The sequence below is a fragment of the Aethalodelphis obliquidens genome, unplaced genomic scaffold, assembly GCF_003676395.1.
Source record: "Aethalodelphis obliquidens isolate GAN/ISIS:26980383/991018 unplaced genomic scaffold, ASM367639v1 scaffold18, whole genome shotgun sequence".
Taxonomy (NCBI): domain Eukaryota; kingdom Metazoa; phylum Chordata; class Mammalia; order Artiodactyla; family Delphinidae; genus Aethalodelphis; species Aethalodelphis obliquidens.
In genome coordinates, this window is record NW_020837962.1 from 19,046,673 (window position 1) to 19,187,680 (window position 141,008).

Genomic DNA, 141,008 nt, shown 5'->3' on the forward strand with positions numbered 1-141,008 from the left:
TAAGTGTGTCCGTTTGGGGTGCTTTGCAGGGGAACGAAGTACCCCTGCTCTTTATTGCTATTATTAAGACATCATCCGCCTGAATCTTCGTACCTGCTATTGGTTTATCTTCCCCAAGGATCAAGTATGAGCATCAATCACCTCCGCCTTGGGGATCATCCTCACAGTTTTCCACTAGCCTGTGTCACTGTGGCAGGGGAGGTGGATGGGCAACAATTAGATAAGAGATGACCAGCGTCTCCCTAGAGAAGACCAGGGTCCCCTCTTTACTGTGCTCCCATGGCCAAAGACAGGTGGAACCCAGGCAAGACAGAGATCTCCCCGTGGGGTCAGCCCACATTGGCAGCCTCTCCCCTCCCACCCGCCTCCCCCACTCCCTGCCAGCTTCACCTGGGAGCACTTCCTTAGAAATCACCTGCCCATGAACCATCTTAGGGTCTGGTTCCGGGGCCTCCTCTCTCCTCAGCCACTGGGGGTCAGCCTGGGCTGACGAAGCTTATGGAGACTTCCAGAAACTGTATCTGCGTTAGGGGCGTTGCACCCATGGACAGACACAGATCTAAATCCTCTCTCTTAGTCTGGCCCTGCTGGTTATGGGGACAAGCTTTTCTGTCCAAAGAGTAGCGGCAGCTGTCTTGTCATCTTTATCAGCCCCTGGAAATTCCAGTGCATTCCCTCCAGCGAGGGTGACATGGCAGACACAGGACAGAGGCAGAGAGTGGAGAGAGTATCCAGGTCAGCCTGAGAGATGTGACTAGTCAATGGCCATCCCAAGAGTAAGGGTGGAAATCAGGATGGGCGCAGGGCAGGAACACTTGGTTTACTGGGGAAGTAAGCCTCGTCTTATTTGGGTCCTTAGGGCAGGATGCTGCATTGTCCTGCCCCCCAGGGGTTTTCTAGGTCACCAGAACACCCAGAGGGCGGGTTAAAACACAGATTGGGAGACCTCAGCCCAGAGCCTCTGATCTAGCAAGTCTGGGACGGGCTCCAAGAATCTGCATTTCTAACAAATATCCAGGTGGTGCTGAAGCTGTTCTGGGGACGCTACTTTGAGAACCTCTGGGCTGCACCAGACACTCTTGTAGACCCCACTTGGAGTACCGTTCATCGCAGCACATGACTCATTATCTGCTCAATCCTCAGGCTTCCTGAGCAGAGCAGTAATTCCTGGGTGTTTAACACAGGTCTCCATCCTTAGGAGGACATACTCTACTGAGTGAGCGAATGGCCTCAACACTCAGGCCCTGGGGGGACCCACTCAGAAAACACACTTAGCACATACAAAGAGCACTGACTGACCAGTCACCAAGTGCCAGGCAGCGTACACCAGCCACCCCTTAAACCCCATAGCAATCCTACACTGTAGATGTGGGCGACAACCTGTTTTCACAGATGAAGGAACTGTGTCTCAGAGAGGTAAGTAATTTGACACAGCTAGGAGGGGGGCAGAATTGGAGCTGAAATCAACAGTCTGACTTCCAAGCTTGTACTCATAACCCCTATACACTAACCATTATACTCTGACTCCTACTCAATGACCTCTAGACCCTACCCCTCTACATGGCCTCTACACCTTAACCCACTACACCATGACCTCTACACCATGACCACTACACTCTGGCCCCTACACCGTGACCCCTACACTATGACCTCTACACTATAACCCCTACACTCTGACCCCTATACCGTGACCCCCTACACTGTGACCTCTACACTATAACCCCTACACCTTAACCCCTAAAACATGACCCCTACACCCTAACCACTACACTATGACCCCTATAACATGACCTCTACACTATGACCCCTACAACCCTCAGACACAATTCAAGAGGCTGCTCAAGCATCCTTCTCCCGGGAAGACTTCCCTGAGCTCCCTGCCACCCGCAGCCCAAGCGGAATTCACTGTGCATCCCTTTTGAGGGGAGTTTGGGTTCTGTTAGAGAAGTAGGGGTGGTGGAGGGAGGCAGGGGCTGGCCCCAGGGGAGCCCCGCAGCCACACTGTAACAGGGCATCTTGTTCTAAAGGTCAACCACTGCGGGGCTTTCCACATGGAAGCAGGATCAGGCGCCACATTCTGGACTCCCTCAGCCTGCAGCCTCCAAAAGCAGAGTCTGAGTCAAGGGCATGTGGGGCTGTGATCCCAGGAGCAGGGGTGAGGGGCGGGGGTGAGAGAGGGAAGGGAACGTCCACCTTGCTGCCTGGCCGCAGCTCAGGCCCCCAGACACTCAATCGGGGGGTCACTGGGTGAGAAGCCTCACGACCCCCCTCGTCTACCCCTCGGCTCCCTGGAAGGCTGTCCTGCCCCAGATGTCCAGGTGGGATGTGTGGGGGCCACATGGGTCCAGGATGTCCCTCACTGAGGTATCAGAGAAGGACCGAGCAGGACAGCGGTCCCCAACCTTTTTGGCACCAGGGACCGGTTTCGTGGAAGATAATTTTTCCATGGACAGGGTGTGGGCATGGTTCAGGCGGTAATGTGAGCGATGGGGAGCAATGGGGGGCGGCAGATGAAGTTTCACTCACTCACCCACCACTCACCTCTTTCTGTGCAGCCCGGTTCCTAACGGGCCGTGGACCGGTACCCATCCACGGCCCGGGGGTTGGGGACCACTGGAGCGAGAGGACAGAGCCAGGCCGCGCCAGGCTGTATGAGGCTGGTCACAGCCTGCAGTAGGACAGGGGCCGGGAGGACCAAAGGGGTGCCCAGGAGGGTCCCATCCCAAGACCAGCAGGGACAGGGAGAGAGCCCAGGCACTGCCTCTCCCCGAGCAGGCCACCAAGTGGACAGATGTGTGGTTGGACAGACAGAGGTCCCACAGGTGTATTGTAGAAGCATGAAGAGGACAGAATAACTCCCGACTGAGAGAGGCCTCGAAAAACCAGAAACGACCAAAGAGAAGGTCAAGACAGCATTGGACTAGAACTTCCCCAGCTTCTGGAATTAACATATTTCTCCAAATTTTTCTTGCCGTCAGTACCAATTCACCAGTGATTTCTGCGTCCACCTACCTCATCCAGTGAAGAACAGGACGAGGGGTTGAACGGGGACGTTAAGGAAGAGAGAGCAAAGGACTGGAGCAGAGAGTTGACAGGAGATCATGTGGAAAATGGCAGCAGCACAGTAGAGAAGCCAGGCGCCATCAGGACCAGGAAGCGCAAGTTAACCACAGCAAGGGGCTCCCCTGGTGGCGCAGTGGTCGAGAGTCTGCCTGCCGACGCAGGGGACACGGGTTCGTGCCCCGGTCCGGGAAGATCCCACATGCCGCGGAGAGCCTACGCATCCGGAGCCTGTGCTCCGCAACGGGAGAGGCCACAACGGTGAGAGGCCCGCGTACCACACACACACACACACACAAAATGCACTTTATCTTTACAATACAGTTATTTTCAATGATAAGCATTACTGTAGAGCTACAGAAATAAAGACAGTGTGGACTGGCGTGGGACCTCGCCCAGCACCCCTCCAGCGCCGAAACCCAGACGGCTTCCTGTTCCCAGGGAAAGCCTGAACTGTGGAAGAGCCAAGGCCGTCTTTCTGTCTCACAAAGCTGGAGACCAAGAAAGGTGAAAATGCCCCAAGCACATTGACTCAGCGTTTATTGTTTTGAGCCGACCCCTCAGGAAGGACCTGCACCGAGTGATGGGGTGGAGGCCCCACAGAACCAACCCGGCTGGCACGACGGAGGAGACGCTGGTCCATCGGGGCCCACGCCGCATGCCTCCCCTCTGACCACAGGAGCACCTCCTGGAACCTTCCCCACCCACCCACCCCGCTCCCAGGCAGCACCTCTCTCCAAGGCCCTCCCGAAGCCCCTCCCTGCCTGCACTGGGCCGGAGTGTCCATCGGGAGCTCAGGTCCCTTCAAAAAGGCAGCCCGAGGCTGAGTGGCCCTCTGACCACAGGGGACCACAGCTCGGCGGGGGGCATCGACAGCTTTGTTGGGGGAGGGGGCCATCATGACCACCCTCACCTGCAGGAGGGGGAGGAGGGGTGTGCGCCCCCGCCCCCCCAGGGCCAGGGCACTGACGCTGCACTGCTGCCCGGATCCCGGTGGACAGAGCAAGACAAGGTGAGTGGACCAGCAGCCAGAGGCGATGATATGGGATGGGGTGGGGGTGGGGGGATAGGGCCGGGGGGAGGGGGTGTAAGTCCCGGGAAGGACACGCTGAGGATCCACACAGGGGCAGCTGCTCCTCACTTCTAATCGATTTTGGCCTCGTCTGCCCATCTCATGGTCTGCATGACACGCAAACTGAAGGAGAAATTGTTTATGCCTGACTCACAACTTTTTAACCTGCTAACCAACCACAGGAGATATTCCTTGTCGACAAAACGTTTCCTTGTTGGGTCATTTGTAGAGACATGTATGGACCTAGAGACTGTCATACAGAGTGAAGTAAGTCAGAAAGAGAAAAACAAATACCGTATGCTAACGCATATATGTGGAATCTAGAAAAATGGTACAGATGAACTGGTTTGCAAGGCAGAAATAGAGACACAGATGTAGAGAACAAACATATGGACACCAAGGGGGAAAAGCGGGGAAGCGGGGAGGGAGGTGGGATGAATTGGGAGATTGAGATTGACATGTGTACACTAACAGGTATAAAATGGATAAGTAATAAGAACCTGCTGTACAGCACGGGGAACTCCACTTCGCTGTACAGTAGAAACGAACGCAACATTGTAAAACAACTCTACCCCAATTTAAAAAAAAACAAACTTTTCCTTGCCCCTGGCTAATGTAAAAGAAGTTAGCTGCTAAGTGCAGAGGTGGTTGGATTTCCATGGCCTTCTTGGTTCCGGGCCATCCTGGCCGCACACCCTGCCCCCAACAACTAGGCCAGGACTGGCGAGGTCGAACGCCCCAAACTGGGGCGAATCTTGGGGAGCATCTAAACCTGGAACCCATGTGCTGCTGGGGAACAGACATCACAGCTTCAAACTGGGCTCCCACACGCCACCCACACGCCTGCTCTTCCCTTCTAATTTGCCTGCCAATCTCTGAAAATGTGATGTTTAAGAAAGACGAAGTAAAAGATTTTAACCACTTATACCATTCCTCACCATCTTTCCACAAATAACAAAGAAATTGTCTTGTGATTTGGGTTGGGACAGTCCCTGGCAGAGAGTGGGGCTTTTTCTGACTCCCGTTTTCCCTTCAACACAGCGGGCCGTCTAAGCATCCTTCCAGTTTAAAACTCTTCCAGGGACAGGAAAGGGGGCCCGAAACCACAGTCAGGTGGGTACGTCCAGGACGGCCAAGGCACATGACCTGTGACCTCTGCCCACACACTCATTCAGGGACCTCATGACAACGACCACTGCCCCTCGAGCAGGTGGCGTCTTTGTGCCCCACGCACAGAACTGGGGGGCGCTGAGCTGCAGGCAGGAGCTCCCAGGGTCAGGGCCACACCCGGAGGAGCCGCAGGGACCTGCTTGGTCAACAGCCCCGCCAGTGGGACCGCACCATGGCGGCAGGGGCCACAGGACTCAGAGAGCCGGACATCAGCCGGGCCCCGTAGGCCAGAGTCAGACTAGAAATAACCAGACGTGAGGTCGTGCATTTGAACTCAAAGGATCAGTCGTCCAGGAATGCGATGGCAGAGACTTGAACTGTCGGCAGTTCTGATGGAAAAGTCCTACATTTTGAGCTCATCACAAGCTTAATATGAACCAACACTGTGATGTGCTGTAGAGATGCTAATTAATAAGCTAGGACCTCGTCAGAGGGCTTCCAGAGAATTTCTATGGCTACTGCCCATCACCCCCATGTCTGTGCTGCCCATCACCCCCGTGTCTCTCCCTCCTCCCTCCTGAGCTCAGACGTGTTTACAACTGTCTGTGAGACCTCCCCACCTGAATGTGCACAGACCCCTAAACCTGAACAATACTCACCAACATCCATTACCCACCCAGCACACCTGTCACACCTGCGGCCTGTTTTCCGGATCTCCTGGTGGTCCCGGCATCAGCCCCTGAGCCTTGTCTCACCTCCGTCCATGTCTCTCCCTCACCTCCTGCCAGAGCCTCTTCCCGGGGAGCAGCTGCCACTGACCTCCACACTGCTGCCCTCAGCTCAGCATTGGCACCTCCTGCCTGGACACTTGCTTCCCATCTGGCCTCTTTTCCTCGTCCACCAAAGAGCCCTGCAGAACGATTTTACAAAATGCACTTCTGACTGTTATCACATCCCTTCGTAAGGCCCCAGCTCCTGTAGAATAAAGTGAAAATCCCGTAGCCAGGTCCCCGGGGCCCCGGGTGATTAGCACCTGCACCTGTCATCTCGTCCACCTGGAGGACGTCCTGCCACGGGCCACACTTTCGTCCATGCCGGACTCTCATGCGGACAGTAACTCAGCCCTTTCAGCCCCCCTAGTTCAAGAGCTGGCCTGAAGGTGAACTCTGGAGCGTCCCCTGGTCACCCAGCCCTGCTCCCAAATCTCTGCCCTCCTCTCTACCCACATGCACTTCACCTTGGTGATTTTCACACTGTGGAATGAATCTCTGTTTACATGTCACTCTTGGCCATGAGAGAGCAGGACACGAGAGTGTCCTGTGTTTGTAACTCCAGCACCAGGCTTAGAGCCTTCAAATGCCTGCTGAAAAAAAGAAAAGAAATTAATAAATCCATACCTAAGTGCATGGATGGATGGACGGATGGATAGATGGGTCCCACCCCGCTCCATCCCTTTGCATATTGCATCTCCCCCTCCTGCCTACACCAGCGAAATCTTCCCCAGGCGTCTTCTCGGGTGCCATTTACAGCAGCAGGACTGTCCTTCCAAGGCCAGCCCACGGCCCCCCAATGTGCCTTGGGGAGGGTTTCCAATAAGACTCGTGAAGCACAGAAGCCTCTGGGCACAGCAACACAGCCTCCGGAGGGGCTGCTTCTGGAGCTGAGGCACCACCTGCCAGAGGAGAAGGGGGCCTTTCCGGACAGGCAAGTGAACCCAGGACCAGAGAGGAGTCGTCATGTGTGTCATCTCTTATAGGAACACAAGGCCTTGATGGAAAAGGGAGCAAGGGGTCTGCCACCCAGAAGAGGTGACAAACAAACCTCCTGAACCCTTCACAGCTGTGACTGCCACGCAGCCCCGACAGTTCAGCTGGGCGGGATCCCAGATCCTTCACAGTGAAAGTAGGAGGGAACTTTACTGACTGTGAATTAACATCTTACCCCCTTTCAGAGCATCTGGCACTGGAAGCAAAGGTTCTCATTACATGCACGAGACTTGAAATACACGGGCAGTCAGAGTATTTTATCTTTCGAGAAATATTCAAAGGACATAACACCCCAGTCTTGGGAGCTCCAGTTACCTGAAGACACCCCAGCAGACCTTAAACGCCATGTCTGAGAACGCCTTCCAAGGGGGGCAGCCGCGTGGGATGTCCCTCTGCCCAGCTCTTCCCCTCTTCCTCATCGTGGCTCAAAGGTGAGAGTTACCTGAATTCTGGTTGAAGATTTATTATACCAGCTACCAAGAGACTTTTTATGTCGAAGCTTTTTGGGGGGTTTTCTGCCCTCCTGGCAAATCAGAGAGGCAAGAAGACGCCAGCGGAACAGATTAAGAGGTGAAATACTTTCAAAGAACCGCTATTATATTGCAAGGAGAGCTTCAATCTAATTTAATACACAGTTCAGGTTTTCTGGTGGTCTGGGCTTAATAGTTACTCTAAGTGAGGGAAAATGGGTATAAAAGAAGAAAGAAAGGGAAGGAAAGAAATAATTTAACTGCCATTAGAGTACTGCTATGTGGCCACGTTACAGATGAGGAAACTGAGGTTCAGAGACGTTTTTTAAAAACTAACCCAAGGTCACAGAGCTGCTGAGCTTTGATGCCAGGATGCAAGCCTGTGCATCGGCAGAGGGGGGGAAGCGGACTGGACCCCGGGTCTGCTGAGGTGGAGGGTCACCCACAGGCACCCGGCAGGCAGAGGAGTTGGCCTGTCCAATGCAGAACCTGCCAGAGAACAAGGCTGGAGGTCTGCCTTCCCACAAGGGGTCACCGAGCATCCCTGACGCTGGACAGAGACTTGGGAGCTTTGAAAAGGGAAGGAATCTCCCCCAAGAAGACAACACGCCCAGGGCTTTGGGGATGGGAGTCACACTGCCTCTGTGTGCAAAATAAAAGCTGAAAATCCAGGTTACAACAGACCTAGATTCACAATCTCCAGGCTCCTGACAGAAGCAAACGTATATCCTTTCTGGAGGTATTTTAAATTCAGGCCACAAAGAATCCCCACAGATAAACTTGAATTTTTTTAATCATGATATGTATGAGGAAACAAACCATTTCAATCTAGAATCAACGACAACAACAAAAAGTGAGGAGAGAGGATTCACTGAGAAAATGAAAGGGAATTATCAAATTCAAAAATATAAAGATGCTTAATATGCTGAAATGGATAAAAACCAAAGGAACAAGAGACTCTCAAAATTGACCATATAGTTTTAATAAAGTACAAAGTGGAATTTCTGAAAATGAAAAATATAATAATTGAAATTGAAAACTCCATGGGTTGAAGAGCAGAATAGATTTAGCTGGAGAGAGAAATAGTCCATTGCAGAGCAGAGCTGACAAAATTACACGAAGTCTCACCTGAGAGAAAAGAAATGCAAAAGAAAGAAAAGCACTAATAGTGGAAATCCTACCAACAAAGATAACGAAACAGTCCACGTTCTGCAGTGAGACAGCCACAACTGGTGAAAAGTATTTTTAAATAATCATAACCGTTTTGAAGTCTCTGGAAACCGCCCTAAGGGCATAGAGCAACGGAAAAGATATTTGTGCAAGAAAACCTGCTAAATCTCAGTGAAAATTACCAGAATCTGTAGCTCTTGAGCCACCACCAACTCCCTCCCCTCCCCACCAGCTGCCTTCCAGAGGGCTAAACCTTCTACCTTCTGTCTGACAAAATTGGTTTTGCATCAAAGGGAGATTTTGAGAACGGAAAATTAGAGGTCAATCTTTTTCATAAGCATAGACACAAATATCTTAAAGAAAACATTAGCAAATCCAATCCAGCAATATATGCAAATGGTAATAGCATGTCCAAGTTGGGTTTATTCCAGAAATGCAAGGTTGACCTGTCATTGAAAATCACTTACTGTGTTTCACCACATTAAAAGAATAAAGGGAAAGTACAAGGCCACATCAGTAGGTGCAGATAAGTATTTGGTCAAACAGCCACACACAGGTGGGGACACAAGGGACCATAGTGGGGCTGACCTGGGTGATGGTGACATGGAAGACCCATCAAGTTGTAACACAAACTGGGCACGTTTCCAAATGTAAGTTACACTCAATTTGAAAACCTTTCTAAGAATGATGGCCCAAATTTTCTCATAACAATTAAAGAAATTAAATAAGAAGTTAAAATCTTCTCACATACGAAGCATGATAGCCATTCTGACAGGTGTGAAGTGATACCTCATTGTGGTTTTGACTTGCATTGTTCTAATAATTAGCAATGATGAGCATTTTTTCTTGTGCCTGCTGGCCATCTCTATGTCTTCTTTGGGAAAAAAAATTTCTATTCAGGTTTTCTGCCCATATTTGATTGGGTTGTTTGTTTTTTTTTTTTTTGAGGTCGAGTTATATGAGCTGTTTATGTATTTTGAATATTAATCCCTTGTTGATCATCATTTGTAAATATATTCTCCTATTCCATAGGTTTCCTTTTGTTTTGTTGATGGTTTCCTCTGCTGTGTAAAAGCTTTTAAATTTAATGAGGTCCCATTTGTTTATTTTTGCTTTTATTTCTTTTGCCTTCAGAGACAGATCCAAAAAATATTGCTATGATTTATGTCAAAGAGTGTTCTGCCTATGTTTTCTTCTAGGAGTTTTATGGTTTCAGGTCTTACATTTAGGTCTTTAATCCATTGTAAGTTTATTTTTGTACACGGTGTTAGAGAATGTTCTAATTTCGTTGTTTTACATGCGGCTGTCCAGCTTTCCCAGCACCACTTGCTAAAGAAACTGTCTTCTCTCCATTGTATATTCTTGCCTCCTGTGTCGTAGATTAATTGACCATACATGTGTGAGTTTATTTCTGGGCTCGCTATTCTGTTTCATTGATCCATGTATCTGTTTTTGTGCCAGGACCATGTGGTTTTGATGACTGTAGCTGAGTAGCATAGTCTGAAGTCTGGGAGGGTGATTCCTACAATCATGTATGTTTAATGAAAAATCAGTCACTCAGGATGCACCCACAGATTTGTGCACAAGGAGGTCTGTTACAGAGTTATTTACCATCATGCAAAATTACAAACAACAGGCTGCTCGGAAAAGTTACATGCAACAGATTACTTAGTGTAAAAATCACATTTTCATGTGAAAAATCAGTTGAGCTACACATTTATGGTGCGTGTACTCTTTTGTGTATATTATACTTCAATAAAAAGTTTATCCAAAAATTACACTTTTAAAGAATACTTGGGCTTCCCTGGTGGCGCAGTGGTAGGGAGTCCGCCTGCCGATGCAGGGGACGCGGGTTCATGCCCCGGTCCGGGAGGATCCCACATGCCGCGGAGCAGCTGGGCCCGTGAACCATGGCCGCTGAGCCTGCGTGTCTGGAGCCCGTGCTCCGCAACGGGAGAGGCCACAACAGTGAGAGGCCCACGCACCGCCCAAAAAAAAAAAAAAAAAAGAATACTTAATGACATCGTTACATGCAGATAATATAATGTTAAGTAAGAGAGAATTGCATACCTAATAGGAGTCAAATTTTAAATACACACAACATTTAATATATATATTATATGTGTATAAATGTATGTGTATCACTGAAAGAAATCCACAAAGCTAGTGTGGGAGATTATCTGAGGATAGTGAGATTATGTGCAAGTTTGCAAACTTTTTTTCTTTTTCTTTTTTTATTCCTTTGGCCGCACCACGTGACATGCAGGATCTTAGTTCCCCGACCAGGGATCAAACTTGTGCCCCCTGCAGTGGAAGCACAGAGTCTTAACCACTGGACCACCAGGGAAGTCTGCAAGCTTTCTTTTATTCATTATACTCTGTGGTATAATCATTCAAATGTTCTAAATAGAGCATTATTAGATGGAGAGAGGGAGGGAGGGAGGGAAGGAGAAGGAAAAGAAAGAAGAGAGAGAGGAAGGAAGGAAGGAAGGAAGGAAGGAAGGAAGGAGGAGGGAGGGAGAGAGAAAGAAAGAAGAAAGAGGGATTTCCTTGGTGGTCCACTGGGTAAGACTCTGAGCTCCCAATGCAGGGGGCCCGGGTTCCATCCCTGGTCGGGGAACTAGATCCCACATGCTGCAACTAAAGATCCTGTGTGCCACAACTAAGACCCGGCGCAGCCAAAATAAATAAATAAATATTTTTAAAAATAATAAAGTGCTGTACTTGTGCAGGCCCTGTACTCTAGGTAATATTTAAAAGAAAAAAGAGAGAGAGAGAAAGAATTTCATGGAGGCCCCTTCACTTGACATGTCACTTGACACGTGGACACGTATGGACAGTTGAAATGCTGAAAGGCTCAACCTCTAGTCAAATAGGTTTTGACGCTTTGAAAAGCATTTCCGTGCTTTGGTTGCCTGGCCCCAGTCCCCACAAAGCGCCCCAGAGTGGAGGAGGAGAGAGCGGCTGGGCGTGTTCCTCATGCTCTGGACAAGGCTGTGGCCCTGCATGCACACCGCTTCCTGGGCTCTAAGGGCACCCTCCTTCCCGGGGTGCAGACGCCCTGCTGGTGGTTGGGATGGAACCACGCCACACCGAGGCCGGCGGTGCCAGTTCCACAGCGGCCAGGAGCTGGTTCTCCAGCCACAAAACCCACTCTCGGGAAGAAAGGCTCATAAACAAGCTCAGTCACCATGGAGGGAGGTTCAGATTCAGTCACGATGAATCTGATCCCGGCGCGGGTAGGATCAGTCCTCTAAAAAGAAACCACGTCCAGGACACTAGGGCGCAATTACAAAACTGAGACGGTCCCTATAAAGCCAGCCGTAATCAAAGTCTTACCCAGAAGCTGCGCACTGGATTCCCAGGGAGCTCAAGCGGCCACAAGGCCTGTCGGCAGGGCCTGAGGCTGGAGGAAAACACGTGGGGAGAGTCACATCCATTTCAAATGATGGGAAATCACTGAATGAGAACCAAAGATCTCCTAAGAATTGGTTTGAAACACGTCATTTGAGAAGGACAAGGTGAAGAGCAAGGGAGAGTGTTGAAGACAAAATGGGGAGAAAGAGAGAAAAAGAACATTTCTGAACAGCAAAGAAATCTGTAGATAATCTGTGCAAGTCAGTTTTTAAGATGAGTTCATAGAAAAGCACAACTGGGCTGCAGGGGGATGAGTACGAGTGTCATCGCCCATCAGACTGACGTACACGTTAAGTGACAACAGCCAGTGCTTGTGAACGGGACACAGAACCTCACCCACTGCTGTGAATTCCCACAGTCTTTGGGGGAAGAATCTGCCAGACCTGTCAAGTCTCAAAACCACACACTCAATGACCCAACGGTCTCGCACTGGGAATTTATCCCACAGGAAAAAGGCAGCAGCGTCCAAGGCCTGTGACATGGTGAGGTGGTGTAAGAGCTGTGTGCTCAGATCCCAGCATTGTTTGAGGCAGCAAGAAACTGGAAACAACCTGAATTCCCAGCAAAATAAAACGATAAAATTCTTTAAAAAGAGGAGTTAAATAAACCATGGCACAGCCATTCTCTGGAATATTAAGCAGCAACAAAAAAGAAGGTGTCAGATCTCCATCTGTGTTGCCTCCGTGGATGAAGCACTGTGCTGTGACGTGAGAAGGCCAGTCCCTGAGTGTGGAGTCCAGGCCCATCTAAGTGGGAAAAAAAAAGGGCAATCTCACGTGGGTGTGTTTGCAGCGTGAAGAAAGGTGAAGGAGGATACAGGTGAGGCTGCCAACGCCAGTTACCTTGGGGTGAGCAGGGGATGTATCATGGGAATAATGAAATTTTTTACTTTTTTTTTAATTGAAGTATAGTTGATTTACAATGTTGTGTTAATCACTGCTGTACAGCAAAGTAATTCAGTTATGCATATATATACATTATTTTTTATATTCTTTTCCATTATGGTTTATCACAGGATATTGAATATAGTTCCCTGTGCTATACAGTAGGACCTTGTTTATTCATTCTATATATAAAAGCTTACATCTGCTGACCCCAACATCCCACTCCACCCCTCCCCCAACCCCCTCTCCCTTGGCAACCACCAGTCTGTTCTCTATGTCCATGATTCTGTTTCTGTTTCATAGACAGATTCATTTGTGTCATATTTCAGGGAATAATGAAATTTTCTAATTAAAAAAACTAAACTTACAATCCCAGCTCAGAGAGTCTATGTACATCTCAATTACAAAAGTAGAAAGCACTCATCAAGATGAAAAACTTCTGCTTATGAAGACAAGCCCCAGACGAGGAGAAACTTGTGTAATGTGTATATCTGACTGTTGATTTCTACCCAGAAGATATAAAGAAATACAAATCAATCAGAAGACACGCCAATTTAAAAATGAGCAAAAAACATGAACAAATACTTCACAAAGTGAAATACACAGTTGTCCAATAAGTAGATGAGAAGAAGCCCAACACCATCAGTTTTCAGGAAAATGCAAATGAGAATCTCAAGGAGATACTGTTGTGCACCCACCATGATGGCTAAAGTTCAGGGTTGACAGTATCAAGTGCTGACAGCACTGCTGCTGGGGGTGAAGAATGGTCCGGCCAGAAAACAGCCTGGAAGTTTCTCATGAAATTGAACACACACTACCCAACGACTCAACAATACCCTCCAAGAGAAACAAAAACAACAACCACACAAGGGCATTATGCAAGAACGTTTATAGCAGCATTTTTCATGGTGGCCAAAACCTGGACAAAATGTAACACACGTCAACAAGTAATGGACAAACAGATGGGAACCCTACTCCTCAGTAAAAGGAAAGGAGACGCTGACACACAAACCACAGGGCTCAACCCCAGGGACGTCACCTGACACAAAAGAAGGGGGATGGAAAAGTCCCTCGTGCAGAGCTCAAGGTGGCCAGTCTCTAGGGGCCAAATCAGAACACGGTGCCTGGGGAGCCAGCAGACTGGTGCCAGGGCTCGAGGGAACCCAGGGCTCCGTACCCGCTTGTGTGTATCTGCGGAAGCTCATGGAATCATCCGCTTACAATCTTACATTCACTGCATGTAAATATTATCTTAATCAAATCAAAGTAGCAAGCCTCAAAGATCAATGTTTGGATAAATTTGGATTTGGAGCCAAGGGGAAGCCAGTGGCACAGGGATGCAGGCCTGGCAGGCTGCGGTACCCGCATCGTGCAGACCTCCACCCCCTCTACCCCCAGGAGTCATGGTGAGCTTGGGCTTGTCATCCCCCCAAGCCCTTCTGGTCCTGTGGGCAGAGAGGCAGGGACTGCGGGCGTGGGTAGAACGTGGCAGGTGGCTGCTGCAGGGGCCACAGGCTGACAATGTCTGTCCCCTGGCTCCCACCCTGAGAGGCCAGGCAGCCATGGACCCCAGACCACAATCCAGTGGAAGTCAGCATCTCTGCATACACCTATGGCCGTGAAGATGCCCCCGCACCTGGCCGTCTAGGGGCAATATTCCTGCCCTCACCTTCAAATGGAGGGAAAGGGAGCCAGAGGTGGGCGTGACTCATCCTCCACCCCACAGCTTCCAAGCTTAGATCAAGGCCCAAACTTGAGTCCCAGACTCCACTTAGCCTTCAAGGGCATGGCCAAGGTTGGATCTCCAAGCTCAGCACCTTGGCTTCTTTTTTTAAATTAATTTTTATTGGAGTATAGTTGATTTACAATGTTGTATTAGTTTCTGCTGCACAGTAAAGTGAATCAGTTATACATATACATATGTCCACTCTTTTTTAGAGTCTTTTCCCATATAGGTCATTACAGAGTATTGAGTAGAGTTCCCTGTGCTATACAGTAGGTCCTTATTAGTTACCTATTCTATATATAGTAGTGTGTATATGTCGGTCTAAGCTCAGCCCTTCGGTTTCTGATGCAACAAGTTCTGACTCCCCAGAACAGAAGACACCGCCCACTCGCCCCCGCCATCATCTCTGACGGAGGAACTGCCCTTGAGCTGAAGCCCATAAAGCAACTCAATCCACTCCCGTCCGCCCAGTGGCCTCTGTGGCTTCATGACGGTGGCTGGGAACATCCGTGTAAATTAGTCTCGGGGGGAGCCTGTCGGCTACAGAAGGTAATAAAACATTGACACTGGCAAGAGTTAATTAAAGCTTTTACAAGAGTTTGCTCATGGAGGGCCTTTGAGTTCAAGCCAAACCCCAAAAGCCTGGAGAAATTAATGACATTCACACACATCCCCAGCCTGGCCGTCCTCCTAGGTAGTAATAAGCCATCGACAATTAACACAAGTTTACTCTTTGTTTAATGACTTAACTTGCAACAGCAGAGTGTGAAAGACGGCATTGCAGTCCACAGAAGGCGGCAAAGGGGTTCTCAGAGATAACACTTGCCTGCTTACAGAACATTTTACTTTGGGTGGTGAGGAAATAAATTAAGCAAAGAAAGGTTATTGGTGCCACGGCCCATCCAGCTGTAATGATGATGCCTCTCTGTGGGGACTCAGCCAGGACCCCATCTCCTGTCGGTCGGTAGAGCCATGGACACCAAGGCATTGAGGAGAGCCACAGAGGCCACTGGGGCGGCCGGCGGCAGACCTGCAGAGACGTGCAGCCTGAAACACACCCAGACAGTAGTAAGTCGCCGCCCTGAAGGTGCCCGCCCCACGACCAGCAGCCTGGCGTGTCCGTGGGCCCAGGAGAGGGGCTGGCCTGGCCTCCCTCGGGGGTCAAACAGTGGTACCCTCGGGCCAGAAGCATGTTTCCATACCTATTCCAAAAGGACACCCAAGACTCTAAGCAGTTATTTTAGGGATAACTGGACTTCCACTGAGCCGTGCAAGCTTAAGTCAGTAGTTCTCAAAGTGGAGCCTGGAGGAGCTGCATCAGCCTCGCCTACAGGCTTGTTAGACCCACACATTCCGGGCCTGCCAGAGGCCCTGGGCCAGAGGCTTGGAAGGGCCCAGCCCAGGGCTCTAACATCCCCATGGGTTCCACCTCTTGCTTCCGTTCAATGCCTTCTTTTGAAGAGTCACACCTGGGAGAAAGGGAGCCTGTCACTGGGCCCCTGGCACAGAAGGGAACCTGGTTCACCTGGAGCAGTGGAACTGGGCTGCAGCAGGCAGCAGGTTTCCTGTTTCCAGGGGAATTTAAACTGAGGCCACGTGGTCACTGGGCAGCATGGGGTCCCCAGGATTCAACATCAACTGAAGTGCAGCTACTTTGTAATTAATGTGCAAAAACAGCAAGAGGAACTGAGGGATGATGGGTGGATGAATGGATGGATGACGGATGATAGATGATGGATGGATGGATGGATGGATGGATGAAGGATGATGGAGGGACGGATGATGGATGGATGATGGATGGATGGATAGATGGATGGTGGATGGATGGATCATGGATGGATGGATGGATAGATGGATGGACAATGGATGGTGGATGGATGGATCATGGATGGACGGATGGATAGATGGATAGATGATGGATGGATGGATGGATGATGGATGGATGGAGCAATGTAGAAAAAGTTAACTGTGGCATCTAGGGGGTGGCTTGTGAATGTCCACAGAACAATTCATTCAACTTTTCTGAAAAAGCTTGAAAATTTTTCTACTAAAATGTTGTGGAAGAATCAAGTGAGAACCGACTTTCATGACTGTCCCTTTGACCCTGGATTCGTGGTTCTGTGACACCTGCACCCACCACACACACAACATGTAAGTCCAGCCATCCCTGGTTCGGGCTGGTCCCAGGGGTTTCAGGAGGGTAAACACCTCAGCAGATTCACCTGCACAATTAAAAATTCACCAAGGATGGGACAAAGGCAAGGGAGGCGGTGAAACCAACCCTAGCTCACCACACAACTTGGAGTCGGGAAATTACAATCTGGAAATTTTACACGAGGGCTACGGAAACTAATGGCAGAAGGAAAGCCAGTGAAATGGGTTATCCACATCAGCGTGGAGCCAAACGAACGAGGCTCAAGAGTTACAGACGCCCGAGGGAAGGTTCGCCCAGGTACCTAATTAACAGCAATAAATGGGACGTCAGATGCCAAGGGGGACCGAGGCAGAGAAGCCACTGTCGACTTAAAAAAAAATGCACAATGTGAGAGTTGTGAGCTAAGTTTTATTTGGGGCAAAATGAGGACTGCAGCCCGGGAGACAGCATTTCAGATAGCTCTGAGAAACTGCTCCAAAGAGGTGGAGGGAAGGTCCGTATATGTGTGATTTTCATTCAAGGGGAGTACATGCAATCAAACACGTATTTTTTTACAGAAGGTTTCTGCTAGTCACGAGCAGCAGTCATCACCATGAAGGATTTCAGTGCTTATCTAGATAGGAGGAGATACAAGAATTGGGCTCATAAAATCTGCTCCTGAAAATATGTATCTGCAGACCTGTTCTGCCAGTTTTTCCCAGAGCAGAGTGCCTCATTTCTGCTCTCCACCCGAGCTCCTTTCAGGGGGGTGTTGAAAGTCAGCAGCTGCAGCAGCACCTGATTTAATCCTTGTAGAAGTAGGTGGCAGGTGCCAACGACAAGTGCCAATTTGTAGTTGATACCATCTTTGTGCATTTAAATCCGCAATCATTCTGTGAAACGAGGAGGGACGCAGGGAGGAAGACAAACCTGGGCCGTGGGGCGGGCGGTGTGTCTGCCTGAGCTCTTGCGGAGACCCAGCTGCGCTCCAAGGTCTAGCTGGGCCCCCAGGAGCTTTGAAGATGCTCATTCCCAGCCCCACACCCAGATCCACAGAGTGAGTGTTCACTCAGGAACAAACAGTCTGCATTTTTGCCAAGTTTGTGGGGCTATTCTAATGAGAGGCCTCCGTAGGAACCAGGACCCCACCTGGAAGCTGCCGGAGGCCGGAGGCAGGTGCTCTCAGTGCCCTGCCCACATCGCAGTGCCTGGTGGGATGGCCATGCTACTGGGGGGACACTGTGAGTGCCACCTCTGCCTGAGGGTTCTCTCCAGACGCCCTGAGGGCTGCTCTCAGCCCACCACCCAGCACCTCCCCAACCTCCAGGGGCCTGGCTCTGAGATCCCCAGCCGCCCAGCAAGAACCTGTGCGTTAACCCACCTGTACAGGCTGTGTCCCCATCCCACTGCCCACCCACGTCTCCCAGCGTGGAAATAAACAAGCACCACCCATAGGAGAACAAGCAAAAGCTATCTCCCCTATTCAGAGCGTGAGACAGCAAGGGAACTCAGCCACTGGCGCGTGGCAGAGACGGGCGTGCAGGCCAGGGAGGGGGACGGGGGAGGCTGGAAGCAGGCAACTAGAAGCGGGGCATCCCGCGGGCCTGGCAGGGGGTACATTCGGCTTTCTTCTCTTGTTGATGCTAAGTTGAACACGCGGACAAAAATTAGGGAAGCTGGCAGTTCCTGACCAAGCCTGACCGTTGGGATGATTGCAGCAGAGGCTGTGGTCTGGCTTCCTGGGCAGGTGCAGCAGGGAGTGGGCAGGGTGCCATGGTCACGTGTGGTCTGGCTGTTGCCCACGAGTGCACGTGTCTCACTGGGACCCCCCCCGCCCCGTATGCCAAGTGCTCCAGCCACTGTCTCAGGTCTGCTGGAGGGGCGGTACTCAGCGTGAGACCTTCCTGAGGAGGAAGATGAGGTAGGCGGTCTGTGAGACAGCTGAGCCGAGGCCCCCAGAGGCCTCAGCAGCTCCTGGCCCACCACCTTGCAGGGCCCTCCTCTTCCTGACACCCCCTGGAGCAGACGCAACAATGGCCCCAGAGATGCCCACATCCTAAGCCTGAAACCTGTGACTATGGTACTCTTCAGGGAAAAGGGCCGCTGCAGACGTGAGGAAGGACCTCGAGGTGGGGTGATTACCCAGAATACAGGGGTATGGCAGAGGGCTAAATGTAATCACGTGAAGCCTTAAGAGCAGAAAACGCAGCTTTAGTCAGAAAGAAAGATGTGAAGGGGGAAAACAGGTCAGAGAGCTGCCTCGCCTCGGCGGTCAGCAGCCCGTGTCCCTGTGCTGGGGTCACAGCAGGTTCCAGCACCTGACATGCTGCCCTGAGCCTTTTCTTCCTCATCGTCCAGTTCCAGAATTTCCAGGAGTTTCCAGAGCCCCAACTCCAGACCCTGACAGCCCTTGGCTGTAAAACCCACCCGAAGAGAATGCAGCCCATGGAAACTCAGCAGGCGGGTGGGGACGATACAAGTGGACATAGAGTCTCACTCTGCACACGGCCCTTGGCTCTCCAATGCCAGGTCATGGGTCACTCTACTGCCACTGTCCTGCAGCGTGAGGCTTCAAGAGCCACTGGACAAGGGCCTGGCTGGCAGCGGCAGAGCCAAGCTTGCTGTCAGCGCCAGCACTTGCTCCCCTTGAGCAAACCTTCCTAGGCTCAGGTGGCCCCAAGAAGGACCCAGAGGTCCAGGACCACACGATGAGGCTAGGCCAGCACAGCACAGCTGTCCTGACGAGGCGCCCGAGCCCCACCAGCCTCTGCTCACGATGCTACCTCTGCTTTCACCCCCTCCTTTCCTGCCAATAAAACTCCTACCCCGTCATCAGAGCTCAACTTAAATATCCCTTCTGTGGAGATAGTAGGGATGAGTCCCTGGGGAGCAAACAAGGTGGCGCTGGGAGAGCGGGGGCCTGCTGGGGCATGAGGGCAGCCGGAACTCTGGAGCAGCGATGGGCCTGCGCAGAGGTGCTGCCTGGAGCCCCGGGGGTTCAGGCTGCTCCTGGGAAAGGGCATGACCCTCCCCTCGGCTGGAGGATGAGCACCAAGGTCCCGCCGTGGGGCTGGCGGTGCCCTGTGCCCACCAAGCAGTCAGCAGAGGGGGCAGCCGCTCCCTCAGCCCCTCCAGGCTAGCCCCCTGGTCCCAGGCCCAGGCCTCAACCCCCCTCAAGGCGGTAGAGACAGCTGTGCAGGCTGAGCTCCAGTCTCCATGAGAAGCTACTGCTGCAACATGATGTCGTGAGTCGCTGTCTGGGTGACACAGCGGGAGGCCAAGCAGCCCAGCCCTCGTGGAGTCCCCAGGTGAGGGGCAGCATCCAGCCCACCCAGGCGAGCAAGTATCAGGGCCCCTGAGGACGCTTCTTACCCGCAAAGCGTAAGGGCAAGAGGAGCAGCGGAATCTCGTCCCGTCCCGTCACACCAGGTGCTGCTCCAAACCAGGACCCAGGGCTGGCCGGTGCGGTCAGGCTGACCCACCAGGGCCCTGAGCTGAGAGCCCCCGGATCCACACAGAAGAATCACGTGTAAAGAGCTGGCAACTCTGTCCTTCCAGCCAGGTCACCAGACCAAGCAAGGGTTGGGCTGCCAGGTTTAGCACATAAAAATACACAAAATTTGGACTTTATAGAATGAATGATTTCAGTATAAGTACATCCCATGCAATATTTAGGATATACTTATACTAAAAATTTATTTGTTGTTTCTCTGAAATTCAAGTTTACAGGGTGCCCTGTATTTTAACTGGCAACCTTAGGTAACGGGTGTCAGAAGCCAGGCCAGGCCTTTACGTGACCTCTGGGCAGAAGCTACAGCACTGAGACAGGTAAGGCAGGTTGTGTGCAGTATCTAGGAACCAAGCCCCACTGTGCCTGTGGCATGTGAGTTCAGCTCCACCTGTGGATCCAGGCTCCCATCACCACTGGAAAGGTTCTCAGTTCTCCTGGTCAATAGCATTACCAACTTCTCCAGCCTCCCAAGTGGCAAGCACATACCCCTGATACCGACCCAGCCACAAACTTGTTTCCCATCTGTCAGTCGGGGCCTTTTATGCTGAGGGAAAGGAAAACAAACCTAGAAAATCCAACTAGAATGGTCTTAAGCAGCAAGAGACTGGATGGGAACTCATAACTGGAAAACCTAGCAGCACATGAGCTTCAGGGTAGGTTTGATCCAGGGGTTTGTCACCTGCCACTCCAGGGGCCACTACACCAACAGCCCCGCTGAGATCAAGTCCAGACGCGGCACCAGCATCTTAGTGTGATTCCAGGCCCAGCCTGTGTCTCTTCCCAGGGATGCCCCAGACCCCATGGAGATGGACATGCCGACACATGCAGCCCCCCACGTGCAGCATGTGTGATCATGACGGATGACTGCAGGCGGCACTGGGTGCAGGAACCCCACCCGCACAAGCACCAAGATCCCCCAGGAGGAGGCCCAGCCTGGGGAGAGTGAAGAGCCCCCAGGCCGAAGATTTGCAGGGTCCCTCCCACCCCCACTGAGAACTGTATTTCCCCAGAGAGCGCCCAGGACTGCTGAAATCCATCACCAGTACAGCAGATGTAGGGACAGAAGCAGGGGGGTTCCCAGAGCAGAGGAGGAAGCCCCCAGCCCCCAGCGTGGGAAACGCCGGGCGAGACCTGTTCATTTCTTGGATCACGGCGCCACCGTGTGGACAAAGTCTGCTCGCCACCCAGCAGCTCTTCGCAGACCAAAAAAGCACATTCCTACCCCCTCCACTCAGACAACCACCGTGGACTTTAGAAAATAAAGTACACGCAGGGCGTTAAGGTCTCAGAAGCCCATCGGGCAATCCTCTCCTGGGACAACCAGTTTTTTTGTGCTTCTTCTGTACATTGTTTGGGTGCACAAAAGTCACACACACACACACACACAACCCTAGACTCCTTCCAAGGCCCCCCACACTCCTGCTCTGCAGGGCTTGGAGATGCTTTTGCCAACAGTCGTGCTGGACAGGATGTCGGCTCACTCGGGCCACCATCGGGGACCCCCATGGCCAAGCTGGCATCTGCAGGCTGGCCGGTGCCAGCGTGGCCGGCACGGACATCCCCAGGCCGGGGGCAGGAGGGACGGGGGGCAAGGAGTGCGGGGCAGCGGCCGGGACCACAGCGCTGGGCCTGGGCCCCAACTCTGCAGAACTTCCCGCAACTTCTCACCCCCTTGTGCCTCAGTTTCCTCAACTGTCAAATGGTGTGGGGATTTGAGAAAAGTGCCCAGCACACAGCAAGTGCTGGAACATGCCCTCTCACCAACACCGCGGCTGTCATCAGAACGAATGCAGCAACACTTCTGGCGGAGCCCCGGGCTCCCTGAGCCCGGCTGTGGCCAAGACGGGCTGCAGGAGGCAGGAAGTTCGGGACCTGGAAGCAGCAGGACGGCTCAGGTGTCCGGGTTCGCTCCTCGGGGGCGGGCGGGGGTGGGGGGAGGACAGCCTGAGAACTGGACGGCTCCAGCCAACCAGCAGGGGGCACAGCGTGGAGGCCAAAAGAAAAAGTCTCCTGGGGGAGTTGTGAAAACAGATTCCTGGGCCCCACTCATAAAGCCTGATCACGGGCAGAGCCTGAGAAGCTGCATTTACATCAAGGGCCCAGGGAGTGCTGACTGGGCACTGGGCAGGGGACCACATTTCAAGCAGGAAGGGGTGGCAGGAAGGGTGAGTGATGAACAGACCCGCCAATGAATGAGCGGGGCTCAGTGCAGAGCCCACGACCCCCAGCAGGCCGAGGATGGGGCAGAAATAGTGCACGTACACACCTACAGTCACACACATGCACAGAGACACAGACACATATGAACACACAGACTCGAAAGCAATGTACACTCTCACACAGATACATACAGGCACAGACACCTGCACAAATGTATGGGTCAGTGGTCTCCAGAAAAACAAAGGCAGTAGGGTGTGTGTATGTATGAAGACATTTATCACAAGGAATTGGCTCATGGGATTAAGGAGGCTAAGTCCAGACCTAGGACAGTCTGAGTCTGAGTCCGAAGGCTGGAGAAGACCGATGTCCCAGCTGGAAGATAGGCAGGCAGAGAGGATTCTTAGTTCCCGACCTTAGTTCTATTCAGGCCTTCGACTGAATGGACAAGGCCCACCACGCAGGAGGGCCGGGTGCCTTAGTAAGTTTACTGGCTCCAGCACTGATCTCCTCCAGAAACACTCCTCGTGGACACACATGGGATCATGTTTGACCAAATGTCCAGGCCCTCAGTGGCCCAGTGGACACATAAAATCAACATCACAACATATATACAAAACACACACAGACTTATACACATCTGCGTGTAAGCACATACACACCTTTCATTCACACTCAGAAAAACACACTTCCACATGTTCACATTCAGACACATGTAAAGACTGGATGCACACGCATACACATGACACATGTACACAGCGCACACATGCACACTTCCCCAGGGGCCCGTAACGCTGCTCTAACCCCAGTTCCTTCCTCCTCTCTGGGCCTCTGCTCGCCCCCAGGCCTGGGCGGTGAGGTGCACCATCACCCACATTCACAGACAACAGGGCCGAGGGCCAGAGACAGTGCAGTGACAGGCAGGTCCCGTAACCGCTCTGAGCTCCCCAACCCCCGGAACTTCTGAAAGTGGGAATGAGCCACCGCACTGAGGACATGCAGGAGTGACCGCCGGCTCCCGAGGTACTGCAGGGTCAAGGCCGTGAGCACAGGGGAAGCCCAACTCCTTGCCATGCCTGGTGGAGGGCACAGGCAGAGTGGCTGTTTACATTCACGACATCCCCAAATCCTCAGCATAACCTGAGGAACTGAGGCTTGGAGACCCCCACCCAAGGTGAGCCAGGTATTCAGAGGTAGAGCCTCAAGCCTCTTGGCTCCAGAGCTTCCACTCCTAACCGTGGGCCTGGTCTAGAGGTTGAGCAGAGCGCCGGGACCTCTAGCCCAGACACTGTTCCTCTCCTTTGCCAGCTCTGAGCCAAAAAGGTTCAAGAATCCATCACTCTTCAGCAAACGCTGTTCCTCACCCGGTTCCAGGCCTGGCGAAGTTCATCCTCTGAACTGCAGTCTGCACCCTGTTTTCCTGCTACTTCCCAGGGAAAGTCACCTAATTCACGCCAGCAGGAGGACAGTCCCCTGCAGGGGGCCAGTCAGATCCCAGAATCTAGGCCTGAGGAGCGTACCCTTTGGAGAAGGAACCCCAAGTGCGTGTGCTTCTGAAAATCCCTGCTTATTTTTCTGCTGCAACGTCTCTTCCATGTGTTTCAAGGGTAGAAAATCGCAAAAGTTTTGCTCACAGCTCTCACCTCTTCCCTCCCCTGCAAATAATCGCTGTTTGGAAACTTTTACAAAGGAAGCGGTTGAGCTTGTAGCTGCTAGATGTGGAGATGAAGAACAAGAAACCACCACCCGCACCCCAGGCAGGTGGGCGGTTCGCGGGGCGGGGCTCCCCCAGCACCTCGCTGCCGGCGCCCCTGCTCAGCACAGCCCTGCATGCAGCCATGCATCCTGCCGGCGTACTGCTGGTCGTCTGTGGCCTCGTCCTGGGTGCCACGGGGGACCCTTCGCAAGGTAAGAGGGGACCTCCCCACCGTCCAGGCGCCGTGAGCTTGACCCCCAACCCCGTTCCCAAGGCACGTTCCAGGGGACCTCACAGCAGCTGCCTTTGTGGGAAGCAAGCTTCGGCAGAGGGCGACTGGGGGGGTCTGGGGACCGGGGAAGTGCCTTCTGTCCCCCACGGCTCCAGGGTCTGCAAGTACCCAAGGGAGGCCTGCCACGGCCCCTCCACGGAGACAGCGCACAGGGTAGCAGTCAGGCCGTTTCTATTTGATGGTGCACCCTTCCTGCCTCTGCTGCTGCCCTGTGACTTGGCTCGGGGGAACCTAAGTCTTCATCCTTCCAGCCAGGCCAGAGCTGAGGGGAGGGCGAGGGGAGCCGCCACCTGTAGGCCAGGAAATGAGGCACAGAGAGGTTAGGCGACTTGCCCAGTAACACAGCCCGTGAGCACCTGCCCCATGCACACGAGGAAGCTGGTAGCCGGGGCTGAAGTGACCAGCGGGAGGTGGAGGATACAACCCCCAGGTAGCAACTGGTCTTTGCCCTCCTCCCTCTTTGAAGAGGTCTGGAGCCTGGCCAAGGGTGACCAGGTCTGGGGTGCCCAGGCAGGTGCCCAGGGGACAACCTGAACCTCTCAGTCGCTGGAGGTCACAGCCTCGGAAGTGGGTGACACCTCAGGACCATCTCAGGCACCATGAGGACGGGACATCCTGCCTCTGTCCCCTCCCCCAGCCGCGGTCTTAGCTCATACCATGAAGCCTCACAGGTCCTCTCCTCCGGGAGCTGTCTGTCCTCCTGGGCCCCCTTAGTGCCCAACCGAGGAGGCCACGCCAGGGAAGTGGCTGGATGTTCAGGCCAGGGAAGTGACTCCCTCAGAAAGCCTGAGTGAGGGGCCCGCCATCTCCACTGCACTGGGATGTAACGTTCGTGCCCTCTGTCCCGCTTTCCTAAGCTGCTTCTGCCGGCCTCATTCCCTCCCCTAACAAGCGGGGCAGGGCAGGATTGTGTGGGGAATCCTGGCCCAGGAGGTGCTGGATGCTGGCCTCCTTCCCTTGGCAGGACTGCCTCCCCTCTGCTGGGGTTTGGTGCTGGACCAAACCCTCTCCAACCCAGTCCCGCACCTGCCCCCTCGGGAGGTGGAAGACTGCCTGCCCTTGACACAGCCCTCTGGCTGGCCTGGCCCTCCCCCATCAGGCCTGCTCTCAGCCCCACAGCCCAGATGGAGGAGGGTCCAGAGTCCAAGCCACATGCAGAGGCCTTGGGACCTGGAGCCTCTCTGAACCTCAGTCTCACTGTGCATAAAATGGGTAAACCACTGCACCCCTCAGGCCCTGGAGGTGCCTGGCTGCGGTGGCCCATGGAAGGCAATGCCCCGGGCCTGGGGTGGGGGGCAGCTGCCCACCCGCACCCCTGCTCCTGAGCCTCTGCTGGCCGCAGCCCCTACGCCACACAGATCCTTTCTGCTGCCTCCAGGTGACAGGTGACGGCCCCAGCAAGGGCCTCGGGCTTGAGTGGTTTGGAGGCCCCTGTCTGGGGGTCGAGAAGAGAGAGCTCGGCCCCAGACCCGAGTCCGCCCCTCAGCCCCACGGCCTTCCTCTAAGAACAGATCCTAGAGCCTTCCGTGGTGGGAGGACAGGGGCCCCGAGTGTCGCCACCTGGGCACCTGGCTTCTCCCCACCCCTGGCGCTCAACTACGCTGACCTGACCCCGGCAGCCTCCCTCCCCAAGCCCTTCAGAACCTAGGAAATTGCTACATCGATTTCTTCAGCCACTTTTCCTTCAGTTGAAAATGGAAGCCCTTTTTCAACCTGACTCTCATCTCTCCTGGGAAGCCCTCCCAGTCGGGCTCACAGGGGCCCATCTTCCCATCACAGGCTGCCTGGCAGGGTCTGGGGTCCAGCAGCCATCGTCACCAGTGGCAGGACCCGGAGACCACCCACCACAAGGGAGGCCCACGCCGGCCTGCATCCCAGGGTGGGGGGTGGGGGGAACTGCTGCATCTCGGCGTGAGGGCCAGTGACCCACCCTCTGCGTTTTGAGGTTTCTTTTTTCCAGTGGGGACACCCATTTGCCCTCAGAGCGCCACTGCAGCCATTTCCCATATTTGATAATCATGACACTATGGCATGTCCTTTATCGACAAGATCTTCCTGCGGATGGTCTCCTGTATCCCCACCACAACCCTGTGGGGTTGGCGCCATCATCACCCCATTATACAGATGGGGACACGGAGGCTCAGGAAGGCCGAGCAGCCTTTGAGGCAGACTTGGGACTCACTCTGGGCATGTCCCAGTGGATTAAGGCGGGGGCTAACCAGCATCTTGTTTGTGCCGGGGGACACCTATGCGCTCAAAACAACGGGGCTACTCATTAGTCAGAGCCCCCAGAGCACAGCCGGGTGGGTGTGGCCCCACGGAATTAAGGGCAACCACCAGCACACTGAGTTCTGGTGTCACATGAGGGGGCGAGGCTCGGAGTGAACCTCCAGGTGGGCAGTGGACACCAGCACCCCGCTCTCTGGGCACAGCCCTCCAGGACCCCGCCCGTGACATGACAAGGGCCCCGTGATGCTGGCAGGAAAGCAGCCACCACGAGGAGACCACCGGGGACACGGTGGGGCAGCCTCCAGTGGGGGCCTCAGTGTTTGGCTCCTGGGCACCCTGGCTCCCTTCTAGGGTCCCCCCACCTCCCAGCCACACACAGGACACTCCTGAAACAGGAAGGGGTGGGAAGCCTCAGCTGCCTGAGCAGCCCCCTCTCCCTTCCACACCAGGGAGGGAGGGGCTGCGCGGCCTGAGGCACTGGACTCTCCAAAGGGCCCAGCACCCCTGGACGCACAGCCAGCGTCCCAGGCTCCAGCGCCTCCTACAGGACATCATCCCACGTCTTCATTTTTCAGAAAAGCAAGTTGAGGGATGTTTACCAAAAACATTTGCTGCTGACTCATTTTACCAGCTGTTCTTTGTCAGGAAGTTACTGTCCTCTCCTGGGACATTTGCTGCATGTTTGGTGGTAATTGGAGGGCAGACTCCATCCTCTTTAACCTGCACAGAAACAGTTAACTGTTGCCGCAACCCAAAGGGCTGCTGACCATGTCCCCCAAGCTCCAGCCCCACCTGCTCAACTGTGGATCTGCCTTGAGCCCCTCGATGTTTGTGAAGTGCCCACACACTGGTGGAGGGAACTGAGTGCCCCAACTGGTGAGGGCAAGCGCAGAGCCTGGCCACCGAAATCAGTGGGGCCGGTGTTAGTTCTGAAGAAGGGGGTGTAGGGACAGGACAGGACAGGAGCTGGAGTAGGAATCACTTATTTAGATGGAAAGTTACTTTTCAGCAAGAAACATCAGAATGTTTCCTTGACGTTTTGCTTCCCATTCTGATCACATGAGGAGAGACTCCTTGACTCCCTTGTATCAGGTTGAATCAGGGGGTGTCGAAGGGGCCTGGGGTGACTTCACAGAAACGGGTGGCCGGGAGTCCACTGGTGCAGCCTGAGCAGCCCAGGGGCCTGCAGGATCCCCAGCCGTGCTGGCTCCTGGAGCAGGTCCCAGCTGTGCCAGGGCAGGTGGGAAGGATCTGCCAGAGGCAGGTCCCGCACTGGTTCCTGCCCACGCTCTCAGTTCCAGGGCCAGCTCCACCGCCCAGGTCTGAGACAACAGGCGCTCGCATTTCCGCCCTGGGGAGTCTGCTCCGGCCCCAGGAAAGCTGGGTCTCTGCCATCCTCCCTCCAAGCCTCACGCCCCTGCACACTGCGCTCGCCCGGTGCTCTTACAACTGTGCATCCGGGGGCGGCTGGAGCCCCCGGTCAGTACCCAGCACAGCGCTGCTGTCACCCTAATCTTCCCAAGTCTCCGGCCCCCCATCTCTTGCCCAATCTCTTGCCGTCTTGAGTCATTTTTTTCAAGACCAGCTGAAGAGCTACTTCTCTCCCAAGAGCAGTAAGGGGCCCTCTTCTCTCCTTCCTGACTCAGCCCGCCCCTCACCAAGGGGTCTGCCCACCTCCCTCTTCCCAGTGCCTTTCTGGGCCAAAGCCTCCATGCCCTGCCTGGCAGGGGATGGGGGAGGGAGTCCGGTTTATTTGGAAACCTCACTTCTCTGCGCCGCCCGGCCCTCCCCCACCCCAGCGTGTGTGATGAAGAGTGTTTGTTCCTCCTCACAACCTCTCCTTCTGGTTGTCCTTTCAGTCCACGTCACCAGGCCACCACCTGCCACCAGCGTGACTCACAATCCCCCCCTGTGGCCCCCGCACCCAGCCTGAAGCTAAGGGCAGTCAGGTCTGCCTCGTGCTCTGCTCTCTGCTCCCCTGGCCCATCTCCGCGCCTTCTAACTGGTCCCCACCCCCAGCTCCCTCTTTGACAGATCACTGTCCTGCCCCCAACCTGGAGTTGCCCACAGCACCTACTGAGAAATACTTCTTGAGAGAAAAAGAGCACAGCTTTCACACCTAGGTTTAACCCGCCCTGCACTCCTTCGAGGCCTGTTTCCTCCCTGTAGATGGGACCACGGCCAGCCCGGGGGGGACCCCTTGGCGGTGGTGGGAGGGGGCTAGCTGGCTGGGGCCCAGGGCCCCCGGCTGCCTGTCTTCTTCCAGAAGGAGAGCCCCTCTTTGGGCTTATTCTGCACCAACCTTGCCCTGTGGACGTTCTGAAGAATCGCTCTGAAAATAGGTTTGACTTTTCAACTTTTTAAAATTAAAAATGGGGTTTTACTGTTTGTTTAGATAACTCTGCTGATGAAACCTCACTTAACTGAAGCCTATATTTCAGGAAATGTAGTTAAAAATAAGCCAACTTCAAGTTTCCTACAACCTCTTTGTAACTTTACCAAAATTGCTTAGGAACTGACATCACACGTTTGGCAGAGACATCATCAGAGGTTTGGCCTCACCTAGTTTCACTTCATTATTATAATCATGTTAAGTTCAAGCGAAATTAAATGTAGTACACTTTATTTAAAAAACAGGTAGCAGTGGTTACCTTTGCAACACTGAGAGTGAGCTCTAATGTTTCTGTTGTACTTTTCTGTGTTTTTCAAGTTTCCTACCAAACAAGTAAGCTTATAATCAGAAAAAGCAATATATGTAATTTGTACAAAGAAAAAATAGCCGTGGATATAGACCCACAAACACATGGGCGACTGGACCGTCCACCAGGTGGTCCTTCCCGTCTGCTGTTCAGACTATGCTGACAAGCAGAAATCAAACGGTTTTCAAAACAGAAAAACACACTGGACTTCCTGTCGTCAACAGCAGGCCAGCAGCCCTCAAAGCACCAGAGTCAGAGCCACGGGCTCAGGGCCCAGCCAGCCGACCAACCCAGCTGCCGCGTCCAGAGACCTCAGCCACGGCCCAGCCCAGTCTTTGGGGACGTCATGTGAGGGCCGGATTATGGCAAAGGAGACTCTCAGAGACGTTGGGGACAAAGCTTCGTGGGGGAAGAGCGACAACCTCACCTGCTGGGAAGCTCTCATGGGGGTGGAGCAGGCCTCCCAGCTGAGGGGGCCTCACAGAGCCATCCAGAGCTCCATCTCGACCCAGGGACCCAGCTGGGGCCCACCTGCCAGGAGGGGTCCCGCTTGGGTGGGCAGTGCCAGCCCCCCTTACAAAGAGGCTGTCATGAGCGCCAGCGGCTCACCCCCAGGGTCATGGGCCCTCTGCAGATTCTACCCAGACCAGACCCACGCCTCCTCTGCCCACTGCCAGAGCCCCCTCCACCACTCCACCCAACTGGAGAGGAGACCCCTCAGCGAGGCCGCATAGGGCCGGCTCTGGCCGTCCTGGTTCCCGCACCCGGTGGGGGTCTCGTGTGCCCACTGCCACAGAAGATGTCCAGTTCTAAGGAGGGCTCTGTGCAGACCTCAGGCGGCGGACGGTGGAACCAGCCTCCTCCGAAAACCTCGCTCTGGGCTGAAGGGCTCACTGACACCCTGGCAAGACCTCCCCACTGAGTTGAGCTGAGCTGGCATCCACCATGTCTCACCCTCTGCTGTGACCCACGTACAGGCCGGCCCCCAGAAGAGGTCCCAGCGTTCTGGACTGACCCTGGCCGAGGCTCCTGGACACAGCTGCACACAGGCCATCCTGCCAGGTGCCTGGGTCCCGGCCCAGCAAGGCCACTGACCCTGACCCCAACCCCCAGCTGAGGTGAAGGTCCTCAGCTGGGGGGCCCTGTCTCCAGTGGGACACCCCCGTCCAGCCCCTGAGGAACAAAACCCCCAAGCACTGCCGACCTCACACCACTGTTTTCCTCCCATGAGTCGAGACTTCTTCACAACCAGGGAACTGTGTGTCCTCAATACAGCGGGGTCCACACCCAGCACCCTGGGTCTGCAGTCCCAGCGAGTACCCCATGAGGAGGGGACCCGGGCAGCACTGACCCCTCCTTTCCACATGCAACACCCAGAAGCTCGTCCACGAGTCTCTACTTCCTGTGGCTCCAGCGGGTCCACCACGTGCTGACCCCACCCCCACTGAATGCACCACAGGTGCTCCCCAAGGTCACGGCCAAGGGAGGCAGAGTGACCTTCCAGGGCAGCGCAGGGCAGTGGACCCTCCACACCGGCCAGGACGCAGCTGATCCCCGATGCAGGCCGTGCACGAGGCGCGGACCCCACTCTCCATGCGACTCAGTGAAAGAAAACAGCTGAGCTGGCCCCAGGGGGTGGGTCAGCTCCGAGTCACTTCTGGCACAAGATGATTTCAGGAAAATCTGGGGAATTCTTAGAAAAGAGAAGTAATCTACAACCCTAAACCCTCTTCCCATTCTCCCTCCCCTCAATTTAGATTTTAATATAAAAGTAGTCCGTGACCACTGCAGCAAAACTGAGAAACATAAATTTGAAATCGAGTCACCCCTGAGCCACCAACTAGAAAAGCCACCACCCACCTGCTGCCCAAACACCCCAAAGGAGGCAACACACGGGTGCCGCGGGGACCTGGCAGCTGGGCGGATTCGGTCGAGAGTGCTGGGGGCGGAGGACGGCCTTCGAGCACTTCCCCTCGGCCACTTGGTGGGGACAAGCGGAGGGGTCGAAGCCAGAGGGCGGCCTCATAGGCCAGGGCCGACTTCTCGGAACACCAGGGCTCATCCTGACAGAGGCTCCAGGCCTGAGGGTGGGCAGGGGTGTCCAGGCTCCTGTAACTGTTGGAAACAACCTGGGTTCTGAAAGGACAGAACCCAGGGACACATGCGGGCAGGGACAGGACGGGACCACATCTCATCCACCTCTGCGCCGCCCACCGCACTGGCCCTCGGCTGAGGATGGGGCGACCACAGGGATGGAGGGCAGACGCACCGGGGGGCGAGACATGGGCGGGCTGGCAGGGTACACGGCGTGGGAGGGGAGAACAGGCCGGGTGGGCGGGTGGGCCGGGTACCACACTGGGAGCAGAGGCGGGAGGCATGATCCCTGGACCAAGGACCACACCCCCCCCGCCAGTTAACGTTCTTGTCTGGTTCTGCTTCTCGTCCAGATTTTTGTTCCCAGATCCTTAACTCAAGTGTGAAGCCAGGATTTCCCAAGACTATCAAGACCAACGACCCGGACGTCCTCAGGGCAGCCAGACACAGCGCTGAGAGCTTCAACAACTGCAGCAACGACGCCTTCCTGTTCCGGGAGTCACACATCAGCAGAGCCCTCGTCCAGGTGGGGTCTGGGCTCAGGACTGCCCAAGGCGGCCAGAACCGGACCGGGGCCACCAGAGTCAGGCACCGAGGCCGGCGCCATCTCTCACTGCACCAGGCTCCTCCCGGGCAGCACACAGGGAGGAGGGCGGGCGAGGGCGGCTACCACGGGCCACAAGCTGCCCCACCACCCACCTTCAGGGCTGCCTGCCTGCCGGGCTGCCCGCAGGCCACTGCTCCACGACCCCAAAGCACTTGCGGCCACGTCCCCCAACCACTGCCCCGTCCCTGCAGGAGTGTCACACCCTGTGAGGTCCCCACGCTTCTCAGCGGCCCCATACGAGCAGCCTAGTGGTCCCCCTCCCACGGGGACACCACAAGGCAGCCAGGCCTGGCTCGTCCTGGGTCCCGAGAACACAGGTCAATGAGGGTACAGGACACAGTCAGTGACAGGACGCAGCCACTCTCGAAAAGCAGGGGCCCGGTGCAGCCGGTCAGCAAGCTTCGCAGTCACTGACCAGGGAGCTGGCCTTGGGGAGAGAGACCCACAGCCCCGAGAATGTGTGCTGCCCGACACCACCCCACATGCTGACTCACGATAATGGTCACCCCTGGGTACAGGATTGGGGGGGTGACTCTATTATCTCTCTTCTCTTTGGTAACCGCAAACTCTCAGGGCGGGATGCTGTCCCTATCCTGGAGGGTGGTCTGCATGGGTATAAGTAGCCAATGTCAGGACTCCAGGGGCCCAGACCCGGGGACTGGGGTCTTCAGCCTCCACCGTCTGCAGGAGCGCATGCCCAAGCCTGGGGGGAGGGAAGTGGGCCCCCAGCTCACCCCATCTCTCACCATGTCCTAGACCCAGTGACCCAGGCCCGCCCTCTATCCCCTCAGATAGTGAAGGGCCTGAAGTTCATGCTGGACCTGGACATCAGCAGAACCAGCTGCAAGAAGACCAGGCACTCGAGCCTGGACGACTGCAGCTTCCAGACCAACCGCACCCTGAAGCAGGTAAGAGGGCTCTGGCCTCCCCACCGCTCACCACCCCCCAGCCAGCTCCGCAGCCTCGGAAATCACCCTCGGCACTGCTCTACCTGCGAGGGTCCTGACCCCACCCCTGAGCAGCGCCCACGTCCACCCCCGACACGGGAGAGCGAGAGGCAGCCCCCCAGGACTTCCCAAACGACACCCCTCCTCGCTCCCACAGACACACCTCCAGGGAGTAAACACTGCAGGTTTGGGGGTGGGAGGAGAGCAAAAGAAAACTTGTACATAATTGAGAAATTTTATATACACACACGGGGAGAGCAGATGTGGCAAAATCTGGTAATTTGTAAATACATGTGTTGAGTATATATTTTTGAATTATTCTTTCAACTTTTCTGTAGGTTTGAAGTTTTTCAAAATAAAGTCAGGGCAGGGAGTGAATTCTTCAGTAAAGAGAACACACATGCACATGCGTGGGCGCACACACAGACACGTGAGCACACAAGCACACACGTGTACACACACACACACACACACACACACACACACACACACACACACACACCCCCGCCTGAGGCAGTGGCACTGGGAACCCACCTCTGCGGCGGGTGAGGTTACCCTGGCGGGGTGGGAAGCCTCCGTGAAGGGGGGACTCTCAGGTCACCCTCATTTCAGACGCTCAGCTGCTACTCTGAAGTCTGGGTCATCCCCTGGCTCCAGAGCTTCAAGGTGCCCGTCCTCCGCTGTCACTGACTCCCGCCTCCCAGCTCCATCCCTGCTGTTGCGGGCCCTGGGAAACAGCACCTCCTGAGAGCAGAATGGCAGACGGCTGCATTGAACACATCAAGCCTCCTCCAAACTTAACTAGTCTCCCCGACGCTGTGCACCTAGATTCAGGGTCTGCACAGACAGGGCGAGTCCTCCAGTGGGGATTACACGGGTTCTCGACCCCGAGGGGCCCCTCCCACCTCACTGCCCTGAGATCCCAGGCCCTCGAGGAAAGCCCAGAGGGCCATCTTTCCATCTGAATAACTGTCCCTGCACTGGGCAGGGACTAGGCATCAGTGATGTCTTGGGTGAATAGTTAGGAATAAACCTGAATAAAGAACTGATCACCTTGAAGCAATGCCTGCTGCTTGACCTGCTAAGGGGAGAACGGGGAAGTCAGGAGGCCCCCTTCCCTCCACAAAGCCCTGGGGGGCCTCGCCACTGAACCGTACTGAAGACCAAAGCCCCAAGGCCCCCCACCTCCAGCTGCGCTGTCCTCTGCACATCCCACCCCCACGTTCTCTGCTGCCTGAGGCTCGGCAGCTGCGCCTGGGCAGGTAGGTGGGCAGGGACGGAGCAGATCCCACGGCTCGGCCCGGACAGGGAGGCAGGGTGGGGGACCTGCTGGGCGGGGGCACCGCCGTGGGTGGGAAGGCGGGAAGGCCTTCGCAGTGGAGGCGGCACAAGGCTGGGCCAAGCGGGAGCAGGGGACCCAGACGCCTGCACCGTGAGCCCGGGCGTCCTCGTCCAACTACGGATTAGTGCAAAACGTGCTGTCACCTTTAAAAGAACGACTCGGTAATTCACAGGAAACAGAAAATGTGCATTAAATTCGGCGACTTAGCTCGCTGTCATAAACGTGACAAACGCGAACCCCCAAGTGAAGTTCCTCTGGCTCCTGCGGCGATGAAAGTCACGATAATTCCACAGCTGCCTCCATTTCTGCGGCCACTAATTCAGGGGCAGTGGCGGCCACTGTGCCACGCGAGGCTGGACTCATTCGAGACTCTGAAGGCCCCTGAAGGCAGCCCTCTCGTGAACACAAGCAAGTTCAGCCCCTGCTTGACCCCGTCCGTCAGCAGGACGGCAGGCACACCGGGGTCCAGCACCAGGGCCAGACGCTTCAGGACACACCTGTGGGGCCCCCGTGACTGATGCAGGGGACACAAGCTCTAAGGTCCCCTCCGTCCTCACTTTCAAACACGCACCAGAGCACAAGGCCAAGTGTCTCCTGACAACTGTGAGACCAGCCGGACGCTGCCCCACAGGCCTAACATGGTGTGAGAAAGGGAGGTGTGACGGGGAGCAGCCTCATGGCACCCCTGCCCCCAACTCCCCCGTGCCCGTGACAGCATCACTTACCACAGGGAGTGGATGTCAACCAGTGGTGGCCTGAAGTCCCATGCTGCCACCCAATTCTACCTGTTTCTTAAAACTTACCAGCTTTGCTCTAAGAGGGAATGATTCTGACAGTGGGAAGCTGCACCTTCATCTCATTCACTGTCACTGGGAAAATGTAAAGTTAAGGACACAGGATTCTAAGACATACGGTACCAGAATTATGACCAAGAAGAAGAAACACTTGAGGTCTCAAACTGACCAAAACCAGTCAAACTCCCGACAGACAGGCCTGCCCTGCTCTGTGTTCCAGAGCCTCCCCACCAGGCCCTCCACCCCTGCTCACCAGCCGTGCAGACTCTGGGATCCAGCTTCAGGGACTCCACTCCAGATGCAGCCCAGCCCTCCCCGGGTTGCAGACAGGCCAGGCCCTGAGGAACGCAGCCACCCAGAGGACCACCTGCAAGGCTTAGCCCCGCTGCTGTCCCACCTCGGTGCCCGGGACATAGCCACCCGCAGGCCTGACCCCTGGACTGGGCAGCCACCCTGCCTCCTCGCCCCCAGCCGCCTGTGCCCCTAGGCAGGTCCCTCCCCAGCCTTGGTTCCCCCATGAGACGCGGCCACGTCTCTTTATATCACAAAGAGGTCAGTGCACATGAAAACTCAACACGGCAGAGAGAAGGCTGATGACAAAAACCTCAACGCAGGGCCTCTGTCCTATAAAAGGCAGCAACTGAGTCCTGATGGAGTTTTTGTAACGATGACAAAGCAGCACACAGTGAATGAATCACTTAATTTAATTTTAAGATCATGTTAGTAATTCCCATTAGAATAAATCCGTTTCATGTTTACAACAAAAACCTATCATATATTTAAGCCTAATGAGGTTTATTTTGCACCTCATCATGGCAAATTACCAGATAAAATACAGGAAATGAAACTTTGAGACAGAAAATCAACATCTGAGTCAAAACAAAAAAAAGACACCTTTGCTGAAAACTGTGAAAAGCTACCAGTTTCTCTGCACTGAGAGCACAGCCCTCAGTTCCCAACCAAGAAGAAATGTTCAGGGTCAGCACACTTGGGTTCTGTGTTTTCGAGGCAGAATGGTCAGGTTTCACCTTACTATTCCTGCAGACTCGATACACACGTGCACTGTTGCCTGTTAAAAAGCATTTCCTATGAAGTTACAACACCTGACAGGACACGGGTCACATCATGGCCATGCAGCCAGTCTGACTCTGCTGTACACAGCTATGCGTAAAGCTGGCCCCAAGCAGGCAACTCGGAATGAGCCCCCATCAGACACTGACTCTCTCCCCTAAAATGGCGCAGAGCAGGGAGGGGAAAGGAGCTATGAACCAGCACAAGACACAAACGGTTCAAGTCTCACCACGATGTCGGCCATCCTTGACGTTCAATGTCATCCCCTACTCAAAATACTGCCTTTTCAAGTTACAAAGACAATTCCAGAGACACAATCCCTGATGTGTTCTCACAAATACGCAGGAAAGGAAGGAGCAGACATCAGCCCCACCTTGCAGAATGGAAACAGGAGAGGAGTGTCATGTGGAGTGAGTCAGCGTGGGAGGCAGGCGGCCACAGGGGAGGCCCCGAGCAAATCTAAGCATGGCCCCAGCAGAACGGCCCCTACGACAGGCGGAGGACAAGACCTTACTCACTGTTAAAGTAGATTAAAGCACAGAAGAACTTCCCAGGCAACACCATCAAGAGGTTAATCAGCAGAAAAGTCCATTTAATTACCATAATCACATGGATCACCCCATAACCGGGACCATGTGTGGACACACCCGTCAGGATATAGAGCAGCGTCAGGCTTGTAACACTAGAGCAGACGCAACCCCAGCACGTGCACTATTCACACCTGGGTCTGGAGTGAGGAACCAGGTGTGTGAACAGGACTCCTGGTGCCCAGCGCCCACCTTCACTCCCCATCCTCTGATCCACACGGCACGCTGTCCATGGAGAAGCCAGTGAGTCCTCTGAGCTGCTGGAATCAACGTGCTCTTCCTCCACACACACCCGGGTCCTTGCCTGCAGAGCGCTGGCAGGTACCCGGGTAGGGAGGGGCCAGGTGCAGCAGGAGGGTGGGAGCCACGGGAGGGACGCCCAGGGCCGAGGCTCGGGTCTCACTTGATTCTGGGGAACGTAGCCGTGCCCTCTTCACCTGCACAGCCCATCCGAGGCTTCACACAAGTTTCCTCTGAGCTCTCTGCGCCCTCCCGGAGCCCCTCTCACAAAGACAGGTATCACCCATTTAACAACAAAGACATCGAGGCTGGCGGGACACAGCCAGCAGCAAAAGCGAGACGCCAGCCGACTCACCCACAGCTCCATCCCCACACCTGAAGCCTGTTAAGTGCACCAAGTCCCCGGGGCCTAAAGAATCACTGCACTTGGGAAGGTTTTTAAGAGACAAGGGACTCATCTTCCCCAGGGCAGATGCAAGGCCAAGTCCAGGTGTCCAGGTAACAGTGCCCCGAGAGGCTGCACCACACCTCTGCGGACCGGCAGGTGCAGGTGGGAAGGGTGTGTCCACGCAATGACGGGCCTAAGCAGACTGCAGGCGTAGTCTGCAGAGGAAAGGGGACCTAAAGGAGCCCAGGTACAGGTGCCCGTCGTGCTCGTGCACCTCGCTCACGTAAGCAGCCACCTGCCCATCGGGGTCGTGCAGGCTCCTCCGGAAGGCCCCGCTGTCACTGAGCTCCAGGACGAGGCTGTACCGCGGCACGAACTTCATCACCGTCTCCTGGCTGAACAGCTGAAAGGGAAGCACAGTGAGAGGAGAGCGTGACACGGGCCACGTGGAGTCCTGCACGTCGGGCACTGTGGCTCTTGTCACCTGCTGGGCACGTCCCACCCACCCTGCCCCCCACCTCCCCACCGGCTCGCTTCCACACGGCACTGCAGCTGCCTTTTTAAAATAGCGGCACACCCCACACCTGAACAATTCAGTCAAGAAGTAGCTTGTGGAGCCAAGCAGGGTAGGTGCGTGCAGGGGTGGCCCAGACCAGAGAGTCAGTCTGAGCAGGGAGAGTCCACGCTGGAGAAGAGAGAGGGCCGTGGCTCCAAGCAGGGTGTCAGGGCCCAAGCAGGGGAGATGGTGTCCTGCAGCAGGGTGACCTGGCACAGGCCATGAGCCCTTAAGAGGTAAGGCCCCTGCACACGGCTGGGAGGAGGGAAAAGGGCTGGCATGGGTGCTAGAGCCCTAGCCGGGGCCATGTGATGCTGGGGCCACATGACAGCTGAGGCCACGTGACCGGGGACAATGGCTACAGACAGGGACAACTGGGGAATCTGATCGCATAGGTATGAAGGAGCATGAGACCCGGGTTTCTCACCTTAGAGAAGGGAAGTACAAACACAGACAGTAAGAAAAGTGGCATAAATCCTGTGGTATGGGACCGGAAGCAGAGATACAGCCTTACTTATGGTTTTCAATTTAAAGAAACAGATGAAGACACATAAATGTAGGTGTGAGGGTCTGTGCACGAACACGTGTGCATACATACCCAGCTCTGTCACGAGGGCCTGGGAGCAGCGACCCCCCGTCAGTAAGCACACTTAGCACCTGTCTACTCTAGGAGAAGCCGGGCTCCCTGACAAACGGCTGATCCCAGAGCCGGGCAGGGAAAGAACAAGAGGAGCCTGAACAATGTGCGGGGCCAGGAAGCAGGAACTACTCCAAGAACGACTGGGACACATGCAAAGGTCAAGGGGCCATACGGAAGGGGCTCCCACTGGCCACAGCCGGACAGTGTGAGCGTCAAAGTAAGCAACGATGGTTAACAGATCATAATCACTGATGAAACCATCAACCCCGAGATCATAATGACACTTACTAACTATCCCCACAAAATACTTATTAATTACAAATGATAAAGAGTAACTTCACAGCAGAAACCCGGCACCCACCACTGGATGAGGTGACGGGCACTGCAGGGACAAGTGGACACCACGCACCTCCCGACAGGTCACGCTGAGGGCACTGGAGAGGCACAGCCTGAACCTGACCGTGAGAAACACCAGGCAGCCCGAGGCAGGGACATTCTGCAGCAGAGCTGACCTGGGATCCTGAAGGTCAGGTCTGGGAGCCGCTCCAGGCTGAAGGGGACAAGGAGAGGTGGCGACTAAGCCAGCCCGATCCTGGGCACAGTCCCATTACAAAGGACACCCCTGGGCCACCGACGAGCCTGAGCTGGGTCTGTGCACCGGAGGGTCACCCGTATCCGCGGGACATCCTGTCCCAAGGGAGTCATCCCTGCTATAGGAACAGTGCTTGGAGCATCCGGGGGTGACAGGTCAGCCACCTGCCTGCAAACAGCTGAGGGAAAGACATCCTCTGTTCCCTTCCTGCTGCTTTTTAGGTCTGATGTTGCCTCAAAACTAAAAAAAGAAAATCCTCAAAGACTTCAACAACATTCTGAAGAAAATCTAACCTCCTTTTCAAGTCTGCAAGGCCTGTGGTCCTCTCCCACCTCCCACCTCCCACCTGCCCCAGACCCACCATCTATCTCCCAGCCACATGACGACGCCGGGCCACTCCTACCCAGGACGCCCATGTCCGGGAACACGCCCACCCCGCTGGCCCTTTCTCACACACGGTCTTGGCTCCTGATGCAGACACTGTTCTAGGCGCTGAGGATAACGGAGAGAACTCAACAGAAGAAGCACCTGCTCTGATGGTGCAGAGATGCAGCCTATCAACCAGGGGGGAGATGCGATCACCACGGACAGAGCACATCCTCTGATGGGTACCAGCTTCAAGCACTCACTATACTCAGCTAAGGGCATCATCTGCATATTCTCATTAAATTTTTCCATCACCTAATGAAGTGCTATTATTCTTCCCACTTGACAGATGGAGAAACTGAGGCAGAGAGCCCACACCCCCTACCCAGGGCCCCACAGCTGGTCAGGCCTTCCTCAAGACCCTTCTCCTTGCACACGGCCATTCTGCGCCCTCCAGGCCCCAGCGAACAGATGTAACTCTGCAGCCGACGATGCGTCATTTCTGAACAGTGACCTGCCGAACTTGGAACAACACTGAAGGCCATGGGCCAGCCTCACTGAGAAGGTGCCCACAGCCCTTGGCAGGGCCCAGACACAGGGCTACGTGCCACACAGACTCAGCAACTGCTGCCCAGCACCTTCCAGGACCTTAAGGCTCAAATAGTTTAGTATTTGCAACTAAGGACATGGGCGAAATCCCATGAAGGGGGTGATGAGGCTCCGAGGAGGCAGGAGGAAGCGGGGCGGGAGGAAGGGGCACCTGCAACCACTCAAGGAAGAGCTGAGTTTGCTGAGGACGGGGTCTCGGGGAGAGCGGAGAGCAAGAGGCAGGGCTAGAGGCCCCAACAGGTCACAACGGGGAGGGTGACGATAAAAATACCCAGACAAGGAAACCAAGAGAAAAAACTCAGAGGGCTCAGATGTTTACATTTACGTTACAAGGCAAAGAATAAAATATGTTTTAAAGAAGTCATTAAAAGCACCAAATACTATAAGCAGAACTAGAATTTTCAGAGCTTCCATAAAGGTCAAAAAACCCATAATTAGATGCATTTTCATTTTGTTTTTTGAAATCAATAGTTCTCATAGTTACCTTAAAAATCATTCTTTTAAGATACGGTCTCTCAGATAAGAAATCCAACATGGAAAACCCAGGATTGGAGCGAATGGTCGACATGCCGACCCAGTAACCCCCGGAGCTGCTGGCTCGGATGTTGTCTGGGAATCCAGGCAAGTTCTCCACAAACAGGTCGGCCCCTCCCTTCATCAGGCCAGACACGTAGAACCTGAAAAATTCGCCCAAGCAGGCAATGAGTGGCAGCCCCCAAACTGAAGGAAAAATTTTAGCCAAGCACCAAATTGGTCTTGGTCCCAATAACCAAATGGATACAACTGTAAACCCGTCCATCACGAACGATGGCACGGCTGCTCCAAGAAGCCCTCAGAGCCCTGGGCCCACCCAACAAGAAGCAGGTGCGGGAAGCAGGGCCGGACCAGGCCCACCAGCAGGGAAAAGGGCCGGGATCGCAGCCAGCATTCCATCAAGACTCTCCCAGCCCATGACGCGCAAGAAGGCTGAGGAAGGGAGAGGGAAGATGACTCTCTCATCACACAGGACAGGCACCCGCTGCGTCCCAGGCTCTGCAGCTGACACCTCACAGCCGCCCGGCCCACAGCTCGGTGGACTTGACATCAGCTCACGCACCTCCTGATCCTCGCCATGGTCAATTCCGCCACCAGGACAAAGTCCTCTGCAGGCGAGAGCTGTACCCCGTTGGGAAACCGCAAGTGGTCCAGCAAAACCTTTACCTCCTTGGTCTCGGTGTCGTACTCCAGCAGGCTGCGGGCGCCAACAGCGGAGGTCACATGGGGTGTCTGGGGGCCCCTGCTGGGCTAGAGCCCTGCTCCCGGTCTGGGCCCTCAGGCACCCTCCTCCAGACAAGCCCACGGTCAGCTCTCTCGCGGACCTGAGCACTGGTTCAGCACCAGGGAGGGCCACTGTGGCTGCAGCCTCACAGGAGTCCCCTTCAGAGGTCGCCTGTGAGGTCTCCCCCCGCTGCGAGACCACACCCTCAGACAGCCTGGCCATTCTACCTTCATTTCTCCAAAGAAGAAAGTGAGAACATCTCGCTGTTTCATTGTGTCCGCCACCTGTTTCCAGGAGACAGTAAGATTCTCCCTTAAAAGCTGAGTACTATGCTCAGAAACACCCCAACAATTCCTGGATGTAATAAGCTCTGCGAAGTCACCCTGCCTGTCTACGGCCTCCCTGAGGAGAAGATCCAGAAGGAACACTCACCGACCATCATCTGTCCCCTCCATCACCAGCAGCAGATAATCTCGTCTTTGCCATTTGCTGCTAGAATCCGTAAAATAAATCTTCCTCCCGTCCCGAGTTACTGTAAGATCATTCACGAAGGACATTTTCCTCCCCTCAATGGGTGTCTCGGAGGACAGCAGCAGTTTTACTTCACCTGAGGGAAGGCGGGGGGAGGAAGAAAAGGAAAGAAGGGAAGAAACAAGGAAGAACGAAGGGGAGAGACTTGCTTGTATTCTAAGAACGTGTAACTCAATAATTTCAAAATATCAATCGGCCTAACTGATTTACAAGGAAAAACTAAATGAGCTTCTCCGTGTCCTGACAGAAGATTTATTCCTTCTTACAGTAAAAATCAGTGTTTTCCTTTCTTTCTATTAGGTGATGAATTTTTTTAGACCAGCTCCACTAAAGGCAGAATCCCCCCTCTAAGGATGAGGAACTCCTTTTATCAAGACCAACTGACTTAAAAATCTGGTAAGAATCTTAGGTTAAAAAGGCAATTTTCTATTTGTCTGCTTGAGAGAAATATAGAATGTTCACCTCATCTGCTTTTAAATTTGAAAGACAGGAATCATAGTAAATCTTTTTAGATTGTAGCACAAACGTTCAAGGAGCGCTCAGCGCTTCCCACATATAATCCCATTTAAACCCCCCACAACTATCGTGCAAGGCAGGCACTCCCGTCAACCCTGCCCCGTGGGTGAGGAAAGCAGACACAGAGAGGCTGAGTAACTCTCACACAGCCAGCACCCAGCAGAGCGGGGGCCACCCAGGGGCCCGGTGCACCACCCACGATGGCAACTCCTCCCTCAGCATGAACCTCCCGCTGAAGCACACACAGCAATACTGTGGCACTGATCGAGGTGACATCGTGCTCAGTCAGGGGAGAGAAAGAGGAGAAGGAACTGGAGGAAGGAAAAGACAGAGAGGCAGAAAACAAACAGCAAGACCAGATGCAGAGAAATACAGAGAAGTAAAGATAGGAAGAGGAGCCTAACATCCTCAACATGAGTCCTTCTGAGATTCTGTGGCTCAAACACAAAGGCCAGGGGAAAGGAGGGAATGGGCCAGAAGCAGGCATAAGTGAGGAGCCACACGGTGTGAATACTGGCTGGTATCTGCAGGTAATATTTTCAGTTCCATTCAGTGAATAAGAAAAACATCAGGGTCTCCAGTAGACTGTACTGAACAAATTCTACTAAATCCATTTATAAATAAATGCACATACTGTTTAAAAGATCAGCAATCATCATAGAAGGAAACAAGTTACTGTCACTTACGTTTCCAGGGATTTACTTCAAATAGCCCTTTGTATGCATCAGCCACAAAAAGGGTCCCGTTGGGCCCGGCCCGGATGCCCAGGGGTCTCCCACAAGCAGGCTCATCATCTCGGGTTTCTAGGGAAACAAACAGACAGGAATCAGTGGCTGGTCCAAGATTTGTGGCCCCTCAGTGTCCAAACACCTCCTCCACCCCGTCCTAAACCTGCATCATGCTGTAGAGAACAAAACAGACAATGGCTTCAGAGACAGACTCGGCACCCCATGTTCCAGCCCCCCTAGAGTTTAGGACAATTGTCCAGCATGTCTAGAGGGACCACCCGAGAATCTGGATGTGGACATAAGCACAGCAACTGATACCCAAGAATCAAGTTCACATCAGCATCCTGAGACTCAAACAGTTAACTCAGGGACGTCAGCAGACGCAGGCCCCACTCCCAAATCCCCCAGAACCTCAGGAGTGGGATTTAGGCCCAACAGCTGGACCTGAATGCTGTGCCCATCCAGGGACATGGCAGGGTCCCTCCTCCCGTCATAAAGGGAAAGCTCCTATTTTCCTGCTGAGATCCACTCTCCTGTTCTACTACCTATACTCTTTTTAAACCCGTGGCAGAGCATATTTATTGCTGGGCACTCACTGCAGGGCACTTACCGCAGAGTGCTTACTATAGGGTGCTCACCGCAGGGTGCTTACTATAGGGTGCTCACCGCAGGGTGCTTACTATAGGGTGCTCACCGCAGGGTGCTTACTGCAGGGTGTGCTCCTCAAGGTGTATACTGCAGGGCACTTACTGCAGAGGCACTTACAGGCAAAATACGGAGTGGGAAAAAGCAGGTTAAATACCCAAATGTAGAGTCTGATTCCATCACATAAAACCATGTGTGGGTGTGAGTATCCATGAACAGAAAGAAATCTGAAAAGTTATTCATTAAATTGTTAACAGTTACATCTGAGAAGACTCTGAGGTGATTTTTACTTTCTTCTCTGCGTTGTTTGCATTTCACCATAAAAATGCATCATTTTTAGAAAAACATTCTAGCTCTTAAAAAAATAAGTCTGGGAGCTACCAGTTTTTAAACAGTGAGTTTCTAAAAGCTGAGTGACCTAAGGGTATTTCACTCTGGATGCAGGGCTGAGGTTCCTGAGGGGCTAGTACAGGAATGCGCTCCAGCACGTGAGGAACAAAGCCCAGCACCTCCTGCAGCAGCTCTGGGGTGTGGGGGCCCGGCAGGGCCACGGCCACAGCTGAATGGGAAACTGCAAGCACAGGTGGCAAATGAGGAGCCAGGCAGCCTCTAGCTGGGCCGTCAGGCTCTCCTCCTCCAAGGACCTGACTTCTGGGGAAGACAGTTCCTCCTGGCACCCTCCTGGGTGCCTGGAAGAGACACACGTCAGTGGTCACTGACTTACTGCATGGGCCTGAGCCAAACCGGGCGATGGTCTCTACTTCACCGTTTTCAAGTTTTACGACTCGGCCATCTGCTGTACCAGTGAACATTACATCTGTTTAAAGACAGGAGGGAATAAGGGTATTACTGGGTTAGCCTAAAAACTGTGCTCTCACAACCTTCTACAACAGAGGCGGCCAGTCTGTGCTTTTTATCTCCAGAGAGGAAACGGCAGTTTTGAAGATGAAGGCAAGTGGTGTCTGGGGACAAAAGTCTTAACACGTGCAGCAATAAACCCCACGGGGGCCTCAGACAGCATGGTCGTGACCCCGAGGCTGGATCCAGGGCACAGCAGACACCAGTCAGGGATAAAAACAGGATTTTCTACCCTCAAAGAAGCGGGGACCCTCGGGCTGTTCACGTCTGCTTCATGTCAGTGTCTGCTGCTGAAGCCGATTACACCCAACCAAAGGGGAAGAACTGCTAGGAAGGCCCTCGGTGTAAAATTAAGTGCTCGCTTCAGCAGCACATACACGAGAACTGGAACCACAAAGATGATGTGCAAATTCATGAAATGCTCCATATTTTTAAATGTATATTGCAAACTCTAGGGCAACCACTAAAAAAAGTTTTTAAAATAAGTATAACTGATATGCGAAGAAAGGAGAGAAAATAGAATCATAAATGTTCAGCTGAAACTACAAAGTCAGAAGGAGAGTGGAAGAGAAAATAAGAAATAAAAAAACAAAGGCAATGAACAGAAAACAGTAACAAATATGGGAAACAGAAATCCAACTACCGTTAATCCTTGAACAACCTGGGAGTTAGGGGTGTCAACTGTCACCCTGTGCACTGTCGAAAGCCTGTATATAACTTTATGGTCAGCCCTCACATCCTCCAGGTTCTGCATTCAAGAGGTTCTGCATCGCAAGGTTCTGCACCCGTGGATTTAAGCAACTGCGGATCGAGTAGTGCTGCAGAATGTGTTTACTGGAAAAAAAATCCACGTGTAAGTGGACCCACGCAGTTCAAACCCGACTTGTTCAAGGGTCAACTGTATATCAATTATCATTTTCAACATCAATGGTATAAAAACCCCAATTTAAAAACAGAGACTGTCAGAGTGTATCAAAAAACAAGACCCAACTATATGCAGTCTACAAGAAACCCTCTTTAGATATACAGACACATATAGATTAAAAATGAAGGGACAGAGAAAGATATACTACACTAACACTAACCAAAAGAAAGCTGGAGTAGTTCTATTAATCTCAGAGCAGCTGCAGACCTAGGAACACAATCAGGGATAAAGAAGGCCTCCACGGAATGACAAAGGGTCAACTGTAGAGAAGACATAACAGTCCTTAACATGTATGTGCCTAAAAACAATCATCAAAATACATGAGGCAAAACTGACAGAACTGCAAGGAAGCAGATGAATCCATGATTAGGGGAGGAGACCTCAGCATACCTCTCTCAGAAATGGACAGATACTGATGGACAACAAGGTCTGACTGTACAGCACAGGGAACTATATTCAATGTCCTGGGATAACCCATAATGAAAAAGAATATGAAAAAGAACGTAAACATATGTGTAACTGAGTCACTTTGCTGTACAGCAGAAATTAACACAACACTGAAAATCAACTATACTTCGATATAAAAAAAATAAAAAAGAAATGGAAAGATCCTGCAGACAGAAAATTGAACTCAACAGCATCACTGACTAACTGGATATCAATTACCTCATCCAAACAACAGCAGAATACATATTTTTCTCAAGTTCACATGGAACATTCACCAAGACAGACCATATTCTGGGCCACAACACACACCTTAACAAATTTAAAAGAATAAAAATCATACAACGTCTGCTCTCAGACCAAAATGAAATTAAACTAGAAATCAATAACAGAAAGAGAGCTGGAAAATCACAAAATACTTAAGAGATTAAACAACGTGCACTTCTAAATAACACATAATTCAAAGAAGAAACCTCAAGAGAAATTAGAAAACATTTTGAACTAAATGAAAATACAACTTATAAAAATTTTCTGGCTGCAGAGAAATCAGTGCTTAGAAAGAAAGTTGTAGCATCAAAGGCATATATCAGAAAAGAAAAAAGACCTAAAATCAATCATCTAAGTTTCCATCTCAGGAAACTAGAAAAAGAAGAGCACATGAAACCCCAGGTAAGCAGAAGAAAGAAATAATAAAAATTAGAGTAGATATCAATGAAATTGAAAACAGGAAATCAATAGAGAAAAATCACCAAAACAAAAGCTGGTTCTTTGAAAAGATCAATAAAATACTGGGTTGGCCCAAAAGTTCATTTGGGTTTTTCCATAAGATGCTACGGAAAACCCAAATGCACTTTTTGGCCAACCGAATAAATAATCCTCTAGCCAGGCTAACAAAAGAGAAAAGACAGAAATTACCAATATCAGAAATGAAAGCGGGAACATCACTATAGACCCCATGGACATTAAAAGGATAATAAAGGAACACTATGAACAACTCTATGTCCACAAATTTGATAATGTAGATGAAATGGTCCAATTCCTTGAAAGACACAATCTGCCAAAACTCACACAAGAAGAAAAGAGACAATCTGAATAGGTCTGTATCTATTGAGGAAATGAATCAATAACTAATAACCTTCCAAAAGAGTACCAGGCTGAGATGGGTTCACTGATGAATTCTACTAAACATTTAAGGAAGAAATGATACCAATTTTCTATAATCTCTTCCAGAAAATAGAAGCAGAGGAAATACTTCTTAACTCATTCTATGAAGCCAGCATCACCCTAATACCAAAACCAGACAAAGTCATTTCAAGAAAACTACAGACAGGACTTCCCTGGTGGCGTAGTGGTTAAGAATCTGCCTGCCAATGCAGGGGACATGGGTTCGAGCCCTGGTCCAGGAAGATCCCACATGCCGCGGAGCAACTAAGCCCATGCGCCACAACTACTGAGCCTGTGCTCTAGAGCTCGTGAGCCACAACTACTGAGCCCGCGTGCCACAACTACTGAAGCCTGCACACCTAGAGCCCGTGCTCCGCAACAAGAGAAGCCACCGCAATGAGAAGCCCGCGCACTGCAATGAAGAGTAGCCCCCACTCACTGCAACTAGAGAAAGCCCTCGCGCAGCAACGAAGACCCAACGCAGCCAAAAATAAATTAAAATAAAAAAAAAAAAGAAAACTACAGACCAACATCTCTCATGTACAAAGATGCAAAAATCCTCAAGAAAATATTAGCAAATCAAATCCAACAATGTATAAAAAGAATTATACACCCCAACGAAGTGGGATTTATCCCAAGTACGCGAGGCTAGTTTAGCATTTGAAAATCGGTTAAGTAATCCACAATATCAACAGAGTAAAGAAAAACTAAATGAACATATCAATAGATGCAGAAAAAACATTGACAAAAACCCAACACTCATTTCATGATAAAAACTTTTAGCAAATTAGGAGTAGAGGGGAACTTCCTCAACTTGATAAAGAATATCTACAAAAAACCTACAGTTAACATCATACTTAATGGTGAAAACTAGACGCTTTCCCAGTAAAATCAGGAACAAAGCAAGGATGTCTGCTCTCATAACTCCTTTACAATACTGGACTGAAAGTTCTAGCTAAAGCAATAAGACCAGAAAAGGACATAAAAGGTATACTTATTGGAAAGGAGGAAATAAAACTATCTTCACTTGTAGATGACATGATTGTCTATGTCGAAAATCCCAAAGGATCAACAATAACAAAAAATACTCCTGGAACTAATAAGCAATTATAGCAAGGTTGCAGGATACAAAGATAATATACAAACGTCAATCAGTTTCCTACATACCAGCAATGAACAAGTGAAATTTGAAATTAAAATCAGAATACCATTTACACTAGCTTCCAAAAGAATGAAGTATTTGGTTTAAATATAACAAAATATGTACAAGATCTAGATGAGGAAAACCATGGAACTCTGATAACAGAAATCAAAGAACTAAATAAAAGGAGAGATATTCCATGTTCATGGATTGGAAGATTCAACATTGTCAAGAGGTTCTTCCCAACTTGATCTATAGATTCAAAGCAATCCCAAGCAGCTATTTTGTAGATATCCACCAAATGATTCTAATGCTTATATGGAGAAGCAAAAGATCCAGAATAGCCAACACAAAAAGCTGGAGGACTGACACTACCTGACTTCAAGACTTACTATAAAGCTACAATAATGAAGGCAGTGTGGTAATAGCAAAAGAAGAGACAAATAGATCAAAGTAACAGAATACAGAGCCCAGAAATAGATCCACAACTCATCTCTAACAAAGAAGCAAAGGCAATATAATGAGGTACAGATGGTCTCTTCAACAAATGTTGCTGGAACAACTGGACATTCACCTGCAAAAAGATGAACCTAGACACAGACCTTACACCCTTCACAAAAATTAACTCAAAATGGATCACAGACCTAGATCAAGTAAAACACAAAACTACAAAACTCCTAGAAGATAAAAAAGGAGAAAACTTAGTTGACTTTGGGTGTGGTGATGACATTTTAAATATAACACCAAAGACATGATCCATGAAAGAAAGAATTGATAAGCTGGACTTCATTAAAACTAAAAACTTCTGCTCTGAGAAAGACACCATCTAGAGAATAAGAAGACAAGCCACAGACTGGGAGAAAATATCTGCAAATGATGCATCTGATAAAGAACTTGTATTCAAAATATATGAAGAACTCTTAAAACTCAACAATAAGAAAATGAATAATCCAATTTAAAAAATATCCCAAAGACTTAAACAGACACCTCACCACAGAAGATATACAGATGGCAAATAAGCATATGAAAAGATGCTCCACATCATATGCCAGCAGGACATTGCAAATTAAAACAGCCATGAGATACCACTTCACACCTATTAAAATGGCCAAAATCCAGAACACTGACAACACCAAATGCTGGCGAGGATGTGGAGCAACAGGAACTCTCATTCACTGCTCGGGGGGAATGGAAAATGGTGCAGCCACTTTGAAAGACAGTTTGGCAGTTTCTTATGAAACTAAACATACTCTTATTATATGATCCAGCAATTATTTTGCTATTTGCCCAAATGAACTGAAAACTTAAGTCCACGAAATAATTTGCACACAGATGTTTACAGCAGGTTTATTTATAATTTCCAAACCTTGGAAGCAACCAAAATGTCCTCCAGTAGGTGAATGGAAAAATAAACTATGCTACATCCAGACAACAGAGTATTATTCAGCAATAAAAAGGAATGAGCTATAAAGCCGTGAAAAGACATGGAGGAACCTTAAATGCATATCAGTAAGTGAAAGAAGTCAATGTGAAAAGACTATATGCTGTATAATTCTAACTCTAAGACATTTGGAAAAGGCAAAACTAAGGAGACAGGAAACAGATCAGTGGTTGCCAGAGGCTGGGGGCAGAGAGGGATGAAGAGGTGGAGCACAGAGGATTTCTGGAGAGGCAGTAAACATTTTCTGTATGATACTATAATGATGGATGCATGTCATTAAACATTTGTCCAAACCCATAGAACGTACACGCCAAGAGTGAACCCTAATGTAAACTGTGGATGATGTGTCAATGGAGGGTCATCAATTATAACAAATGTACCATCTTATGGGAGATGTTAATAACGGGGCAAGGGACTTCCCTGGTGGCACAGTGGTTAAGAATCTGCCTGCCAATGCACAGGACACAGGTTCAAGCCCTGGTCCAGGAAGATCCCACATGCCGCAGAGCAACTAAGCCCGTGCACCACAACTTGAGCCTGCGCTCTAGAGCCCGCGAGGCACAACTACTGAGCCCGCATGCTACAACTACTGAAGCCCCCACACCTAGAGCCCGTGCTCCACAACAGGAGAAGCCACTGGGATGAGAAGCCCACATACCGCACGAAGAGTAGCCCCCGCTCAACGCAACTAGAGAAAAGCCCGCGCACAGCAACCGAAGACCCGATGCAGCCAAGAATAAACAAATAAAATAAATTTTAAAAAATAATAATAATGGGGAAAGTAGGGGGTAGGCGATATATGGTAAATCTCTGTACCTTCCCCTCAATTTTGCTGTGACTCCAAAACTGCTCTAAAACATAGTCTATTTAAAAATTTAAAGGATGTTCATCGGCAACTCCGGAGGCTAGTGCCTCCCTCCACTGTCAGCAGCAGTGGGTCCCCAGGGCCTTTGTGCAGTTCACACCTGCAGGGGGTAACCAGAAATATCACCAAAGGACAAGCAGCTCCTTTAAGAGAGAAAAGGGAGGCGTGATGAGAGAGCAAGATGAGGCATCAGGCCAAGTAGAAAAGACAAGAAAAGCATCCTCTGAGAGATTTTTTAAAAAATCACTATAACTCCTCAAAGTTCCAGTTTTAAATGTCAATACCGGGTTTTTTTTAACCAAAAACACAAAATCTGTGAAATTAATAAACATCAAAATCTTTTTAAGAGAAACATGAAGCTCTATCACGAAGTGCCCATCCCTCCTGAACAATTCTGACTTTGCCACCAACTGCAGAAACACTCAGTCCTCGGGCCAGCCAAACAGTTGGGCTGGGAAAGAGGGGCTGGTCCACAGCAACAGAGGTGGAGGCGTGGGCCTGACAGGCCTTCAGAAGGAAACAGAAGCACGCTGGCCGCCCATGCCCACAGCCGTTCCACCGTGCTCTGGAAAGACGGCCAGTGAGCAGAGGTAAGAAGTGGCTGGGAAATCCTCACATCTCAACCCTCAGCAAACTTTTCATTAACTATATTTTTTGATTCCTGAGCTTAACTCTCATTCTAACAGACAGAAAAGACCTGTTCAAGGTTGCTACAGACTCAAGAATTAGAACCAGACCCTATTCCAGTTCTTAGGTTTGGGCAAGTTTGAAGCAGATGGTTACCCTTAAATGTACCCACCAAAGTGAGCTTTAAAAAAAAAGTGGAAATATTGAGAATGGTTCCTGTTCTTTTCAAAAATAAAATCTACACAAAGACAATCTGTGCTAGGAACGTCCTATCAAGTAACACCTACCCAATGTGATAAATGAACTGAACACCAATGTTTGTCCACATTTTTTCCTTTCTCCTTTCACTTTAAAGGGTCCAACAGTTTGAGCAGAATAAAATGCTTCACAGACATGAACTCAAAATCACCCAGCACTAAAATGGCCTGCAACTCGGAGAGGTGAGAGGCTCCCGCAGGGCATCTGGTAGACAAACACGTGCACGACCGCAGCCAAGAAGGCTGCCCGGGGCTCCCCACGGAGCTGCCCCCACAGGACCCCACTCAGGCAACAGACAGCACCAAGTCCCAGGGGTCTACTTACCCCCGATATGTGCTATGGACTCTGGCCCAACAAGCCGATTTTCAAAAAGCCTTTCCGCCTGTCGCAACTTCGTATTTGGTTGCAGGACACCAAGCAAGAGCGGGGGTTCTTTGAAGCTGTAAAATAATGCAATGATAGGGATTTGTCTATAAAAGTACATGAAGAAAGTATTTACGGAGGGCCTACAAGGACCTACACGCATAACTCCCCATTCTTTGACAAAGAGCACATGTTCCAATAACATCCTTAGTTGCCAGAAGCACAAGTTAAGAAAAAGAACTTCCTGGGATATCAGGAAAGGTCACAGCACAAAAGAGAACTGAGAACGTAAGCATGGCTGATGCAAGAACTCCGCAGGAGCAGCCACCCGAGGCCACCGGCCTCCGCCCACCCATCCAACCTGCTCCACCCTGCGGTTCACACACCCAGGCCTTTATTCTCCCCCGGGGCTGCCAGGCCATCCGGGTCCAGCTGAGACGGAGGGAGCGGAGTGGACATTTCACAGTGACAGCCTCACCTCCCACTCCAGAGGGGACAGAAGACGGCTGGGCCTGGCGCCACAGCCCCAGCGTCCGCACACGCGCACGTGTCTCCCACCTGTCACTCTCAGGGGCCCCCCAGCTCCCTCTGGTCTGGACCCCTCCCCGCACGAAGAAGCCGCCCCAGGAGCTCTCCCCTCTCCACACACAGGCGAATACGCCATTTCTCCCAACCCGTCAGCAACTCTTGCTGATGCCACCTGTACAAGTCAGGTCCTCTGCTGCCAGCCTGGTCCACGCCACCATCTTCGCTCCCCACCTCCTCCCTTGTCCCCCACAGTCTGCTCGCAACCCAGCAGCCCACCTGCACCTTAGGAAACACAGTCAGATCACGGCATCCGCCCCTCAAACCCCTGCAACGGGCCCTCTCCCCCGGAGCCAAGGTCTTCCATGAACTCCTCGCCCTGAAGTCCGGCCACAGCCTCCTCTCCTCCCCTCACTCTGCCTCCCTGCTAGTCCGAGGGCACCAGGCATCTCCCATCCTAAGTCTGCTGCCTCCTCTCCATCCCCTTCTCAGTGAAGCCTGCTCCCACCGCCCAATTCAGCGTCCAACACGGCACCCAGAGGCACAGGCCCCACCCCACTCGACTTTGTTGGCAGCACTTTTCAGCTCTCACTTCTCTATGTCAACTCTGTCCCCACAAGAACACACGAGATCAGGGATTTGTTGTTTTTTCCCTGTTGTATCCTGAACACCTGGCACCCAGGAGGCTCCCGGGGAGTACCGTGGGAGGGAGGGAGGAAGGGAGGAGAGCTCCCACTTCCCCCCCACTTCGCCCACCAGAGTGGGACAACCAAGGCGGGGGGTGGGGGTGATGTGGGAACTCTCCACCCCCATCCCCCTCCAGGCAGAACTCTTCACTCCCTTCCGCCCCCTACTCAAGACACAGCACAACTCCCCCCAAATTAAATCCCCCTGCTTCACCATCTGCTGCCTCCCAATTATGGCTTTCTACCTGCTTTTCAAAAACACACTCTTGGGTTAACTAAGAAGTTTTATTTCCAAAGGGGGAGAGCAGGACCATGACCTGCAACACACCTGGGTTCAAACTCTGCCCGAGAAGGTCACACCTCCCACGTGCAGGTACACATGTAAACGGAACAACAGACGAGCACACAGAGCAGGGGCAGAGGAGCCTCCCCTGAGACTCAACCTCCCTCTGCCCACGTGGACGCTGCCGGTTTCCCTACACTCAGGAAGTCCTCAGGGAACGGCTGCAGCATCAAACTAGTCAGTGTATCACGTGCTGTCCCTGCCCCCAAGGAGTCTGAGTAATCTCCACGGGGAAACAAGGAAACATAGGAGAAAATGCAAAGGACACACAAAAAGGGCCCCCAGGCCCGCCGCTGGGTGCAGAAGCATCAGGGAACAGCAGCCCAGGAGGCCCAGCCCAGCACCTCTGGCCGGCCCAGGTCCATGGACTCGCATTAACTTATTAATTGTTAACTCCTATTCACTCGTGCTACTCCCCCTAACTTCAGTCACCACTTATGCTCAGTTTCCAGTTTTATCCTGTTTCTCCCCATGGTTCCATTTGATCAGGATCACTCTTTAGTCTTCCTTCTGAGGTGGAACTGAGGAAATGCCCCCCCGACTGTGAGCTGTGAATGTGTCTCACAAGCATGTGGCCAGGACACGGCCCATGGGCCCCAACTCAGCAGTGGTCCCCGCAGCCTCCACCCACCACTCTGTGGAAAGGACTCAGCTTCCATCCAGAAAGGAAAAGAAACATTATTTTTCATAAAAGGATAGGACTGTTTCTGCCATATTTAAACCATATTTTTCAGTTACTGTAAAATTTAACATAAAAAACACAGTGTTTTAAAGAAGAGATTTTTGTGGCTATGATTTAAAAAACCAACAGGAATAGTAATTCTTCTAGCAACTGAAAGCTATTACCATTACTGTCAAAAGTATGCATTTTATTAGCAGAGTGGAACTGTAAAACTCAAAGATAATAAATAAATAGTAGCAATAAAATGCTACAGGTGGTCAGGGATGTGAGGAGCAAATAGAAACACAAAAAATAAAACTCAGGCAAGGCCCACGGGAGACCTGCAGGGGAAGGAGAGAGACAGTGTCCCATGCCCCCTGACCCCTTCAGGAGGGAGACACGCTGGGGTCCTCAGAGATGCTCAGGAAACCTTTGAGCCACCCAACCCCTCTGGTTCCACAAGCGGACGCTCCTGTGCAGTGAGGACCACTAAGCTGATGCAAGTGCCAACCACAGGTGACCACACCACTGGGCTCCCATCTCTCCACGTGCAAAATGTATCCTGACGTACACTGAGCAACACCCTCCAGGAATCGGGATGTCACTTATGTCGTGTCCACTAGTCCCCAATCTTCCTAACAAAGAAAAGAAGGCTGCTCTGCACAGCAGGATCTGGCCAAGTATGGCAGCCTTCTCGCTGACTCTGCTCCCTAAGGACTGCCACCAACTGCATAACAAGCCACCCTGGAAGGGTCTCCCCTAGTCTTGCGCCCTCTGGGTCTGTCTCTCCTCTGTTTTCCTGAATCCCCTGCAGACAGAGCCCCCAGGACACCTCCCCCAGCTGAGCCCCATCATCACTGAGACTGCACCGCTCGCCCTAGTCGGGTCTCCCCCTTCCCTGTTCATTTTGCTCTGAAGGGAGTTGTACAAAAGTCCTGTTTGCTGCTGTTATCAGCACTTTTCCCCAAACCCCAGATCGTTCCCGTTCTCACCATCTGCCAGCCTTCTGCCTTCGTTCTGGCTTTGGGGGCCCACAGCCCCAATGTGGGAGCCAGTCATTCCCTAACTCTGAGCCCAGGAGAGCCCCGTCAGCCACACCGGTTTCTCTGGGTTTCTCCTCACCCGGCACATCTACTCCACAGACAGGGCTCATTCTGCACAACCTCAAAGCCTTCCTGACCTCGCTCCCCTCCAGGCTGTCAGGACTTCACACCTTCTTTCCCCGAATTTCTTCACCACTCTGCACAATAAATGACCTCTACTGAGATCACAGGTCTTCGGTCATGGAAGCTCTAACCCTCCCTGCCCCTCAGATGCCGGATGCTCACCTGCTCCTCACTGCCTCCTCTCTCCAAGGCCAGCTCCCCAGCACAGGTTTTGATCCCCAGCTGTAGACACAATTCATGCTCCTGCCTGGCCAACTGGATTATCCAGAAAGGCCCAGGCAGTTTGCATTTGGGGCAGGCTTAGCCGCATCCTTCTACCCAGTGAGGGGGTCGGCAGGAGGGAGCCCCTTCGAGAGGACGCCCAACACACCACCATGAAGCCTCAACTCTCACTCACAAACCACCAACGTGTTATTCAGTTCTACCTGTTAGATTCTCTCTATACTGAGACAGGGTTCTTATCTAAAGCTTTAAAGTCTTACATGAACTCACTCATAGTAAACTTCAGACAGCCTCATCACCCTGGGCGGTTCTGAGGGGAAACAGGAACTTACTGAACCAGACTGCACAGCCCTTGATGTCATAAATAATCACACCAAGAGGAGCCTGGCTCTGCGTGACTGTAATTACAAATGTGAATACATTCACAAGACCCTGAGGTGTACACTATTTTTTCAAGTTATAACGGACTGCATTACCCACAGATCCCCACTGATAAAGGGTAACTTAGGAAAATAGAACAGTAATTACAAGGTTTACTAAAAATCAGCTACTTATAAATCCTTATTCCAGTAAACATATTTGTGACTGCTGAACAAATAGCACTTATCAATTTAAAAAAAAATCAGTTACTTAAAAAATTTAAAGAAGGCAACTTGAACTTAACCTTCGTTTATGTGTGCTTTTGACACTTCAAATGAATTCAGGTTAATCATCTCTAATACTTAAGCTTCTCTTGTTTGGGATTTTTCTGGTTTTTAATTTTGCTTTGTATAGTTTTGTTTTTGAAACAGTAACATGGATAATACTGTACAACATCTAACTTAACATGAAACAAAGGCACTGAAGAAATCACAGATCTCTACTTCCCATAATAACCTACCTTTCAGAGCAGGTTGGTTTATCAGTCGAGAAGTCATTTCAGCCCGTTTACTATATTTTGTCAAGCAGCACCCCCAGCCCCCCAAGTTGTGCAACAGCTCACCTGAGAGGCTGTGGGTCTATGGGAGAGTCCAGCAGCATCATGGCACCAAGCAGGGGGACGGTGAGGAACACAGCCAGCATCAGGAAGGTGGCTCGGAACACTCTGCCACTGAAGGAGCTGCCGGAGACAAAGCACAGGAAGGCACTGGGCAGGGCTCAGGCAGAGTGGCCGCAGTCTCGGCCCTCTGGGCAGGGGCAGCCCTCCCGCCTGGCCTGCCCGCCACCACCTCCACGTCAGTGACTAAAGGTCAGCACTGTGCACTCCATGCCCTTGCTCTTTTGTTAACCTTTCAGCGTGTGGGACACTCCTCTCAGTTATTTCCAAGGTAGTCTGCTAAGCTGTATCTTGGATCCTCTAGCAGAGGTTAAAAGTGGGCAACCCAAAGAACTGATGGGCACAAAGTGACAGAGGAGAGAGTGGCGCTGAGGCAAGGAGCCACCCTCATCCACGGGGAAGACAGCATCCCTCAGCCACCACCTCTAGCTGCCTGGACTCAAAGAAGCAACGCTCAGAGACAAACTCAAGAAGGAAGTAGGGCTTCCCTGGTGGTGCAGTGGCTAAGAATCTGCCTGGGCTTCCCTGGTGGCGCAGTGGTTCAGAGTCCGCCTGCCGATGCAGGGGACGCAGGTTCGTGCCCCGGTCTGGGAAGATCCCACATGCCACAGAGCAACTAAGCCCGTGCGCCACAACTACTGAGCCTGTGCTCTAGAGCCCACACGCCACAACGACTGAGCCCACGTGCTACAACTACTAAAGCCCACATGCCTAGAGCCCGTGCTCTGCAACAAGAGAAGCCACTGCAATGAGAAGTCCACACACTGCAACAGCCCTCCCTCGCCACAATTAGAGAAAGCCCGTGTGCAGCAACGAAGACCCAACACAGCCAAAAATAAGTAAATAAATACATAAAATTAATTTAAAAAAAAAAAGAAGAAGGAAACAGAAGCAGAACGTCCTGAGCATCCAACCCCAACCATTTTGGGCATCGCACCTCTAAGAGCTCAAGAGGTGACCCCAGCTCTTCTGCCTGGGAGAAGCCGGATAGATACAGACAGTTAGAGAACCTACAAGATCACACCTCCAGGCCGTCACTGCGAAAGCCGTGGGGAGACCTGACAGTGCCCTGGGACCTCTAGCGAAGCGTGTGGACAAATGACCATGGGGGACTGAAACTCCTCTCCAACAATCTTCACACACATCCTCACTCACCCATGGACCAGGGAGCACATGAAGCCTCCTGCTAAGAAATAAACTGCCCAGGATCACTGTTTCCTTGCATCAGCGTATTCAAATTCACTGAACACCTGAAATCAAGAGTAACTTAAAGCAAATTAAAATCATGAGCTCCTAAAGTGGAAAATCTTTTTCTAACAAAAAAAGTTGACTTGAAAAAAATCAGGACTCACACTTAACAAAGCAACTTGACGTGAGGGCAATGTTTCACTTGACTTTTGACAAGATGGTTTCAATGAAGAATGCAGAAATGTGGGGGCCTGGGTGCCAGCCCCAACTGTCCCAACTACAGCCACGCCACTTCAGGTGAGCTGTTGCACCCCGAAGCCCACGGTTCCCTACTGTGACTCAGGGTTTGTGGCAGAGTAACCTCAAAGTCCTACCCAGTTCTGAACATTCATGATTTTAATAAGCAAATAAAGCAGAAAACAAATCGTTCTGCTTCTACTGGGGGTAGGTGGAAATGAAAGAATGACAGAGTGCCCCCTGCAGACACATGGACAGCATGCTGAAGTGCTTGAATCCTGCCCTCAGTCTAAACAGGAGGAACAGACTGTCCTTAGAGCTGCCAGGAGGAACGTGGTGGCCCTGCTGATACCTTGGTTTCAGCAAAGTGAGACTGTGCATGACTCCTGAGCCCGAAACTGTGAGAGAATCAATTTGTGTTGTTTACATTAAGTGTGTGGTTGCTTGTCATGGCGGCCACAGAAAACTAATACAGTTTTTTTTTAATTTATTTATTTTATTTTATTATTTATTTTTGGTTGCGTTGGGTCTTTGTTGCTGCACGTGGGCTTTCTCTAGTTGCGGAGAGCGGGTGCTACTCTTCATTGTGGTGCACGGGCTTCTTGTTGCTGTGGCTTGTCTTTGTTACGGAGCACAGACTCTAGGCATGTGGGCTTCAGTAGTTGTAGCATGTAGGCTCAGCAGCTGCGGCTCGCCAGCTCTAGAGCGCAGGCTCAGTAGTTGTGGCACACGGCTTAGTCGCTCCGTGGCATATGGGATCCTCCCGGACCATGGCTCGAACCCGTGTCCCCTGCATTGGCAGGCGGATTCTTAACCACTGAGCCACCATGGAAGTCCTAATACAGTTTTCTGATTAAACTAAATCTGTTACCTGGAAATGGGGTGCTGCTATAACGAATACCTAAAAATGAGGAAGTAGCTCTGGAATCGAGCTGTAGGTGGAGGAGGAAAGAATCGTGAGGATCAGGAAAGAAAAGGTCTAGATTTCCTCGAACTGACTGTTGTTAGAAACACGGACCGTAAAGACTCTGCTGGCAAAGGCTCAGTACGAAGTGACAACAGACTGTGAGCTGAAACACGGACACGGAAGGCACTGCTGGTGAGACCTCAGGAGGATGCCAGGACAAGGACCAGACCTGGAGGAAAGCAGCAGAGAGCCGGGCTGACTGTATCCCACAGTGAGGGGGACAGCACGCCTGTACCTGATGAGCCAGGACACCTCCAAGCAGAACTGAGGTGCACCTGTACCTTCATGCACAGGGGACAGTGCTGACCTTTGACACTTCCCTTCTGCTAATGAGTATCCCAAACTGCACCTATTTTCCCTCTAATAACCTCCAAAAAGCGAGTTTTGTTCCTAGCCCCCTTTTCACATGGCGTTGAGGACGCACCCCCAGTAGATGAAACGCCGAGTTGCCAGGCTCCTGGCAGAAGACAGGTGACCAGGAAGGGAAAATCAGGCAACCCCTCCCTCCCAGGCCGGTCTCCAAACCCCATTAGCCTTCTTCTATCGTGACTGACTCACGTGGTCAAGGGTACAAGAACAGAGAGCATGCAGTGCACACGTGGCACAGATCAGCACTGACCACCAGACACAACAGCAGGCGGGCACGACCTGAGAGGCCTGCGAGGGGCAAGGAGCAAGGGCCCCGAAAAGGGTGATGACAAAGATGGTGAAAACAAGAGGTGCCATGCAACGTGCTCAGGAGGGTGACCAGGCAGAACCGGACCGTCCGCTCCAGGACGAGGCAAGTGGATGGTGCACGGTGGCCGGCGCACAGCCCACTGCCAGAAGGACGAGACCGAGGGCCAGGTCTGACCCCAAGCCCACGTGGAGTCACTGCTAGCAACACCACTGCCAAGGACCAGAGGAGACGCCTGGACCTGGAGCCTGGAGTAGTGTTTGAAACACTCTGCACAAGCTGACTGTGTCTGCCCTTCTGGGCGTTGCAGGTAAATGGAGCTACCGGTGTGGCCTCTGTGAGCCGCTCCCTGCGCTCAACACGACGTGTCCGGCTTCATCCAAGCTGCAGCACGTGTCAGCACCTCCTGCCTTCCGCAGCTCAACACCACCAACGTTTATCCGCTCGTCTGCTAACGGACACTTGGTGGGAGGGGAGATGGGGAGTGATTACTTAATGGGAACAAGGAGTTTCATAGGATGAGGAAAAGTTTTGAAACCACGGTGGTGGTTGCCCAACGCTAAACATCACTGAACTGTACACTCTGAGGTGGTTCCCTTTATTTTATGTGAATTTCACCTCCAAAAAAGTTAACGGTGATGAAAATATTCTTAACTTAGACTGTGATGACTGTTGCAAATCTCTCTGAATAAACTAAAAACCCCTGAATTGGACATTCTAAACTGGAGAATGATGGTATGTGAATTACATCTCAACAAAGATGTCAAGAAAGTAAACAAAGTCAGTGACCAACTCTGCAAACCGCCCGTCCACAGGCTGGGACATGCATCACTCACTCGGTGCCCAGTCTGTCAGCGTGATGGCCACAGCCAGTGTCTGCACAGCAAGAGGGCATCTGCAAGGGCGCAGGGAAGGAATGACTGGTCCTGTGGTTCCTTTAAAAGTGGAGTCCCAAAGAGCGGGCCACACGGCACTGCACAAACCCTTCCTTCCGCAGGGCCCCCACAAAGAAGGACGGGCCGTCCTGCAAAGGGGGCTGATGTAATCCCCCTACCCCCGGCCCCTGCTCCTCAGGGGAAGCTGCCTTGTGCAAACTCACCAACGAAAATGGTGACATTGGCCAAAGAGCCCCTTTCCCTTTTCCTTGCTGAACACGATTCCACATAAGACAGATCTGTCCCATCTAGCTCGGACTCTGTGTTGTTAACTCTCCTTTTCTACACTGTTGTGTACATTTGAAAATCTTAATTTAGGAATGTGATTTAGAGCTTGTGGCAGCGTGCTTGAAGACCTGGTTGCCCCTTCCTACGACAGGGAAAACGAGGAGTCCAGCCAGGACAGAAGGCAACTGCATACAGCTAGAAAGGCGGCCGGAACTCAGACAAAGGCCTGTGTCCACACGGCCCATCCTTGCCGGGGACCCAGCCAGCCCCCTCTTACAATCAGAGTATAAAGAACTGGAGAAGAACTTGGAGGCCACCCAGCCCAGTGCTCCTGAAGGGGGCACCTCCCCTGGGGCAGCTGTAAACAAGGCCCAAGATTCTGTCTGGCAGGTTCAAGCCCCCCAGTTGTGCCTGATGTGCGGCCGGACACCGCTGACCTGATCCAAACCCCTCCCCAGTGAAAGAAGTCCATCAACACCCTGGCTGACCGCCAGCCAGCCCCTTTGGAAAGTTCTGCACAGGGTCAAGTTTTAGAAACAGCAGCTCGGCCCCAGGCTGTTTACTTCCTCACTGCAGGCTGAGACACATTAGCTCAAAAGACCCATCAGCGCCAAACTCCAACTTTACATATCCAATTACTTTAAAAATAGCCCAAACACAAATTTTTAGCCATTTAGAGCCTGCCTGCTTTGCATTCTCTGTGAAACCTCACCAGACAGCTATTACCCATCGATAAAACAGCCTCGCCACTCCCACCCCACTCCTGCCCTTGGAGCTCTCTGACCACCTGCCTTGACCCGGGAGCCTCTCTCATCCCCTCCCCCGTGAGATTCCCCCACACGCAAACCCATCAGTGTCACCCACGAAGCTCACGTGGCTGCTGCCACCCCACAGTCACATCACTTTCCTTCATCAGCACCAGCATCCCTCAAACCCACTACATAACACCAAAAAGGGACTGAATTTTTAATTTTGGTTCATTTTAATTAATTTACACTTAAGTAGCTACATGTGGCCAAGTGGCTGCCACATCAGACAGCACCACCTGGGAGCCCACGAGCATTTAATGACCACCTCCACACACGGCAGGCATGCCAGGCCCCATCAAGTTCCCGCCCTCCGTGCATCCTGGTGTAAACACGGCCCGCCGGGGAGTGACAAGCACACAGGGGAACAGTACAGCAGGTCGGGCAGAGGGTGGGGAGGGCTCGAAACCCATGAGCTCTGCCCAGAAACTTCAGGAGAAACCACTGAGCAGAGCCATGCAGCCGAGGAAACACAGGACTCAACGAGCTCTCGGCACAGGCGAGAGCTGCACTCCCCTGGGCACTGAGCCTGTAACTGCTGGGTGCACAGGTCCTGGGGGTGAGGTCGGAGGGCTTCCCACCCAGGCTCTGGGCACATGGTTATTTTAGCCCAAGGTTCATTAACTCTTTGACAGGCCCATCTCACTGCCAGCTCCTGTGAACTCAGTCAGCCACAGTTCTGCCTCTCCTGCACGGCTGCCCCCACCACACACCTGCCCTGCGTCCACTCGAATAAAGGACCCTCCATTCATCCGTACTGTTTTCACCGACAAAGTGCTGCACGTGCCCATCCTACTCTCCTTCCCAATCTGGGCTGACACATCCCAGAAGGTCAGCAACTTCCCTCCCAGGTGCCATCTGGGAAATCAACTTGTTTGCCCCAACCTCTACACCTGCACCCTGAAATTTCCTACAGTCTCTAAGGCAAGAGAGCGATCACAGTGACGCAACAGGATTTGACAACTACCATGGGCTCAGCCACGACTTACAAAATCCTGTTGCGGCACCAGCCAAATGCGGCAGAGGGCATTCTCTAACCACTTCTGCACACAGGACATCAGGGCCTCGAGTCGCAGACAGAAGTCCTGACCAACAGATTCAGTGAGATCAAAAAAGACCTGTGATTTTTATGGAAAACCTGTTAGGCCCAAATCCAGGGGAGACTGGAACCCAAGGTGCCAAGTATACCTGGAACCTGAGAGTCACACACAACTCTTCTCAATGCTTCTCACTGTCCAGCAGCCAATTCTGTCCTTCATTCATTTTCATGTCACTTGTGACTTCATTCCTCTGTAACTTTACATAAACCACGTCACTCACAGAGACCTCAACGACCTCACCAGGAAAACAGAGCTAATGCCACCTTTCATGCCAAGAGTCAGGAGATTGAGCAAGGTATCGTTCAGTGTCCTGTCCACCGAAATCTATTGTCTTGCTTCTGTTAACTGAACAGTATGTCCTTCAAGGCTTCCTTTATTCTGTTCAGCATGTCTAAAGTTTACTCTATCATCATCACGTATCCACTTCCTTCAGATTCCTTTACTTCACCCATTATACACAACGTTTTCCCGTCTTAGGGTGAACCCTCAACTTTTAAGGTAATCCAAGATGACAATCAGATGAACTACTAGAAACCACCACAAAAGAAGTGAAAAATAGAGAAGAACTGCATGGTAAAAATAAGAAAAAACTAAAGAATTACAATATACACATACGAAAGAAGGTGGGTGACAGGAAAGATACAGATACAAAGTTACAAAGATACAGAAGAAGAGCAAAGAAGAGAAAGAGGGAAACACAGGAAAGCCAAGAAAATGTCTTAAATCAACACAGTGCAAAAGGCACCCAGGGAAAGATCAGCAACAGGTGAGGACTTTGGAACATTCAATTAACCCTACCATTAAGGAAGAAACCCCCAGAGAAACTGAAAAACAGTTGAATTAACTCCGCCCCCTGCCCTGGGGCCTGGAGTGCCTGGGGGAGCCCAGCTGAGAGTTGGGCCCATGGCACGAGTGCCCTCGGGCACTCTATGCCCTGCACCTTCAGACAGACCCAGGCCAGCTGCTTCCTGGTCTTCTGGGCATGAGTGTGTAGAGACTCGGTGTGGTGTTGGCACAGTTTCTGGAGCACAGCACTGCCAGTCTGATCATGTGTGCTCTAAAGGCTCCTGAGTCATCACCAGATGATTTCACAACACCCACAGTCAAAAAGGTGTCCAACCTGTCCTGGTTTGCCCAGGGTCAGCACTTAGAGTCCCACGTCCAGGACAAACCAGGATAGCTGATCACCCTACAGTGAGAACTATATACGAAACATATATCCAACCTTTCCACTGGCCCCGAGACATATTATTGAAAACTCTCCATGAATCTCCTTTCTAGAGCCCAAACGCTCCTCTCTGCTATGTCTCTCCTTCAAATGTGTTCCTCTCATTATCATCAGGGAATAAATTCGGTCTCTCTCGGCAAAAGCTGTCCCGCATTCAGTATGTACCATACCCGCTGGCACTCCAAGAAATATTCCCAATATTTCTATCAACATATAAGTCAATCAGTTCCACACTTTGAACTTGGTCTGTGTGGGGCCTCTTGGTTCTTCCTAAAAATCCAAAGTTAGGACACTCAGGGCATAAAGTTAAGAGGAGAATTTTATAGGCTTATGCTTGTTTTTAGCTAACAAAGCAAAGTATATTTAAATTCCGGAAGGTCCCTATGCATCTCCGTCCCTACCAGGAAAATGTGCAAGCCTGGACCCTCACAAAAACTGCCCAAAAACGTCCCTTCGGCTCCCCGTTCTTCCTGAAGGCGCGGCAAGATGGGCAGGTGCGGAGGCCCTCTCCGCGCGCCCCGGGCTGCTCCGCAGACGTCCCCACGGGGAAGTGCGGCAGGGCCGGGGGAAGGGGGGCCTGGGAGCCGGGCAATGACCGAAGGGACGCAGGTGCACCGCGCGACGAGAGCCCGCTTCCTCCCGTGAAGCGAGGCCCCCGGGGACTAAATGAGGCGCTCGCCGCTGTCACCGCCTCGGGGTCCGGGCCCGGCCTACCTGCCGCCCTTGGCCTCCGGGACCCGGGCATCGTCCGTGACAACCTGCGGCCGCACGGGCCGGCGCTGCCGCAGCCCATCTGCCTCGCTCATGGTGCCCGTGCGCCTGCTGCCTGAGCCCCGTTCCCCCTGCCTACGGCCCGGCGCGCGGAAGTGACGAACAGGCCCCGCCTCCCTCCTCGGCCGTGCGCGGAAGTGACTTGGGCCCCGCCCCTTCCGGCCGCCGGGGCGGGAGTTGCTACAAGGTGCTCACCCGCTAGTCCGAGCCCGCGCGCCGTCCCGGAGGCGGCTTCCGGCGTCTGCATCGCCGCGTCCTAGCCCGCCGTCCCAGCCTTTCACGTCCGTTCTGACCTCGAGGCGAGGCCCACCAAGAATCCCGTGGCCGTTTCCTAACCGATGGGGTTGAGGGGAAAACGCGCCGGAAAAGGGCAGCCGGCCGTGTTCGCCATTGTGTCGGTCACAGCGACGTTCGGCGGTTTGTAAGCGTGTGGACGGAGCTGTCGCCAGGAGCAGCGGACAAGCCGAGGGCCGCGCCCGCCGACTGACCCGCGCGATCTCCTCCCGGAAGAGCCGACTCTAGCCGGTCGTCGTGAGACACTTTGGGGTTTTAATGAGGAATTTTGCCGAAGGAGACCAACGGGCTCGTGAGGGCGTCCGGCAGATGACGGAGCTGAAGTTGTATGGGATTGGGGAAGACACTGGGAGGAAGTTTTCCCGGCAGAGGAAGCCGGCTCCTGTTACTCGGCAGCGTCTCCAGAAAAGGCCACTCAAAATGAAACCCTGAGAATCGATTTTCTTGCTACTAGGCAAGGCGGTCCCCAGGCCAGTGTGCCACGGCCTTTCTGGGTGCTCGAGGGCACCGGACTCCCACCCAGCTGTCCCCAAGAAAAGCTCGGAAGACCCAGCGTGGGGGAATGAAGATTCCTTGTGTGAATCCAGGTCGGCAGGGTCCCGGATTATAGTTCAGGCCTTGGCAGCATCTTACTTCATTCCCCGCGGGATGCAGCCAGTACAGCTGCTCTGCCAGGGATGGTTTTAACAGCGCTGCATGATCGGCCCCTTCCTGCCTGTCTGGAGTGTCCCTACCCTGAATCCTGTGTTTCACACACTCAGGATTGCTTGCTATTTCTAATTCTGTGCCTCCCTGCCTTGGTCCTTATTGTTCCTTCACCTCCACTTGGTCAGACCGGTTTTATCACTCAGGACCCACTTCATTTGCTGAAAATCCCTCCCCTAATTTCACAAGCAGGATATCTTCCTAGTGTTTAAGGCACTTTCACTGTAGTTATTTGTGTTCCATGCCAACTGAAAACAGCCAGGAACATGGCTGTACAAGAAAATAATAAAAGGTTAGGTTTATTCAACTTGCTGCAGCAAAGGAAGGAACCAGAGGACACGTGAGTCTCCTCAAAACAGGGGTGTTATGGAAGGGTCCTCGAGGGGTGTGGGGCTGTAGTTGGCCGTAGATGGTCTTGGCAAGGATGGGTCAGAATTTGTAATCGGGAGAGCCACTGGAGGGGTCAGTGGTTTTGTCTTGGAGCACGTACTCTGCATGAGCTGAGTCACGTGTGTTGCACGGCATGGTTTAGTCCTGTTTTTCTGTTTGGGTGTCATGGTCAGGCCCACTTTGCTAGCTGTGGTTTCTTTCCTTCTCAGTACCCCCAGCCACCCTCCAGCATAGCTAACACCCCGTTCCTGGCAGGGGGGTGGGACCACTCTGATTGGTTAGATCAGGTCCCTCAACCTCAGTGGTGTTGACAGTTTGGGCCAGATAATTCCTTGGAGGGAAGGGAGAGTGGGGAGCTGTCCTGTGCACTGTAGGATGTTTAGCAGCATCCCTGGCCTCCACCCACTAGGTGCCAGCAGCATTCCACCCAGTCATGATAATCAGTAATGTCTCCAGACCTTACCAAGTGTCCCATGGGTTAGACCAACCAGAACCCATTCCCCTCACCCTGAGCCTGTGCCAGCGGTACTGCTTCCCAGTCACTTGTTTTTAAGTCACCTGTGCCAGGAGGACCGTCCCGGGGTTAGACGCCATAATCAGAGTCTTGAGGCCTTCACAGTGTCGGCACCTGGACTGAAAGGCATGACGTGAGGGTGAAAATAAACACGTCTGCCAGGCAGCAATGGCAAGTGCCCCAGCTGGTCACTGTGATCCGTGTTGCCCCAGGATGCTATCACTCTTTAAGACAGGGGTTCTCAACTTTAGCTGCACATTAGAATCATCCAGGAAGCTTTGAAATAACCTGATGCCTCAGTCCCATCCCAGAAATTCCAATGTAATCGGTCTGGGGTGTGGCTTGGGCATAGGTAGTTTTAAAGGGTCCCCAGACACTTTTTCTTTTTTTCTTTTTTTTTTTTTTTGGCTGCGTTGGGTCTTAGTTGCAGCACTCAGGATCTTCATTGCGGCATGTGAGATCTTTCACTGAGGCGCGCGGGCTTCTCTAGTTGTGGTGCACGGACTCCAGAGCATGCAGGCTTGCTAGTTGAGGCGCATGGGCTCTCTAGTTGAGGCGCGCGGGCTTAGTTGCCCCGCGGCATGTGGGATCTTAGTTCCCTGACCAGGCATTGAACCTTCTTCCCCTGCATTAGAAGGCGGATTCTTTACTACCAGGGAAGTCCCTCCCCAGACACTTTTAAAAGCCGAAGTCGAGCATCACTGCTTAGAGAAGAAATAAGAAATAGAGACACATATACAGCATTCCAGTTTGGGGGGGACAGGGGTCTGAGTCCAGTGTCCCTAAGATTGGAGACCAAGAGAATCACCCCACCACCACTTTGCTTTGGAAGCCTCAGAGACTGTCTGCAGGAAACATGAGAGAGGCAGCTCTGCGCCATGAGGGGCTGGGGGGACTCAGGCATGACCCTGAAGGCTTGGGACCGGAGGGGCTGTGACTTATCAGTGGGAACACAGATTATGATGAGGAATGGGCTGGGTGGCTTCCCACACGCAGGCAGTTTCCTATCATGACCTTGACGGGAGTTACCTGGGTGTTTGTTTATGTCAGTTTGTTAAGCTGTACATTTATGTTTTGAATACCTTTCTATATATGTTTGTTATATTTCATCCCCAAAAATGTCTGAAAGCAAGCTGTTGCCTAGTTTGAAAGCTGTCTTTGTCCGGATCACTTTCTTAAATTGAAATGGAAATGCATTTAGTGTTGGGCTTGATCAGTGATCCCCGAAACTGGACCAGGGCCTTGCCAACTGTGCAAAACACCTGGGAATTGTTGAAAGCCCAGATTCCCAGACCCCAGCCTCCCAAAGACACCACATCCTGACACCATCACCTTGAAGGATAGGATTTCAACATGTGAATAGGAGGGGAGGGGGGCAACATTCAGGCCATTGCAGGGGTCGAGCATTCCTTTTGATCCCATGGTGCAAAGACGGGCATGGATGTCCATTTCAGTCTTGTTTCTAATGTAGACAAATTGGAATCACCTCAGGTGTCCATTAATAATGGTTAAATAAATGCTCAAATTCAGTGGTTTGCCGTATGCAATCAATACAAGGAATAAGATGGGGAGATACCTGCATTATATTGGGAGGGAACAAACAAGTACAAAGTAATATGTAAAGGGCCTCAGTAACTTACGGGAAATGCTTGGGTGAAGTGGATGTTGGAATTCAGAACCTTTCACATTTAAGGAACATTATGCATGACTTTCTGTTCGTGTGATGGCAGATTAGATAACTGAGACTCACGCTGGCAGTGAGGACAATGATGAACGAAATATTTGAAACATCTGCGTGAAGACACGGGCAAGCCCAGCATGGTGATCAGGTAACAGAAAGGACAGAGAGAGGCCCAGGAAGATGAGCCCAGGGTCGGGAGCCACTTTTTCCCCCGAGTGCATTCGCAGGTCCAGAGGAGGAAGTTGAGAGGCCAGCCAGTTCCGAGACACATGTATAGGATTCCTTGTGAGTCCTGCCAGGTCAGCAGCGGTTGCCATGGTGTTAGTTACCCTCCTTCCCTGTTTCACACCCATCCCTCAAACTTGTTCCTGGAATCACATTCCTAAGTAAGAACAGGGAAGGCTGCATACAAGCCTTTATCTCAGGCTCTGCTTTCAGGGCAGTCGAGACCAAGGCAGGAAGAGAGACTAGAACATGAGAAGTTCCAACATGTGGGATGTCTGCGTCCTCAGAAAAGAAGCGAGAATGACAAAAACTATATTTAAAGATATAATGAATGATGGAGATATTTCCAAAATTGATTCAGGTGGACATCAAGCCACAGACCCAAGAAGCCCTATGGAGCCCAGGCAGGATAAATAAAAAAAAGTCATTGAAAAATAATACTGTGGAACCAAAGACAAATGGTTTTCACAGACCAGAAAGGATCTGTTTGCTTGGTTTCACCGTGTTACACAGCAGAAGTTCCCAATGATGAAGGAAAAGCCTCTAACTCAGATTGGAGGTCACCACCTTGCCTCCTACCCCCCCACAGAGTCACTGCCTCTGGGAAGGCTTTCTCTGGGCCTGCACCTGGGTGCTGCTGTCCCCGGCCCAGATACCAATGCAGAGGCCAACAGTAAGATGCCTTAAAAATTATAAAATAAAATGTAGATGTTCCCCTAAGCTCTTCCAGGAGGGGATCTGAGCATGGGGGTCAAAGATGGAGTCAGCTCCATCCAAACCCAGCTCCGCCACCTTCCCGCCTCCTCTACCAAGTGGGGACAAGTGTCTGCTCAGGAGGCGCCATGGGGATGAAGTGGGCTGAGGAGTGGGGCACCTGGCAGTGCTCCTTGCCCACTGTGCTGAGCAGCAGAAGCATTTCTGTTCCGACATTGGGTATTGTGAGGGCTGGAGGTGGGGGCAGGTCAGTCTGCGAGGACTCGAGTTAATTTCACTCGAGTCAGGCCGAGGCAGTGGGGTGAGAATTCACACTACCTTTCCTGCACTACAAGTTCAGCAGCTGTGGGTGAGCCGGGACCGGCATTTGCCTGAATCACCTCGAGATTTACCCTTAGATAAATGTGCGGTCACATCACGACGGTCTCTGAGTTCTGCCTGGTCCCTTCGCTGCTTCCACACCATCCGACATCCGTCTCTGCTCTGCATTCTGCATCTTGGCCACTCCGAGTTGGGTCTTTGTCAGGACATTTCAGCCTTGACAGAAGATCCGAAGCAGGAAGTGAAGCCTGGGGCCGGGATGGGCAGGGGCAGCTCAAATGTCCCTGCGCATCCCCCGGCTGGGCCCCAGGCAGGCCCTGCTCGAGGCTCACCTCCGTGTCCTGTCCTCTCTCAGTGGCCTGATGCATCACATGGCCAGGGACTGTGATGCTGGGAATGACCTTCACAAGCCCCCAGCAGCCAGGAGACGAAACCAGGGTGGCTTCACCAGAAGGGGGGGGGGGGGGGGGGGGGGGGGTGCTGCACAACTGGACTTGTTAAAAGCTTCTATAACCCTCTCCTGCTGCCCTGCCCCGGGCCAGACTATTCTGATAAGAGGAAAGTCCTGCTGTGACTTCCCAGGCATCCAGAGGTGCAGATCTGGGTTGTTCCCCGGTGAGCCGCCTTTGTAAACTCAGCATCCTCCACAGCCTCCCTCCCCACACCTGGGGCTCGGCATGGACAGCCCAGCTCCTGCTCTGGAGGAACATTTCTTGTCCCACCTCTCAGGGCACCAGTTCGGTGCGTTTTTCTCTAAAGCCTGCATCTCATCCACTGAAGGACACAGAAACCCTGCCCACCCCTGGGCAGGGGGTGGGTCGCAGGCAGGCTGAGCTGCTCACCTGTGGGTCTGCATGGGCGGCGCTTGCTGGGTGTGGTTTTGCATCCTCGTTCTCTGCTCTAGGCCAGCACCCACGTCGGGGCTCCGCGTGACGAGGGGGTCTTGTGCCGTCCAGCGTAGTAGCTCCTGGCCACGTGGCACCTGAGGATTTAACTATGGCCTCTGCCACCAAGGGACTAAGTATTTTATTTTATTGGTTTTTTTACTTATATCTAACTAGCCACCTGTGATTAGTGATTGGCCAGCACAGTGGTCTAGAGACAGGTTAAGTTTACCAAATAACAGTATAAGATAGGTGAGCGCTTGTTGTGTATTTCCTCCCCGTAAGAGTGAATTTTTTAAGTGTTCTCTTTGGAGTGAATAGGTCTCTTCCAGTTTTGTGCCAAGGATTATATTCAACAACAAAGAATAGTGTTATTTGATCAAAAAACATCACCACAAAAAAGAAGAGAATGAACAAAATAAAGCTTTATTTGAACAGCCCTGCAGATCATTTTGAAGCACTGGTCGCTGTCCCAGCTTATAGCTGTCATTTCATAAGTAGCGCCCTAACCATAATCTGCTAAGTCCAGCAAACTGCTGCCGGTACAGGTGGTGAGAGCTGCCAATCTGTGCTACAGCCGAGACCACCCGTCCTCACCTTGTCACCGAGAGGCCAGCACAGCCACGTATGGCGGGTGTTGAGCACTCCAGGTCCCCGTGAACACCTGCACAGCTGCAGGGTACCGCCCTCTGTGGGGTGCAGGTTGAGGCAGCCCTCCCTGTCCTCCAGGACCCAGCTCAGCAGGCCACCCGCCCAGCATTCCACAAGTGGTCCCTCTCGTGCTTGGCTATCAATAGGCACTTTGCAACCTAATGGTCGACGTTGTCTTGCTAAGTCCAGAGAACCGAAGGCACATTGGAAAAGGGAGAGACATGGCTCAGAGGAGGGAGGTAGGGCAGTTTTCAGGGACCCAGTTCCGGCTGCATTACTGAGTCCCTGGCTTCCCTGAACAGCCCTAGGCATGGAGCGCGCCAACTGGCTGCTGAGTGTCCAAGGCCGGGGGGAGGGGAATGTTTCCAGACCGCAAGCTGCAGAAACCACATGTGACCGGAGCCCTTCAGAGCTGAAAAGGGAGCCCATCCCCACAGGTGCTTTTAGCAGTTAGGTTTCATCACACACAAACCAAGAGAAGTGGAAACATACACCAAAAACAGATGCTGTGGGCTTGAGAGATTTCAAGATGGCTGTGTTCAGACAGAGGCACAAACATTTCCAATTCGGATTTCAAGTAGGCCAAATGGTACCCAAAAGTGCACCCTCCAACCCTCCACATTTCCCCAAGAGCGGAAGCAAAGAAGGAGCTTTTCATAAGTGTTAAGAAGAGTGTGTACAAGTAAACCACACATTGCACGTATGTGTTTGCACCATTTTTCTTCTAAAATATAAAAGTATAAAAATAAAATTTCCACCTTGCGTTTCCAGAAACACCAGGAGAAAACATGACTGCTTGTAGTTGCCAGTCACCTGAGCAGGCACAGGGGCTCCACCTTCCTGTGCTGTCGGGAAGGCACGGGAATGGAGGTGATGGACTTTTCACCGGGAAACCAAATTCAGGGCAAGTGGGAGAAAGCTCACCCTGTGTGAGGACCTGTCATGGGTCCCCACATAGAGGGAAGGCAGGGACTTGGGGCTTCGTGTGGAGGGTAGCGTGGGTTCCGCTGGGGCGTCTAGGAACAAGCCGACTCGGGAGCTGTGTTCTAGGAGCGTAAGTTCGGGGCCTGGCTCGGGATCTCGGCAGAGCCATCGTCACTGGGCGGCCCCCCACTTGTCTTTGTACTCCTGGTAGGCGCTCAGTATCTCCGTGATGACAGTGGGGTCCTCCATTGTGGTGATGTCCCCCAGGTCCTGAGCTCCGCCTGTGACGATCTTCCTCAGGAGCCTCCGCATGACTTTTCCAGACCGAGTTTTTGGAAGACGCTTCACTACCTGGCAGGGAAGGCGCAGCATTAGACTTCGGGTGGTGCCCAGACTCCCAGCCCATGTCCGATGGCGTTGAGCTGAGGAGGGTACTGCTCAAGGGAGGACGCCCCTCCCTGGGGACCCAACAGGAATGGATGATGTACAGCCCACCCCAGAGAAGAGCGAGGCCGTGGCCTCTGGTTTTATCCTCCTCCATCTGGACCTAAAGCTGAAATCAGCTGTGGTCAGGGGTTTAGCTGAGCCTCCACCGGGAGGCTCTCCCCTACCCAGGTGGACCTCACTGCCGACATGCATTTCTCCTGCCCGCTACACTGGGGGGTTCCCAGGTGGCAGCAGAACCAGGCATTCTCGGGGCGCCTTGTCTCCTCCCCCAGCCGGGGCCGTAATTGGCTTTTTCTAACATAAGAAGCAAGGGGTGCTCAAGAGGAAAATGTCTTGCTTAGTGTTTGAAACTTAGCCTTTGACATTTTCCAACTACAGGCATCCAACGTCAAGGCGATATGTTAAGGGATGCGTTTGGGACCTGTAACAGTGGCCTGTCTTTTGAAAGAGTCCAGTTAACTTACGGGGAGTTCAGGTGAAGCTCTGGTCACCGGACCGACAGTCTGACTTTGTACGGCACTGAGTGAAGCTGGGCCCTCCTGCCACCGAGGCCCAGCTTCCAGCCAAGGAAGGAGTGAAAAGCCAGCAGGGCTTAGAAGGTGGCCCAGTTCCTCCTTGAAACTGACCCCAACATAGGCTCCCAGACAGGGTCTGGTGGTGTCTCCTCACCGTCCCGGGGACCTCTGGTCCCACTCCAGGCCTCTGTTTACAATCCACGATGCTCCACGGCCCAGCCCGGCCCCTGCACAGGTGGCTGTGTCTCCCTCCGTCCGAGGACGCAGCAGCCCACCACCCTTGCCCACCTCCTGCCACCGTCCCCCGTCAATGGTGGGAAGCGAGGAGGAGCAGTGCTGTGGCCCCTGAGGCGCGTCCACTCACCAGGACCTGGTCGGGCACCGCATACTTGGCAATCTTGGAGGCCACCACCGACCGGAGCTCCTTCACCACCACGTCTGCGTCACCCGCGTCATCTTTCAACACGATGAAGGCAAACGCAGCTGGAAGGAGACCAGAGGTTCAGGCGCATCAGACAACGACCCACCTCCCGGGGCAGCATGTTTCACACAAATCGCCATAAATCCAAAGGGGCTTTAAATCATACGCCGGTGACCCTGTGGCAGCTGGTCTCTTTAGCTGCAACCCCAAAGGTGCATTTCCATTTTCATTCAAGGTGGAAGTGACTCCATTGGCTCCTCTGAGCGCCCCAGGTGGCGGGCACGTTTGGAGAGACCCTGGAGCCGTGACTCACGTCTGTCTGCACACCCGTGACGTGGGCTGTAGAAGATTCACTCTCCACCCCGTGTGACAGGTGTGGAAACACCACCCAGGCACTAGTCTCTGGGCACGTGTCCAGCCTGTGGGCACCAGCCACGTGGCTATTTAAAGTTAAGTTAAATGTAAAATGCAGCTCCCCAGTCACGTGAGCCACGCATAGCCGGGGCCCACCGTGTGGACAGCACAGACAAAGAATGGCTCTGTCGAGGCAGGAAGTTCTGTTGGGCTGCGCTGGTCAACCAGTATTTTAGCACAAACACCAGGTTTTGTTTTCAGTACTCCAGTGAGGATCAGAATGGCTCCCACGGGTGTCCAGCACGTTTCTCCTTAACCCACCGGGGATGATCTCGCACACGGACCCAACTCCAACTCCATTTCTCTCCACGTGAGCAATCGCTATCCCAGCGCCACTTAGGACGGTCTGTCCTTTCCCCCTGACCCGCACTGTCCTGCCTCCAAGCCAAAGCTCTCTCCACAGTCTCCTTCTTGCCCACTGGCCTGTCCGTCCCTGCACCGAGCCCACCCCATCCTGATCTACACTCCCTGCGCACCACCTAACCCCCACTGGTTCTGTCTATCTGCCTCTCCCCTCCCCCCCCCAGCCCCTCCAGCACATGAGCCCCCGGGGCAGGGACTTAGGTCGCTCTCCAGGTCTGCGTCCTAATCACACGAGACCTGGGGGCTCCCCTCGGTCAGATCGAGTGCAGAGAGAGTGGGGACAAATACACACCCACAGCTTTTGCTGTTGTTCATGTTTTACAAGTGGACAAATGCTCAGATTTGTTAGAAATCAGGAAAACGCACATCCTCATCACACCCAATACACAAATTCTCCCCCAAAGCCTGGCAGGCAACGCCGGAGTCGCTTAGGATGCAGGGAAGGGCTGCTGGTGGGAGCGTGATGTGGGCCGAGGCCCCTGAGACGCACACTCGAGGGCCCGTCCTGTCTCATCCCCTCGACCCCCAACAGCCCCCCACATCCCCGCCCCTCTTATCATGGGCGACATCCTCACGGGCACATCCTTCTGTGGCAACTGAAAACGCTTGTTTAAAACACTTAAATAAGTGTTCAATTTTCCAACAGGTTGGCTTAGGGACAGTATGTAACAGAAGAAGAGCACACAGATGTGGCTGGGAGGCAGGTGACACTGGGTCATGGTGCATCCTGACAGCAGGAGGGAGAGTGCCCCGGCCACTCAGCCAGGCAGTAGACGTCAGTGTGCCCAGCAGTGCAGCATAAGGTCAGGGAGTGTCTGGGTCACGCCCAGCCAGGCCAGGCCAGTGTGACTGCTACATGCCTGGCATTACAACACTCAGGTGACCCGGCCCCTTCCCAGACCCACCGCTTAGGAACTGACGGACTTTGGAACAGTGTGTGTCCCCAGTAAGGACCGGTCCAATCACTGGCTCTGTGCTCCCCTGGCCCATCGCTGTGCAGGGGGAACCACAGGTCAGACTCCTCCAAAGAGTCTCAGGCCAGTCAAGGAGCTGCTGCAAGGCACGGGGCGCTGTGACGGAGCACGTGTGAGGGACGTGTGGGCAGCACAGGGCATTTGCACATGCTGTCCCTGACAGGGCCGCCAGGGCCCTGTGGACGGGGAGGAAGCTCCCCAAGCTCAGCTGGGCCAAACAGGTCACGACTGCTTGTGGGTGAGTGTCCTTAAAGGACGGCAGAACCAGGACATTTCAGAGTCCTGACTTTTTCCTAACACTTCTGCCTGTTCAGCCTCCTCACCCAAAATCTCCACTTGAGAGACGTGAACCAGCAGCCTGACCCACGAGAAAGCCCTGGCCCCCACCCACCGAGCCTGCTTCTCATACAGGAGCCCTGGCCCCAGGGCCAGGAGGGTCCTCGGGGGACACGCACCTTCTCCCTTGATGTCGTGCGGGTAGCCGATGACGGCGGTCTCGGGCACTGCAGGGTGGTCAGCCTGGGCGTGACAGAGAACGCAGAGGTGAGGCAGCGACTCAGCCAGTGACGACCACCCCAGACCCCAGGCAGCGGCAGCCGGTGGCAGTGCAGGGCACAGAGGCCGGCTGGGCTCACCATGGCGTCCTCAATCTCCGCCGTCCCCAGCCGGTGGCCGCTGATGTTGATGACGTCGTCCATCCGCCCCGTGATCTGGTAGTAGCCGTCCTCAGTTCGGTAAGCCCCGTCTCCTGTGAAGTAGTAGCCTGCACCACAGTGGGGGATTCAGCACCAGCTCCGAACTGGGACCCAGCGGGGCTCCCACCCTTCCGTGAGGGACACCCCCTGGACAGGAGGAAGCGCCGAAGCCCCCCTGCCGACGCACCACCCCCCATGGAGACACCTCTCCGGTGCTGCTAAGCTGGTGCCAGTAAAGGGCAGAGGGGCTGCCAGACAGCAGGAGGCTGCAACGTCTGGAAGCAAAAGATACAAGGAGCCCACTCGAGCTTCCCCAAAAGTGTCGCTGACCTGCTTGCGACTGCAGAGCATCGGTTCCCAGGGGCACACGTGTACGTGAACTCCCACCAAACGACACGACACAAGCCAGAAGACAACGACATGGAGACCGGGGGGAGGCCTGGAGCCACCACGATTGTCGCCAAGGTGGCGTCCTGCTCTTCTGGGAGCCCATGGCCTGAGCCCCTGGGAGAACCCCGAGCTGGACCGCTCCTGGCTCAGAGGTAAGGAAAGGAGGGAGCGTTCACGCAACCCCCGGCCCCTCGGAAACGGTTCTGAGACCAAGTCCAGCGGCGGCAGGAAAGGCTCACCCGGGTAGGCCTTGAAGTAGGCGTCCATGAATCGCTGGTGATCTCCGAAGATGGTCCGGGCCATGCCTGGCCAGGCCTGGGACAGGCACAGAGCCCCAGACACATCTCCACCCTTCAGGACATTTCCCTGCAGACCCGGGAGATGGGGAGACAGAAGGAGTGACCATCTCGCGTTCTCCAAACTGCCGGGCCTAAGACAGGAACAGGACAAGTGCCCCAGAGGGAGCTGCCCGGAGCTTTCTCCTCTGAGAGGAGACCCTGCGGTGGGTGCCGCGCGACGGGGGAGGGCAGCCGAGGCCAGGGGGTGGCGGGGCATGTGGACAGGGAGACTCACCTTCTCATCCATGAGAACAGGGACGATGCCAAACAAGGGCCTCATCGCCATGCAGGGCAGGATTTCTGCCCCCTCCTCCGAGGGCCGCGGCGAGATGCAGATGCCCCCCGTTTCTGCGGGGAGGACAGGAAGAAACACCAGTGGGCCTGGGGCTACTGACACGTGTATCCAGACCGTATGGACACAGGGTCCACACACACAGCTGCTCTCCAGAGTGGGAGGGGGTAGACCTGCCCATCCGGGGCAAGGAAACAGCCCCCAGTGACAAAAGGACCTCTAAGGAGAAACCAGGCTTGGGTGCCGGTCCCCCCCACTGTGGAAATGAGAGCGGGCCGGGGGCCAGGTTCAGCCCCAGGAGCCACGGCCCCCATCCCGTGTTGTGGGGACGTGGGGACGTCGGAAAGGAGGGCAAAGGGAAAGAACGCCCACGGGTCCTGCCTCCAGGCATTTCTCTGGCTCTGGCCTCCATCAGCCTGCATGGGAAGGGCCCCCCCAAGACTCTGCTGTAGGGAACACCTGGGGCCTTCCTGAACCATGAGGCCCACGCCACTGGGAACGTCTCACTTTCTGGCTTCTCGAAGGACGAGACCTCAGCCATGTTTATTACGTCAGTGGTGGTCTCTTGCTGCCAAAATCCTGATAAGTCAGACACCCCAGAGGAGGGGGGCAAATCCAAACACAGTGGTGCAGAAAAAACTCCTTTCCCTCTAGATCCAAATCTAGACTCAAGGTCGCTTAAACGGCAGGACCCATCACTGGGCTGTACCGGGTTCAGGAGGTGGGCCGCCAAGGAAGGGAACCTTCGCAGGGCCCTATGTTGCCCCTCCGCCCCCTCCCGGGCCCCATCTTTCAGACGAGGAAACCAAGGCTCAGGGAAGCCTTCACACCCATGTCTCACAGCTGCAGAGCGGCAGCTGCTGCCCCAAGCTTCCTCTCCCCACACGCCAGGCACCTGTTGAGCTGACGCTCCATGCTCCCTGCCCCTCCCCCGAGGACGTGCTCACCTGTCTGCCACCAGGTATCCACCAGCGTGCACCGGCTGTCCCCCACCACTCTGTGCAGCCACTCCCAGGCCTCGTGGTTGATCGGCTCTCCCACTGCAACCACGCGCGCGAGAGAAGATATTAAGAGACCTCCAAAAGGCTGAAACCAAAAGGAGCTGATTTCACGACGAAAACAGCTCTATAATTTTCCCAAAAGACACAAAAGGAGACTTGAAAAAGCAGTGAGATCATCAGGTTTATGGCTATGGAAGAACACAAATGACAATGAGATATTTTCACCATTAGAGGGTCAAAAGCCAAGAAGTTGGCAAGAGTGTGGAGGAAACAGCACCACACACACTGCTGGAGTGCGGTTTGCAGGGCGATTCGAGTGTTTCTTTTCCCGTTTAGAAGTGCACACGCCCGTGGCAACTGCTTTGGATGCCTCCTGGTGACGGAACCCACTAAAGCCAGACACACTCGTCCTGTGACTGGAGGAGGTCGCTCCAGGCACCCACCCCCAGAAGCAGACACGGACGGGGATGTTCCCATGGCCAAGAGCTAAAAACTGTCCATGGAGAGGAAAATGGCGAAGTGAATCGTGGCGCATTCGTGAGGGACCACCACCAGCCAAGGCATGAATTGGCCCAGGTGCAGGAGCCGCCGTGCTATTCACCCACCTGCCAGCACGGCTCACTGATCCTGATGGAAGAAACACGTCCACACATGGAGGTGCGGGAAAGTCATTCTGGCTCACACACCCTTCAACTCAGACCTTATGCTAACTGGAACAGCCTGTCTGTGGCCCGTCAAACATACACTGCACATCTGCATTAATCATTAAAGAAAAGGGCAGGCTGTCCAGAAGTAAAGAATGTCTGAAAATAGAGATAAATGCCTCCCTGGGACGCCGATGCTGGGACTCCTTTGATGATAAGACTCCCTTCCCAGAGCCAAGGCTATACTGACTCTGTGCACGTGCTGATCTGCTTTTTTGAAACCTTGAAGGAACGTATCCCTGACTGGTTTGACGTTCTTTGTCCTGATAAGACATAAAACTGCTGAAAACCATGCTTCTCTGGAGCACTTCCCTTAGAGCTTACAGTCCTCAGCTTGGTTTGAAAAAAATTCTCTCCTATTCTTATTATAGACTGGTTACTGATTGTTTTCCTCCACGATACCCTGGTCTCAGGAAACCCCTGCAGGGCTCTGCTGTTGGAGCCGGTTATGCAGCAGGGGTGCCCCCAAGCGACACAGAGCCCAGCCAGCTGGTGAGGACTCCCTGGGGGGAGTAGGGGGTCCCTGCACGCTCGCTGCTGCCTGGTCCAACCAGAGAGTGGCTCTGGTCACAGCCCTTAGGGAGTGAGGCCCATAGGAGCCCGCCCCTGGCCTAGGGGACGCGCAGCAGAGCACTCTGAGCACCTGTCTTGTCACCTGCGTCCTGCTTCCTTAGTAACCGAATCCCCTGCAGGAGAACAGGCCTGGCGCCTTCCACCTCCCAGGACCACCTCAACTCAGGGTAACCCAGGTCACCTTTCCAAAACGTTCTCACATGACTTGGCGACATCTATCCTGATGACGAGTGGAGATAACCTTTGATCTCACAACTCCCTCCCTGCCTGGAAACACGCACCCAAGGGCAGAATGGCAGTGATGACAGCGCTGGGAACAGCAGGGGCTGAGATCCTGGGCAGCCACTAGGGAAAGGGCTTGGGCCTGACCTTCCAACGGTGGTGAGTTTTCATAATGAAGACGGAGCACAGACAACATCACAATGCTGAGCCCCAGACCCTTAACGGCTGTGGGCTCCCAGAAGGGGCTTCCACGTGGGACATCTGCTTTCTACTGGCTGCAGCCGCATCATATGAACTCAGCGCAGACACAGCCTTTGTGATGAAGCCATCCAGAGACCTGCTCTGGCTCTGGCACACACATGCCGCCTGCAGCCGCTCACCTGAGCCCGGGGCCCACAGGGAGGATCCTGCAGCCGCTCACCTGAGCCCAGGGTCCGCAGGGAGGAGCGGTCATACTTCTTCACCCAGGAATCCTCGAATTTCAGCAGCAGCCGGAAGGCCGTCGGGGCTCCATAGAACTGATTGATCTTCAACCTCTGCACCATCTCCCAGTACCGACCTACGAGAGGCCCCGGGTCACGTCACCTCTGTGAGCCTTACTTAGAGGCGGCCCACGTTACCAGGCGCCTGACGTGTGCAGACACCCACGGTGTCCACGAAACGCACTCTGCATCCACCTCTGGGACAGGAGGGGCTCCCCATGGGGCCGCCTCCTGCACTCCCCGCGTCAGAGGCTGCAGCCTCCGCCTGGCCCTGGGTGCCGACCCACACGCTGACAGCCCATGTCCTGACCCACGGGACACAGCGAGGAATCGGGTCAAAGGGATATTACCATGAAGTAGCACCAATGCAGAACCGCATTCAGGCACATTTAAATGGTCTCTAGTGGCGACCCGTGCTTCCCCCGGAGCAGCAGCAGCGCCCAGGATGCACGCGCCCCATCAACCCCCCAGCTTGCCACCACCACTCTGCACACAGGAGGTTGAGGCCACCTGAGACTCGGCTCTCATCCCTAGCCGGGCCCCCCGCACGCCCTCCAGGAGCACATCTGGCCCCTGCGGGAGGCTGGAGAGGACCTGGAAGCGGGGGACCAAAGTTCCAGGCACCAAACCGTCAGCGCTGTGGACCGCCTGGGCAAGAGCCTGGGCAAGAGCCTCGCAGAGCCGCCAACCTTCAGTCACGTTTGAACAAACACTTGAAGACGCTGTGCCACGAGGGAGGAAGATGCCAGGGGAGCAAGCCGTGGGTCCTCAAAGGGATCCCTCTCCATGGTGGCGGCTCCAGGCCACACACCACAAGCTCGGCCCGAGTGGCCTGAAGGCATGGGCAGCAGGGCGCCCCGGGAGGCTGGCCACTGGCCTTGGCCTCGAGGAAGGGCAGGATCCGGGCAGGTGGCCGCAGAGGTTAGGGGGAGACTAGCGTGGGTGGTCTCCCGAAGGCTCCAGCGACTGGAGCCCCTCCCATTGCGTGTGTGATCCCACTGCAGACCTGGCCCGGCCCCTGCCACCTGGCAGCTTTGTCACAAGAACCCACGAGCCCGGCCCGAGCAAAGCCTCCACCCCGCAGCCCGCACCCCCAACCTCTCCTCCTTCCTCCTGCCCCTGCTGCAGTCCGCACCAGCGTCGGGGTAAACCGGGGTGCTCTCAAAAAGGACGCTGGTCGCTCCATTGCACAGAGGCCCGTACACCACATAGCTGTGTCCCGTAATCCAGCCGATGTCAGCCACGCAGCCAAAGACGTCCCCTGGCCGGTAGTCAAACACAAACTGCAGAAACAGGAGGAGGGGCTGTCAGGAGCCTGTCACCCGTTCCCACACATCACAGGGCGTGTTCTGTCACCGAGGCACAGCTGCTCCCATGGCCCCTGAGAGCAGGAGTGAGGGCAGAGCACCACAGCGGTGATGAGAGGGGAATCACTGGTGACAGCAGCGCCAGGCCCGCAGATGACAGCAAAAGAAGCCGGACTTTAGAGGGGACACTCTTTGAGCCCCAGCACAAAGCCCATGCATACATTGGAGGTCGGTGAGTCCTGAGGCGGGCGGGGATGGGGGTTTTGGGGGAGCGGGCGGATGTCAGGGCCTGAAGGAGCTGGCCACACGTGTACCCACAGGTAAAACTCCATCCAGTCCTATGTCTAAAATAAGGGCACCTTTCTGCATTAAGTTACACCATAGTTTTTTTTTGTTTTTTTGTTTTTTTATACCATCATTTTTTAAATCCTTTTAAAACTGCAAAAAACAAAAGCCAAAAAGGCCAAGAAACGCACCAAGCATCATCAGCTTCTAAGAGTCTGAGAGACACGGGCATCTCCTTATTCTTGCCAAAAAGTCAAACCTGAACCTGACCCTGTCTGCGGGTCCACTTGCCCTCTTGCAGGAGATGCTGAGGACAGAGAGGCACACAGCCGGGAGCTATAACCGACAACATTCAAGGAAATGAAGGGATGGAGGAAAACCCATTGGTCAAACTTGGCTTAAAAGGCTTACCCAAAACAGTCAGTGGGCAAGAGTAAGCTACAGTACCTAGGGATGCACATTTGGGTGACAAAACTAGAAAGGGCAGGGACACTATGGGCCATGAAGGGGCTTCTGTGTGAGGCTGGCGATGTTCCAGTTTTTGACTGAAGTGAGTTTGTCCAACAATAATTCATTAAGCCACACATTTGATTTCGGTGGTTTTCTATATCTGTGTCCTATTTTGCAATAAAGATGTTTTCTTAACCTTTGGGCAAGTGGCCCAGTCTCTTGCTGCCACAGACACACACTGAGGTCCCCCAGGAGTTTCCAGACAGCACAGTGGTCTCGAGTCTGCCAGCGTCCTGTGGAGCCGTGACCCAAGGCAGAGGGGTCTTTCAAGGAAACCACTCCCACTGCACTGGTGAAGCAGGACTCCCACACCCCAAGGCCCACAGCATTCCGGAACTGAGAGGATTTTTAATATGAGGACCCACAGTGCCACATCTTTCAAGGGGCTGGCGACCTCTCTACCTGCTGTTCTTGGAAGGAGAACAGGTGCCCAGGACCAGCCACTCTCCAAAGGGCACCCTGACCCCACTGCTCACCCTGAAACCTGCCCACGTCCCCACCGTCCCTGCAGAGTCAACTGTCCTTTTCCCTGAAGAAACCAACAGTCCTAATACCTTCAGCGGGTACGCGGACGGACACACACACACACACACACACACACACACACACAGACGTACACTCATAGACACACACTTATGTACAGAAGGCTGAAAGTTTCTATTCCTAATGCTTTAAAATGCCCTCACTGTATTGAAGAGAAATTCAAAAGATGGTCCCGTCCTTACATCCCCACTTCTTTTGCTCATGTAGGCAGTGTCCTGGTAACGCTTGAAAACAAAAAATGAAGACTCTTTCACCACATTTACAGCTCCCCTAACGCTAATTTTGTTATAAATTGATGGAAACACGTTGACCCATTCTGTGACCTTCTTGGTCTCAGTAGCTACATTTTCCAAAGTGTTCTGACCTACACAACGTGTCATTCTTTGCAACATGCCCACCCAGAGCTGAGCAAGGGGCTTTCAGACGAGAACAGCTCTGTGATGCTCACGGTCACCCAGCGGCCAGAAGACAGCGGCTTTAGCATGGACTGTGTCAAGCATAATACCTCGTCTTCCCGGCATGGTTCTGTGACACGTCTATCTTTCTGCCTCACTTCCGCATCTTCAGTGCTGCCCGCAAGTGGCTGCCACTCCCAGGCCTCATCTTTGCCCTCCCAGGACCCGCTCGCCGTCCGTGCTCATCCGTAAGGTCCACCTCCGGATGACCAGGCCTGGGATATATGCTGATACGACCGATCAGCATATCCCACTCCCACCCCCACCATAGTGACTGAGTGGGCGGGGCCCTGGTCCCCAGCCAGACTGTAGGTGCTCTCAGCGTCCAAGCCCTGCCTAGATGCGCCTGGGCTTCCCGGTCACATGGCCAGTCGGCTCCCCTGCTGCTGGCATTGCCTGGGGCTGAGTTCTGCCTTTAGCCAGAGAGAGAGTCTGGTCCACAGACGATATCCTGAGGCCCCATCCCACCTGGGAAGCGTCAGCTATTCCCCAAGGCAACCAGGGATGCATGTTAACCAAAATCCCCCCACCCACCCATGTTTAAATGAGTGCTGATTTTTAAATGCATTTACTATAATAAAACTGTGCCAGATCATTTGCTTTATAATCCTTAAAGGATGGTCCCCTGTAATACAATTTCCATACGCTAAATTTAAGCCTCCTCATAAAATCAAGTCTTTTTAAAAATTTTCCTTTTAAAATGTGGCCCCAGTAAGCAGAGCCTAGAGGCCACAGCACTTTTAGGGGCCCATGAAAATGTTTTACTTTCTTTCAAAATCAGATGAAAAAGATATCTTAAGTAGAAGAACACGTCTTAACAAATAACAATAATGTACTCATATCTATACCAACCTAGTCGTATAGGAGAAGGGCACAGGAAGGCCAGAGCACTGGACTCCCAGCACCTGAAAGCAGCCGTGCCAGCCAGCACGTCAGGCCTAGGGAGGGCTTGACACACGTGTGACGGGCTAAAGACCAGCAGAAGACACAGGTCCAAGGACCCAGGCCCTTCCGACAAGGACAGAAACTCAGCTGCCCAAGCCCACCCCTCCACCACGCTGATGCCAGGACTCCCGGCCCTGCTCGTGAACACATGAGGAGAAGACGTTAGCAGGAGCTCTGGCCCCCCGCCTGGAGCCCCCCGGGGCAGCGCCCTACCCGGTGCGTCACAGCGGCGTACAGCAGGTAGCCCGCCTGGGTGTGGACAAGCCCCTTGGGTGTCCCAGTGCTCCCCGAGGTGTACAGCAGGAAGAGCGTGTCCTCACTCCCCATGCTCTCTGGGGCGCACACTGGCTCCTCCTTGGCCATTTCCTGTGAGGGAGAAGACCAGACAGCCCGTCAAGGGCAGTGACCTCGCCCCTGCACCCGGCGTCCCCGAGAACACCTCTCCCCCTCGGCCTCAGGACTCGGCAGACAGGGTTCAGAGTTCACCTTCTCTAGCCTGCCCCAGTTTAATTCCAAATAAAAGGATGGATCCAGTCATTTCTGTTATGTTAAATGTTTCCCTCTGTTTGTGGAATTTGAGTTCCATCTTCCCTACCCGGATGGAAGCCCATCAAATAGCAAAGGGGAACTCTGGGCACCTCTGGGGGACCCAGACTGAGAACCACAATCTGACAAGATTCAGACTCAGTTAATCCAATGACAACCTCTTCTCTTCAAACTATACAAAAGGAGATAAACCCACCTGCTCAAGGGGGATGTCCAGATCCCCCATGTGGACCTTGTTGTCTGTCCTGTGAGCCACGAGGACATGCTGGACGGTTGGGCAGAGCTTTATGGCTTCGTCCACAATCTTCTTCAGCTCCACCACACGCCCTCCCCGGAGTCCTTGGTTGAAGGTGATAACCACCTTGCACTTGGCTATCGGAGTCAAAGGCAGGTATTTCTGGTTAGTTTCCTCCCCACTCCGACCTTCACAGCCCAGACAGCCACACACCCCAGGCCTAAGGGTGTGATGGATAAAGTCCATCCTTGAGCAAGAGGGTCAACACAAAAAAGTGAAGTTCCACCTGCTTTGGGATATTTGTGCTCAGAGCAGAAGCGCCAGCCTCTTCCCAGCTCTGGGAGGAGCAGGTGTAACTGGAGCTAAGCCACTGGAAGCTCAACTCTGCCAGTCTCCCGCTCCCTCCCACCTGCCCCGGGGCCTTCCCAGGCTACCCTCCGCCCACCACGCCCCAACCCGGGATGACCCGGAGGGATCACGGCTGGGCTGTTGTACAACTGGCCCCTGAGAAAGAGCCTGGAACAACCATCCAGCTGCCATGCTGATGGCCAAGCACAGCCCTCAGACCTGTGACGTGGGCACCGAGGCCTGATTTGGAGCCACAGGCGGAAGTGTTGAGGAATCACCCCACCCAGTAGTCCTCAACCAGCCCCTCGGGGTTCATGCTGACGCCCGGGGCACCATCGCCTTCCAGGGTTTCCCTGCGGTCTGAGCCCTGGGCACCCACAGTGGGAGCTCCCCGGCCTCACTCCCTGCACCCCGCAGCACCTCCCAGGACCACCTCCCCAGTGAACTGCCTGCACTTGAACTCTCGCCTCAGGGCGGCTCCTGGGGGCCCTACCTGAGGCGCCAGTCTCCCTCAGCTTTCCAGTCTGAAACGTGCTTTCTAGAGACATGCTCACAGCCTCTCTTCCTCCCAAGAGCCCTAGAGGCGGCACAGCCCCGCGGGCCACCTGTGACCCCTCCAGCACAGGCCTTTGCCTGGGTCAGAGAGATGCTCTGGACTGCTTGGGGCGCCTAGGACAGTGTCATCAGCTCTGCACGCCAGGCCCCGGCCACACACACTGTTTGCTCCTCGAGCCTTGGCAATCGGTCACCGTGGGGAGACAAAGTCAGGTGGACAGAGCCCACCTGAGACGCTCAGGCCTACATCCCTGAGCTGGGACTGTCCAGGGAAGCTCCCTGTGGGGCAGGAAGGGAGATGGCCAAGCAGGTAGAAAGGCACCCTGCTCGAGGGGATGAGAGACAAAGAAAGCTCAGGACCCTCTGGAGAAAACAGTGGCCCCGGCCCAACCTGGGTGCTGGAATCCCGGCCTCCGAGACACAGGCCTCACTCCCGGTGCCCATCTGTGCGAGGCCTCCCTGCCCGAGTGGTTCTCCAGGGCAGGAACCTCCGGGCCCGACACGCCCAGTCCCCAGGAGGTGCTTGAGGAGCACCCTCTCTCTGCGGTCCCCGAGGGCGGGCAGCGGGGCCGTGGCAGGTGCACGGCATCAGCACAGGCAGGATCAGCAGACACTTTGGTCTGGGGAGGATTCACTTTCACCCTGGCTTTTGATCAGGTCTCAGCTTCTGTATTTGTTTTTAATTGCTCCCATAGCCAATTACCACAAATTTAGTGGCTCAGAACCCCCATTTTTTTTTTAGCTCATGGTTCTATAGTCTGGGTGAGCTCGGCCGTGAGACTCTAAGCTGGGTTCTCTGCTTAGAGTCTCACGGCCAAAATCAAGGTGCCAGTGGGGGTGGGGGAAGATCTCACCCCGAGGCTCTGGGGAGAATCTGCTTTCAGGTTGCTCAGGGTGTTGGCAGAAGTCAGGTCCGTGTGGCTGTAGGACTGAGGCCCCCATTTCCTTGCTGTCAGTCAGGGGTCGTCCTCAGCTTTTAGAGCCACCTACACCCCATGCACACAACCTCCTTCAACCTCAAAGCCAGCAAAGGCAGGTCAAGTCCTTGTCACTTGGAATCTCTCTCACCTCCCTCTTGCCACATGTTTTCTGCTTCAGCCAGAGAAAGTTCTCTGCTTTTAAGGATCGGTGGTTACACCGGGCGGACCAGCATCATCCCCCCACTTTGGGGTCCCATCACATCTGCAGAGGCCTTCCGCCACGTAAGGTACATATTCACAGGTACTGGGGAATTCGGGCGTGGACAACTGCTTGGGCCACTAATCTGCCCTCACAGCATCTCGCAGAGCCATTCTCCACCCTCCCCACGCCTCCCTCTCTCCACTCCTCACACAGCCTAGACCAGGAGGGAAGATAAAGGAAGAGGAGTGGCCAGAGACCAGAGGCCAGGCCAGGGGGCCGGGGCCGTAGAATAGGACATACTAACCGGAGAAGCTGCCTACTCACGGTGAGACCTGGTCGCCACACTGACACTCTCCTTCCCCGTGGTGGACAAAAGACAGCTGTGAATTCTCTGACCTGGTCTCACGCCACTTCTCATGGACAAGTAGGGTCTAGGCCCCCTCCCCTTAAATTTGGGGTGGCTACAGACTGGTTTGACCAATGGAGTAGAGCCAGAATGATGCTCTACTGATTCCAGGGTCAGCCTGTAGGGCGAGTGGCAGTCTCCTTGCTTCCTCGTGGAGCCATAAGCCACCATGTAACAAGTCTGACCACCTGAGGCTGCCTTGCTATGGGGAAGCCCAAGTTAGTCATGTGAAGAGGCTACATGAACAGAAAGAGACCCCTGGCCACCCCCAAACATTCAAACCAATCCAGCCAATTTCCCAGATATCACAAAGCAGAGGGAAGCCATTCCCACTACGCCCACCTGACTCCTGCCCCACAGAATCATGAAACATAATAAGAAAATATACTGTTCTAAGTACTTCCTTTTGGAGTAGCTTGTAACACAGCAATAAATAACCAAAATACCACCCTCACTGAGCCAAGAGAACACAGACACTTGTCCCAACAGGGTCTTGCGCCCAGGAAACTGACACCTGAATAGCTGGACATGGAGGCTGTAGGGTGCTGGGGAAGAGCCACTTAATGGCAAAGTTCTAGAGAAAAGTTATAGGACTTTCCCCTGCTGAGTCCCTCAGAGCTGACTGGGCCCCTGCCTTCCCATGGCCTGGCTGTTTAGGATTCCTGAGTTCTGGGAGTTGCCTGGCATCCAGTTACTAATTCTCCAGAGTCAATTGCTTTTGCTTGTTTCAAAGAATCTTAACAGAAACACTTGGTAACTGTGGCCACATCAGCAAGAGAGGAAAGGAGCAGCTAATGTAATGTTAAAAGCATTGGTAGAATGCCTGGGTTCAAATCCTGGGTCTGTCACTAAGTAGCAGTGTGACCTTAGGCAAGTCACTTAACCTTTCTGTGCCTTAGTTTCCAAGACCAGATGGCTTCACTGGTGAATTCTACCAAACAGATAAAGACAAATTAACAGCAATCTTTCTCAAACTCTTCCTAAAAATTGCAGAGGAGGAAACACTTTCTTACTCATTCTGTGTGGCCAGCTTTACCCTGATACCAAAACCAGACAAGCAGATCACAAGAAAAGAAAACTATGGACCAATATTCCTTATAAACACTGATGCAAAAATCCTCAACCAAATGCTAACAAACTGTATCCGGCAGCATATTAACAAGATTATACATCATGACCAAGTGGGATTTATTCCTGGAATGCATGGATGGTTCAGCATATGAAAATCAAGGATAGATATATAGATCAGTGGAATAGAATAGAGAACTCAGAAATGAGCACTCACATATACAGTCAAGTTATATTTGACAAGAGTTCCAAGACCATTCAACAAAGGAAACAATAGTCTCTTCAGTAAATGGTATCACTGGATATGCACAGGCCAAACAAAATGAAGCTGGGCCCTTACCTCACACCATATGCAAAAATTAACTCAAAATGGATCAAAGACCTGGGACTTCCCTGGTGGCGCAGTGGATAAGACTCCGCACTCCCAATGCAGGGGGCCCAGGTTTGATCCCTGGTCAGGGAACTAGATCCCATATGCATGCTGCGACTGAGAGTTCGCATGCCACAACTAAGAAACCCGCATGCCACAACTAAGGAGCCCATGGGCTGCAACTAAGGAGCCCTGGAGCTGCAACTAAGGAGCCCTAAGACTTTGCATGCCACAACTAAGGAAACTGCCTGCTGCAACTAAGGAGCCCATATCCCACAACTAAGGAGCCGGCAAGCCCTGGAACTGCAACTAAGGAGCCCGCCTGCCACTACTAAGATCTGGCACAACCAAAATAAATAAATATTTTTTTAAAAATGGATCAAAGGGGGCTTCCCTGGTGGCGCAGTGGTTGAGAGTCCGCCTGCCAATGCAGGGGACACGGGTTTGTGCCCCGGTCCGGGAAGATCCCACATGCCGCGGAGCGGCTGGGCCCGTGAGCCATGGCCGCTGAGCCTGCGCGTACGGAGCCTGTGCTCCACAACGGGAGAGGCCACAACAGTGAGAGGCCCGCATACTGCAAAAAAAACAAAAATAAAAATAAAATAAAAAGTGGATCAAAGACCTAAATGAAAAAGCTAAAACTATAAAATACTCTTAGAAAAAAACACAGAGGCAAATCTTTGTAATGTTGTACTTGGCAATGGAGTCTTAATTAATATACCAGAAACACAAACAACAAAAGGAAACAGATGAACTGGACTTTATCACAATTAAAAATTTTTGTGCTTCAAAGGACAATACTGAGAAAGCAAAAAGACAACCCACAGAATGGGATAAAATAATTGCAAATCATATATCTGACAAAGGTACAGTACCCAGAATATCTAGAGAACTCACAACTCAACAATAAAAAAAAAGACGAACGACCAATTAAAAAAATGGGCAAAGGACTTACGTAGATATTTCTCCAAAGAAGACACAAATGGACAAGCACATAAAAAGATATTCAATGATATTAGTCATTAGAAAAATGCAAATCAAAACTACAATGAAATACCACTTCATACCCATTGGGATGGCTATAATTTTTTTAAAAAGGAAAATAACAAGTGTTGATGTGGATTTGGAGAAATTGGAACCCTCATACATTGCTAGTAGAAATGTAAAACAGAATAGCTCCTTTGGAAAAGTTTTGCAGTTTGTCAGTAAGTTAAACATAGATTTACCATATGTGCCAGCAATTCCATTCCTAGGTATATACCCAAATAATTGAAAGCAGGTATTCTTATACATAAACGTTCACAGCAGTTCTATTCACAATAGCTAAAAAGTAGAAGCAAGTAAAAATACCCATAAACAGATAAATGGATAAACAAAATGTGGTTTATCCATACAGTCAAATATCATTCGTCTACAAAAAGAAATGAAATACTGATACACACTACAACATAGATGCACCTTGAAAACATGATGCTTAGTGAAAGAAGTAGAACACAGAATGCCACATACTGTAGGAGTTCATTTTTACAAAACCTCCAGAACAAGCAAGTCATAGAGAGAGAGAAAGCAGATTAGTGGTTGTCAGAGGCTGGATGGAGGGGAAATGAGGAATGCCTGCTTCATGGGTATGAGATGTCCATTTGGGATGACGGGAAAGTTCTGGAATAGTGATGACGGTTGCACAACATTGTGCATGTGCTTAATGTCTCTGAACTGTACACTTTAAAATGATTCAATGGTAATAGAAAAAGGGAGAGGGTAGAAATAGCAAGAGTATTATCTCATATAATATTTATGAAGACTAAGTTAAAATGAAGAGAGATGGCCTTCACAAACGGCTTAAAACAAAACCTGGTACACAGTAGGTGCTACAGAGTTCAGAGAGAGAGAGAAAGGAGTAGCAGCACCAATGCTTGAAATTAGAGGGGAAATGTTGAAAGGGAACAGAAAGGCTCCCCAGTCTTTCCTAAAGAGAGTGGTCAACAGAGGTCTGAGAACTATGCCCTTCAGCTCTGTCCATTACCCAAAGGGAAGTCTTCTATGAGACACAAAGAATTCCCAACAGCCCCCAGGGGAGCCAGCTCAGGGAACCCTCTAGGATCTCAAGGGAGCAGGGGTCAGGCTGCACAGACATGAGGCCACCATTCAGACACTCAGCCCTCCGACACCAGAAAAAGGAAGGAGACAATATTGCTCTGCACACCTGTCTGGGAGGCCCTGACCTACCTGCAGACAGAAGGCCTTAAAGACACACCACGAGGCCCACACCTGACTCCAAGCCTCAGGAGATGGCCCACCCCATCAGTCCTCATCACAGAAGGCTTCCAGCTGTTGACCTGTGGAATCTTCCCCATATCTCCCCAGCCTCATCTCACCCTACGTTTCTTCCCTCCTGCACTGCAGCCACACAGCCTCCTCCAGTGGGTACATACGCCACTCCCTCCACCTGGAATCTTCCCTTCCTTCATCTGGTTAAATCCAACGCACTCAGATCTCAGCTGATAGAGCAAATGTTCATTCAGCCATGCGCTGTCCCTGGTAGTGTCCATCATCTGTATGTGTGACTTTCAGTGATGTCTGTCACCACGCTAAGTCCCTGAAGGCCAGGCGACCCAGGTTCCTCCCTCCCTCCCACTGCCCACGTGCTCACCATCATTGATCCTCGCAGCCAAGGACCCCGCACTGAAGCCAGCAAAGACAACAGTGTGGATGGCTCCAATCCTGGCGCAAGCCAGCATTGCGGCCACAGCCAGCGGGGAGACAGGCATGTAGATGGCTACCCGGTCCCCTCGGTGGACTCCATGCCTCTTGAGCGTGTTGGCCAGGCGGCACGTGGTCTCCAGCAGTTCCCTGTGGCACAAGGAAGGGAGGGCTGTCAGAGAAGGGGGAGGGCCAGAACGCATAGTCATTTGGCTGGAATAATTCTGCAAACTGCAGGCACTGGCGCCCCGGCCAGCCAGGGGGAGGGCAGCCACTCCAACACTTGATGCATGGAAGGCTCTTTTCAGAAAACATTGTAACTTTGTAGGCTTGTCCTGACACAGATTCACGGCCACACTGCTGAGAAAAATCGCCTGTCCCTGCATCCACTGAGAGCAGAGCTTCTCAGAGACCTGGGTCATCCGGTCCCGGAGCCTTCTGACACATCCTCCCCGAGAGGCCCCTGTTCTCTGGGTCAGCACAGGCCTTGCTGGGCAGGGGACCCCAGGAAGGGGACCCCAACTCTGCGAAGCCTCAGTGATTTGGGAAGGAAAGCGACCCACAGCCCAGGGCAGGGCTGGGTGGTGAGGGACCAGGACACTGTGCCCCGCCTCCTGTGCCCACATGGCCCCTGCCTCCACTCCAGGGGCTTAGGCTTGGCCAGCCAGTCAGAGAGCACCATCCCGCTGAACAACCTGATATGCTTGGGGTTAGCACGTGACCCAACACAACCCCGAGAGGATGACAGCCTACCAGAAACCAGAGCAGGAAATGGAGGAAAGTGCAGGAGAGCAGAAGCAGGTGGACGCTGGGTTCAGCACTGCTTCCCACGTGGTCCCACTGAACCCCACTTCCCACAGGAAGGGACATTTCCCATTTTCACTGCTCTTGTTTTATTGTATTTGTTTTATATATATATATATATTTTTTTTTATTTTTCTTCCGAAGAAAAAAATTATATTGCATTTGAAATTCATTGATGGTTTCTTTTCAATACAGCATATGAGGACACAAATTTAAGGGTCACTGTAGACTTTTAAAGCACATACAACATCTGTAACTTAGTTTCTTAAATAATTTTTAAACAAAATCAAAACAATTTAAACAGAAATATTTTAAACACTCAAAATCATAGCTCCAATGTTGCTCATAACGTCAGTGTGAATGACTTGCTGTATTTGTTATTTAACAGAAAGCTGGCATGGAAGGGCAGAGTAAGTCCACCCACCCACGTGGCTCTACCTTCCTGGCCAAGACCCAGGAGCGTTTGTGGTTGCCCTGTGCTCAGAGGCCCAGAAAGGGGCAGCCCAGCAAGGGCCAGCAGGAAATGAAGGGTGGGCAGTGACAGGCCTTGGGGGAGACCAGACGAGAGATCACTAGTGTAACCAAGCAGGACCTTATGGGGCCTTCCAGGGACAGACTCCACCCCCATATCCTCTGCTTTAGCTCCTCTCTAAAGTACCTAGATAATAGTATCTGATGCACATTCCTGAGTTGTTTTACAGATGCTAAAACGCCCACCAGACGGAAGAAATTGACTACTTGTAGCCTCTGGACCTACTGGAGCCTGAGGACTGATAATGTTAACAGTCCTGTTAGTCACCATCGACCAGAGAACTGTGGTGAGCTGATCACATACCCTGCGACTCCCCTCCCTCACCTTGCCTCTAAAAAGGTTTTCCTGAAACCCATCGGGGAGTGGGGTGTTTTGAGCACCAGCGGCTCTGGACTCCTTGCTTGGTGCCTGCAGTAAACGCTGCACTTTCCTTCACTCCAACCCGGTGTCAGTAGATTGGCTTTACTGTGCACAGGCAAGCGGACGGACCCAAGTTTGGTTCGGGTAACACGAGTGCAGCCTGCGCTCCCCCTCGACTCCTGCCCAGGCTGGCACACTGCCTCTCTGGTAGGACCCTATCCTTTCTCCTTAAGCTTTAGGAGGACAAAAGCACCATTCACTGACCCCATCCACCCCGCACCTGAGCTTGTGATGAAAGAAAGAGCACCCCAACAGCCCCCAACAGCAAACTCCCCGGAGCCAGGGCCCAGAAACACGCCTCCTGCGTGCGGGGAGGAGGCTAGGACAGTCTGTGACAGCACTCAAGAGGCAGCTACGGTCAGTCACACAGAAGGATAACTTCAGCCCAGCGCAGGTGCCATTTTCAACAGCGCTAAGGACTTAAGGAGTCGGTGCTGGGGAGATGGAGGCTCAGGTGCGTCAGAGATCAGTGGTGACGACATCCAGTCCTTTTTCTGCAGACGGAAGGCAGCATTTTGAAGTCGAGGAAGGCACAGAGCCGTCCAGACAGAGAGGCCTGGGTTACCTTCTATAGGAGTTGCACGGGCATGGGAGCTCACCTTTCTCAGCTGCCACAAGATCACCTGAGAAACAGCAGGCCCCTTCCACCTTGTTTAACTGTTACGAGTGTTAATGAAAAGCTTCACCCACTCAGGACTCGGCCAAACATTCAGTAGAGATTATCTTTACCATCAGACGTCTTTGTTTGAAATTACTTTCTAGAAGTACTAAAATCAACTAATTCATTTTGATGAATTTGTAAGATGTTAAAAATTCCATTCTAGGCACCATGGGGGCGAGTAGGGCACCAGACAAAAGAAATGAGAGGGAAAGCGTCCTCCTGCAATCCAGCCCCACTGGGGAAATGAAGGCACATGAAAGTGTGATGGGTGTTTATCACCTCAGCTTCTGGTACAATTACTGAGGCAGCAGGGAGAGCTTTCTGGAAAGGTTGGCCGTGGGGAGGAGGAGAAAGGCAGCAAAGGGGAAAGGACTCCCTTCAGGGGCAGAAGCTGCCTGGCGGTCAGAGCTGGGCAGCTGACCTATAGCCCCGGGAAGGTCTGGAGACCAAGCTGAAGTAGCCCAGGTGTTCCCTGGAGGATCGAGGGGCCTCCTCATGGGCCCTGGAACTGAGTCTGCTGGGTCCCACACCCTTGCCGCTGCATCCAGAGAAGTTTCTGGTAAAGAATCTGATCGGGGTAAATCTCTCGAGTTCACTCCCCTTCCCATCCTCTCTGCCAAGGCCATAAAACTCAAGGTCAAAGAGATCCTTGAAGCCTCCCTGGGGTTCCTGGCCACAGCGGTCCAGCCTCTGCTTAAACATCACGTTGCTGGGAATCACCCCGCACAGCACTAAACAGTCTTCCTAGAATCAGGCCAAGACTTGTAGCTGTTCCACTTCCACCCCTTGGTCCCAGTTCAGCCCTTTAAAGACGTCCAGAGAAAATCTGTCATTCAATGATAGCCCTTCAGATTCCTGAATACCCCCCACCACTACCTCGCAAAGCCTTTTCTCTCCCAGGTTCTCTCGCCCAGCCCTCCGTGACGCCACTCCCATTCTCTAGAAACCCCCAGGTTACCAAACGGACCCCGGCATTCCCATGGTATCTGCCCGGGTCAGAATATGGAACGCAGACCCTTGACCCCAACTCTATATTTAACCATGTAAATGAAGAATACATTTATTTTCTAATGCCTGACAAAGGTGGCCCAAATTCAACATGAGGTCACTAACCCACTGACCATCGCCACACACAGAACAGGACTCTGAACAGGGGTCCTCCATATCACAGTCAGTAAATTAATTTTTAAAATCGGACTTTCCGGACTATCCATTTGTCCCTATTTAATTCCATCTCAATTTCTCCTCATCTTTCCAGTTCATCCATTATATTTTTAAACTTGGATTTTTCATTTTAAGCTTTTGCTTTTCATTACCAATCTTCTCCAGACTTAGACCACTGGAATATATGGTCAGCAAACCTAGGTCTTCAAATCACAAAAAAGTAAGTGCTATTCAAGTGATCCTGTTACGTGAGGTACTCAAAAATCATTCAAAAGCAGTTCTTGGATACTCATAACTTCTCAGACTTTCACAAACCGAAATGCTGTTTCTTATCAAACAGAGAACGCAGCCACTCAGTGATGGGTGCTCTGGGCTGACTGCAGGATGCACTGGCTTCCTCCTTGCCTGCGAGATCTTTCCAAGGGACAGTGACACGCAGCTTTCTGAGAAATGATCTCAACAAAATGAGTTAGAGTTCTATTTTCAAGTGCCAGGAGAAATATAGCATTCGTCATGCAGGTTCTGAATAAGATATCTACATTTGTCTGTGAGTAGACTCCTCAGGGCCATGCCTTCCACGTGGACGCATGCAAATGACAGGCACAAATACACAGACTGGCCTCATATTCAGGGTGCTGAACACCAGCAAAATGCTGCCTGGCCTTGGGGGAAGGAAGGAAACCATCTACAGCCAACTCTAAGCTTCAAGTGGGAGGAGCATTCATCCAGTGCTAATCCGTAACCAACACAACATCTGCCCAAACACAGACAGAAGAAAGGCACCTCTGGCCCAGCTCAATCCAAAACAGGACACAGCTGGACAGCCCCAGGGGAAGTAAGATAAGCCGGGTGTGTTTGTGTGCGTGTGTGTGTGTGTGTGTGTGTGTGTGGTGCTGTTGTATTTAAGAAACACATCCGGAATGCATGCCTTGCTTACTTGCTACCATTACCATTACTCTGGCTCTTGTGCTCATTAAACACTGGAAAAGAGGCTACCTCCTTCTGTGTCCACCTGCCCCACTGAGTATGAGCTTTACTTGGGCAGGGATTTGTTCTTTGCCTTCCTCCCAGCGTCCGGAACCGGGCCTAGCTCAGAGAAGGTATGCAACAGATATCTGTGGACCGGAAAGGAAGAGCAGGTAAGCAAGAAAGGACGAAAGCCCTGGCGGGTGCAGGGCGACTGGAGCCCGAGCTCTAACCATGAGCGCCGGGTCCACCCCGCAAATGCCTCCCAGCTTCCTGTACCTCCTGTACCCTGGCAGGAGACATCCTGCCCCTCAGAGAGGGCGATGGGCAGGGCCACCCCACTGATAGGCCAGCACACAGCTCCTGTCCTCTGCGTTTCCTTCTGCCGATAAGGGAAGGAACCCAGGGAACTGTGTCGATGTGTGTGTGGAAGGCCTGTGGCAGTCACTTCTTTCCTCCAAGCCTGGTGCTGAGGGGAGGGGTCAACCCCGTGGTCCAGATGCAGGACTGGACAGGACACATCTTTCTTCGGTACACTTCTCTAGACTTTGATATTCTCTTCAGCAAGCCATTTCTGGAAGATGGAGGTGGTGAGAGAAGCAAGGGCTGGCTTTCGGAAAGCGGAGCACGGCAAGAGGGTCCCCTTCTCACAGGGAGAAGCTCACCAGGCCTCGGGACCAACTCCTTCCCTCTGGCAGACTCCTCTGGCCCAGACATTGCTGTAGCCACTAAATCTAATCTAACATAATGACATGTGCTTACTCTGCTACTTACTGCCACCGAGAGAACAGAAGCCCAGGAAATTCAGCTGAGCAGGCTCATAACCCAAGTATGAAATGCCTCTCACGTCATGATTTGATCACGTGACCATGACCTTGAGCAAAGGTAAGCTGCAGTGAACTGTAAAGCAGCTGCCACATGTCGACACAAAAACGCCCAAGCTGCCGTTGCCAAGGAAGGCCCCGCACACACTCAGCGTTCACAGGAAACAAGAGCTGAACTGCCACAGCTGACGCCAGGCCAGCCAGTGAACTTGCAATCACTAAAGCTGCATGTTTTCTAAATTTATTACAAAAAATAAATGTATTCTCCTTGAGGTTTTGCTACACTCTGCAGAAAGTTCTGGACTCAGAGAATTTCCCTCTCAGGAGAATGCCTCAGTGAACGACATTTGATCAGAGATGGGGCTCCCACCCAGCTCCCCATACACCCAGGGTCTAGACTGTCTCAACCATAGAATGGCCTAATAATAGGACCACTACTAAGGTGGTCTCGAGGACTCCTGTGGTCTGAATGTCTGCAGAATCCTAACCCCCAAAGATGATAAGATGATAGTATTAGGAGATGGGGCCTGGGGGGGGGGTAATTAGGGCACGAGGGTGGAGCCCCATGATGGGATTAGTGCCCTTATAAGTGAGACCCCCACAGAGCTCCCTTTTTCCTTCCACCATGTATGGACACAAAAGGAAGGCACTGGCTGTGACCCAGGAGGAGGGCCTGACCAGCAGGTGACCGTGCTGGCACCTTGATCTTGGACTTCCAGCCTCCACAACTGTGAGAAATAAGTCTCTGTTATTTATAAGCCCCCCCACTCCGCCCAGTCAGTGGTGTTTTGTCATAGCAGCCCAAACAGACTTAAGACCAAATATGAAGTCCTAGGCACATATAAAGGGATCCTATAAACAGTAGCTATAATTATTGCAGAATGGCAGAAAAATAAAATTGGTGAAAATCAGTGGTTCCTTAACAGCAGGAAGGAGAGTGAAAATGCCAGTTTGCTTTTGTGTAACTCTTAGGCAGCCGTTTCACTGGCTCAGGGTGAATGAGAGTCACCAGTGTATTTGAATGCGGTTCGAGAATCCCTCCCCTGAAGGCCCACCTGCTCCACGCGCCCTGCCGTGGCTGTTGATGGGAAGCCCTCGTTTGGGGTGGGAGGTGGGTCTGAGGATGCATCATCCACAGTCAGGGCTGCTGCCAGCTACAGATTCCAGGCACTTGGCAATGGCCTGGGGTTCCGGGAGCCTGGAGGGACGGTAGACCCACCGCCATGCCTGTGCACCCCGCCCATCCGCCACCTGCCGTGTCACCCCACCACCTCCACCCGCTGCCCCGTCTTCTCCAGCCACGCTTGCCACCCACTGTGACCACAAGGAGCCTCCTCTCCGGGCCAGCTTTGGCCACCTGCAGGCCCACGGGCTCCTGCCTCCTCAGCCTTCCCCAACCCGCTCGTGTTACCGCCCAGGGAAGCCTCCTCCTGCCCGCCCACTGCCACCACATGCACAGTTCCTTCGGTGACAGCAGGAACAGCGCTGCTCTGAACCCTAGGCACATCCGTGGAGCACTCACAACAGCCCATGGGCTGGGGGCTACCATCACGACCCCATTTTCCAGATGAGGAAACTGAGGCACAGAGGAGTTAAGTGACTTCTCAAGGCTATTCAGCTGAAAGGGTCAAGGGTCAGGTCAGGATTCAAACCCAAGCCTGGCTCCAAGGGCAGCTCTCAAAACCCACAGCTTCAGAATAACTGACACCCTATTTCAAAGGTTCCCAAACCTGAGGATTTTTGCCGTCTGCCAACTCCATCGTTATTTATGTAACATTTTTCCTTGGATTGAAATGAGCAAGAGAAGTGCTCAAAGCCGCTCACTGTGGTTGAATCGAGCCTTCCTCTAATCAGGACGGAGCAGAACTGGGGCGGGGTGGGCGTGCTTTTCTTCACACTTCAGTGTTTGGCTCCACATTCAGAACCACCTGCCCCAGGGTCCAACTCCCTCTCATCCTAAGTCTTTCTCTCCCCCTCTTGACGCAGCCCTGGTGGAACAGAAGTGACGGGTCAGACTTGAGAAAAGGTCTGCCCTCTTCCCTGATTCACGCCTGATTTCCCTTGGACCTCGGCACTGGCCTTCAGCCCGAGTCCTGTCTCCAGAAAAGAAGTTCTTTCCTTTCCAGACTCAGAGCCCCGCTCACATCGAGGCAGGCAGTGCCAACACACGAAGAACCCCAGAGGCTCCCGCAGGCTGGTAGCCCTGAGCTACCAAGGACAACCAGCAGGGAGAATGGGGCTGTCGGCCCAGATGGAGCAAAGGAATCCACCCTCCCAGTGGCCCAGAAACCTCGCTCCAGCTTCCCAGAGGAAGTTTAACTGGATCTGTTGATGGGAAATTGCCAGGCCTCTCCCCCATCCAGACTCCCACTGTTCCCAGGTTCGGATGAGGTCCAAGACAGACACAGGGGGTCAGGAGACAGAATGAAGGGCCAGGCAGGCCCCCTAACCTGGCCCATTACCCCTCCTCTCGTACCCAAAGTGACCCCTCCTGCCTCCAGGGCCCCGAGGTCCCCAGAGCCCCTCCAGCACGCGCACTTTCTGCTCCTCACGGCCCCGCCGTCACACCAGGACTCCACAGTCTTTAGGCCCACCTTGTTCCGCAGCCGTCCCTTGTCCCTCCTAGAGGCCACCTGGAGCCCTCAGGCACTGACCTCTCCTCCCCAGCTGGAATCGCGGTTAACATGCGACTCCTTGTCTTGGAGGTCCTGGAACACATAGCCCTGGTCAGTGAAGGGGTGCGATGTCTGCACACAGACCTACAGGCCTGTCACCAAGTTAGCGCCACAGGGCAGCCCGCCATTTACACCTTCACCGCCTCCAAGATGCCACAGCACATCTCGCAGATCAGACACTGCTGGGTCCAAACTCTGTTTCTGGCATTTCCAGCTGGGTGAGCCTGAGAGTCCCCTCAGCTCGCTGGGCATCAGGTCCCTCACTTTACAACCCAGGGTGACCGGGAATCCAAACGAAGATTGTAAGTGCCAGGGGCCCACACAGCGGGGGCTGCCCCCTCCTTAGGGTCAGGGCCAGGGTTAGGGCCCGGGGACCTGGAGGACAGCCAGCCCCTGGCTGGTTACAGGGAACCCTCCTGCAAGCGGGTCTTGGGCAGCAGACAGAAGGGTCCAGCACGGTGGGCACGGGGGGCTACATGTCAGCCGAGCATCAGGGTGGCCCTGCAGGGTCTCAGGGCTGCCTGCCGGGCTGCTCCTTCCAGGGGCCTTCATTTTCCACCTCAGCCGGAAGAGGAAGTGGCCAAGGATCGGGCGGGGAGGGTCGGGGAGGGGCCTGGGATGACAAGCACCCAAGCAGGCCTCTGTGCTGCCCCAGAGGGGACCCAGCACAGCCACAGCAAGGCTGTCGGCCCCCCTCCCACCACCAGGTCTGCAGCTGCCAGAAGCCGGACCACACAGCTGGAACAGAAGCACCTCCTTAAAGACTGGTCCCCAAGGGGCCAGCGCCCCTTCCCTCCACAGGCTGCTGCCCCTCCACCTCCCGCAATGCAGCCCCTCCAGCATCGCCTGCACAGCAGAAGGGAGTTCACAAAAAGCAGGCATCCAACTCCAAGGGAGACGTCTGTTATGTGTGCTCCTCCAACTAAACGTCCGCCAGAGGGTTCCCAGAAAGGGCCCCATCAAGGAGGTTCGACTCTCTGTGGAGGTCATTCCTGCTGCAGTCCCAAGACAGGGCCATTGCAAAATGTGAAATTCCAAGAGCCTCAGCTTGCCCAAAAGAATGGGAAAGAAAACTAAGTGTTACGTATAGAAAGATTCAAAGCACTTGCCAGCTTCAAAATCTGGAGCCAAGTCTTAAAGGAAAGTTAAATGCTGGTTTAAAACCAGCTCCATCCACGTAACCCAGAGCTCCTACCAGATTCTGGGAGCCAGCACGGGGATTCCTGACCAAGTTTCGCAATCAGAGTTACTCAGAGGCCAGCAGGGGACACTGCACACAAGCCTGGCAGCCACTAGTTTCCGGTGCCTCCACCGAGGAGAGCCCACCGACAAACCCACTCACCCTGCTGCCAGGGGCCCCTGTCCTGCAGCCTCATGGTCACCGGCCCTGGCTCACCCCAAAGCACCCCACCCTCAGCCTCACTATGTCCATTAATGATCTTCCCCTTCAGTTGCCCTAATATTTTAATAAAGGAGTTTGCTCACTGCAAACTGTAGTTAATCTGGGGGTGAGAAGCACCAGATGCAAGGGTCAGGGGGCTGCCTTTTAGCGGGCTCCTAACTGTTCTCCGGACGTGAGGACCTCTCCCTGCAAACCCCACCCGGCCCTCCCGGCCGCAGCAGCCGCAGGGCCACCCGTGCCCTTCCCCTCGTCAAATCTGAAATCCTCTACTGACCTCCCTTCACCTGCCCCGACCTACAGCCAAATCAGACCCACATCCTCCCAGACCCAGGTCTCGGCTTTCATTCCCCTGTGCTGCTCAACACCCAGCACCCAGTGGAGGAGAAAACAGGGTCAGAGAGCTGGAGATTTGCTCCAGGTCACACACAGCTGGGGACAAAGCAGGCGGGAACACAGGCCTCCGCCCACCCCGCCACCTCACCCCACAGTGCGCTGGCCGGCCCTGCCCTCGGCCTCCATGCTCGGGCCTCCCCTCCTCGGCCTCCCAAAACCCAACCCCCCAGCACTTCCTCAAAGTCTTCTCCAACGGCGTTACAGCAACTTCCTGCTTCCTCCCACCAGAGCCCACAGGGCCCTTCCGTGACCTTAACAAGTGGCCACGTAAAGACACCCGGGGCCCGGGGCACAAGCCAGCTTCTCAGGAGGTGCCTCCAGGCTTCAGAGCTCGAGGCACCCTCTACCCAGGGGTGCTGGTGTGGCTGCCCCAGACAGGGGGCCGCCCCAGGGGCTGGGCCCCATTCTGTATTCTCAGTGGGCCCCCCACGCTAGGCACCAGTAACGCCCAGTGCCTGGTCGGCTGGCCCAGGCAGGAGGCATCCTCCGCGCTGGCCGAGGGGCTCTGAGGCAGGCAGCGGGGAGGGGGCCTTCCGTCCACTCTGCGCCTCTGGGCAGGGGCTCCCCACTGTGCACGCCCCACCATAAGAAGGCCCAGCTGGAACAACTACAGAAATCATTGCCTCTAGGGCTGGACCCACAGTGGAAACTCCACTCGGCTCACGTGTGGGCACATGGGGGGTGCCAGGCCTGCTCTCCCCGCTGCAGCCCAGACGCCCAGCTCAGCTGCACAGCCTGGCCATGACCACAGCAGCGCTGCCCTCACGGCAACCCGCGTTCACAGAGGAGGGCCAGGCCAGGGCTAAAACATGCTACAGATTAATTAAAAGGTCACATCTTAGATAAATAACAAGGGCCTACTGTAGAGCTCAGGGAACTACATTCAATATCCTGGGATAAACCATAACGGAAAAGAATATGAAAAAGAATATATATGTGTATAACTGAATCACCCTGCTGTACAGCAGAAATTAACACAACATTGTAAATCAACTACACTTCAATAAAATAAATTTTTAAAAAACTGTTTTTTTAAAGGACTCATGTCTGGACCCCTGTCCAGAGAGCCTCACATGGGAGATCCTGGTTCAGAGCCTGGTGAATACTCTCAGGCTGCTCTCGCCTCTGTCCGAGCGCAGGCACCCTCCACTGAGAGGTCCTGAGCACAGAACACCAGGACCAGCCACAGCGTCTGCTCTGCTCCATGCCCTCTGCCCGTCCCCAGCTTGGAAACCCCTGGCCCAGAGCCCGGGCTCCAGGCAGGCAATGGTCTTGAGCCCCCGCACCACCTGCCTAGAGGACAGGGATTTGTGTTTGTCCACATCCCCATCGCCAAGGGCCTCTAGAATCTGTCTGCTTAAACTGAATGTGAAGGACCATCTTGCGAAATAAGCACGTGGACGGCTGGAAAGAACTGCTCCCAGTGCTATCTGGCTGCACAGCCTCGGGGAGCCACCCAGATTATGTGCCTGCCTGGCCTCTGCAGCCCTGGCCTCGGAGGCCTCAGGCGGTGCCAGGGGGCCCAGGTTTGCAGGCCTGCTGGCTCGCTGGGGAGAACAGCTCCCTCAGGTCAGTTCTGAACACACCTCTGGGCAGAGGAAGGCTGGAAATCGGATGGGCGGCCCTCTGGCCCTGGCTCCGGCCTCAGGTCACAGGCTGCCCTCTTCCCGGGGAGACACGTGCAGGCCATCCCAGGCTGATCCCAGACGGCGGAGGTCCTGCCCCTTCGCCTCCCATCAGGGAGGGAGCACCGCGCCTGAAGGACAGAACCCCAGCCCACAAGGCTGTCCTTCTCCCAGAGCCACGCAGCCGGCACCAGCATGAGGCGCCCCACGCGCTGCCTAGCGGGCCCCCGAGGCCTCAGCCCGGCTGCCAGGGTGCGCCTGGGAATTGCCGCCAGCCAAGCAACAATTGCAGGCGGGGTGGGGCCGGGCTGAGGACACTCTGCTGCCCCGGGGTTCCCAAAGCTGGTCCTGCCAGGCCTCCCCCACCCTAGGGAGGTGCAGCTGCACATACACCCCAGTGCTCAGAACCTTGAAGACAGCAGACAGGCCACCCCCAGGCAATGGCCCAACTTCCAGAAAAGGAGCAGGGCGGTGCCTGCAACCCGGGAGAGCGGCTCCGGAGGATCCTTGAACACCAAGAGCAGGTTGTAGACACGTGCACGTTTAGGGCGTGTGTGCGAGGGCGTGTGCAACACATGTGGACCCACATATCACTGGGCTTGGGACAGGAGTGGGTTCACGTTACAAGCTCTCTGATGATTCTTCAGAAGTGCACCTCTTCAGAAGAATTCAGCAGACTCAGGAGGGAGAGGCTCTGTGCACCTGAGGACTGAGATGGGTGCCCCAAGCTTAGGACAGACCAGGCAGGCGTGGTCCCCAGGAATCCACCTCCAGCACCCCAGCCCGTGAGAACCACATCCCCACGCAGTTTCCTTCAAGGGCTCAGACCATGGGTCTGGAACTTGGTCTTCAGGTCGCCAAGGCCTGTGACCATCCTGGGGCACCTTGGGTGCCACCATGTGAGACACTTGGCAGGAATGCACTTTATCTTAGTGGCAGTTTGTATGCTGGCAGGACGACGAGCACCAAGTGTAGGCAGCCCTCCTCTGAGACAGGAGGAAGAAAATCTCACGTCAAAAACCTAACATGACCAGGAAAATTATGAATCCAAGTCCCTCAAAAACTAGCTGCAGGGGCTTCCCTGGTGGCGCAGTGGTTGAGAGTCCGCCTGCCGATGCAGGGGACACGGGTTCGTGCCCCGGTCCGGGAAGACCCCACATTCCGCGGAGCGGCTGGGCCCGTGAGCCATGGCCACTGAGCCTGCGCATCCGGAGCCTGTGCTCCGCAACGGGAGAGGCCACAACAGTGAGAGGCCTGCGTACCACAAAAAAAAAAAAGAAAAAGAAAAGAAAAACTAGCTGCAATTACAGACAACCCGTTCACACACTTCTCTTTTCCCTCAAACAGTAAATAACAACAGTCACCTGGCACTAAGACCAGCTGAAGTTTGTAAAACCATTTCTTCAGGCTGAGCTTGTTTATTTTTAGAGAGAGAATAATAAATTCTTTGCCTGTACTTACAGGTTTATACCTTGCCCGGGGCTTCTCTGCTATGGAAATGAAGTTGCTGTTTGTTTTAACAAGATGGCTGCAGTCCTGAGACTCCCCCCCAGTTGCAAACACACACTCAGCAGTCCAGCCGAGCAGCTCTCAGGGGCCTGACTCGGCCCAACCCCAGTTCCGGGTCCTGGTCCACGGGAGGACCGGAGAAAATTAGCCCACAGCTGAACTCCCCTGACCTCCTCCACCCCCACCCATAGAGACTTAATCTACTGGACAATCACACAGAGATCAAGTCGGGCCAATAAGGGTGAAGAACAGCGGAGCGGCTTGTCTATTAGAGCAGTGCCCCCAACTCCAGTGTGCAGGGCCCGGGGGTCCCAGGCCACAGTGCTGCTGATGCGTGGACCCCATGGAGTCAGGAGGGTGTCTGTCCAGGGGACCCAGGTCAGTGCAGTGACTGGCAGTAAAGGCTGGGAGGGACTGTGACGGCCGAGGGGCATTGGGAGCAGGGGAGGGACAAGCAAGGCAGGACGCACTAGGAGCCACAGCAGATTAACGAATGTCACTTTGCTCCATCCAGAAGTTCAGCTGAACACAGCTTCCCCAGGCTTGGTGCCCTGGATCTGTGATAAAACCTGCATCTGAAAAACAAGCAGGAAACCAGGGGTCCCCGCGGTCAGGACCTGCTCCTCTGAACCCTCCTCCTGAGATAGCGCTGGAAAGGCAAGTTGAAGCTTGAGCAAAGGGCTTTTCCCACAGGGATGCGGTGACAGACCAGAGACCTCTGAGCAAGCCAGTCCTGGGAGGGGGCAGGGCTTTAAGGCCAGCACCTGCCCCCAGATGCCGGGTCCGCTCCAACCCCCCAACACACAGGCTTGGCGTACACGATACGTGAAGAATTTATTTAAGGAGTCACAGATACAAATATCAGGTGTAGCCCCTTTTTGTTTGTTTTATTTTAGCCCCTTTTTAAAGACCATTTTATTTGTTGTGCCACAGTTGTAAGCACACTAAGAGGGGCTGATTTTAGTTACCCCAGCGTGTACTTTATTCAGTCCATGTTCATGTTTACTTTTCCTGAGACCAGAGAACATTTCCCAAGAGGAAACATGGCCCCTGATACTCATATAACCCCCCGCCCAGAAGAGGTCACAGTCACACGGGACCGCACCAAGAGTCTGCCCTGTGCCTTGAACGTTTGTCATATTTGTTTCTGAGGACCCAGTTCCTTCCAGGGGAATCTAAAGACAACAAGTATTGCCCAGGTAGGCAAGGAGGCCGGGGCTCCTCCTGTCACAGCCCGGCAGCAGCGTTTGGTGCTGACGTCCAGCACGACAGAGGCGCCCTCCCTCAGGGGACACATGGTACCTGTAGGTGATCCTCACTTCAGTTCCAGGCTCATCCTGCTCCCAGATCAAAGCGACGCTCTCCGGGGACTTCCGAACATGCTGGTCCAAGCAGTTGACTGCACAAAAACAGGTTCATGGACGTTACACTTGGTGCCACTGGAGTCGGAAAGGGGAGGGTCAGGTTTGCAGTGGTTTGCGCTGCTCTCACTGGGGTGGACCCTTCCCTCATCAGAGGCGGGTTTCTACTTCCTTGCAAGGAGAACGGTGATAGAGCCTGCAGAAACGAGGTGGTCACTACACAAAGATGACCTCGCAGGTACAGGTGACCCCTGGGAATGCTCTGAAGCAGGTGCTTCACACCAGGAGTCCCAACCCCGGCCCCCACCCAGGGGACCCTGACCCGACTGGCCCCGTGGTTTTCAAGGCTCCCTGGCGGTTCTAACGTGCACGGCCAGGGCTGAGTGCCGCAGGCTGGGCTGTGGGAAAGAAGACTCGATGCAAACAGGGTCCCTGAATCAGTGCGTGTGCGTGGGGTGGGCTCTCATGTGGTGGAGGTGCGATCCAGGACAAGGGCCCACATCCCTTCTCAGGTGTCCAGCCAGAACCCTCCCCCAAGAAGTGATGCAATGATGGCAAAATGCCTTGCTAGTTTTCCGGGAGGCTCTGCTCCCTTCCCGTCCATTACCCAAGCTCAGGTCACATGACTGCCCACAAAAACAGGTCAGTTGTGCTGGTTTACCGTCAACCTGAAGATTAGTAGGATCATGTTCATTGCTAACCTCCTATTCACCACCATTGGCTGGACTTCAGGGTGAGCTTGGCTCTGGCCGGTTTGTGCCAGAGCCCCTTCCAGCCAGCCCTCGTGGCCTGTTTTCATTACTTCCCCATCAGCAGAGGAATAAATACCACAAACAGCTCTGGGGGCAGCAGCCACTGCTCACCTGGTCTTCAGGGTCACCCTCATGTCCAGGTACATAAATTTTTCTTTTGTTTTTCTTTTTGGGGCAGTTACTATCTTCTCCAAATCAATCTCCTCCTACATAAATGGGAGATGCACCCACTGCTGCATCTAACTCACAGGGCTGGGTCAGAATCAGGTGGAAGGCAACACTGAGGTGCTACCACAGGAACACAAGGTCAACTACCACCTGATAATCACCCTGCTGCGAGTCACTACAAATATTCCTGATGGAAAACCATTCTGACAAAAGTCATGGGAGGCCCTCCCCATAACAAACCACGTGATTCCCATGATCCTCAACAGGGTGAACTCACATGAAAACATTTACAAACTTTAGCTTGTGTGTGTGTGTGTGTCTATGTGTGTGTCTGTGTGTGTGTGTGGGTCTGTGTGTGTGTGTGTCTGTGTGTGTGTGTGTGTATCACATTTTTCCCTCTCAGGTTATTTTATCTGTCATTTACTCTTACAAATTAAAAAGTTTCATTTCAACTTTCTGGCTCCTAACAAGTATATAAATTATACCTCAAAAAATTTAATAAATAAAGATAGATGTCATGGGAAAAATTACTACTTACACAGGAAAGTTCTTTGAATGACTAGAAAAATAGAAGAGAAAAAAATGCCAAAATAATAGAAGAGAGGAAAGCAAGAAGGCAAACTGAGAAGGGGCTTGGTGGCAAAACCTGGATTTACACAATAAACCCAACATCAACGTGTGTGTCAGTCTGGTCCAAAGTTTAGAAATCAAGAGTTTTCACACTAAAACCACAGATTTCTGGCTTCTCTTGAACAAGCAGCAGATGAGGCCATACCCTCGCCTGGCAGCTGAGGTGGTGACCACTCTCAGCAGGGGTGGATCCCGTCCCCTCCCCTCACTGGCCGTGCCGAGTCTGCTGAAGGCCTTCCTGCCTCGGGGCCTTTGCACAGATTCACCCTGCCTGGGGTACACCGTCCCACCCTCACCACTCCTGCCCTTCATCTGGTGCCCACCCTCCCACAGGTCCCAGCCTACACGTCCTCACTCTGTTATGGAGCACTTCTCTTCCCTTGGACCTCAAGCCTCCCAGACTCTTAACTCTTCCTGCAATGTATCCAACTAGCTGCCCCTCTGTGGGCAGGGGCCAGATGCCCTGTTCCTGTTTGGACACCTGCAGCCTGACCCGGGGCTCAGAGCAGAGGAAGCACCTAAGCTATGGATGACAGATGGACCTCCCAAGTCCCTGAGCTGGAGGGCAATGTGGGGTCCAAATGACACCAGGTTGGCCCCATGCCCAGGGGAGGGAAGAGACCTCTTCTCATCTTCATGGCTTAGTCCCTCAAGAAGTTTTCTTTTTGGTCTAAATGAGGGCTTCTAAATGCCCCAGGATCCCCAGAGGACTTATGAGCATGTAGCGAGGCCCCACCCTAAGTCTCTGACTGAGCAGGTCGGGGTGGGCCTAAGCATTTCACTTCTACCAAGATCTGACATGATGCTGTGGTCCAGGACCACGCTCACACAGGCGGACATACACACACATGCACTCACGTCTACCTGGTATGTATATTCCCAATTCCAGGGGGGCTTTCTTTTTCCAATGGGGACAGGAGTAATTAAAGACTCTTGCGAGCTCTGTAAGACATCTGGCCACGCCTCCACTGGATGGCAGCCTGGGGTCATGGTTAAAACCATGCTCTAGAGCCAGGCCGCTGTCCAACCACTCGCTAGCCGCTAACTGCAGACTCACTTGTTTATCTCTAAACAGCACCGCTAAATCTCACTCTCCTAATCCGTGGTGGTGGTAATGATTCCAGACTCTGGGAGTCATGGTAGTAATTAGATGCCACTGGAGTTTTCCTGCCATGGGGTCAGATGTTGTGACTGTGTCCCCAAGGGAAACACAGTTCACAACTGCCATGGACAACACTCAGATGACACAGCGCCCAGAGAAAAGCACAGTGCAGGGTGTGGGGCGACGTGGCTCTACAATGCCATGTGTATGTTGGCTCTTAACACGTATGCATGGCTCCCGCTATTGCCTCAACAGCAGAGAGGAAAACAGAAGAGGAAGGAGGAAGGGAAGGAAACTCTTACATCCCCCATTTTTAAAAAAGTCTCCACCCAAAGAACTGGGCAGCGGGACAAGGGAATTTCCTTTCCAAGTATTTCCAAGAAGAGCTGGGCAAGAAGAGAGTGCAATTTAAGGCTTGGCTCAAACCGGACCTCTTATTTCAAGCCTTTTCCAAGTTTCCCAGCACACAATGATCTCTCCCTCCCACCACACCATTCAGCGCTCACTCATCTTCCCAGCTCGCTAAACCCTCCCCCATCTGGGTCAGAACGTCCCTGCAGGCAGAGACCATGTCCCTAAGATTCCTTCAACACGGGAGGGGGGGCAGGGGATGGTGGAACACACTTCCTAATTCTCCCCTTAGCAGCTGTAAAAACCTTGAGAACATTCCCCAGGGTGGATCTGCTCTTTTACTGATCTGTGGTCCGTCTCATGAGAATGCAGGCTCCGAGGCACTGGGGCATTTTCTGCACCGTTCACCACCAAACATGAGTTGGAGCCTTTATTTCCCCATCTGTACAAAGGGGCCACCATGTTGGTGTCATGTTGGTGTCACAGGTATGATGGGAGATGAAGCATCATCTCATTCACCTAAGGACAAGTCTGCACCCGGGCCTGTCACAGCTCTGCAAGCAGGTAAGCTGGTGTGTGTGGTGGGTTTGGGTTTGTTTTTAAGAAAAGGTGATGAGAGGGTCATCATTTCCATCATAAACATGTACACACAAAGGCAGACATTTTCATTCAACAAACTCTTGCTGGTTGTTTAAATGCATCCCTGCCCCTCCCCACTTTACAGAAATTCAATTTTAATCCGAAGAGATAAGGGAGTTAATATTCACAAAAGAACTCACAATAGGTTTTCTTTAAATAGAAAACCTCCTTGGTACAATTTGAGGTATTACATCAGTCATAAAAACTGTATTTGCCAACCTTCCAGAAGCATCTGCTATTTAAAGTAGGTCGCGTCTCTAACAACTGGGGAGGATTCAGACTTTTCTGAGGGACGCTCCTTCTGAGACCTGAGGTCATGTGTCCACTTAGAGTTCCTTGAAGGACCTGAGAGAGCTATTTCAGTCGCTGGAAGGAAATGCAACGCGGGGGGCAGGCTCTTGCCATCTCAGTGTGTCTGCCATCTGAATTATTCGAGGCACATCATGAAGAGGAGAGAGCTACAGCGAAATGGTTTCCACTGCTGCAAGGAACGTTCTCAAAAGCGTCCAAGGAATCTCTGTGTTCAATGCTTAGTTAACAACAGTGTCTCTATACCCGAGCTTGAAAGTAAGAATAAACACACTTGTTTTTTAAAATCAGACTCAAAGGAGAGTTTAGTTTTATGTTTTGAAAGCAATGCGTCACTACCCTCCAGTTCTGCACTTGCAACTGCCTGACATCTCGGAGTTTATACCCAAGGAGCAAAGACATCTGTTGAGCCCTACAAGGGAAAGAGCCAAACTTCAAAAGCTGGAAAGAATCCTTTCCAGAACGTGGCACTGCAGGGGGGTGTGGCTTTACCTCCCCAACCCAGGGCCTCTGACACCACGACCTACCCACCCCTACAACAGCCTGGCTCTCCCAGGATCCAAGAAGGGCTTTCAGAGCCACGTCAGCCACCTGTGTGCCCTCCCCAGCCTGCTTCCTGGAACAGGCTGATCAGGTGGAAATGCCCATGGTCCCGTTCAGAGGAAGCACAGCAGGCTCAGCAGCACTGATGAACACCAGGTTCAAGGTCACAGCCTCCCTTCCAGGGTTCATTAATAATTAACAAAGGCCAGTGATTGGGTGCAAGGAATGTTCTAAAGACAGTGCAGAGTGCTTTCGAAGTGTTTTCTCATTCAATGGTAACAGCAGCCCCAGGTGTTCCCAGGTCACCCGGCGCTGGTCAGAAGCCTAGCAGCCTCTGCCTTGGTCTCTGGGACCTCTGGCCACCAACGACCCTGGGCCTAGTCACCACCCTGTGAGAAGCCCCTTGTAGGTGCTTTGGGCCGCAGCTCCAGCTGAGCCCAGCCTGCAGTTCAGGCCCCAGACTTGGGAGTCAGCAGCATGTAGATGACTAGAGTCACGTTGATGACGGAGAGCAGAGGCAAGCCACTGCCAGCCCTGTCCAAAGTCCTGACCCACGGAATCTGTGAGACTAATAAAATGGCAACAATAGGAACTGGAACAGAATTCAGTTACGCACTATTCTCATGTTACAGAAGAGGAGACGCACGAAAGAACAGTTAGGGGAGAGAGGGAGGGATAAATTGGGAGATTGGGATTGACTTATACATGCTACTATATATAAAATAGATAACTAATAAGAAGCTACTGTATAGTGCAGGGAACTCTATTCAACACTCTGTAATGACCTATATGGGAATAGAATCTAAAAAAGAGTGGACATATATATATGTATAACTGACTCACTTTGCTGTACAGCAGAAGCTAACACAACATTGTAAAGCAATTATACTCCAATAAAAAAATTAACTAAAAAAAAAGCACTTGGCAAGACTTAAAAAAAAAAAAGAACAGTTGGGAAAACAAGGATTCAAACCCAGGTGTGACTCCAAAGACACACCTGGAATGACTCAACAGTACAGAACCACCCACAGACTCTTTTTGTTTGTTTAACAGAGTTGTCTCTGTTAAACAATTCCCAATTCTGCCCACTTTAGCAGGTTGGACATAGGTCAGTGGTTCTCAGCCTCAAGTATGTATCAGGAGCACCTGGAGGACCCACCCCTCGGTTTCTGGTTCTGGCCACCTAGGATGGGACCTGAGAACTTGTATTTCTAAAAAGTTTGCAGGTCGTGCTGATGCTACTGGTCCAGGGACCACACTTTGAGAACTGTATGTACAGACCTTCCTGAAGGGGTAAAGCGAGTTTCAAGCGATGCTCCTTTGGAACAAGCCATCATCACACAATCGTCACACAGACAGATCATGCCAAAACACCCCACCCAGCCCACAACTTTCTAGTGGCTCCCAGGGCAGCCATGGCTTGGCCTGGTCCTTTTTCATACCATCACCTCTGTGATTTGCAGACACTGGCGAACAGCAGAGATATTCCTGACAGGTGAGTGGGTTGCATACACATTTGAGGTGAGAATGCGGCTGAAAAGCTGTTTTTCTACAAGGCAGTTTTCTGAAGTTCAGTTTCTGGCTAAGGTAACCATAAAGGAGAAATAAGTGAAGAAAAAGGGGCAGAAGAGTTGCTTGCTGCTGCACCCTGACCCTGACCTTGACCCTGACCAAGTGAGGCTCAGGAGGCCCTTGCTGCCTGTCCCATTATGTCTGTCGTTATCCATCCCCCCCACCCCACCCCACCCCACCCCACCCCCCGACCCCCGTCTTATCTGAGACTGAAAGGTGGCACATGTTCAGAGTCAACCTGGAATGTCCCGCAGTCTCAGGCCTCCCAAGTCCAAGGCAGCTTCCAAAGGAGCTGCATCCTTCTGCGCGTCCCTCTGCACTCAGCTCTCCCCCAGCCAGGGCGCATTCCGCCAACCCTGCAAACCTAAGGGTTTGATTTTTTCCCAATAGTTCAAGGACACTCGCTGCTGACTCAAGTTTAGAGAAAACACTTCTCTACTGAGTCATTTTTATTAAACCAGCAAAGCAATATACCATATGAAAAAAAATCTGGTCTGAAGTTCCCTTAAGTTTCTTTGTTTGAAAAATAACTGCAAGATACTACCTATAATTCTATGACTATTTCTGAATTTCACAAGTTGAAATCACTACTACTTATTGGTCACCAGTAAGTGCCAGGCCCGTTCCATCGCTCTATGTGCCTTGGCCTCACAACCAGTCCCTCAGGTGGGCATTACTGCCTCCGGTCTACACAGGAGGAGACTGAGGCTCAGAGGAACAGAAAAAGTGGGCCAGTAAATGGTGGAGCCTGGGAGATTCAGACCCCACTGCCCAGTTCAGGCCTTGGCCACCAAGACCTACAGATCCTTTCCTTAAACACCCCCTAGATCTCACCTATCCCCAGTTACCCGCTTCCTCCTTGACAGGCAGCCCCTCTGGCCGCCCCACCCCAGGCCTAGCCTGCCTGGGCCCTCCCTCATTTCCTGGGCCTTCTCCGCTTGCTGGGCAGGGGGTGGGTGCAGTGCACCCTTCCCCACCCCACCCCAATCTTGACAAAAACAGTAGTGGATCCAATCTCAGCAGACACCAGAGGACTGACTGGCGGTGGAGCTGGTTTCTGGGATCTCAGTCGCACGAGGTCTAAAGCCAGCCCCGTGGGTCTTGGGGGCGAGGGGGAAACTGAGCACTAGGAGGCCCCACCATTGCCTCCTTCCCGCCCGCGGGCTGACTCCCGCTGCCGGCCGGGCTTCCTCCTCCCCACCACCCGCCACGGCTCGATTTGTTTACACGAGCAGGGCTGCTCCCCAGGCGGGTCGCCGGCCGGCACCCGGCGGTGACATCGGCCAGAAGCTTTTCGGTTCTGTCTCTGGCGCCGGGGCGAGAGCAGGTAGTCCTGCTCCTGGAGCCCCTCGCCGCCTCCACCGCGGCCCGGCGCGCTCGCCGTGCGGGACGGTGGGAGCCCCAGTTAAACTTGGGGGACGCCGGGTGCCCGAGCCGGGACTGGGGAGTCGGGCCGGGCCGGGCCGGGAGTCTCCGGGGCTAGTGGTTGGGGGCGGGGTGACTGCGCAGCTCGCCGGGGTCGAGTCCCGAACGCTGAGGAGGGAGCATGTGGGGCCGCCGCCGGCTGGGCTCGGGGTCCCCTCGGGCCGCGTGAGCTGGGGCGCCCCGGCCCCCAGGCCCACTCACCGGACACGTTCAACTGGCCTCCCAGGAACCAGCCGATCCTGCCGCTGCGGAAGTCGCAGTCGCTCACAGTGTGGTAGGGGGTGTCCCACACGAGCACATCCCGCGCCAGCGGCCCCCAGAAGGCTGCCGGCTCGCTGGCGGCCAGCGCGATCCGCTCCTGGTACGAGCCGGCCGGCGCGGCGGGGGCGGAGGCGCTGCCCCAGAGCCGGGGGGCCGCCAGGCCCCGCGCGCCCACCCCGCGAAGGCCGCCCAGGAGCCGTACGACACCGCGGCCCAAGCAGCGCGCCGCCATCGCGCCTCAGAGCCCCGCGCGGCTGTGGCAACCGAGCCCTCGCGTGCCCGCGCCCCGCCCGCCCCGCCCGCTCCCGCCCCGCCCTCCGGCCAACGCCCAGCCCAGGCCCCACCCTCCGGTCAACGCCCCGGCCAGGCCCCGACCCCCGACCCCGTCCTCCGGCCAACCCCGGGCCCTACCGGTCCCAGTCTGAAGAATCTACCCGCCCCACCTCGTCCCACCTCGCCTCTCTTCTCCCACCCTAGAGCGGAGCCGGGAAGCGAGAGGGAGCAGCTGGGGAAGTGGTCCCAGAGCGGGCTGCCGGGGTTTCAGTTGGTGCGTCCTCAAGCCCCGACGGCTGCGCCGCGCGGGGACCTGCAGATACGCGCGCCGCGGACGCAGGCTCTCCCGGGCGCCCGGAACTGTCTGGCATGGGAGGGAGCCGGCTCGGCCTCAGGAGATCGACGGAGCGAGGCGCTTAGGTGGGTCCGAGGACCACCAGTTAGGTCAATTCAACATCTCAGAGGCTGAAGGCAAAGTATTCATCCTTTTGGGCGCCCTTGCAAGTGAACCCTCTAGCGGCCTGGTCGGCCTGTACCCGTCCCCCGCCCCCCACCAAGATGCCCACACACATAAGCAGCCCCTGTGGGCTATGGGCTGGTCCTGGGCGCAGGAGGCTGTGGGGACCTGGGGCGGTGGTCTGGGGTCCGGTGCTTTCATGTGGTAGAGAAGTAAACGCTCCCCTAACCGTAGCTGATTTGGAACCCTGGGGAGTTTTCGCTCAGTGCTCCAGCATCTGTGGCCTGGGTTCAAAACCCGGCATTTCTAGCTCTGTGACCTCGGGCGAGTTCCTTAACGTCTCTGTGCCTACACCACCTCCACTACTGAACTCACTGAGTGCCCCTTCCAGGTTGCATGTTTCAGGCACCAACTCTTTTATTCTTATGCAGCCCTGAGGAGGGGGAAACAGGAGTGATACCTCCCTCCCTGGGCTGTACCCAGGAAGCCCAGTAGTGGGGGTGGTGTTCTTGTTGTCAAGCCAGGAAAGATAGAAGGGAACCCACAGAAACTTGTCTCAACCAGACTCTTAAATATTACAGCACCCACAAACTAAATACATAATAAATAAGGTAAACAGAAGGAAAAGGGTAGTTTTGAAAACTGGTTGGTTGAGTTCTAGCCTGGGGAACCAGTGATAACTAGCACTAGACATGGGCCCTGCTCTGTGCCAAGTGCTTGACCTGCATTTTTCACTTAATTTAAAAATTACCTAATGCTATCAAGTCCCGCCCACTCTCAACTCCTGAGTGGAACAAATGAGGGCACTGAGCCCTAAGAAATAGGCACATGGTGGGCAGAACCCTACTCCCACCTCAATTTCTGCTTCACCACTTGGCCTGAATCACCTTTTTAATAGAATAAATAAAATTGAAATAGGGAAAGACCATAACGGTGGCTGGGGGCCCCAAAGATGGCCATCAACTTCACCCCTTTGTGTAAGTGAGAAGCTCCTCCTCAAGTGGGCAAGCAGTGCTGCTCTGACTGTCCCAGTCCAGGCCCTGCAAGGCCACAGCTGCAGCTCCTGCTGTCCTGGAACCCAGCTGCCATACTGTAAGCTCTAGCCTTCTGGAGGAAGAGACCCCATGGAGAGAATGTTACTAAATGCAAGTCCGTGTGCCTGATGCACTGTAAGGCCAAACAATATCAAAACATCGGAGTTTGGAGCAGAGAAACATTCATTGCAGGGCCATGCAAGGAGACAGGCGGCTCATGCCTTAAAAGCCCTGAACTCCCCAGAAGAGTTCAGCAAAGCCCTTTTATAGGAAAGGTGAGGGAGGGGCGTGGTTAGTTGTTGCAGACTTCTTGGTGTCAGATCCTTTGTTCTTGAGGTCAGGTCATGGCCAGGTGACGATGTTCCTATAAAACCTCCACCAAAACAAATGTTATTCTCTGTTCTGACAAGAAAGGGAAGGGGAGGCATTTAGTTCTGTCTCCATGCCTCCTTGTGGCTTTTAACACTTAACAAATCCCATAAGCAAAGCAACATCATTACCCTTCATTTTACTTGTTCAAGGTCCCAAGGCTTGACTTTCACCCTCCAAGGCTAAAAGGAGGGGGTGCATGCGCCGCCGGTTACCTTACCTGGGAGCATTCGTCCAGCACCCAGTCCGGCTCCTCCTGCCAGTGCCCAGGCCCGACTGAAGAGGGAGATCTCAGCTGGCGGCACCCTCACGGCCAAGTCCCCAGACCCTGCCCAGCCATCATCACTGAGGGAGCCAGGTGCCCAGGACCCAGCTGGCCCTCAGGTCACCCAAAGTGGGGCCAGGTCCCTCAGACTGTGACCAATGGAGACCGCCGCCGCCATCAGGTTGCGGAGGTGGGGATGGGGGAGAGGTACGTTCTGCTTCAAGGCCTGGGCCCGGCCAGTGGGCAGCCGAGGCCAGGGCTCTGGAGCTCCGTGGGACACAGCCCCCAGCCTGTCCCCGGGCCCCCCAGGGCAGACGGCCGCAATCCACCTCTCAATTCACTCTCTGCCACCAGGACACCCGCCAGCTGACTGTAACAGCCACATAAAGGCGGCTCAACTGCCCCACCCCTATTACAAGAACAGTGGGCAATGTACATGGAATTGACTCTAAAGAAAGAAGTACAGGGGCTTCCCTGGTGGCGCAGTGGTTGAGAATCTGCCTGCTAATGCAGGGGACACGGGTTCGAGCCCTCGTCTGGGAGGATCCCATATGCCGCGGAGCAACTAGGCCCGTGAGCCACAACTACTGAGCCTGCGCGTCTGGAGCCTGTGCTCCACAACAAGAGAGGCCGCGATAGTGAGAGGCCCGCGCACCGTGATGAAGAGTGGCCCCCGCTTGCCACAGCTAGAGAAGGCCCTCGCACAGAAACAAAGACCGAACACAGCAAAAATTAATTAATTAATTAATAAACTCCTACCCCCAACATCTAAAAAAAAAAAAAAAGAAAGAAGTACAAAGCTGGTGTTTCCTTCAGGCTGGGTAAAGAGAAGTGATTGTGGGTACAGAAAACACTGCTGAGCCAATCAGGTGGTACAGATTGCACTTCCTGCAGCCCAGTTTACCCAGGATGAGGCCACTGAGGCCAAGGCCACCAGCTGCCTCCTGGAAGCGGCTCTCTGGGAACTATGGCAGGTAGAGCCATACCCCACCGCCCGTCTGGCCACATCCACAGAGCAGCTTCCCATGGGGCCTCGGCAGTTCTGAGAGCAGCCGGTCATCTAGGCAGCGTGGGTCACAGAAGCCCCTGCCCTTAACACAGGCAGGACCCTCTGCTGCAGAAGGCTGCAAGTTGGCAGGTGCGATGTGGGAGGCCTGGGAGGGTTTTCAGGGGAGCTGGGCTCACTTTACATCTCAGCCCTGATGTTCAACTCGGAGACAGCAACCCTCACAATCCTAAGAGAAGGTTGCCCTGGTCCCCACTTTACACATGAAAAAGCAAACACAGAGAGGGGACACGCCCACCTAAGGCGGCACAGCTGTCAAGTTGGGGGCCTTGGCCCCCAGCGCTCACAGTTTTAGCAGCTTTAGGGTGTTTGACTTCTTAGGCCCTACCTCCCACATTGCTCGGAGCACTGGACCCTCCTGAGAAGCAGCTTTGTAGATACAGGTTCGGGAGACCCACCTGTCCCCCTCAGCAGACCCAGCACTGAGCCACCAGAGCTCCCTGCTCCTTGGCCCCTGTTCTCCTCACTCCCACAACTCCCTTCAGTGATGGACCACCACCCACCCCGTGTGCATGGGCCAACATGGAGGCTGTCAGCTCAACAGCAATGAACTAGACACAGCCCCTGAGCCCAAGGGCACGACCAAGGAAAGGGGGAGACAGGGAGACAGGCACCAAATCAAATGACTGAAATGCAAAGCAAAACCAATACAGAAAATCCACACTAAGAGCCTTGAAGTGGGTAGGAGGAAGGCGAGGATGCAGCTGCTGGGGGTCTGGGATGGGCTGCACAAGGGTATCAGGCTCCCTGCCCCCAGGCCTGCATTTCCCGATGTCCCCATGACCTCAGTGGCAGCGATGACGTGTGGGCACACTCGTATCCGTGGCTTCAGCAGTTGGGTCTCCAGGACCCCCACGCAGTGCCCCGTAACCCTGCACACCAGATCCCCGGGAGGGAGCATGCACACAGCAGCCCCAGGGCAGGAGGGTTCACCACCAACGAGTGGGAGAGACCAGATGTGAAAACCAGAACAGACTCCAGGTGGCACAGGGCTGGCAATGGTGTCCTCCCAGAGCTGGGGACCCCCATCTGCTTAGGATGGGGCTATGTGGAGCCAGCAGACCTCGGGGTGGGTCTGTTCTCATGCAGCTCTTGCAACAAGCTCCCTAAATGCCGTCAACACCAGATCCTGGAACCCCTTAACTCCCTCTAGCCCTCTGTGAGCAGGAAAGACTGAGGTGTCATCCATCCACAAACCACAAGAAGGACTTTGGCTTTTGAGTTCTCCGTGGCCCCCAGCAGACACTCCCACAGTCCACAGTGGTCAAGAGCGCCATCAGAGAAGACAGCGGCATCTCCTGTGATGTGTCTTTGGTACCTCCAGGAACCGGTTCTCTCGCTGCCCAGGTCCACAGGGACCTCACAGCCACGGCCCCTCCCGCCTCTCTGCATGGACACTTGCTGTGGCAGCAGGCCAGGGGCAATCACCAGACACAGAAGGTCCCTCTGAGGGCCGAGCTCTAGGAACTGTGAGCCGTGGCCACCGTCACCCGTGGATCAAGCCCTGGCTTCCTCCTCCGTCCACCTCGAGGAAGCCGGGTGGACAGAGGGCGCTGTCAGGGAGCCAGGACAAGCGCACCAGGCCCTTGCACTGCCCCCAGCCCACCGTGCAGTAAGTGCCTCGGTGTTGTCACGTGCAAGATGAACGAGTGGGAGCCAGACCCTGAATCCTTCGGCTCTCGAACGCCAGGTGCTGTGTTCATCCCGATGGGGATATGGCAGACAGAGTATCCGGCTTTTTCTGTTTCTGTAAAATCATAGCTTCTAAGGCATGGGGGTTGCACAGGCGTATTTAAGGGCTAATGAGCTTAAATCTCATGCCCTCCCCGCCCCTTCCCTTGTCTTTCTTTGGCTCCCAACTAGTAGACTGCCCCCTCCCAGCTAGAGGGCTGCTGTTCCCCTCAGTCTGCTGTTTCTCCTCCCACTTCAGGGCTCCAGCAGTGAAGTCATGCCTCCCTCCCCTCACCCCTGAACCCCAGCTCACTTCCTGCGGTCTCCTGTTGAAGCCGGTCCCCCTAGAACCAACTGTATCCTGGACTCAAGTGCAGCCAGGGATAAATGGATTTTGGTCCAACAGCTTCTGAGAATGGCAGCAGTTCTGGCTGGGAACGTTTGTATTTTGACATGCATAAAATTAAAAACTGAGGGGCTGGGCAGCTAGGGAAGGTGCTCTCGGGTGAGTCTCGGAGTTTCCTTTGAGACCGAACCGCGAGCAGTGGGCAGGTAGAGGGGGAGGATGCGTCTACTGCCAAGGGCAAGGGGGCAGGACGGCCAAGGGCAACACTGCTTAGAAGAGCCAGCTCCCACACCAAGACCTCATCCTGAACAGCCTGTGGGTCTCCCACACACGCCAGAAAGCCCCCGTGGCCACTTGTCCTCGTGGTTCATCCTGCAGGTCCATCGTCCGGCAGAGGCCTGTGCAGTCCCCTCACTCTGAACCCAAGGTCCCGATGCTCAGTGGTGGCTGCCCTGTCCCCTTCATGGTCTCAGGCCAGTGGAAATCCCTGCTCAGACGCTCGTTTGGCGGTGATCGCCCCGGATGCTGGGCTCCTCAGAATCAGAGGAGGATGAGAGGTACGGAGTGAAACCAGGGAGCAGCTTCTGGGCTGGTCTGAGAGATCAGTCTCTTTTTCTGCCTGAGATAGCAGAGACAGCTGAAAACACATCACCGTCCCTACCTGGGGCCTCAGGAATGTCTCTGGGGCTCCCCAGCCTCTCAGCTCAATCAACCCAAAAGTGAGTTATGATATGAGCACGACCTTGAGACAAAGGCCACGACAGGGAAGGGTCAGCCAGCAAACATGTGCTGACCGCCTGGGGTGGACACCACTTCCTCTGGGGCTGGCCCCTGGGGGTCCCAAAGAAATTAAACAGAGCCCAGCCCTGAAGGCACCAGCTGAGAATCCAGGAGGGTGTGTGTGGATTGAGCAGGGGCCCAATGAATCTGGATTGATTGATTGATTGTGGATTGATTGAATGGGAAGATGAGGGATAGAAAACAAAACAATCAAATTTCTAGTACCCAGTGCCCATTTTGACAAACTTTAAAGCTGGCCAACACTGCCACCTAGTGATGGATTCTGCCTTTAACTTTGAAGTTGTTTCAGGACCAGCGGACAGGAAGAACACAGCGCAGGCCTCGAAGCCACGTCTCCATCAAGGGAAGTCCAGGAGCATATCCTGAACAATGAGGCCCTCATCAACGAAGGCTAGTTGCGTCCAGAACAGTCCTGAACTTGAGGGACAGAGAATCTGGGGAAGGAGAGGAGAGATCTAGTGTAAGCGGCAGAGAGAGATTAAGGTGGTGGACTGGGCATAGGGGATAGCGGGAATTATTTATTTTAAATGATGATAAATTGAAAAAAGATGAGGCCTTTTTGTCTGAGTCTGTGTGGGCTCCTATAACAAAGTATCATAAACTGGGCAGTTTAAGCACAGAAAGGGTGGCTAACGAGACAGTTACATGACTGTAGATATTTCAAAGGGGAGACGACCACCACCGGTGACTCAGTGGGTGGGTTGGAAGGATGGGTAGAAAAACAAATTCCTCTACACAAACGTGTTCAAGCTGTGCTTTTAGATGTTTGACCCGCAAGTCAGGCCAGAGCACAGCCACATGCCTGCCAACAGGTGGCGCCAGCATGTTATTGGTGATGATTGATTTATTTATCCGTTTATTTTGATGGAAAGGGCGAAAAGGCAGCCAGCCTTGGATGAATTTTTAAGAAGTGAGGAGGATCCAAAGAAGTCAGAACGAAACCATGGGTCTCTACCGTTCCCTTTTGATAGATACCTTTTTTTTGGCTGCGTTGGGTCTTCTTTGCTGCACGCAGGCTTTCTCTAGTTGCCACAAGCGGGGGCTACTCTTCATTGTGGTGCGCGGGCTTCTAACTGCGGTGGCTTCTCTTGTTGCGGAGCACGGGCTCTAGGCTTCAATAGTGTGGCACACGGGCTTAGTTGCTCCATGGCATGTGGGATGTTCCCGGACCAGGGCTCGAATCCGTGTCCCTTGCATTGGCAGGCAGATTCTTAACCACTGTGCTACCAGGGAAGTCCCTTGATAGATATCTGTGTGGAAGCCTTAACTTGGAGGGCGCTTCTGTAAGAACAGCTTTGCGCGCCTTTCCTTGGGCCCAGATGTCATGGGTGTGATTCTGCTCTCACCAGCCGGGTAATAGATTTGGGAAAGAATACAATACACTTGGGAGATCAGTGCTTTCTGTCCTAAGGTTGTTGAGCCCTTTGCATCATCGGGGAGCCCTGCACGTGGGGCGCGCACTAACAGGGACCATTAGTGGTGACAGGGACACAGCACGCTTATTTTGGGCAGAACACAGCTGTGTGAGAAACTCCCCAGAGGAGCAAACTTTGGCAACATCAGAGGGTGTAGCTGAAGGTGGTCATGCACCAAAACAGGGTATGCAGCAGCCTGTGGGGTCCCTGATGAAATCCTGTGAACGGGACCTGAATGAGCAGAAGTTAACATTGGAAAACAGAGAGTTTCACAGTAATTCTCTGAGAGCAGGTCTCCCTAGAGCTATACCCAAGACAAAATTCTTGGTCCCATTCCCAGGATTCTGAAACCTTTGCAACCCCTACTCAGCTTCCAAAGTGAGGCTCTAAGAATCCCAAGACCAATATCAGATCAATGGCCCGGGGTTCTTTGGCTGCCATTACACGTGTGTCAAATCATCGCATTGTACACCTCAAACTTACACAATGGTATATCAATCAATTATATCTCAATCAAGCTGGAAAAACAGAGATAAGGGGTCTGATGGTGTATGCATCTTAATCTCAAATGGTTCGGAAAAATATAATGTGTGGACAGAGAGATGAGATGATAGACGGATGGAAAGGGGCTGAGGCTTGGTAAGCCTCGCTGAAGAAAGACCCACAAAACTGTCAGCAAAATAAAATGGTTGTTTTGAACCACAGCCTTGGGGCAACTGAAGCATCTTCTAGACCCAAACATCTAAAAGCTTTATAGTTCTGCCTTTCACTTTTGTCTAATCCACCTGCACATATTTTCCTGTGAGGTGTGAAACCGATGTCCATTTCATTTTTCCCCGTTTGGATAAACAATTGTCCCAATAACATATCAAACAGTGAGCCCTTTCCTTCGTGGCCGGCCTTGCCACCTCTGTATCCGCATGCGCGTATGCTCCCTGCTCTTGGGTCTGTCTGTTTCCCCAGCCAGCACTCTCAGGCCTGACCATACAGCTTCACCCAAGTGTCCACATGTGGAAAAGCAAGTCGCCGCCTCCGTCTGCTTCAAGGCTGGCTTAGCTCTTCTGGCCCCGAGCCTTACAAACTTGAGAATCAGTTTAGCAAGTTCACTTAATTTCTCTGCAGCTCAGTTTCTCACCTGCTGTGAGAATAAAAAAAGACAATATGGACATGATTTGTAGACCACAGAGAATGATAGTTTTAGTTTATTGTATTTATACTGGTAAACTTAAGAAAACGACACTGATTGCTATATCTTGTTCTTCTGTCATTTCTGAAAATATCTCCTGGAGTCACGCATGTTTCTCAGGCACTGATGTGCTGCTCCTGTCCCCAAAGTGCAGCGGGGGTGACACTGGTTCATAGTAGGAATCTGTCCAAATTGGCCTTTTGCTAAAATTATAATTTTTAAAAAATCTCCTTTTAGGCTTTTTTAGCCACATTTCAGCTGGAAAGCAATTCTGAAAGCTGGAAACAATTCAGTCCTGCTGTCAGTGGTCAGATTCCAATTTGCTGCATGATTTGAGTAAGGGCTGAAGGGGACTCTGTGTTTCCTGTCAAGTTGGCACTTCTGGTGACCTGCCAGGAGATGCAGGCAAAATATGGACTCTATCCTTAAACGTTTTCATTGTATTTTTAAATGAGATTTTGTCCTGTGTGTGCTTAGCCCTAAATTGAGAAAGAGGAATTTCTATTTTAATAATATTATTAATATTAATAATCACTATTTTATTATATTTTTACATACTAACTTTACAAAACTTATAAAGTATGAAAAAAAGACCAAAAGTATCCATTTACCTATGATCCAAAGATAAATGCTCTGAACCTTTCAAAGGAATTTCATCTGCCTTCTTTTCTTCTTTTTTAGTGTCACATATACTATTTCACATCCTGCCTGTGGCCAGCCTGTCCCTTGGCTGGTCAGCGGCCACTCCTTTTTCTTTGCTGGATGGAGCCCAAATATACTTAGCTCTAGGGCGAGAGAAGCTTGGGGAATGCAGGTGCATTTTTGGTCTAAGCCCAACGAGGAATTCTGCCCCCTTGACTCACGATTGGTTTAGGCCCAAGAGTGACAGAAGTTCTGACCAATGGGGAGTGAGGAAGCCTGTCGAGCGCCAAGCACCCTGGCCTGGACAAACAGGACAGGCGAAGGAGGCAGAAGGACAGACCCTACCTGGGTCCCCCAGCTGCTAGAAGGCCCAGCCCAGATTTAAGTTCACCGGACAGTGCATGGTTGTCCACGTTGGGCATGTCCCTCTCCTGTGCCCAGTGGCCCCCGGGTGGAGTTCTGCTGTGCCCCTGGGACTCTTCTTAAACGCTGTTTGCACAGTGTTCCAACCAGTTATTATCCCATGATTTACTTAGTGGATCCCATGTTGCTAAATAATGATGATGACAAGTGTTCTCACTGGGGTCTTGATACTAACGGGAATGCCAGTAATAGTGTAACAATAGTATTTATTTTGCTCTTTCTCTACCATGCTGGAAACCGAGGTAAGCACTTTACTCACATCCTTCCATTTAATCTCCACGAAAACAAGGGTGTTCTATTATGATCCCCATTTTATGACTGAAAAAACGAGACATTAGTGTCCTCATACATTTAAAATGGTCTATATTACTGGTTCTAGTCCCTTTCTCTTTTGCCTCTTCCTGTTTTCTCCTTTTTTAGATAATTTTGCCTAGAAATTTGTCCACTATTTGTATAGTTCTATGGCAGTTAAGTTTCTTTATTTCACTTTTATTGTGCTTTACATATTTTTTTCTACTTGTATCCTTTTTTGGGTTCGTTTAGGAGTTTTCAATCAGCAACTTCTTTTTATAATTATGTTTAATTTTTTTTTTTGATTTTTAAAATTTATGTTTGGCTGCGTTGGGTCTTTGTTGCTGCGCATGTGTTTTCTCTAGTTGTGGCGAGTGGGGGCTACTCTTCACTGTGGTGCACAGGTTTCTCATTGTGGTGGCTTCTCTTGTTGTGGAGCATGGGCTCTAGGCGTGTGCACTTCAGTAGTTGTGGCTTGTGGGCTCAGTAGTTGTGGCACACGGGCTTAGTTGCTCCATGGTATGTGGGATGTTCCTGGACCAGGGCTCGAACCCATATCTCCTGCATTGGCAGGCGGATTCTTAACCACTGAGCCACCAGGGAAGCCCCCACATGGCAACATCTCATGAACATCTTTCCATGTAAGTATGCCTCATTGCTATCATTTTTAGTGGCTGCATAATATTTTATTTTATGAGCGTGCTGTATGTAAGTTGCACAGGTTACTAGCTCCCTCCCCCAAACTCAAGCCTGGATAAACTAGGAAGAGAGATGGAGGCAAAAATCTGAGAACCGGCCTGAGGCAGCAGAGGGTCCAGAACAGGTGTGGCCACATCGCCCAGGGCCTGCTCTGCAGGTCCAGCGGGACAGAGAGAAGGTGACTTCCAGATTCTTCCCAGCACCTGCCCTCCCGCCGTCAGCCCCAGGCTTCAGCTGAGCTCTTGCTGCCAGAATGAATGAGAGAAGGTGGGGCTCATTGTTAGCTGCTGTTGCTGCAGTAAGGATGGGTGACATTTAATTTTCACAAAAGTCTGGGACAATCACAGGATAAGAGAAACAGACCAAAGGAAGGAAACTGTGTTTTCTCATCCGGAGAGACGGCAGAGCTAGGCCCAGCCCGAAGGGCGGCGGCGCCCATTCCCAGAGGAAGCCACCTGCTTAGAGGGTCCTCACCCTCCTTCCCACGCTTTCTTCTTCAAGGAGAGCCGTGTTTCCCCCTCAGCCTCCCCATCAGCAAGGTGTAAGCTCTGGACTCTGAACTCAGAAAAGAGAATTAGACACCGACGCTGCCCCATAGGAGTTTACAGAGCAACACAGGGTAAGTGCTGCAGCCCGAGCGTGAAACACTTGGGGTACAATGTTTCCAGGCTAATGGAGGCGGCCTCGGCAGGGGCAGCAGGAGGTGCACGTGCAGACAGAGGGGGTGTGTGAGACACCAACACACCACAAAGCGTTTATTTTAAAATAATAAATAAAGGAAAGGAAATACAGGCGAGGAAACATTCACGAAATCAAGTCACTAAAGTGCTCTCAAACATAAATTTTAAAAAACCAAGAAGCCTGGTCTGAACTTAAAACACTGTTTATAGATATTCAACAGTTGTTCAGATATGGTCCTGTGCTGTTTCAGAAGGGAAGGGAGAGAGGACTTTCTTGGTTGGAATGACAGACCCGATCAAATGACACTCAGGAGGACACAGAATCATTGCCTAACAAGAAAATGAAAAAGTCCAAAGCCAAGTTCAAGGTAAAAGTGTTATGTTTCATTCATATGAGGTCTGAATGAAGTCTTCAGTATCTATGAAGATATATGATTCTCTGTAGGTTAAATAATTTTGGATTCAGAGTAAGGACAGCAGACTTAACCTGGGAGTCTACACTGTATATTGAACCAAATCTTGGGATGTCTGGCAGTGAAAATGGGTTTTGGACTTAATATCCTTCCTCCTCAAGTTCTACAGAAGAGAATAAAAGTTTTACACCAAATTAACTGATTCATGTGCCTTTAAGGAATGATTTCCATTCTAGAATGAAGTGGAATTTTCCATAAGTCACCATTTGTCTTCTTAAAGCAAGTGGCATTGCATTTCATCCTGACACCGGAGGAAGAAAATCCAACTGAGAGTATTTGTCTTCGACAACTTTTGTCTTTTGAAACAAGCTGGTGAGGAATGTGCACATTTCCAGCCTTTGGTGGGGGAGAGGGGACCTGCAGCCTCATAAGGCCCCCTCCTTCCCTGGCTGGAGCCCCTCTAGCCCCTCAGAGTCTGAACATCCTTGGGCACCAGACCCCTGCTGCGCTCTCTTGGTCTCCTGACGTGTGGTGCTGGAGAGATCAATGGCCACGTCTTCCAAGCCGCTCTCCGGGCTGCCTTCCTCCAAGCCCCTCTGGGGTCCTGCCTGATGTGGGCTAGAACCTTCCTTGAGATGGTCAGAGCCCCAGAGTCCTGCCAGCTTTTCTTCTCTTTCTGCTCTCCTTATCATCCCTGTGGATTTTTTATGCATCCCTTGCAAAAAAGGAAAATAAATAAAAACATATCTCTAAATACAGCAATTAAGTCAATTTCTTCCATGTCACTGTTCTCTAAATCCCATTAGAATTTCCCTTATTGGTACCTGTCTTGGGGCCTGCAGGAGAGTCTCGTAGGTAACTTTCAGCATCAGGGGTTGTAGACTGGTGTCTGCCAGCTGGACACAGCCAGCAAAGTGCCTTGTTTGGATGACATGGTGATTTTTAAATTTTTATTTTAAAACTTGTTGGCAACATTTTAAAATCAGGAGATTTACATCAAAAGTCAAACTTCCAGCTTCTCTCAAAAGGTCAGATGTCTGGCAGCACGAGGCCCAGTTTCTTGCTCAGCCACAGACCTGCGGACTCAGTAAGCTCCACCCCACCTGCTCGTGTAAACTCAGAGGGGTGGGCCCGGTTACCTGACCAAAGTTCCCTCCAGGCTCTCCAACCCTTGAGGGCAAAGGTGATTGGTTTCTTCAGTCCCGGCATAGTGTCAGGTGGGTAGGGGTTCAAAAAGTGTTTGCTGAACAAAACCCCTCCTCCTCCCCAGCCTAAAATGCCCCCTCGGCCCCCTAATCCTAATCTCACACCCTGCCCAGCGTGCTGTCTGTCACTCATTCCTCCAAGCCCGAGTGTCTCTGGTAACAGCCAACAGACCAGTAAGGGTGCCAGCTCCTCAGAATGTCCAGCCTCAAAGCTTGGACCTCACCAGTGAAGACTGTCCCAGCGCCAAGAGCTAGGGGACAGAACAGCTACGCGGCAGATTATTAATGGCCGAGCCAGGACCAGGAACTGGACCTCCTGAGTCCAGGGTGCAAGGGGTTAACAGTCTGCAGGTTCACTGCCTGCGCCTTCCCGCTTCCTATTACCATGAGCTCTGAACTGTATGGTTTCCAAAACCTCTAACAGCTCTCAACATTTGGGAAACATATTTCATATAATGAAAGTGTGTCATTCCACTCATAAAACCAGGGCCTGATTGGACCTGTCTACACACTGCCTACGTAGTTCCAATGAAAAATAAGGCAACTGATCAGAGTCCAAGTCTTGTAATTCATTAAGAATCGGATGTGATATTCTGGGCCTGAATCTGAGTAAATTTACATTGCTTGGCTTGGCAACGGCCACCGGGCATGGGGACCCCCCAACATCTCTGGCAGGATGCGGCCACAGGACCCTCTTCCTTACCCAGGAGCCAGGGCACACAGGAGCCCAGCAGGCCGCCCTCCGCGGAGCCGAGGACTGAGTCGGGCAGCGGGATGCAGTGTCGCACCATCGCCCCGTAGAGCCCGTACTCAGCCATCACGCTGCTGCCGTCCCAGCGCTTCTCCCGCTTCCGCCACTTGGCCCGCCGGTTTTGAAACCAGACCTGGATTGAGGCGGGAGGGGAAGCAGAAGGGCTTACGGGAGGAGATCGCAGCGCAGAGGGGCACAGGTGCCCCCTCTTGGGGGCACCTGGGACCCAGGCCTTTCTCGTGGCTCGCAGGACTGGTCGTGCTGTGTGATCGGGGCCAGTTTCCACCGAGGTTTCCACGGGGTCAGGGATGACAAAACAAAATCAGAGTATCCCACAGTGTGTAAAGAAGCTGATCTTTACACTGATGGGAGCAGTTCACCAGGGCAATGGTCTATTCTAACCTCGGTTGTTGGATTGCTTTATCTTAATAATAGTGTCGACTATTGTTAAGCTGTTTAAAAAGAGTGAGTGGCATATCTTCTGACCTGGTGAGGATGTGCTGTCAGCACAGAGGCCGAGGCACACACAGGACGGCTTTCTATAAAGACAAAGACCAATCCTGTGTGCCTGTGAGTGCATGTTCCAGGGCCAGATGTGCATATGGCATGGGGGCAGTTTGCAGAAAAGCCTCGTCAGGCTATTTACACTGGTTTCTTTGAGGGTTTGCAATGGAGTGATAGTCATTTTTTCATTAATATCTTGACATAGTTTCTAGATGCAGCACACACTGTGTAATTTTTAAGAATGATTTAATAAAAGGAAAAAAGGCTTGAAGGTTACAGGGGTCATCCTCTCTAAATGAACACAAAGGAAAGCTCTAGCATCTAAGTAACCTGCGGTTTGGGTGCAGAGGGGGAAGCGCTGGGCTGTTTAGAGGCGGCTATGGGCTGACTCATTGCATGTAAGGGCAGCATGTTCTCTGTGGTGTCTCTGGGTGGTGGGACCTGCACCTGTATTCGGTCTTCGGGGAGTTCGGTCTTCACGGCCAGCATTTCCCGGGCGTACACATCAGGGTAGTGGGCCTCGCTGAAGGCCTTCTCCAGCTCTTCCAGCTGGTGGGCTGTGAAGACAGTCCTGAAGGGAGGCCCGAACACACACGTGGGCACATGTCCACAGGAGGCTGCAAGGCTTCCAGCCTCAGAGGACCCCATGCCTGGCCCCTCTTTGTCTACTACATGAAAACTGGATGCCCCACCTCTGAATGATTAGCCTCTGGAAAGTCCACAATTTAGTTCAGACCAAACAAAGTTCTTTAGGTCTTTTTTTCTCCTCAGTGAATTCCATCAACTCATTCTAAGAAGACCCATTTTAAAGGCCCACAAAACTGTGTCTTTAAAATGCTACCAAGGCTGACCTGCAGCCCCCTGGGAACTGCAGAATTACATTCCCAAGTGGCTACTGAGCCCTTCCCGCTGCTGCCCTAATACAGGGCCAGCTGATTCTCAGGCACTGTGTCCCAAGGAAAGGGGTGAGGGCAGGTACCTATGCCTCCGCTTCTTCCTCTTGCCGGGGGCGGGGGACGCCTTCAGGTCACTCCTGTCTTCAGATGGGCTGTCCTCATCTGTGAGCACAAGGAGAGAGGGAGGACTTTCAAGGTGAGCACATTTTTCACTTTGTTTTCTGGATTTTACTTTGAGGATTGACTCTGTGAACCTGCTGGGGATGCGAATATTTACAAGTTCGCATTTTTCACACCATGCTGCAGGTGCTGAGCTTAGCACTGCTCGTGCATTGCCACCGTTCTTCTCCATAAATTAAAAGAACTCCAAGGCAGCTGCTATTATTACTCTCTTTTTACAGAGGAGGAAACCAAGGCACAGAGAGATTAAGTAACTTGCCCAAGATCACACAGGGAGTCAACAGTGGGGTTGGGATTCAAACCCCAGACTGGGTGAAGCCAAAGCTACTTGAACACTAATTGCATTTCCTGTCCCTTCAGCTTCCAAATTCATCCCCTTCCTTCTGCCCCTATCTCACCTTCCTCATCTTAACCAATACACCAACATTTCTCAAAGGGAGGACGGAGGTTTGTGACATCAGACCCTCATCAGAGCTGGTCCCCTGCCCTGCTGTACCGATTCCAAACCTCTGGAAGCGGGATCTGGGAAATTCATTCTTGGCAAATGTGCCCAGATGATTCATAGATGGCAGGTGAAATAATTTTAAGAACCCACTCCACTATGTTTTATCTTTTGAAATCCATTATATCAAAAGATCTAGGTTGAAAGGAAGGTTAGAAAACCAAACTATTGTCAGGTTCATTGTTAAAAAGCATATTTGCTTCAAAACACTAAAAAGTGAATTAAGAAATGCAAAAATAGTAAAATAATGTCAGTTTTACTCCTACATCAATTACTTCACCAGAAAAATTGGATTATAATATTATGCTACCCATGCTGTCCAATCTGGTATACCAATAGATATATAAGGTTATTGAGAAGTGAAATGTGGCCAATCTGAATTGAGACCAGCTGTAAACGTGAAATAGTCACTGGATTTTGAAGACTTAATACCCCCAAAAGTAAAATATTAATAATTTTTATATTGAGTACATGTAAAATGACAATGTTTGGTATGTATTGGATTAAATAAGATAGAGTATTTAAATTTGTTTCAACTATTTATTTTTCCTTTTTAACGTGGCTTTGAGAAACTTTCGTTACTCGCAGTCACATGATGTTTCTACTGGACAGTGTTGGTCTTGGTCTTGAGAAACGCCCTCACAGACTAGGATGCGGTTGCATTTTGCCTTTAGTTTTATGGTCATCACACGGAAAGAGCCCATTCTGTGAAGGTGGTTCCTGCATTTTTAGTGAAACAACTAATAGTGGGGTTCATTTGATCTTACCTAGACAGTCATGAAACAAAGTCTTTTTAGAGCTGGGTGGACGCTGGCCCGCCTGCTGATCCCGTCTGCTTACTTTTTTTCTTTTTTTTTTGCCTCGCTGCGGGGCAGGCAGGACCTTAGTTGTTCCCGGACCACCGTACCCGCTTCAGTGGAAGCGCGGAGTCTTAACCACTGGACCTCCAGGGAAGTCCCCCGCCTGCTTCCTTTAATCAGCAGTGGAGACCACTACACTCTTTCTGCCTCGGCTGCCTGGATGCTCAGCTCCGCGGTCCGCTACATAGTTTCTCTCCATCCACCCCTTCTCGTGTAATTCTCCGTTCTCTTCCCCCACACCCCAAACCTCTCTATTTCTCGGCTCTGTCTTTGTAGATTTCCATTGCTCCCTTCTGTTCCCCACAATCCACCCCGACTTCTCTGAGGAGCTGGGCACAGCTACCATAAGACGGGCAAGCTCGCTTCTCACGTGCTGGAAGGAGGGGAGAAGCGCGGTGCCCAGACTCGCTTTTCAGCACAGGGAGGACAGTTCCAGGCCTCCGCCCCGCGCTCTCCAAGAGCCGGACAATTCGTCAATCAATTCAGTGAACCCTCCAGCTCTGGCGGGCACCGGGTTCTGTGCCACTGACAAACGAGGCAGGGCCAGACCTCCCGCCCTCTGCCGTTCCCAGAGGCCGAGCCTCGCGCGGGCACGGGGGAAAGGACCCCGGAGACCGCGGCCGGGTCGCTGAGACCCGAGGGTGGGTCCAGACCGGGTGTTGGTGGTGTCCGCGGGACCAGACCCGGAGGAGAGGCCAGGGGCAGAGGGCGCGGCTGCGAGAATGCGTTCCCCGGCGAGGCCACGCTCTGGGGTCCCGACTTCCCTAGATCTGGGGGGCTGCGTTGGGCTTGGTGGGGCCCCGGAGTGTCACCCTGCGCGCCCGAGCCGAGGGAAGGGACACGAGTGGCACGGACTGGCCTCCTTACCGGACGTCGAGACGCTCTCGCTGCGCTTCTGGCGGGCGGCCGGGGTCGGCGGGAGGACTTGCGGGGCGCTGGGCTCAGGCCCCTCGGGCGGCAGGAAGGGCACGTCTGCGAGGAGGAGGCAGGGCGCCCGGGCGGCCGCAGGGGGCTGCGCGCCGAAGCCGCAGAGGAGGCCAACTCCCAGAGGGAGGGCCCCGCGCGCCAAGCAGGAGCCCCAGAGCCGTGGACCCGCGCAGGGCGCGGCCACGGGGCCTTCGCAGCCGGATCCCGGCCCGGGGCCAGCAGGTGCGGGCAGCTCAGCCTCCAGGCCCAGAAGGTCGGTGATGGCAAATCCCCGGGGGCGCGAGCCGGTGGGCGGGCCTCCGGGCACCAGTGCCCTGCTCCTGGCACGCCCGTCGGAAAGCGCGTCTCGACCGGTCATGGCTTCTTAGGCAGCGAGGCTGGACCCTCTCTCGGTAACCTTTGCGGAGGGGGCGCAGCTCTGAGGACGATTTATACAGTCGGGCGCCAGGAGGGCTCCAATCAGCGGGGCGCGGATGCGTCACGCCTTGGACCCCGCGAGATGGGGACGCCACCAGTTTCCCTCCCTTCGGTCGCCGCCCTCCCAGCTGCGGTCCCCTCAATCATGTCCCTCTCCCCTCTCCTTTCCAGTTGTCCCCCTGCCCACCCCCACTCCCATTCCCATTCTCGGTGGGAGGAAAATAGGCAGCAGACAACTCTGTTCCTAAAATAGAGTCGTCCCCTCCCTAAACCTCTGCTCTGAAAGCCGCAGGTTCCAGATCCCGATTCTGTTCTCTCCCCGTCCTGATACTCCGGCGGAGGCCCCGCTCGCAGCCTCCCTGAAGCCTCCCTCCCCGCATCCAGTCGCCCATTAAGACCAAGGCCCCATTCCCAGCCGCACTCTCAACACTACAACCAATATGACCCCCTCCAGCCCTCCAACGCCACCGCCGGAGGCAAGGCCTTCCCCGAAAATCCCCAAGGGGAAAGGAGTGGAAAACGTTCATTTAACCCGTGCCCACTCCAACTCCAGCCAAACCCACCCCAGCGTTCTAATGGCCGAGCCGTCGGGGTCGCAAAATTCACACACTGAAGCAGCTGAAGAAGAAGAAGTAGAGAGAGAGGCGGGAGCGGCCGGGCCGGGCCAGGGCGTCGGAGAAGGGCGCCAGGTTTTGCAAACTGCATTACAGGAGGTCCAGTGAAATCAGAATTTCAGATGAACTGTGATTCTTTAAATTATAAGTGTGTACCATTATTTTATCTGGCGACCCCTAAGTGGGGATGGTAAATTGGAAAATAGGGCCTGTCTACTGGGACCCACCCCTCTTCATGGAGGCTAACAAATTATTGTCAGATTTTATGACTATTCAAAGAAAGCCTGATTTTCACGTGCAGCGCCCATATTTGTTAAAGTGGGCGCGAAACGAAACACGTGGGTAAACCTCTCCTGGCTCGCACTCCGAAAATTTGAGCCCACCCAACCTGAATCGCTCGGAGCCCTGAGCCCACCCTTCTCCAACGCGGAACCCGGGAAGCAGAATCTCTCAGTCCCGCCCCTGAGGGCGAGCGGTGCGGCAGCTCTCACAGCGCCGCGCGGACGCCCCACGGGTCTCTGCGCGCACCATCAGCACAGCCGGAGCCGGAGTCGGACCCCGAGCCGAGCGGGGACGAGCCGGAGCCCGAGCCGAACCGGAACCCGAGCCGAGGAGGAACCCGAGCTGGAGCCGAACCCGGCAAAGTGGATCTACAGCTGGCTGCGCCTCGGGGTGGGTCCTCGGCAAACCTGAGGATTAAACGAGGGGCTTCCGATAAAGATAATTACAAGAGGCTAAGCATTAACTTTTCATTATTAAAAGAAGACCCAAATCTCCCCCTCGCAAGCTGTTCCCGGGATTAGCAAAACAATAACTTTCCTTTGGGATAATTGTCCTTTGAGTCGCTCGGGATGGGGGCGGCTTCAGACGCCAGCGTCGTTTTTGGCTCCGCCAGGAATTTCTCCCTAATTTATCTCTGGGTTTAGGGGAAGGTGTTAGGGGTACAGGACCCAGCCAAGATGCTCTGGCTCTTGGCCCGGCAGAGCAGAAGTTTGTAAATCAGAATTTGGGGCCTCAGTTAGGGAAGACAGCTAACGATGCACACATTTGCAGATGTCCGGAGCAGGCAGGCTGGACAATTGGCCTTGAGATGGCCCTGTCCGGGACATTTGCAAGGGCCGGTCTCAGAGGCAGACGTGTGCGCCGCACAGGCAGCTTGGAGGGCCGACGGCACCCCCTCGCCTGGGCCCGGGTCTCGAAGTTTCTGTCCCCCAGCCTCTGTCAGAGGAGGCCTCGAGTAGATAGGCAGGGACCCAGAGGTACCAAAAGGCCATCCGGGAGGAGGCCAACTTCGACAGCACCACACGGTGACCGCCACTCAGTGCCAACAGCACACCGGTTTCCAACCCCTTCGGAAGGATATTATAAAACCCATTTTGCAGATGAGAGAACCTGAGGTGTATTAACCCGCTCACACCTGACACACCTGACACGGAGAGAGAAATCAGGAGAGCAAAGCGAAGCAGAGAGAGACCCCGAGAGCCCCGAGGTTGGAGCTATAAGGGGACCTTGCAATTCCTGTACAGAAGAGTCACTGCCTCCTCCTCCGGCCACACCGCGGGAGGGACCAGGATGGAGGGAGAGCTGAACCCCGGGCGCCTTCCTTTCCGCGGCGTGGCGGCAGCGGGAGCCCGGCGCGGGCGGGCATTCTTACTGACCATTCCCGGGTAAGAAGCGCCCCGCCCCGCTACGCTAATCCGCGCCACCACTCCCACCCCTAGCTCCTGCGGGGGATGGCGGGTCCACTCGCGCCCCTCGACTCTGCGGGATCGGGTCAGAAGACCCCACCCCTGGGGAGCCGGCGAGCGCTCTGCGCAGCGTCCGCCCAGTGGGGGAAGCGCGTCCAGTGCTTTAGGAGACTTGGAAATGGAGCGAGCAGGCTCCGAGCCCACCCACGTTCCGCGCGTCCCTCCGGGCGCTCGGGCGGTTGCCGAGTCTACGCAAGTGGGCGACAGCGTTGGGGAACCCCTCGGCCGCCGGCGGGGTGGAAGGTAGGCGCCTCCCAGCTTCCCTCCCAACATAAACAAATCTGCGGACAGAGCCAGAGCCATCTAGCGCGCCCCGCCTGGGTCAACCCCCGGAGTCGTTTTGGAACCCTAAATCCGTTAAGGGGTCCGGATCTGCCTTCATCAACCAGGATTATCTGGGATTTAACTAATCAGTAAAGGTTTCTCCGCTCAATATTTTCCAGGGAAAGTTTCCAGCCCCTGTCTGTGGCCAGCCACGAATGTGCTCTCCGCTTCCCTCGTTCTCCCTGCCTGGACGCGTCCCGGCTCCTCGCCACGCCAGGCTGAGGCTGGCCGGGGTGTAAGTGGCTCAACGACAGCCGTCTCGGGCTTTTCGGAGCCGCCCCCCGCCAGGCTGGTAGTATAAAACGCAGATGCGCTAGGAGTGGGATGCGCACCGCGAATAAAGAGCATCGCGTGTGTCTGCACGTTGGAACCCTAGGGCTCTGCTCCTCTGGAGTTTCCTCCCGCCTCTGTCTGCTCTTTCTCGGTTGCTTTTGTGTCCCCTTTAAAGGTTGTTGTAGCAGATGCTGTTTTGCCCTGTCCACATCTGTGCCCTGACCATTCCACCTGCAGCCTGCAGGGCCTCCGATGCCCAGGACCCACGCCTTTGCCTGGGGACTTTCTCTGGTCTGCAGAGTCCTCTGGCCAGAGGGGCCAAGGAGTACATGCCCTGAGAAGCCGAGGACCAAAGAAAGCAGGAATCGGTGTATAAACACGGCCCAGGTCTTCAGTGGGATAACTCAGGCCTTCCAGAAGTCCCCAGCCGGGTTTGCTCAAGCTATCACTAATTATCACATCCCATATTGCTTTCTTCCTAAGTGCTATGGGTGCCCCACCCAGAGCCCCTTTCCTGGGCTCTTGCACCGCCCCCCACCCCATCCCTACACCACCCAGTCCCACACCTCACGCCCCACCCCAATGTAGGCTCTTGCCCCTAATCAGGAGAACTGCCCTCTGCGGACAAAAGCCTCTAACCCAGGCCACACCCACACCCACACCTACACCCACACCCACACCCACATACACAATGGTTGATGACTCATGTGACTTGGTAGGAGGCTGCCCCCTTACCCTCGGAGGGACAACTGTGCAGAGCCGTCTCTGCTTCAAACCCCTTTCGGCTCACAGGTCAGGCCAAGGCTCACCTGGACCCAGGTGTTCATCTTCATCCACCCTTTCCCTCCTCTCTGGACCCCTCACTGCTGAATTCCCCCTCCCTCCCCCCCATAAAGCTCATGCACCCACACCGTGCTTTGGGCTCTGCTTCTAGAGACCTGTTCCTGTCTCGCTGTTGAACTCCCCTACTGGCATTGCCTGAAATCCCCTCCCAGGTAAACGACTTATCCTGGAGACTCAGAGTCCACTCTGGGTTTTGTACAGGAGTAGTGGTGAGTGTCCAGTGGCTACTCTGCACTCCCTGATGCTTCCCCACTGTTCCCTGAATAATTTGGCCTCGTTCACAGATGCCTGGCCTGTCACGGCCCTGCTCTTTTTCTCCAAACTTTCCTCAGTCTGGGAGGAAAAAAAAAGTGATGCCGTCCTGTAAACTCCTTTGCAGCACAAATTGGCTGGCTGTGGTTCCTATGGTTTGCATCCAAGAACGCTGTCTTGGGCACTGGTCTTCCTTCCACCTCTGGTGTCGCCCCCACCATCTTTGTGCCCCTTCCCACGCCCCCAGCAATCCGTCTTTATTCCACAGCCACAGTGACCCTGCCGTGGAAGCCCAGTCCAAAGGGCTCCTCTGGCTGAGTCCTTCCCAGATTCCCCTCACCCAGCCGTAAAAATCTCTTCTGGGCCAGGTGCTGTGTTAAGCGCTAGACACACATCAATTAATTTAATACTTGTGACCAACCTAACGAGGGAGGCCTATTATTATCCCCATTTTGTGGTTGAGAAAACTGAGGGGCAGAGCTGCAACTAGCCTGGCAGGCCTTGGAGAGGTCGGGACCCAAAGCCTGACTGTCGGGCCTGAAGCAGCGAAGTCAGGATGGGGAAAATGACAATGTCAGGGGTTCCCTACACTTTTCTGAGGTTCAGCATTGGTTTTATTTTGAATTTCTAGGTGCTGAGGGCCTATGAAGCCCTCAATCGTGCACTGCTCCAGGTGCCATCAGTCAGCGGTGTTGTGGGCTTGAGGCAGATTTCTACAGGAGGCTCGGGTGCCCATGCTCTGTCTCTGCTCTTTAGGTCCTGAGATAACAGGGAAACCCCAAGTAGGAACCCAGATAACACTTTGGCCCCCGGGACTGTATTTCCCTTCTTCCTTCCCTGACCTCCACCCACCTCTGTCCTCTTTCCTCTCCCCACTCACTTCCTCCTCAGCTCCTCCTTCACTTCAGCCCATCAAAAGAGCTCATGGCCACACTCCTCAAGTCCCATCTGTAAGTCCAACGAACCCCAAGACCAGATGAAACGCAGGAGCGAGCACAGCACCCAGCACCGAGCGGGGATCCCTGAGCAGAGGAAGACTCCAGGAAGGCCTGCATGGCCTCCCCAAGGGGACAGGGACCTGCAGATGGAAGCAGGTGTGTTGCTTGGGCATCAGCAGGGTGTGGGGGGGGGTGACATAGGCTATGTCGGCCAACAGGTCATGGGAAGGGGTCACTAAGGGCAGGTGGGTGCTGTGGGTGACTTTCATTTCCAGTGTCAAGTGTTAGGTCATCTACTGGCAATTGAGAAAACTATCTAACAGCAAATAACATGCTTTTAGCCAGTTTGCAGTGGCAGTGAACACACGATCACCGGCCTGACTCACGTGTAGCCACCCAGGCTCTTGGCCAGGGTGAGATGTGTTCTCCCGGGGAGGCGGGGCTGCAGGTTCCCCACCGGAGACACAGGCGCCTCCCACCTGAAGGAGGTCCTCCCTTGCCCCACTGCGCTCAGCTCCTGCCCTCTCCCCCCAGCGCACCTCCACGATTGTAATTACTCATTTGCCTGCTGGCTTACTGCGCCTTACCTGGCCCCCCAATCAGACCCCGAAGCTGGCACTGACTGCTGGCTGCCCACCAGCCCAGGTCACCTGCAGCACCTGGAGACAGTTCCCAAACACACCTCAACACCTGCCCCTCTGCCTGACGATGTGCACAGGCCCCGGGAGTGCACCGGCCGGGCCTGGGGGCCTGGGGGGATAACGCCCCCAGCAGCAACCCTCCAAGGACGGTTGGGAGTTGGTGGGTAAATACCCCAGCATCCTTGTCAGTTTGGACTGAGATGGGTTCAGTCTCAGTGGCTCCCAGCACCCGGTCAGGATGGAGACCGGCAAACCCCACTCATCACCGCCTTCCCTTGCCCCCTCATCAGGGCTGCCTAGTTTCACCTTGCAGACGAAGTATTTCACCCAATACCCCGTCCTCAGGGTCTGCCTTGGGGGGACCCACCCCTAGACAATCGGTAAGCTCCACAAGACAAGGGCCGGGCCGTCCTGGCGCCCGTGGGCCCGGCATCTGGCGCCCGTGGGCCCGGCAACCGGCGCACGGCCAGGATTTGCTGAGGGAAACAATCCGCGGCGGATGGACGTGAACTTCAACGGTGCGGCACTGCCTCGATACTTCTCCTCGAGAGCCCGTCCCCCACTCCCAAGGCCAGGTCGGAGGAGGGTGGGCTGAGAGCACGGCTCCCCCCGCGCAACCCGAGGGCTGGAGGGGCAGGAAGGAGCCCCACATCCGAGCCAAAGCCCAGGCCTCCGACCGGCCCTCCCATCGTAGGGATGGGCTGTGCGTTTTATTCCTGCCTGGTACCTCGTTTTACAAAGCTGTTTGGTTCACTGCTTCCAACAAAGGTTTTGAGATGTGTGCCGCAGAGCAGCCACCCTGCAGCTGTGTTTCGTTCGCGTGGGGTTTTCACTGGTGAAGGCTGAGGGCCGTGGGGCCGAGGCCTGGCTGGGTGCGGGGACCGCGGGGACCTGGCGGAGCCGGCCATCTGCGCGCAGGGCCGGGACCGTGCGCTCGGCTGACCGGGTCTGACTGCGGAATCCTGCTCATTCTGGCTCACTCCCCCCCAAACACGCTAATTAATGGCACCCGCAAATCAACGGGCGGAATCCTCATTAAAGAGTGGAGGAGGAAGCGGGAAAGGAGAAGGTAAGACTGAAAATCCACCGTCGCGGGCGCTGGCCGCCGCGCAGTAGTTAAACAGCTTCCTGAACGCAACAAAGATGCCTCTGTTCAGAGGGCAGCTCCCCAGAGAGAGGAAACGGCAAACACTGGGACACTTCATTCGTAAAGCACAATTACCGGCAAGGCTTTCAGATACCCAAGGGGAAGAGCCTTCCTAGCGGTTTCTGAACCTGGTCCTCTCGCGCTGGGAGGGACACTCCTCGCTTGCTGGGCGCTCGCTGTGATTCCCTGGCCCGAGGTCCCCTGCATTTCATTTGTTCTGAGAAATGATCGGATTTTATCCTTTTTAATATTGCCACTCCTCAGTTATGTTAGTAGGGCAATGCTGGCAATGAGTTACGAAGTTATTCCCTGTGCGTCTATCTTCTGAAAGAGATTGAAGAGAATTAGTATACATTCCTCCTTAAGTGTTTGATAGAAATCGGCACTGAACCCATTGGGCCTGCTCCTTTCTGTTTGGGAAGGATATTAATTGCCGATTCAATTTATTTGACAGATATAGGCCAATTCAGATTGTACATTTCCTCTGGTATGAGTTTGACAGATTACGCCTCTCAAAAAATTGATCCAGGGAATTCCCTGGCAGTCCAGTGGTTAGGACTCTGCGCTTTCACTGCTGAGGGCACGGGTTCCATCCCTGGTGGGGGAACTAAGGTCTGCAAGCAGTGCAGCACAACCAAAAAAAAAAAAAGTTAATTAAAACAAATTGATCCTTTTCATCTACGTTATCAAACTTGTGGGCATAGAGTTGCCATAGTATTCTTTTATTATCCTTTTAATATCCATGGGATCTATGTCCCCCTCTTTTATTTATGATACTAATAATTTGTGTCCTCTCTCTTTTTCTTAGTTTACCTGCCAAAGTCTTATTGAGTTTATTGATCTTTTCAAAGAACTGGCTTTTGGTTTCATTGGGTTTCTCTATTGATTTCCTGTTTTCAATTTCATTGACTGACTTATTTTTTTTTGAACAAGCTGTCATCTGTTAGATGAATTAAGAATTTTTTGCATGAAAGTTTTTATTTTACCTTCACTTCTTTGATACTCTTCCTTTCTTTATGTAGAGCCAAGTTTCTGACCTGTATTATTTTCCTTCTCTCTAAAGAATTTCTTTAACATTACCTTGCAAGGTAGGTCTACTGGCAATAAATTTCCTTAGTTTGTGTTTGTCTGTGTTTGTTTTATTTCTCCTTCATTTTTGAAGGATAATTTCACAGGGTACAGAACTGTAGGTTGGTAGGTTTTTTTCTCTCAACACTAAATATTTCACTCCACTCTCTTCTTGCTTGCATGGTTTCTGGGGAGAAGTCGGATGTAATTCTTAACTTTGCTCCTCTATTGGTAAAGTGTTCCCCACCCCCACCCTGGCTTCTGTCAGGATTTTTTCTTTACCTTTGCTTTTCTGTAATTTGAAAATAATATACTTATGTTTCGTTTTGTGGAGGGAAGTTATCCTACTTGCTGTTTGAGCTTCCTGGCTCTGTGGTTTGGTGTTTGAAATTATTTGATGAAATTCTCAACCATTTTCGTTTCAAATATTTCTTCTGTTCCTTTCTTTCTTCTCCTTCTTGTATTCCCATCATGTGTATGTTACACCTTCTGTAACTGTCCCACAGTCCTTAGATAGTCTGTGCTGTTTTTACATCAGTTTCTTGGCTTTTCCGTTTTGGAGGTTTCTGTTGAGGTAGGCTTAAGCTCAGAGATTCTTTCCTCTGAGAATGTCCAGTTTACTAATAAGCCCATGAGAGACATTCTTCCTTTCTATTACAGCGTTTATTATCTCTAGCATTTCTTCTAGGTTCTTTTTTAGGATTTCTATGTCTCTGCTTACATTGCCCATCTGTTCCTGCATGCTGTCTACTTTATCCATTAGAGCCCTTACTATATTAATCATAGCTGTTTTAAATTCCTAGTCTGTAATTCCAACATCCCTGCCATATCTGGTCCTGATGCTTGCTCTATCTCTTCAAATTGTGTTTTTTGCCTATTGGTGTGCCTTGTAATTTTATCTTGTTAGACAGACATGATGTAAATAGGCCTTTAGCCTATTAGGCCTTTAGGTGGTGAGATGGGGGCAGGGGAGAGGAGGCATTCTATAGTCCGATGATTAAGGCCTCAGTCTTTCAGTACCTGTGCCTCTTAGCTGTGAACTTCACAGGTGCTTCTTTCCCCCCCCCCCTCAGGTGGGACAGGATGGCTGCAGGGAGCTGAAGTTGGGTATTTCTCTTTATGCAGTGGAAGGCTAGGGCTGACTAGAGTTGGGTAAGCCCCTCCTCCAGGCCCTGATAATACCCCAGCTGGTGAGGCTCTGGTTAACTCATTTCTCCTGAGGGCAGGCCTTGTTAAGAACAGAGTAGTACAATGTGTTCAAGATGGTTCCTGGTGCCCGCCCCCTGCAGGAAGCTCCTGGGGGTTTTTCTCTGATATTTACTGTGGGAACCTGGTGGGGCTCTTGGAGGGAAATCTAACAGAATTGAGGCAGACACCCTATGACCAGGTTCCCCCTGGCGTTTTCCACTTTCAGGCTTGTCCACACTGAGCCTCCAGCAACTTGTCAATCCCAGGTCAGGTTTCCCTCCCCTGGTGCCGATTCCCACAGAGGCTGTACTCCTGTT

The 141,008-nt window shown here is 53.0% G+C and overlaps 4 protein-coding genes and 1 long non-coding RNA gene across 10 annotated transcripts; 1 reads left to right on the top strand and 4 right to left on the bottom strand.

Annotated features, from left to right (window-relative positions):
- Positions 1–24,254: 24,254 nt before the first annotated feature.
- Positions 24,255–34,100, top strand: CST7 (cystatin F). The gene is made up of 4 exons (XM_027118116.1): positions 24,255–24,385; positions 31,841–32,013; positions 32,886–33,002; positions 33,654–34,100. The coding sequence occupies exons 1-4, from the start codon at positions 24,316–24,318 to the stop codon at positions 33,729–33,731; spliced, it is 438 nt and encodes a 145-aa protein (XP_026973917.1). The 5' UTR covers positions 24,255–24,315; the 3' UTR covers positions 33,732–34,100.
- A 1,763-nt stretch (positions 34,101–35,863) lies between these two features.
- On the bottom strand, positions 35,864–64,842 carry APMAP (adipocyte plasma membrane associated protein). 2 transcript variants are annotated; one of them, XM_027118114.1, is made up of 9 exons: positions 64,709–64,842; positions 56,576–56,692; positions 51,952–52,067; positions 44,629–44,721; positions 43,218–43,334; positions 41,917–42,091; positions 41,323–41,457; positions 40,711–40,903; positions 35,864–37,866 (listed from the first exon to the last, which is right to left on the bottom strand). In XM_027118114.1, exons 1-9 carry the CDS (start codon positions 64,798–64,800, stop codon positions 37,657–37,659), a joined length of 1,248 nt encoding a protein of 415 aa, XP_026973915.1. In that variant the 5' UTR covers positions 64,801–64,842; the 3' UTR covers positions 35,864–37,656. The 2 variants fall into 2 exon arrangements, with proteins under 2 accessions (XP_026973915.1, XP_026973916.1); XM_027118115.1 differs by lacking the exon at positions 41,323–41,457.
- A 6,056-nt stretch (positions 64,843–70,898) lies between these two features.
- Positions 70,899–113,632, bottom strand: ACSS1 (acyl-CoA synthetase short chain family member 1). 4 transcript variants are annotated; one of them, XM_027118118.1, is made up of 16 exons: positions 113,323–113,632; positions 105,572–105,668; positions 91,245–91,444; positions 84,687–84,862; positions 84,158–84,310; positions 81,035–81,182; positions 79,839–79,976; positions 77,865–77,957; positions 77,425–77,496; positions 76,861–76,973; positions 76,527–76,653; positions 75,838–75,965; positions 75,658–75,721; positions 73,395–73,513; positions 72,240–72,419; positions 70,899–71,376 (listed from the first exon to the last, which is right to left on the bottom strand). In XM_027118118.1, the coding sequence occupies exons 1-15, from the start codon at positions 113,612–113,614 to the stop codon at positions 72,240–72,242; spliced, it is 2,100 nt and encodes a 699-aa protein (XP_026973919.1). In that variant the 5' UTR covers positions 113,615–113,632; the 3' UTR covers positions 70,899–71,376. The 4 variants fall into 4 exon arrangements, with proteins under 4 accessions (XP_026973919.1, XP_026973918.1, XP_026973921.1 ...); XM_027118117.1 differs by having other exon boundaries at positions 70,899–72,419; XM_027118120.1 differs by lacking the exon at positions 84,158–84,310 and having other exon boundaries at positions 70,899–72,419.
- On the bottom strand, positions 109,502–111,840 carry LOC113626465 (uncharacterized). The gene is made up of 2 exons (XR_003435164.1): positions 111,567–111,840; positions 109,502–109,993 (listed from the first exon to the last, which is right to left on the bottom strand). It is a non-coding gene; the product is annotated as an uncharacterized LOC113626465 (long non-coding RNA).
- Positions 113,633–122,202: 8,570 nt separating the features above from the next.
- Positions 122,203–131,627, bottom strand: VSX1 (visual system homeobox 1). Of its 2 annotated transcripts, XM_027118334.1 has the most exons (5): positions 131,179–131,627; positions 128,853–128,931; positions 128,321–128,444; positions 127,322–127,502; positions 125,061–126,128 (listed from the first exon to the last, which is right to left on the bottom strand). In XM_027118334.1, exons 1-5 carry the CDS (start codon positions 131,594–131,596, stop codon positions 125,839–125,841), a joined length of 1,092 nt encoding a protein of 363 aa, XP_026974135.1. In that variant the 5' UTR covers positions 131,597–131,627; the 3' UTR covers positions 125,061–125,838. The 2 variants fall into 2 exon arrangements, with proteins under 2 accessions (XP_026974136.1, XP_026974135.1); XM_027118335.1 differs by lacking the exons at positions 125,061–126,128; positions 127,322–127,502 and adding an exon at positions 122,203–122,217 and having other exon boundaries at positions 131,179–131,596.
- Positions 131,628–141,008: the final 9,381 nt, after the last annotated feature.

Bases quoted from the DNA above. Each gene is read 5' to 3' on its own strand.
- CST7 (XM_027118116.1), top strand. From the start codon at position 24,316: ATGCATCCTGCCGGCGTACTGCTGGTCGTCTGTGGCCTCGTCCTGGGT. The intron at 32,014-32,885 runs GTGGGGTCTGGG...CTATCCCCTCAG, and splicing joins TCAGCAGAGCCCTCGTCCAG to ATAGTGAAGGGCCTGAAGTT. The intron at 33,003-33,653 runs GTAAGAGGGCTC...CCCTCATTTCAG, and splicing joins CCAACCGCACCCTGAAGCAG to ACGCTCAGCTGCTACTCTGA.
- APMAP (XM_027118114.1), bottom strand. From the start codon at position 64,800: ATGAGCGAGGCAGATGGGCTGCGGCAGCGCCGGCCCGTGCGGCCGCAG. The intron at 44,722-51,951 runs GTAAGTAGACCC...GTCTTTAAACAG, and splicing joins GTCCATAGCACATATCGGGG to ATGTAATGTTCACTGGTACA. The intron at 43,335-44,628 runs GTAAGTCAGTGA...TTGTTTCCCTAG, and splicing joins GTTTGGCTCAGGCCCATGCA to AAACCCGAGATGATGAGCCT.
- ACSS1 (XM_027118118.1), bottom strand. From the start codon at position 113,614: ATGGCGGCGCGCTGCTTGGGCCGCGGTGTCGTACGGCTCCTGGGCGGC. The intron at 105,669-113,322 runs GTGAGTGGGCCT...GTTTTTGTGCAG, and splicing joins AGGCCAGTTGAACGTGTCCG to TCAACTGCTTGGACCAGCAT. The intron at 75,966-76,526 runs GTGAGCCTTTCC...ACTGTGGTGCAG, and splicing joins CTACTTCAAGGCCTACCCGG to GCTACTACTTCACAGGAGAC.
- VSX1 (XM_027118334.1), bottom strand. From the start codon at position 131,596: ATGACCGGTCGAGACGCGCTTTCCGACGGGCGTGCCAGGAGCAGGGCA. The intron at 128,445-128,852 runs GTACCTGCCCTC...GCCTCCCTTCAG, and splicing joins AGGAAGAAGCGGAGGCATAG to GACTGTCTTCACAGCCCACC. The intron at 127,503-128,320 runs GTGCAGGTCCCA...GCCTCAATCCAG, and splicing joins TCCCCGAAGACCGAATACAG to GTCTGGTTTCAAAACCGGCG.